This window comes from Stegodyphus dumicola, chromosome 4, assembly GCF_044657685.1.
Source record: "Stegodyphus dumicola isolate Sdum_Otavi_A_Nest chromosome 4, ASM4465768v1".
NCBI classification, from domain to species: domain Eukaryota; kingdom Metazoa; phylum Arthropoda; class Arachnida; order Araneae; family Eresidae; genus Stegodyphus; species Stegodyphus dumicola.
The window spans coordinates 238,488,902-238,604,586 of record NC_140771.1 but is presented as its reverse complement, the minus strand read 5'-3'; the positions used below and the strand labels follow the sequence as shown (position 1 = coordinate 238,604,586).

Here is a 115,685-nt window from a genome sequence, read left to right as displayed (position 1 = left end):
TAGAGTAAAACATATGAATCATGCCGGGTATAGGTAGCCCTAAAATTAGGCATTGAAATTTTTTAATAGATTCATGATCAACAGAAAATGATACAACGTCTTACTTGCAACTATTTAAAAGAATCCTTTGAACCCATACTTGAAAAAGAAATGAAAAAATATCCAGCTAGCTCGTCTAAAGTTTAGAAAGGTTAAGAGATTCTCAAAGAATTCTTCTTTAGAACATCTTGTATTCCCAATTAATGTAGAGAGGGAGACGTGTTGCCTTTTCAACAGCCCACACAGTGTTCTGAACAGAAACTCGAAATACTTTTATAGAAAAGAGAAAAGTTGAAAGTGAAAGTCGAAAAACGAAATGAGATCGGCTGGGAAAATATTTTCAGAGCTCAGAAAAAAATTCTGAGATGTAAAAAAAAAAAAAAAAAATCTTTTTGTTAATTTTTATCATGTCTTCTAGACATGATAAAAATGAACTCACCCCCCCCCTTTTGTATAGGAATGTTGTCTCCCACTTTCTAAAAATAGACCATGACTCATCCAAACTTTTCTTGGAATTCTATTCTTTAGAAAGAATGAGTCATTGTCTATTTTTAGAAAGAGTGAGATAACATTCCCATACAAAAAGAGAAGGGAGTTAATTTTTATCATGTCTAGAAGACATGATAAAAATTAACAAAAAGATTTTTTTTTTTTTTTTACATCTCAGAATTTTTTTTTCTGAGCTCTGAGAAATTTTTCCTAGCCGATCCTATTTCATTTTTCGACTTTCACTTTCAACTCTTCACTTTTCTATAAAAGCATTCCACGTTTCTGTTCAGATCAGTGCGGGCTGTTGATGAGGCAACATGTCTCTCTCTACCCAAATCTGGAACCCTAGTCACGAGAGAATACGAGACTAGAAAAATAGTTTAACTTATTGATTTAAAAAATGTCCCATGCTAGAACTCAGAATTATAATCAGAGCGGGGCTTTCCAGTATCCAGTGCCAAGATTTTAGATTTGCCATGGGTGACATGTTCCCAAATTCATAAATTCTTCAATTATAATCCCCTTCTTTGACAAATGGCTAAGAAATTCTTAAAGAATATCATGAGATTGGGTAAAGAGAGAGACTGGAGAAGATATCCAAAACACATCTCGTGGAGATGACTATCTCGTAAGAAAGAAAGCTAACCGTCCCACCACACCTACACAAACACACATGTTTTTTTTAAATGGATCATGCTTTTGGAAACTCATTTCAACTTTGAATAGGAAAATCATGTTTTTAAGAGAGGGTGTCATCTAAAATGTAGAGTAAAACATATGAATCATGTTGGGTATAGGTAGTCCTAAAAGTAGGCATTGAAATTTTTTTAATAGATTCATGATCAACAGAAAATAATACAACGTCTTACTTGCAACTATTTAAAAGAATCCTTTGAACCCATACTTGAAAAAGAAATGAAGAAATATCCAGCTAGCTCGTCTAAAGTTCAGAAAGGTTAAGAGATTCTCAAAGAATTCTTCTTTAGAACATCTTGGATTCCCCATTAATGTAGAGAGGGAGACGTGTTACCTTTTCAACAGCCCACAGTGTTCTGAACAGAAACTCGAAATACTTTTATAGAAAATACTTTTATAGAAAATTAACTCACTCCCCTTTTGTATGGGAATGTTGTCTCCCACTTTCTAAAAATAGACCATGACTCATCCAATCTTTTCTTGGAATTCTATTCTTTAGAAAGAATGAGTCATGGTCTATTTTTAGAATGTGGGAGACAACATTCCCAGACAAAAAGAGAAGGGAGTTAATTTTTATCATGTCTAGAAGACATGATAAAAATTAACAAAAAGATAGTTTTTTTTTTTTTTTACATCTCAGAGTTTTTTTTTCTGAGCTCTGAGAAATTTTTCCTAGCCGATCCCATTTCGTTTTTCGACTTTCACTTTCAACTCTTCATTTTTCTATAAAAGCATTTCACGTTTCTGTTCAGAACAGTGCACGCTGTTGATGAGGCAACATGTCACTCTCTACCCAAATCTGGAACCCTAGTCACGAGAGAATATGAGACTAGAAAAATAGTTTAGCTTATTGATTTAAAAAATGTCCCATGCTAGAACTCAGAATTATAATCAGAGCGGGGCTTTCTAGTATCCACTTCCAAGATTTTAGATTTGCCATGGGTGACATGTTCCCAAATTCATAAATTCTTCAATTATAGTCCCCTTCTTTAACAAATGGCTAAGAAATTCTTAAAGAATATCATGAGATTCGGTAAAGAGAGAGACGTGTTGCCTCTTCCACAGCCCACACGGATCTGAAGTGAAACGCGGAATGCTTTTATAGATAACTTCCCCAGTTATCTATTGATCATGTCCAGTTATCCCCAGTTATTGAAACAAAGTCAAAAGCCAATCGAAAGTAAAATCCCAACAGAATTCCACAAGAATGAGTCATAGTCTATTTTTAGAAAGAGTGAGACAACATTCCCAGACAAAAAGAGAAGGGAGTTAATTTTTATCATGTCTAGAAGACATGATAAAAATTAACAAAAAGATTTTTTTTTTATATATCACAGAATTTTTTTCTGCGCTCTGAGAATTTTTTCCCAGTCGGCTTGATTCACAAAACCAGATATATTCAAATTATTTCTATAGAGTGTTCTCATCTATTTAAACCACTCGCGTTTCAGCTTTAAATCAGTCTGTGCTGTGCACTGGAGCTGAATTGTTTTCAGCTGTCAGACATTTTTTTCCAACAGCCGACTCGATCGTTCAAATGACACCGTTAAATTTGGAGAGAGGTCAAGTCGATTTGGAGGACGGTAAAGCATTTGAGGGCTATTTGCCTTAAGAAATGCCTTCGTGGAGGACTTTGGAAGGGAAACTGGCTCGTATTCACGTTACACATGGGAAAAAACCACGAAAAAAACACCCATGCAGCCAGCTTGAAAGTCAGTCGTTCACGTTTAACAAAATATGAAATGGATTTTATAAAAACATATTGGGATCGTATTCAAAATTGGATCATTCTGTTGTTTTATCAGAATATGCCAGTATACGATTGAACAATTCTATTGAATCACATGATCTTGCCTTCTTGAAAGTCATTTGTTAACGTTTCACAAAATATATATCAGTATAAGATGGAACCATCGTGATCCGTTATCCTGACTGATGGAGTCAGCTGTGGATCACAAGACCTTGCCTTTTTTGAAAAGGATTTGTTAAAGTTCCACAAAATATATTAGTATACAATGGAACAATCGTGATCCGTTAATTCTGACGGGTCTAGTCAGCTGTGGATCACGAGATCTTGCCTTCTTGAAAGTCATTTGTTAAAGAATTTTCACAAAATATATCAGTATACAATGGAACAATCGTGATCCGTTAATTCTGACAAGTCTAGTCAGCTGTGGATCACGAGATCTTGCCTTCTTGAAAGTCATTTGTTAAAGAAGTTTCACAAAATATATCAGTATACAATGGAACAATCGTGATCCGTTAATTCTGACGGGTTTAGTCAGTTCTGGATCACGAGATCTTGCCTTCTTGAAAGTCATTTGTTAAAATTTCACAAAATATATCAGTATACGGGGGAACAGTCGTGATCCGATTATACTGACTGCTCTAGCCAGCTGTGGATCACGAGATCTTGCCTTATTGAAAAGGATTTGTTAAAGAAGTTTCACAAAATATATCAGTATACAATTGATAAAATCGTGATCCGTTAATCCTGACTAGTCTAGCCAGCTGTGGATCACGAGATCTTGCCTTGTTAAAGTTTCACAAAATATATCAGTATACGATGGGACAATCGTGATCCATTGATCCTGACTGCTCTAGCCAGCTATGGATCACGAGATCTTGCCCTGTTGAAAGGGATTTGTTAAAGTTTCACAAAATATATCAGTATACGATTGATAAAATCGTGATCCGTTTTTCCTGGCTAATGGAGTCAGCTGTGGATCACGAGATCTTGGCTTCTTGAAAGGGATTTGTTAAAGTTTCACAAAATATATCAGTATACGATTGATAAAATCGTGATCCGTTTTTCCTGACTAATGGAGTCAGCTGTGGATCACGAGATCTTGGCTTCTTGAAAGGAATTTGTTAAAGTTTCACAAAATATATCAGTATACGAGGGAACAGTCGTGATCCGATTATACTGACTGCTCTAGCCAGCTGTGGATCACGAGATCTTGGCTTCTTGAAAGAAATTTGTTAAAGTTTCACAAAATATATCAGTATATGATGGAACAGTCGTGATCCAATTACACTGACGAGTCTAGCCAGCTGTGGATCACGAGATCTTGGCTTCTTGAAAGGAATTTGTTAAAGTTTCACAAAATATATCAGTATATGATGGAAAAATCGTGATCCGATTACACTGACGAGTCTAGCCAGCTGTGGATTACGAGATCTTGGCTTCTTGAAAGGAATTTGTAAAGTTTCACAAAATATATCAGTATATGATGGAAAAATCGTGATCCGATTACACTGACGGGTCTAGCCAGCTGTGGATCACATGATCTTGGCTTCTTGAAAGGAATTTGTTAAAGTTTCACAAAATATATCAGTATATGAAATAATAGCATGTTTTCTATAAAAACAGCTATTGAGTAAAACATTTCTAGCCTTGAAAAGCAAAAACAGTAGCAGGGGGAAAAATATTACCCTACCTCAAAGTATTGAAAGGAAATAAGAATACATTTCAATAAAATGGGTGACTCAATAAATATTTGTAGTCTATGAAATACAAAAGAGTAAGAAAAAAATGTTCACATACCTTCACAGAAGCTCTTCCCAGGAGAGTGAGAAGCGTGTATCCACGTTGAGTGCACAGCACAGACTGATCTGAAACTGAAACGCGAGTGGTTTAAATACATTAACGAGTTGCTTCTAGAAACCGACTGGGAAAAATTCTCAGAGCTCTGAAAAAATTTTAACACATTAAAATAATAATAATAATAATAATAATAATAATATTTTTTTTAAATCTTTTTTTCAGCTTTGAAAATTTTCTTCCCAGTCGTTAACATTTCGTTTTTGGACTTTTACTTTCAATTCTTGGACCCATGATGTTCTTTTCTTGATGTTCTTGTAGTATATTTCTATACAAATTCACTCCTTTTCCCCAAAAAAGATATCTTTTTTTTTATTTTTTTTTACCTTCCAATTTGTATAGCTATATACTGAAAACAGGCATTAAAGTCAGTTTGTAGTATATTCCTATACAAATTCACTTAATTTCCCGAAAAAAAAATGATGTCTTTTTTTTTATTTTTTTTTACCTTCCAATTTGTATAGTTATATACTGAAAACAGGCATTAAAGTCCGTTTGTAGTATATTCCTATACAAATTCACTTAATTTCCCGAAAAAAAAAAAGATGTCTTTTTTTTTATTTTTTTTTACCTTCCAATTTGTATAGCTATATGCTGAAAACAGGCTTTAAAGTCCGTTTCTAGTATATTCCTATACAAATTCACTGCCTTACCCCCCGAAAAAAAAAATGCCTTTTTTTTAATTTTTTTTTACCTTCCAATTTGTATAGCTATATGCTGAAAACAGGATTTAAAGTCCGTTTGTAGTATATTCCTATACAAATTCACTGCCTTCCCCCCCGAAAAAAAGATGTCTTTTTTTAATTTTTTTTTACTTTCCAATTTGTATAGCTATAAACTGAAAACAGGCCTTAAATTCCGTTTGTAGTATATTCCTATACAAATTTACTCCCTTTTCCCCAAAAAGATGTCTTTTTTTTAATTTTACCTTCAAATTTGTATAGCTACATACTGAGAACAGGCGTTCAAGTCCGTTTGTAGTATATTGGTATACATGGTCTATTTTTAGAAACAGTGAGACAACATTGCCACACAAAAGGGGGTAGGGTTAATTTTTATCATGTCTAAAAGACATGATAAAAATTAACAAAGAGTTTTTTTTTTTTTTTTTTTTTTTTTACATCTCAAATTTTTTTTTCTGAGCTTTGAAAAATTTTTCCCAGTCGGCAACCAAGTGAAAATTCTACAGCCAAGACGATTGGCCTTTTACTTTCACTTTCAACACTTTTCTATAAAAGTATTCTACGTTTTCTGTTCAGAACTGTGCGGGCTGTCCAAGGTGCAGCATGCTTTTTCTCTCTCTACTGCATCTGGCCCCAGGACCAGTCTTCTAGAAAGAGCTTCTGTGAACACAAGCTTTTTTCCAATTTTTGACGTCTCACAGAATAGAAATCATTTCTCCTTTTAGGGGAAAATGTTTCCCATTTGAAAAGCTAGGACACCTCGTTTGGATTTCATCAGCAACCGTTTATCAGGGTCTAGCGAAATTGGATGATCCATCCATAAATCAGAATTTCCCATCCGTGGTTTTTATGCATCAAGATTTCAACATAGTTTAAGAAAAATCCTTCAATCCTATTTGAAAGGAGATGACATGATATTGAAAGACATTTTCCCATGACGGACATTGAAAGACATTTTCCCATGACGAAATCTCTCTATCCCACACCTTCTTCTAAAGTGAAGTTAAAGAGATTTTTTATACCAGGTTTTCAATTTTCACCTCAAATCATACCGTTGACGACGTGTGACACACAAACCGTGACATAAATTTCAGTTTCCATGACAGCTAACACGCTTGAGCTTTAAACATGTATGAAAGAATTTATTTTTAATCCATTTCAGCGATTGAGTGGGCTGGGATAAAAAAGGCTCTTTCCATGACAGCTAACACGCTTGAGCTTTAAAGATGTATGAAAGAATTTATTTTTAATCCATTTCAACGATTGAGTGGGCTGGGGAAAAAAAAGGCCCTTTCTATGACAGCTAACACGCTTGAGCTTTAAAAATGTATCAAAGAATTTGTTTTTAATCCATTTCAGCGATTGAGTGGGCTGTGGAAAGAAAAAGCTCTTTCCATGATACCTAACACTCTTGAGCTTTAAAAATGTATGAAAGAATTTATTTTTAATCCATTTCAGCGATTGAGGGGGCTGGGAAACATTTTCTTAGAGCTCAGGGGAAAAAAAGGCTCTTTCCATGACACCTAACACTCTTGAGCTTTAAAAATGTATGAAACAATTTATTTTAAATCCATTTCAGCGATTGAGTGGGCTCGGAAAATTTTCTTAGAGCTCAGGGAATGTGTGTCCAGGTTGAATGCACAGCACACACGGATGGGTAGTCGAAACTTGAGTAGCTTAAATAAATATACGAAATTTGGGTCATCGAGTGGACTAGGAAAAATTCTCAGAGCTCTGGAAATAGTTCTGAGTTCAAGCATGGGACATGAGAACAGAAATGTATTACAATCATCATGTCATCATTGTTTTCGAAAGCCAAAAGAATTCCTCATGAAAGAACATCTTTTTTTCCTGGTTGTGGGATGGAGTAGAGTTGCTGCATCTTGAACAACCCACACTGATCTGAACAGAAATATGAAATGTTTTTATAGATATAAGAAATGAACTGAAAGTGAAAGTAAAAATGAAATTGTATTGGCTGAAAATATTTCTTGGCTGTTGAATGGAAAAAATATTTCCAAAGCTGAAGAAAAAAAAAAAAAAAAAAACCTCTTTCTTTTTTTCTATTAAATTGATGTTTTCACTTTGTTTACTTTGGAATGGAGAAACCCAAAGACTATGACTCATCCTTTCTAAAACATATAATTCCTAGAATGAGTCATGGTCTATTTTTAGAAACAGGGAGACAACATTCCCACACAAAAGGGGGGTAGGGTTAATTTTTATCATGTGTAGAAGACATGATAAAAATTAAGAAAAAGTTGTTTTTTTTTTTTTTTTTTTTTTAACATCGTAAATTTTTTTTTCTGAGCTTTGAAAAATTTTTCCCAGTCGGCAACCAAGTGAAAATTCTACAGCCAAGACAATTTGGCTTTTACTTTCACTTTCATCGCTTTTCTATAAAAGTATTCCACGTTTTCTATTCAGAACCGTGCGGGCTATCCAAGGTGCAGCATGCTTTTTCTCTTTCTCTATCTCATCTGGACCTAGGACCACTCTTATAGAAAGAGCTTCTGTGAACACAAGTTTCTTTCCACTTTTTAATGTCTCACAGAATAGAAATCATTAATACGTTTAGGGGAAAATGTTTCCTGTTTGAAAAGCTAGGGTTTTCGTTTGGATTTCATCAACAACCGTTTATCAGGTTCTAGCGAAATTGGATGATCCATCCATGGATCAGAATTTCCCATCTGTAATTTGGATGGATCAAGATTTCAACATAGTTTAAGAAAAATCCTTCAATCCTATTTGAAAAGAGATGTCATGATATTGAAAGACATTTTTCCATGACGGACATTGAAAGACATTTTCCCATGTCTGACATTGAAAGACATTGAAAGACATTTTTCCATGACGAAATCTCTCTATCCCACAGCTTCTTCTAAAGTGAACTTAAAGAGATTTTTCATACCGGGTTTTCAATTTTCACCTCAAACCATACCGTTGACGACGTGTGAGACACAAACCATGACATAAATTTCAGTTTCTATGACAGCTAACAAGCTTGAGCTTTAAAAATGTATAAAAGAAGTTATTTTTAATCCATTTCAGCGATTGAGTGGGCTGGGGGAAAAAAAGGCCCTTTCCATGACAGCTAACACGCTTGAGCTTTAAAAATGTATGAAAGAATTTGTTTTTAATCCATTTCAGCGATTGAGTCTGCTGGGAAACATTTTCTTAGAGCTCAGGGGAAAAAAAGGCTCTTTCCATGAGAACTAACACTCTTGAGGTTTAAAAATGTATGAAAGAATTTCTTTTTAATTCATTTCAGCTATTGAGTGGGCTGGGAAAAAAAAGACCCTTTTCATGAGAGCTAACATGCTTGACCTTTAAAAATATAGGAACGAATTTATTTTTAATCCATTTCAGCGATTGAGTGGGCTGGGAAACATTTTCTTAGAGCTCAGGGAAAAAAAAGGTTCTTTCCATGACAGCTAACACGCTTGAGCTTTAAAAATGTATGAAACAATTTGTTTTTAATCCATTTCAGCGATTGAGTGGGCTGGGAAACATTTTCTTAGAGCTCAGGGAATGTGTGTCTAGGTTGAATGCACAGCACACACGGATGGGAAGTCGAAACTCGAGTGGCTTAAAAAATAAATATACGAAATTTGGTTCATCGAGCTGACTAGGAAAAATTCTCAGAGTTCTGGAAATAATTCTGAGTTCAATCATGGGACATGAGAACAGAAATGTGTTACAATCATCATGTCATCATTGTTTTCGAAAGCCAAAAAAATTCCTCATGAAAGAACATCTTTTTTTCGTGGTTGTGGGATGGAGTAGAGATGTTGCATCTTGAACAACCCACACTGATTTGAACAGAAACATGAAATGTTTTTATAGATATAAGAAATGAATTGAAAGTGAAAGTAAAAATGAAATTGTATTGGCTGTTGAATGGGAAAAATATTTCCAAAGCTGAAAAAAAAATTCTTTTTTTCTATTAATTTGATGTCTTCACTTTGTTTACTTTGGAATGTCCTAGAATGAGTCATGGTCTATTTTTAGAAACAGGGAGAAAACATTCTCACACACAAGGGGGTTAGGGTTAATTTTTATCATGTCTACAAGACATGATAAAAATTAACAAAAAGTTTTTTTTTTTTTTTTTTTTTTTACATCTCAGATTTCTTTTTTCTGAGCTCTGAAAATTTTTTCCCAGTCGGCAACCAAGTGAAAAATTTCCAATCGGCTTTTACTTTCACTTTCAACTCTTTTCTATAAAAGTATTCCACGTTTTCTGTTCAGAACCGTGTGGGCTCTCCATGGTGCATTATGCTTGTTCTCTCTCTACCTCATCTGCAGCTCTATGACAGCTAACAAGCTTGAGCTTTAAAAATGTATGAAAGAAGTTATTTTTAATCCATTTCAGCGATTGAGTGGGCTGGAAAAAAAAGGCCCTTTCCATGACAGTTAACACGCTTGAGCTTTAAAAATGTATGAAAGAATTTATTTTTAATCCATTTCAGCGATTGAGTGGACTGGGAAACATTTTCTTAAAGCTCAGGGGAAAAAAAGGCCCTTTCTATGACAGTTAACACGCTTAAGCTTTAAAAATATATGAAAGAATTTATTTTTAATCCATTTCAGCGATTGAGTGGACTGGGAAACATTTTCTTAGAGCTCAGGGGAAAAAAAGGCTCTTTCCATGAGAACTAACACGCTTAAGCTTTAAAAATATATGAAAGAATTTATTTTTAATCCATTTCAGCGATTGAGTGGACTAGGAAACATTTTCTTAGAGCTCAGGGGAAAAAAAGGCTCTTTCCATGAGAACTAACACGCTTAAGCTTTAAAAATGTATGAATGAATTTTTTTTTAATCCATTTCAGCGATTGAGTCTGCTGGGAAACATTTTCTCAGAGCTCAGGGGAAAAAAGGCTCTTTCCATGACAGCTAACACGCTTAAGCTTTAAAAATGTATGAAAGAATTTATTTTTAATCCATTACAGCGATTGAGTCTGCTGGGAAACATTTTCTCAGAGCTCAGGGGAAAAAAAGGCTCTTTCCATGACACCTAACACTCTTGAGCTTTAAAAATGTATGAAAGAATTTTTTTTAATCCATTTCAGGGATTGAGTGGGCTGGGAAACATTTTCGTAGAGCTCAGGGAATGTGTCTCCAGGTTGAATGCACAGCACACACGGATGGGAAGTCGAAACTCGAGTGGCTTAAAAAATAAATATACGAAAGCTGGGTTATCGAGCTGACTAGGAAAAATTTTCAGAGTTCTGGAAATAATTCTGAGTTCAAGCATGGGACATGAGAACCGAAATGTATTACAATCATCATGTCATCATTGTTTTCGAAAGCCAAAAGAACATCTCATGAAAGAACATCTTTTTTTCCTGGTTGTGGGATGGATTAATGTTGATGCATCTTGAACAACCCACACTGATCTGAACAGAAACATGAAATATTCTTATAGATATAAGAAATGTATTGAAAGTGAAAGTAAAAATGAAATTGTATTGGTTGGAAATATTTCTTGGCTGTTGAATTGGAAAAATATTTCCAGAGCTATTAAAAAAAAAAAACTCTTCCTTTTTTTTCTAATAATTTGATGTCTTCACTTTGTTTACTTTGGAATGGAGAAACCCAAAGACTTTTTAAAACATATCCTTTTTAAAAACTTATCTTATCTTATAAACTTTAAACTCATCCTTTTTAAAACATATAATTCTCAGAGTTCTGGAAATAATTCTGAGTTCAATCATGGGACATGAGAACAGAAATGTATTACAATCATCATGTCATCATTGTTTTCGAAAGCCAAAAAAATTCCTCATGAAAGAACATCTTTTTTTCGTGGTTGTGGGATGGAGTAGAGATGTTGCATCTTGAACAACCCACACTGATTTGAACAGAAACATGAAATGTTTTTATAGATATAAGAAATGAATTGAAAGTGAAAGTAAAAATGAAGTTGTATTGGCTGTTGAATGGGAAAAATATTTCCAAAGCTGAAAAAAAAAACTTTCTTTTTTTCTTGGAATGTCCTAGAATGAGTCATGGTCTATTTTTAGAAACAGGGAGAAAACATTCTCACACACAAGGGGGGTAGGGTTAATTTTTATCATGTCTAGAAAACATGATAAAAATTAACAAAAAGTTTTTTTTTTTTTTTTTTTTTTTTTACATCTCAGATTTTTTTTTTCTGAGCTCTGAAAATTTTTTCCCAGTCGGCAACTAAGTGAAAAATTTCCAATCGGCTTTTACTTTCAATTTCAACTCCTTTCTATAAAAGTATTCCACGTTTTCTGTTCAGAACCGTGTGGGCTCTCCATGGTGCAACATGCTTGTTCTCTCTCTACCTCATATGCAGCTCTATGACAGCTAACACGCTTGAGCTTTAAAAATGTATGAAAGAAGTTATTTTTAATCCATTTCAGCGATTGAGTGGGCTGGAAAAAAAAGGCCCTTTCCATGACAGCTAACAAGCTTGAGCTTTAAAAATGTATGAAAGAATTTATTTTTAATCCATTTCAGCGATTGAGTGGATTGGGAAACATTTTTTTCGAGCTCAGGGGAAAAAAAGGCCCTTTCTATGACAGTTAACACGCTTAAGCTTTAAAAATATATGAAAGAATTTATTTTTAATCCATTTCAGCGATTGAGTGGACTGGGAAACATTTTCTTAGAGCTCAGGGGAAAAAAAGGCTCTTTCCATGAGAACTAACACGCTTAAGCTTTAAAAATATATGAAAGAATTTATTTTTAATCCATTTCAGCGATTGAGTGGACTAGGAAACATTTTCTTAGAGCTCAGGGGAAAAAAAGGCTCTTTCCATGAGAACTAACACGCTTAAGCTTTAAAAATGTATGAAAGAATTTATTTTTAATCCATTTCAGCGATTGAGTCTGCTGGGAAACATTTTCTCAGAGCTCAGGGGAAAAAAAGGCTCTTTCCATGACAGCTAACACGCTTAAGCTTTAAAAATGTATGAATGAATTTATTTTTAATCCATTTCAGCGATTGAGTCTGCTGGGAAACATTTTCTCAGAGCTCAGGGGAAAAAAAGGCTCTTTCCATGACAGCTAACACGCTTGAGGTTTAAAAATGTATGAAAGAATTTATTTTTAATCCATTTCAGCGATTGAGTCTGCTGGGAAACATTTTCTCAGAGCTCAGGGGAAAAAAAGGCTCTTTCCATGACAGCTAACACGCTTAAGCTTTAAAAATGTATGAATGAATTTATTTTTAATCCATTTCAGCGATTGAGTGGGCTGGAAAAAAAGGCCCTTTCCATGACAGTTAACACGCTTGAGGTTTAAAAATGTATGAAAGAATTTATTTTTAATCCATTTCAGCGATTGAGTCTGCTGGGAAACATTTTCTTAGAGCTCAGGGGAAAAAAGGCCCTTTCTATGACAGTTAACACGCTTAAGCTTTAAAAATATATGAAAGAATTTATTTTTAATCCATTTCAGCGATTGAGTGGACTGGGAAACATTTTCTTAGAGCTCAGGGGAAAAAAAGGCTCTTTTCATGAGAACTAACACGCTTAAGCTTTAAAAATATATGAAAGAATTTATTTTTAATCCATTTCAGCGATTGAGTGGACTAGGAAACATTTTCTTAGAGCTCAGGGGAAAAAAAGGCTCTTTCCATGAGAACTAACACGCTTAAGCTTTAAAAATATATGAAAGAATTTATTTTTAATCCATTTCAGCGATTGAGTGGACTAGGAAACATTTTCTTAGAGCTCAGGGGAAAAAAAGGCTCTTTCCATGAGAACTAACACGCTTAAGCTTTAAAAATGTATGAATGAATTTATTTTTAATCCATTTCAGCGATTGAGTCTGCTGGGAAACATTTTCTCAGAGCTCAGGGGAAAAAAAGGCTCTTTCCATGACAGCTGACACGCTTAAGCTTTAAAAATGTATGAAAGAATTTATTTTTAATCCATTTCAGGGATTGAGTCTGCTGGGAAACATTTTCTCAGAGCTCAGGGGAAAAAAGGCTCTTTCCATGACAGCTAACACGCTTGAGGTTTAAAAATGTATGAAAGAATTTATTTTTAATCCATTTCAGCGATTGAGTCTGCTGGGAAACATTTTCTCAGAGCTCAGGGGAAAAAAAGGCTCTTTCCATGACAGCTAACACGCTTGAGGTTTCAAAATGTATGAAAGAATTTATTTTTAATCCATTTCAACGATTGAGTCTGCTGGGAAACATTTTCTTAGAGCTCAGGGAAAAAAAAGGTTCTTTCCTTGACACCTAACACTCTTGAGCTTTAAAAATGTATGAAAGAATTTTTTTAAATCCATTTCAGGGATTGAGTGGGCTGGGAAACATTTTCTTAGAGCTCAGGGAATGTGTCTCCAGGTTGAATGCACAGCACACACGGATGGGAAGTCGAAACTCGAGTGGCTTAAAAAATAAATATACGAAAGCTGGGTTATCGAGCTGACTAGGAAAAATTTTCAGAGTTCTGGAAATAATTCTGAGTTCAAGCATGGGACATGAGAACCGAAATGTATTACAATCATCATGTCATCATTGTTTTCGAAAGCCAAAAGAACATCTCATGAAAGAACATCTTTTTTTCCTGGTTGTGGGATGGATTAGAGTTGATGCATCTTGAACAACCCACACTGATCTGAACAGAAACATGAAATATTCTTATAGATATAAGAAATGAATTGAAAGTGAAAGTAAAAATGAAATTGTATTGGTTGGAAATATTTCTTGGCTGTTGAATTGGAAAAATATTTCCAGAGCTATTAAAAAAAAACTCTTCCTTTTTTTTCTATTAATTTGATGTCTTCACTTTGTTTACTTTGGAATGGAGAAACCCAAAGACTTTTTAAAACATATCCTTTTTAAAAACTTATCTTATCTTATAAACTTTAAACTCATCCTTTTTAAAACATATAATTCTCAGAGTTCTGGAAATAATTCTGAGTTCAATCATGGGACATGAGAACAGAAATGTATTACAATCATCATGTCATTATTGTTTTCGAAAGCCAAAAAAATTCCTCATGAAAGAACATCTTTTTTCGTGGTTGTGGGATGGAGTAGAGATGTTGCATCTTGAACAACCCACACTGATTTGAACAGAAACATGAAATGTTTTTATAGATATAAGAAATGAATTGAAAGTGAAAGTAAAAATGAAATTGTATTGGCTGTTGAATGGGAAAAATATTTCCAAAGCTGAAAAAAAAAACTTTCTTTTTTTCTTGGAATGTCCTAGAATGAGTCATGGTCTATTTTTAGAAACAGGGAGAAAACATTCTCACACACAAGGGGGGTAGGGTTAATTTTTATCATGTCTAGAAGACATGATAAAAATTAACAAAAAGTTTTTTTTTTTTTTTTTTTTACATCTCAGATTTTTTTTTTCTGAGCTCTGAAAATTTTTTCCCAGTCGGCAACTAAGTGAAAAATTTCCAATCGGCTTTTACTTTCACTTTCAACTCCTTTCTATAAAAGTATTCCACGTTTTCTGTTCAGAACCGTGTGGGCTCTCCATGGTGCAACATGCTTGTTCTCTCTCTACCTCATCTGCAGCTCTATGACAGCTAACACGCTTGAGCTTTAAAAATGTATGAAAGAAGTTATTTTTAATCCATTTCAGCGATTGAGTGGGCTGGAAAAAAAAGGCCCTTTCCATGACAGTTAACAAGCTTGAGCTTTAAAAATGTATGAAAGAATTTATTTTTAATCCATTTCAGCGATTGAGTGGACTGGGAAACATTTTTTTAGAGCTCAGGGGAAAAAAAGGCCCTTTCTATGACAGTTAACACGCTTAAGCTTTAAAAATATATGAAAGAATTTATTTTTAATCCATTTCAGCGATTGAGTGGACTAGGAAACATTTTCTTAGAGCTCAGGGGAAAAAAAGGCTCTTTCCATGAGAACTAACACGCTTAAGCTTTAAAAATGTATGAATGAATTTATTTTTAATCCATTTCAGCGATTGAGTCTGCTGGGAAACATTTTCTCAGAGCTCAGGGGAAAAAAAGGCTCTTTCCATGACAGCTAACACGCTTAAGCTTTAAAAATGTATGAATGAATTTATTTTTAATCCATTTCAGCGATTGAGTCTGCTGGGAAACATTTTCTCAGAGCTCAGGGGAAAAAAAGGCTCTTTCCATGACAGCTGACACGCTTGAGCTTTAAAAATGTATGAAAGAATTTATTTTTAATCCATTTCAGGGATTGAGTCTGCTGGGAAACATTTTCTCAGAGCTCAGGGGAAAAAAAGGCTCTTCCCATGATAGCTAACACACTTGAGGTTTAAAAATGTATGAAAGAATTTATTTTTAATCCATTTCAGCGATTGAGTCTGCTGGGAAACATTTTCTCAGAGCTCAGGGGAAAAAAAGGCTCTTTCCATGACAGCTAACACGCTTGATGTTTAAAAATGTATGAAAGAATTTATTTTTAATCCATTTCAGCGATTGAGTCTGCTGGGAAACATTTTCTTAGAGCTCAGGGGGAAAAAGGCCCTTTCTATGACAGTTAACACGCTTAAGCTTTAAAAATATAGGAAAGAATTTATTTTTAATCCATTTCAGCGGTTGAGTGGACTGGGAAACATTTTCTTAGAGCTCAGGGGAAAAAAAGGCTCTTTCCATGAGAACTAACACGCTTAAGCTTTAAAAATATATGAAAGAATTTATTTTTAATCCATTTCAGCGATTGAGTGGACTAGGAAACATTTTCTTAGAGCTCAGGGGAAAAAAAGGCTCTTTCCATGAGAACTAACACGCTTAAGCTTTAAAAATGTATGAATGAATTTATTTTTAATCCATTTCAGCGATTGAGTCTGCTGGGAAACATTTTCTCAGAGCTCAGGGGAAAAAAAGGCTCTTTCCATGACAGCTAACACGCTTAAGCTTTAAAAATGTATGAATGAATTTATTTTTAATCCATTTCAGCGATTGAGTCTGCTGGGAAACATTTTCTCAGAGCTCAGGGGAAAAAAAGGCTCTTTCCATGACAGCTGACACGCTTAAGCTTTAAAAATGTATGAAAGAATTTATTTTTAATCCATTTCAGGGATTGAGTCTGCTGGGAAACATTTTCTCAGAGCTAAGGGGGAAAAAGGCTCTTTCCATGACAGCTAACACACTTGAGGTTTAAAAATGTATGAAAGAATTTATTTTTAATCCATTTCAGCGATTGAGTCTGCTGGGAAACATTTTCTCAGAGCTCAGGGGAAAAAAAGGCTCTTTCCATGACAGCTAACACGCTTGAGGTTTAAAAATGTATGAAAGAATTTATTTTTAATCCATTTCAGCGATTGAGTCAGCTGGGAAACATTTTCTTAGAGCTCAGGGGAAAAAAAGGCCCTTTCTATGACAGTTAACACGCTTAAGCTTTAAAAATATATGAAAGAATTTATTTTTAATCCATTTCAGCGTTTGAGTGGACTGGGAAACATTTTCTTAGAGCTCAGGGGAAAAAAAGGCTCTTTCCATGAGAACTAACACGCTTAAGCTTTAAAAATATATGAAAGAATTTATTTTTAATGCATTTCAGCGATTGAGTCGACTAGGAAACATTTTCTTAGAGCTCAGGGGAAAAAAAGGCTCTTTCCATGAGAACTAACACGCTTAAGCTTTAAAAATGTATGAATGAATTTATTTTTAATCCATTTCTGCGATTGAGTCTGCTGGGAAACATTTTCTCAGAGCTCAGGGGAAAAAAAGGCTCTTTCCATGACAGCTAACACGCTTAAGCTTTAAAAATGTATGAATGAATTTATTTTTAATCCATTTCAGCGATTGAGTCTGCTGGGAAACATTTTCTCAGAGCTCAGGGAAAAAAAGGCTCTTTCCATGACAGCTGACACGCTTAAGCTTTAAAAATGTATGAAAGAATTTATTTTTAATCCATTTCAGGGATTGAGTCTGCTGGGAAACATTTTCTCAGAGCTCAGGGGGAAAAAAGGCTCTTTCCATGACAGCTAACACGCTTGAGGTTTAAAAATGTATGAAAGAATTTATTTTTAATCCATTTCAGCGATTGAGTCTGCTGGGAAACATTTTCTCAGAGCTCAGGGGAAAAAAAGGCTCTTTCCATGACAGCTAACACGCTTGAGGTTTAAAAATGTATGAAAGAATTTATTTTTAATCCATTTCAGCGATTGAGTCTGCTGGGAAACATTTTCTTAGAGCTCAGGCAAAAAAAAGGTTCTTTCCTTGACACCTAACACTCTTGAGCTTTAAAAATGTATGAAAGAATTTTTTTTAGTCCATTTCAGGGATTGAGTGGTCTGGGAAACATTTTCTTAGAGCTCAGGGAATGTGTCTCCAGGTTGAATGCACAGCACACACGGATGGGAAGTCGAAACTCGAGTAGCTTAAAAAATAAATATACGAAAGCTGGGTTATCGAGCTGACTAGGAAAAATTTTCAGATTTCGGGAAATAATTCTGAGTTCAAGCATGGGACATGAGAACCGAAATGTATTACAATCATCATGTCATCGTTGTTTTCGAAAGCCAAAAGAACATCTCATGAAAGAACATCTTTTTTTCCTGGTTGTGGGATGGATTAGAGTTGCTGCATCTTGAACAACCCACACTGATCTGAACAGAAACATGAAATGTTCTTATAGATATAAGAAATGAATTGAAAGTGAAAGTAAAAATGAAATTGTATTGGTTGGAAATATTTCTTGGCTGTTGAATTGGAAAAATAATTCCAGAGCTATTAAAAAAAAAACTCTTCCTTTTTTTCTATTAATTTGATGTATTCACTTTGTTTACTTTGGAATGGAGAAACCCAAAGACTTTTTAAAACATATCCTTTTTAAAAACTTATCTTATCTTATAAACTTTAAACTCATCCTTTTTAAAACATATAATTCTCAGAGTTCTGGAAATAATTCTGAGTTCAATCATGGGACATGAGAACAGAAATGTGTTACAATCATCATGTCATCATTGTTTTCGAAAGCCAAAAAAATTCCTCATGAAAGAACATCTTTTTTTCGTGGTTGTGGGATGGAGTAGAGATGTTGCATCTTGAACAACATACACTGATCTGAACAGAAACATGAAATGTTTTTATAGATATAAGAAATGAATTGAAAGTGAAAGTAAAAATGAAATTGTATTGGCTGTTGAATGGGAAAAATATATATATTGAAAAAAAAAACTTTCTTTTTTTCTTGGAATGTCCTAGAATGAGTCATGGTCTATTTTTAGAAACAGGGAGAAAACATTCTCACACACAAGGGGGGTAGGGTTAATTTTTATCATGTCTAGAAGACATGATAAAAATTAACAAAAAAAATTTTTTTTTTTTTTTTTTTACATCTCAGATTTTTTTTTCTGAGCTGTGAAAATTTTTTCCCAGTCGGCAACCAAGTGAAAAATTTCCAATCGGCTTTTACTTTCACTTTCAACTCTTTTCTATAAAAGTATTCCACGTTTTCTGTTCAGAACCGTGTGGGCTCTCCATGGTGCATTATGCTTGTTCTCTCTCTACCTCATCTGCAGCTCTATGACAGCTAACACGCTTGAGCTTTAAAAATGTATGAAAGAAGTTATTTTTAATCCATTTCAGCGATTGAGTGGGCTGGAAAAAAAAGGCCCTTTCCATGACAGTTAACACGCTTGAGCTTTAAAAATGTATGAATGAATTTATTTTTAATCCATTTCAGCGATTGAGTCTGCTGGGAAACATTTTCTCAGAGCTCAGGGGAAAAAAAGGCTCTTTCCATGACAGCTAACACGCTTAAGCTTTAAAAATGTATGAAAGAATTTATTTTTAATCCATTTCAGCGATTGAGTCTGCTGGGAAACATTTTCTCAGAGCTCAGGGGAAAAAAAGGCTCTTTCCATGACAGCTAACACGCTTGAGGTTTAAAAATGTATGAAAGAATTTATTTTTAATCCATTTCAGCGATTGAGTCTGCTGGGAAACATTTTCTTAGAGCTCAGGGGAAAAAAAGGCCCTTTCTATGACAGTTAACACGCTTAAGCTTTAAAAATATATGAAAGAATTTATTTTTAATCCATTTCAGCGATTGAGTGGACTGGGAAACATTTTCTTAGAGCTCAGGGGAAAAAAAGGCTCTTTCCATGAGAACTAACACGCTTAAGCTTTAAAAATGTATGAATGAATTTATTTTTAATCCATTTCTGCGATTGAGTCTGCTGGGAAACATTTTCTCAAAGCTCAGGGGAAAAAAAGGCTCTTTCCATGACAGCTAACACGCTTAAGCTTTAAAAATGTATGAATGAATTTATTTTTAATCCATTTCAGCGATTGAGTGGGCTGGAAAAAAAAGGCCCTTTCCATGACAGTTAACACGCTTCAGGTTTAAAAATGTATGAAAGAATTTATTTTTAATCCATTTCAGCGATTGAGTCTGCTGGGAAACATTTTCTTAGAGCTCAGGGGAAAAAAAGGCCCTTTCTATGACAGTTAACACGCTTAAGCTTTAAAAATATATGAAAGAATTTATTTTTTATCCATTTCAGCGATTGAGTGGACTGGGAAACATTTTCTTAGAGCTCAGGGGAAAAAAAGGCTCTTTCCATGAGAACTAACACGCTTAAGCTTTAAAAATATATGAAAGAATTTATTTTTAATCCATTTCAGCGATTGAGTGGACTAGGAAACATTTTCTTAGAGCTCAGGGGAAAAAAAGGCTCTTTCCATGAGAACTAACACGCTTAAGCTTTAAAAATGTATGAATGAATTTATTTTTAATCCATTTCAGCGATTGAGTCTGCTGGGAAACATTTTCTCAGAGCTCAGGGGAAAAAAAGGCTCTTTCCATGACAGCTAACACGCTTAAGCTTTAAAAATGTATGAATGAATTTATTTTTAATCCATTTTAGCGATTGAGTCTGCTGGGAAACATTTTCTCAGAGCTCAGGGGAAAAAAAGGCTCTTTCCATGACAGCTGACACGCTTAAGCTTTAAAAATGTATGAAAGAATTTATTTTTAATCCATTTCAGGGATTGAGTCTGCTGGGAAACATTTTCTCAGAGCTCAGGGGAAAAAAAGGCTCTTTCCATGACAGCTAACACACTTGAGGTTTAAAAATGTATGAAAGAATTTATTTTTAATCCATTTCAGCGATTGAGTCTGCTGGGAAACATTTTCTCAGAGCTCAGGGGAAAAAAAGGCTCTTTCCATGACAGCTAACACGCTTGAGGTTTAAAAATGTATGAAAGAATTTATTTTTAATCCATTTCAGCGATTGAGTCTGCTGGGAAACATTTTCTTAGAGCTCAGGGGAAAAAAAGGCCCTTTCTATGACAGTTAACACGCTTAAGCTTTAAAAATATATGAAAGAATTTATTTTTAATCCATTTCAGCGATTGAGTGGACTGGGAAACATTTTCTTAGAGCTCAGGGGGAAAAAAAGGCTCTTTCCATGAGAACTAACACGCTTAAGCTTTAAAAATGTATGAATGAATTTATTTTTAATCCATTTCTGCGACTGAGTCTGCTGGGAAACATTTTCTCAGAGCTCAGGGGAAAAAAGGCTCTTTCCATGACAGCTAACACGCTTAAGCTTTAAAAATGTATGAATGAATTTATTTTTAATCCATTTCAGCGATTGATTCTGCTGGGAAACATTTTCTCAGAGCTCAGGGGAAAAAAAGGCTCTTTCCATGACAGCTGACACGCTTAAGCTTTAAAAATGTATGAAAGAATTTATTTTTAATCCATTTCAGGGATTGAGTCTGCTGGGAAACATTTTCTCAGAGCTCAGGGGAAAAAAAGGCTCTTTCCATGACAGCTAACACGCTTGAGGTTTAAAAATGTATGAAAGAATTTATTTTTAATCCATTTCAGCGATTGAGTCTGCTGGGAAACATTTTCTCAGAGCTCAGAGGAAAAAAAGGCTCTTTCCATGACAGCTAACACGCTTGAGGTTTAAAAATGTATGAAAGAATTTATTTTTAATCACTTTCAGCGATTGAGTGGACTGGGAAACATTTTCTTAGAGCTCAGGGGAAAAAAAGGCCCTTTCTATGACAGTTAACACGCTTAAGCTTTAAAAATATATGAAAGAATTTATTTTTAATCCATTTCAGCGATTGAGTGGACTGGGAAACATTTTCTTAGAGCTCAGGGGAAAAAAAGGCTCTTTCCATGAGAACTAACACGCTTAAGCTTTAAAAATATATGAAAGAATTTATTTTTAATCCATTTCAGCAATTGAGTGGACTAGGAAACATTTTCTTAGAGCTCAGGAGAAAAAAGGCTCTTTTCATGAGAACTAACACGCTTAAGCTTTAAAAATGTATGAATGAATTTATTTTTAATCCATTTCAGCGATTGAGTCTGCTGGGAAACATTTTCTCAGAGCTCAGGGGAAAAAAAGGCTCTTTCCATGACAGCTAACACGCTTAAGCTTTAAAAATGTATGAATGAATTTATTTTTAATCCATTTCAGCGATTGAGTCTGCTGGGAAACATTTTCTCAGAGCTCAGGGGAAAAAAAGGCTCTTTCCATGACAGCTGACACGCTTAAGCTTTAAAAATGTATGAAAGAATTTATTTTTAATCCATTTCAGCGATTGAGTCTGCTGGGAAACATTTTCTCAGAGCTCAGGGGAAAAAAAGGCTCTTTCCATGACAGCTAACACGCTTGAGGTTTAAAAATGTATGAAAGAATTTATTTTTAATCCATTTCAGCGATTGAGTCTGCTGGGAAACATTTTCTTAGAGCTCAGGGGAAAAAAAGGCCCTTTCTATGACAGTTAACACGCTTAAGCTTTAAAAATATATGAAAGAATTTATTTTTAATCCATTTCAGCGATTGAGTGGACTGGGAAACATTTTCTTAGAGGTCAGGGGAAAAAAAGGCTCTTTCCATGAGAACTAACACGCTTAAGCTTTAAAAATGTATGAATGAATTTATTTTTAATCCATTTCTGCGATTGAGTCTGCTGGGAAACATTTTCTCAGAGCTCAGGGGAAAAAAAGGCTCTTTCCATGACAGCTAACACGCTTAAGCTTTAAAAATGTATGAATGAATTTATTTTTAATCCATTTCAGCGATTGAGTGGGCTGGAAAAAAAAGGCCCTTTCCATGACAGTTAACAAGCTTCAGGTTTAAAAATGTATGAAAGAATTTATTTTTAATCCTTTTCAGCGATTGAGTCTGCTGGGAAACATTTTCTTAGAGCTCAGGGGAAAAAAAGGCCCTTTTTATGACAGTTAACACGCTTAAGCTTTAAAAATATATGAAAGAATTTATTTTTTATCCATTTCAGCGATTGAGTGGACTGGGAAACATTTTCTTAGAGCTCAGGGGAAAAAAAGGCTCTTTCCATGAGAACTAACACGCTTAAGCTTTAAAAATATATGAAAGAATTTATTTTTAATCCATTTCAGCGATTGAGTGGACTAGGAAACATTTTCTTAGAGCTCAGGGGAAAAAAAGGCTCTTTCCATGAGAACTAACACGCTTAAGCTTTAAAAATGTATGAATGAATTTATTTTTAATCCATTTCAGCGATTGAGTCTGCTGGGAAACATTTTCTCAGAGCTCAGGGGAAAAAAAGGCTCTTTCCATGACAGCTAACACGCTTAAGCTTTAAAAATGTATGAATGAATTTATTTTTAATCCATTTTAGCGATTGAGTCTGCTGGGAAACATTTTCTCAGAGCTCAGGGGAAAAAAAGGCTCTTTCCATGACAGCTGACACGCTTAAGCTTTAAAAATGTATGAAAGAATTTATTTTTAATCCATTTCAGGGATTGAGTCTGCTGGGAAACATTTTCTCAGAGCTCAGGGGAAAAAAAGTCTCTTTCCATGACAGCTAACACACTTGAGTTTTAAAAATGTATGAAAGAATTTATTTTTAATCCATTTCAGCGATTGAGTCTGCTGGGAAACATTTTCTCAGAGCTCAGGGGAAAAAAAGGCTCTTTCCATGACAGCTAACACGCTTGAGGTTTAAAAATGTATGAAAGAATTTATTTTTAATCCATTTCAGCGATTGAGTCTGCTGGGAAACATTTTCTTAGAGCTCAGGGGAAAAAAAAGGCCCTTTCTATGACAGTTAACACGCTTAAGCTTTAAAAATATATGAAAGAATTTATTTTTAATCCATTTCAGCGATTGAGTGGACTGGGAAGCATTTTCTTAGAGCTCAGGGGAAAAAAAGGCTCTTTCCATGAGAACTAACACGCTTAAGCTTTAAAAATGTATGAATGAATTTATTTTTAATCCATTTCTGCGATTGAGTCTGCTGGGAAACATTTTCTCAGAGCTCAGGGGAAAAAAAGGCTCTTTCCATGACAGCTAACACGCTTAAGCTTTAAAAATGTATGAATGAATTTATTTTTAATCCATTTCAGCGATTGATTCTGCTGGGAAACATTTTCTCAGAGCTCAGGGGAAAAAAAGGCTCTTTCCATGACAGCTGACACGCTTAAGCTTTAAAAATGTATGAAAGAATTTATTTTTAATCCATTTCAGGGATTGAGTCTGCTGGGAAACATTTTCTCAGAGCTCAGGGGAAAAAAAGGCTCTTTCCATGACAGCTAACACGCTTGAGGTTTAAAAATGTATGAAAGAATTTATTTTTAATCCATTTCAGCGATTGAGTCTGCTGGGAAACATTTTCTCAGAGCTCAGAGGAAAAAAAGCTCTTTCCATGACAGTTAACACGCTTAAGCTTTAAAAATATATGAAAGAATTTATTTTTAATCCATTTCAGCGATTGAGTGGACTGGGAAACATTTTCTTAGAGCTCAGGGGAAAAAAAGGCTCTTTCCATGAGAACTAACACGCTTAAGCTTTAAAAATATATGAAAGAATTTATTTTTAATCCATTTCAGCGATTGAGTGGACTAGGAAACATTTTCTTGGAGCTCAGGGGAAAAAAAGGCTCTTTAGATGAGAACTAACACGCTTAAGCTTTAAAAATGTATGAATGAATTTATTTTTAATCCATTTCAGCGATTGAGTCTGCTGGGAAACATTTTCTCAGAGCTCAGGGGAAAAAAAGGCTCTTTCCATGACAGCTAACACGCTTAAGCTTTAAAATTTTATGAATGAATTTATTTTTAATCCATTTCAGCGATTGAGTCTGCTGGGAAACATTTTCTCAGAGCTCAGGGGAAAAAAAGGCTCTTTCCATGAGAACTAACACTCTTGAGGTTTAAAAATGTATGAAAGAATTTCTTTTTAATTCATTTCAGCTATTGAGTGGGCTGGGAAAAAAAAGACCCTTTTCATGAGAGCTAACATGCTTGACCTTTAAAAATATAGGAACGAATTTATTTTTAATCCATTTCAGCGATTGAGTGGGCTGGGAAACATTTTCTTAGAGCTCAGGGAAAAAAAAGGTTCTTTCCATGACAGCTAACACGCTTGAGCTTTAAAAATGTATGAAACAATTTGTTTTTAATCCATTTCAGCGATTGAGTGGGCTGGGAAACATTTTCTTAGAGCTCAGGGAATGTGTGTCTAGGTTGAATGCACAGCACACACGGATGGGAAGTCGAAACTCGAGTGGCTTAAAAAATAAATATACGAAAGCTGGGTTATCGAGCTGACTAGGAAAAATTTTCAGAGTTCTGGAAATAATTCTGAGTTCAAGCATGGGACATGAGAACCGAAATGTATTACAATCATCATGTCATCATTGTTTTCGAAAGCCAAAAGAACATCTCATGAAAGAACATCTTTTTTTCCTGGTTGTGGGATGGATTAGAGTTGCTGCATCTTGAACAACCCACACTGATCTGAACAGAAACATGAAATGTTCTTATAGATATAAGAAATGAATTGAAAGTGAAAGTAAAAATGAAATTGTATTGGTTGGAAATATTTCTTGGCTGTTGAATTGGAAAAATATTTCCAGAGCTATTAAAAAAAAAAAAAAACTCTTCCTTTTTTTTCTATTAATTTGATGTCTTCACTTTTTTTACTTTGGAATGGAGAAACCCAAAGACTTTTTAAAACATATCCTTTTTAAAAACTTATCTTATCTTATAAACTTTAAACTCATCCTTTTTAAAACATATAATTCTCAGAGTTCTGGAAATAATTCTGAGTTCAATCATGGGACATGAGAACAGAAATGTATTACAATCATCATGTCATCATTGTTTTCGAAAGCCAAAAAAATTCCTCATGAAAGAACATCTTTTTTTCGTGGTTGTGGGATGGAGTAGAGATGTTGCATCTTGAACAACCCACACTGATTTGAACAGAAACATGAAATGTGTTTATAGATATAAGAAATGAATTGAAAGTGAAAGTAAAAATGAAATTGTATTGGCTGTTGAATGGGAAAAATATTTCCAAAGCTGAAAAAAAAAACTTTCTTTTTTTCTTGGAATGTCCTAGAATGAGTCATGGTCTATTTTTAGAAACAGGGAGACAACATTCCCACACAAAAGGGGGTAGGGTTAATTTTTATCATGTCTAGAAGACATGATAAAAATTAACAAAAAGATTGTTTTTTTGTTTTTTTTTTTACATCTCAAATTTTTTTTTTCTGAGCTTTGAAAAATTTTTCCCAGTCGGCAACCAAGTGAAAATTCTACAGCCAAGACAATTTGGCTTTTACTTTCACTTTCATCGCTTTTCTATAAAAGTATTCCACGTTTTCTATTCAGAACCGTGTGGGCTCTCCATGGTGCATTATGCTTGTTCTCTCTCTACCTCATCTGCAGCTCTATGACAGCTAACACGCTTGAGCTTTAAAAATGTATGAAAGAAGTTATTTTTAATCCATTTCAGCGATTGAATGGGCTGGAAAAAAATGCCCTTTTCATGACAGTTAACACGCTTGAGCTTTAAAAATGTATGAAAGAATTTATTTTTAATCCATTTCAGCGATTGAGTGGACTGGGAAACATTTTCTTAGAGCTCAGGGGAAAAAAGGCCCTTTCTATGACAGTTAACACGCTTAAGCTTTAAAAATATATGAAAGAATTTATTTTTAATCCATTTCAGCGATTGAGTGGACTGGGAAACATTTTCTTAGAGCTCAGGGGAAAAAAAGGCTCTTTCCATGAGAACTAACACGCTTAAGCTTTAAAAATATATGAAAGAATTTATTTTTAATCCATTTCAGCGATTGAGTGGACTAGGAAACATTTTCTTAGAGCTCAGGGGAAAAAAAGGCTCTTTCCATGAGAACTAACACGCTTAAGCTTTAAAAATGTATGAATGAATTTATTTTTAATCCATTTCAGCGATTGAGTCTGCTGGGAAACATTTTCTCAGAGCTCAGGGGAAAAAAAGGCTCTTTCCATGACAGCTAACACGCTTAAGCTTTAAAAATGTATGAATGAATTTATTTTTAATCCATTTCAGCGATTGAGTCTGCTGGGAAACATTTTCTCAGAGCTCAGGGAAAAAAAAGGCTCTTTCCATGACAGCTAACACGCTTAAGCTTTAAAAATGTATGAAAGAATTTATTTTTAATCCATTTCAGGGATTGAGTCTGCTGGGAAACATTTTCTCAGAGCTCAGGGGAAAAAAAGGCTCTTTCCATGACAGCTAACACGCTTGAGGTTTAAAAATGTATGAAAGAATTTATTTTTAATCCATTTCAGCGATTGAGTCTGCTGGGAAACATTTTCTCAGAGCTCAGGGGAAAAAAAGGCTCTTTCCATGACAGCTAACACGCTTGAGGTTTAAAAATGTATGAAAGAATTTATTTTTAATCCATTTCAGCGATTGAGTCTGCTGGGAAACATTTTCTTAGAGCTCAGGGGAAAAAAAGGTTCTTTCCTTGACACCTAACACTCTTGAGCTTTAAAAATGTATGAAAGAATTTTTTTTAGTCCATTTCAGGGATTGAGTGGGATGGGAAACATTTTCTTAGAGCTCAGGGAATGTGTCTCCAGGTTGAATGCACAGCACACACGGATGGGAAGTCGAAACTCGAGTAACTTAAAAAATAAATATACGAAAGCTGGGTTATCGAGCTGACTAGGAATAATTTTCAGAGTTCTGGAAATAATTCTGAGTTCAAGCATGGGACATGAGAACCGAAATGTATTACAATCATCATGTCATCATTGTTTTCGAAAGCCAAAAGAACATCTCATGAAAGAACATCTTTTTTTCCTGGTTGTGGGATGGATTAGAGTTGCTGCATCTTGAACAACCCACACTGATCTGAACAGAAACATGAAATGTTCTTATAGATATAAGAAATGAATTGAAAGTGAAAGTAAAAATGAAATTGTATTGGTTGGAAATATTTCTTGGCTGTTGAATTGGAAAAATATTTCCAGAGCTATTAAAAAAAAAAAAAAAAAAAAAAAAAAAAACTCTTCCTTTTTTTTCTATTAATTTGATGTCTTCACTTTTTTTACTTTGGAATGGAGAAACCCAAAGACTTTTTAAAACATATCCTTTTTAAAAACTTATCTTATCTTATAAACTTTAAACTCATCCTTTTTAAAACATATAATTCTCAGAGTTCTGGAAATAATTCTGAGTTCAATCATGGGACATGAGAACAGAAATGTATTACAATCATCATGTCATCATTGTTTTCGAAAGCCAAAAAAATTCCTCATGAAAGAACATCTTTTTTTCGTGGTTGTGGGATGGAGTAGAGATGTTGCATCTTGAACAACCCACACTGATTTGAACAGAAACATGAAATGTGTTTATAGATATAAGAAATGAATTGAAAGTGAAAGTAAAAATGAAATTGTATTGGCTGTTGAATGGGAAAAATATTTCCAAAGCTGAAAAAAAAAACTTTCTTTTTTTCTTGGAATGTCCTAGAATGAGTCATGGTCTATTTTTAGAAACAGGGAGACAACATTCCCACACAAAAGGGGGTAGGGTTAATTTTTATCATGTCTAGAAGACATGATAAAAATTAACAAAAAGATTGTTTTTTTGTTTTTTTTTTTACATCTCAAATTTTTTTTTTCTGAGCTTTGAAAAATTTTTCCCAGTCGGCAACCAAGTGAAAATTCTACAGCCAAGACAATTTGGCTTTTACTTTCACTTTCATCGCTTTTCTATAAAAGTATTCCACGTTTTCTATTCAGAACCGTGTGGGCTCTCCATGGTGCATTATGCTTGTTCTCTCTCTACCTCATCTGCAGCTCTATGACAGCTAACACGCTTGAGCTTTAAAAATGTATGAAAGAAGTTATTTTTAATCCATTTCAGCGATTGAATGGGCTGGAAAAAAATGCCCTTTTCATGACAGTTAACACGCTTGAGCTTTAAAAATGTATGAAAGAATTTATTTTTAATCCATTTCAGCGATTGAGTGGACTGGGAAACATTTTCTTAGAGCTCAGGGGAAAAAAGGCCCTTTCTATGACAGTTAACACGCTTAAGCTTTAAAAATATATGAAAGAATTTATTTTTAATCCATTTCAGCGATTGAGTGGACTGGGAAACATTTTCTTAGAGCTCAGGGGAAAAAAAGGCTCTTTCCATGAGAACTAACACGCTTAAGCTTTAAAAATATATGAAAGAATTTATTTTTAATCCATTTCAGCGATTGAGTGGACTAGGAAACATTTTCTTAGAGCTCAGGGGAAAAAAAGGCTCTTTCCATGAGAACTAACACGCTTAAGCTTTAAAAATGTATGAATGAATTTATTTTTAATCCATTTCAGCGATTGAGTCTGCTGGGAAACATTTTCTCAGAGCTCAGGGGAAAAAAAGGCTCTTTCCATGACAGCTAACACGCTTAAGCTTTAAAAATGTATGAATGAATTTATTTTTAATCCATTTCAGCGATTGAGTCTGCTGGGAAACATTTTCTCAGAGCTCAGGGAAAAAAAAGGCTCTTTCCATGACAGCTAACACGCTTAAGCTTTAAAAATGTATGAAAGAATTTATTTTTAATCCATTTCAGGGATTGAGTCTGCTGGGAAACATTTTCTCAGAGCTCAGGGGAAAAAAAGGCTCTTTCCATGACAGCTAACACGCTTGAGGTTTAAAAATGTATGAAAGAATTTATTTTTAATCCATTTCAGCGATTGAGTCTGCTGGGAAACATTTTCTCAGAGCTCAGGGGAAAAAAAGGCTCTTTCCATGACAGCTAACACGCTTGAGGTTTAAAAATGTATGAAAGAATTTATTTTTAATCCATTTCAGCGATTGAGTCTGCTGGGAAACATTTTCTTAGAGCTCAGGGGAAAAAAAGGTTCTTTCCTTGACACCTAACACTCTTGAGCTTTAAAAATGTATGAAAGAATTTTTTTTAGTCCATTTCAGGGATTGAGTGGGATGGGAAACATTTTCTTAGAGCTCAGGGAATGTGTCTCCAGGTTGAATGCACAGCACACACGGATGGGAAGTCGAAACTCGAGTAACTTAAAAAATAAATATACGAAAGCTGGGTTATCGAGCTGACTAGGAATAATTTTCAGAGTTCTGGAAATAATTCTGAGTTCAAGCATGGGACATGAGAACCGAAATGTATTACAATCATCATGTCATCATTGTTTTCGAAAGCCAAAAGAACATCTCATGAAAGAACATCTTTTTTTCCTGGTTGTGGGATGGATTAGAGTTGCTGCATCTTGAACAACCCACACTGATCTGAACAGAAACATGAAATGTTCTTATAGATATAAGAAATGAATTGAAAGTGAAAGTAAAAATGAAATTGTATTGGTTGGAAATATTTCTTGGCTGTTGAATTGGAAAAATATTTCCAGAGCTATTAAAAAAAAAAAAAAAAAAAAAAAAAAAAAACTCTTCCTTTTTTTTCTATTAATTTGATGTCTTCACTTTGTTTACTTTGGAATGGAGAAACCCAAAGACTTTTTAAAACATATCCTTTTTAAAAACTTATCTTATCTTATAAACTTTAAACTCATCCTTTTTAAAACATATAATTCTCAGAGTTCTGGAAATAATTCTGAGTTCAATCATGGGACATGAGAACAGAAATGTATTACAATCATCATGTCATCATTGTTTTCGAAAGCCAAAAAAATTCCTCATGAAAGAACATCTTTTTTTCGTGGTTGTGGGATGGAGTAGAGATGTTGCATCTTGAACAACCCACACTGATCTGAACAGAAACATGAAATGTTCTTATAGATATAAGAAATGAATTGAAAGTGAAAGTAAAAATGAAATTGTATTGGTTGGAAATATTTCTTGGCTGTTGAATTGGAAAAATATTTCCAGAGCTATTAAAAAAAAAAAAAAAAAAAAACTCTTCCTTTTTTTTCTATTAATTTGATGTCTTCACTTTGTTTACTTTGGAATGGAGAAACCCAAAGACTTTTTAAAACATATCCTTTTTAAAAACTTATCTTATAAACTTTAAACTCATCCTTTTTAAAACATATAATTCCTAGAATGAGTCATGGTCTATTTTTAGAAACAGTGAGACAACATTCCCACACAAAAGGGGGGTAGGATTAATTTTTATCAGGTCTAGAAGACACGATAAAAATTAACAAAAAGTGTTTTTTTTTTTTTTTACATCTCAGATTTTTTTTTCTGAGCTCTGAAAATTTTTTTCCAGTCGGTAAGAAATTGAAAAATTTCCAATCGGCTTTTACTTTCACTTTCAACTCTTTTTTATAAAAGCATTCCACGTTTTCTGTTCAGAACCGTGCGGGCTCTCCATGGTGCAACATGCTTTTTCTCTCTCTACCTCATCTGCATCTAGGATGTTTTTCCTTCTTCAAGAAGTGGAATTTTTTGGGAATACCTTACAATTTCACGAGCTAGCTGTTTCTTATATTTCGAGGAGATTTCAATGAAATTGTTTATAGATGTCATCTATTGCAGATGGGGAAAAAGTCTATACTGGATCGCTGGAGACATCTCATCCAGATAGGTCACGTTATATTTTTTCCCACACCTAAATAAACTGGACATGAGCCATCCTTTTGTTTTCTCATCCAACAAAGATAGACACTGCAGACCGTTTTGGGTTTTCACTCTTCGCGAACCGAGACGAGCCGCAGCCACACTTTGCGTTTTCTATGAGCGCAATAATGGATTACGTGAGCAGCCATTTTGTTTCCCATCTCACCTAGATAGGTCATGTTGTATTTTGTTTCATGCACCTAGCCAATTTTGGACATGAGCCATCCTTTTGTTTTTGTTTTTTTTTTTTTTTGTCTATCGAACCAAGATAGACTCTGGAGACAATTTTGTTTCTCAACGGAAAAGTAAATTTTCTGAATGGGTACCGGTGTTCGAATACTTTTGTGGCCGACTGTACGTGCTTTTTTGGACTAGTAGGGTATTATCGCCAGTACATACCGAGATTTTCAGAAATTGCTTCACCCCTCACGGACGCTTTGAAGAGGGTAACAAAAGAAGGAAATATACAATGGTCTGAAATATGTGACAAAGCTTTTAAAAATTTAAAAGATTACTATGCAAGAAACCAATTCTGTATGCTCCCGACTTTGATAAAAGGTTTATTATACAAACCGATGGCTCAGACAATGCCATGGGTATAGTACTATGCCAATTAGATGATGAACAACATGAACATTCTACCTTGTATATAAGCAAAATATTTACTAAATTTGAAAATAATTATTGTACTACTGAAAACGAGTGCGCTGCCATCATCTATGCTATCAGGAAACTGCATTTTTATCTGGATGGTCAGCAAGAATTCTTGATTCAAACTGAGCATAACCCTTTGGTCTGGCTACAATCCAACGCCAAATGTAACTCTAGATTGATGCACTGGGCACTCTCATCACAACCTCATAATTTTAAGGTCATTCGTCGCAAAAGATCTTTGCACAAGAACGTAGATGTTTTGAGTATAATTAAGTAATACAATAACTCTTAGTATATGTAACCAAGTTTAAAATTTATTTTATTACTTAATGTATGCTCAACTGACGTATTTGAACGTTCTCCATTTTCTTTCTATTTAAATGTGGTGTAAAAGTAGTTGTTGAAAACGTAAAATTTTGGTCTAAAGTTTGGAACTTATGGGAGAAATTACCTCCTCTTAAAATAACTGAGAAAGCTAAGCTCATTTCAAATTTTACAGAACTTTTCCCTTCGGAAAAAGTTTCTCCGTTGGGGAAGAGGTTGTAACAGCTTTACTATCGTTATTAATCTCTCGTGCATTTAATAGTGTAAAATAAAAGTTATTGCTGTGTTCCATCATTGGAAATTATTTCAAATTGTTAAAGCAGTATCACAAAACCTTCTGATCTTTATTCTAGTTTATTGTTAACTACAGATTTTGAAAATAAACATGGCGCTTTGGAATATTAGACGCAGAATTATTTGAAATTTATTAGGAGAAAGGAGGATGGTTAGTTCTTGCAAATCTCGAACAATATATACATAAAATTCTTAACTGAAATGTATTCCTGGGCAGAATAAAATTGCTTCGGAGGCCCCTGGCAATTACTATGAAATAATTGATGATTATTTTGATTGTACCGTAGTTAAATTAATTTTCTGACACATGGAAAATATTGTGGTACCGTCAATCGCCCCTTAATCTGATGATGTATTTGTCTTCATTCGCCTTTTCTAGTTTCAGTTTTAAAGCTGCCTTCATACAGCGCACATATGCCTTGGTATGGACGAGAGTCAACCCTTCAACAATTGCGGAGACACATCCTAAATCGCACAGCTTCTGAAACTAAGCACAATACTGAAGAACTTGAGAGACCTTTCCAGTTGGTGGAGCGAAAGAAAAAGAAGACACGTACATCTATCTACTCCTCCTTCTGAACACGTTCTAATTCCCTCTAAGGAAGCTAATATTTCTCCTAATTTAATTCAGAAACAATTAGCGTCTAAACTAAATTTAGAGATTTAATATTCCAATTCAAAACATTCGACCAAGAGGAGATTCAGGAGAACTGTTGATAGGCTGTTCTACTGAGGAACAACTAACAAAGTTACAGGACTCAATAACTTCCACAAATCTTGGAGATAATCTGAAAATAAGAAAACCAAAGCCGCAAAGGGTTTCTATAATTGTTTTTGGTGTTCCCACAGAATTTACAGCAAACGATCTAATAGAAGCCTTTGAAGCTCACGTACCTTCAGATAATAAAGACGCCATCATTCCAACGTACCCCATTGCATCGCAAGGATTCTAACATTAATAATTGGATTATCTCCCTAGAACAGAACTATTTTAATAAGTTGGGAGAAAAAGGACGTCTATTCTTGGGACTGAACTCCTGTCCATATCGTAAATACGTATGGCTCACTCGGTGTTACAATTGTCAAGGACTCGGTCAACCCAGTGCGCGAAAGCTCATGAAGAACTGTAATAATTCTCCTGTGTGTATAAATTGCACGAAGTCCAACTCAAAGCAGAATACTTCATACGATTTTAATCATCCGGCTAACTCGAGACAATGTCCGTACTACAGAAAAGAACTTCAAACATTGCTTCGGAATTAAGTCCTTCTGTAACAGGAAGCTCTCAATTAGAACACCTTAAATTCATGCAATGTATTCTGCAGGGCTCTTCTGCTGCTACAGCAACAATTTGACGGGCTGGCTGCATGGGCGTTTTCGTGGTTTTCCCCATGTGTAACGTGTATACGAGCCAGTTTCCCTTAGAAAGTCCTCCACGAAGGCATCCCTCCTCTTAGGCAGATAGCCCTCGAGGCTTTGCCATAATCACACACACACACACACACACGCAACAATTTGAATTCCAAATAGATGTTGGCTTTTTCCAGAAATCTTATGTCAACAGGGACTGTACCTTAGGAGGTTCAACCACAAATAATAAAATTTTTCTTTCTTCAAATAATTCATCTGCAATAGTTTATAATGGTAATTTAAATCCAACTCTATGGAGATGTACTCATCACTCTGTTTCAATCCTTTTCAATACCATATCCTTCAATCTTTTAGTTAACTCAGTCTATTGACCCCCTAGCAGGGAATTGGATGCTGTTTTATCAGAATTAGATTATCTTCATTCCAATACCTTTGATGGCTGTATAATTGGAGGGGATTTTAATGCCTCTAGCCCCCTTTGGGGCTCACAAAGAGAAAATGCTAGATCTGCTATACAACTCGAGTTTATCTTTTCATTAAATTATATCTTTTTAAATACAACAGATTCTTCGCCTACCTTTGACACAATCCGTGCAAAGGGTTGACCAGACCTTACTTTGATTACTCCTCATATAGCCCCAAGGATAAGAGACTTGACAGTTAGTGATCTAGTCAAGCTTAGCGATCACAGATGTATTGTTTTTACATTGGACTCGCAGTTCCCTACCTTTTTTAAACGAAGATTTAAAACACATTATGGAGGGTTACGAAAATTAGAAAGGAACTTTGCTCCATTCGTTGATAGCTTGTTACAGGAATTCAATAATTGCTCATCTGGCTCAGAACTGGACAATACTTACAATAAATTGATCCACTACAATATCCAAGCTTGCCAAAATACCTTTCGTCTTAGATCATAAACCGTACAAGTGCTACCTGGTGGACAACTGAATTTGCACGAGAAAAAAGCTCTCTCAGAACTGTAAGAAGACGGGCTCACACAACTACTGATCATACCATTCGGCTGAGATTATTTCTGCAATATAAAAAGGCTCAAGCTAAATTCAAGAAAAACATTCAATTAGCAAAACGAACATCTTAGAGAAATTATTGCACTAATACTGCTGATAAATTCGGAACGTCTTTTAAAATTGCCACTGATCAAGTCTTCCATCCTACAGTCCTACCTGCCACCCCCCGGGGGTTGACTCAGGCGAACGCCTGGGAAGCACTGGCTAGGATCTGTACCTAGGCAGTCTCAACCACGGGGGTATACAAATTATCTTCACAGGACTAGAACCCGAGTATTGTACTCAGGTTGGTTCAGGCTTGGCAGGGACCGTACTGGTACTGTCGTGTCTGTTCCTTCGGCTGTGGTGGAGCTAGCTACATGGTTTATATTGTCGACTGAGTTCCCGGGGGTTTGACCCCATTCAGTTTTCGTGGCGGGGACTGACAAAGCGGACAGAGCACCTAAATACAATGTGGTTCTGCCGATGGAGTGGTGCCCGGAGGCAAGGTGACAGCGTTTTAAAATTTACAACGAAGCGTTCTGGCAATGCTTAGTAAAAGCCGGATGGGGACTGCGGGGGTTGCGCCCGCGAGAACGAAGGTCCCACGGGTGTTGGATAATTCAAACTCTTTAAGGGTTCCGTATAATGAGAACCTCGGTGGGAGGTTCTTCACCCGGTGTGTCAGTCCTACCTGCCAGTCTGCTACCCAATGCCAATAATACAATGGAGATTTTCTTGAATAGAGACTGGAGGACAAAGTGGACAGACTCTCCAGGAGAAGATACCTCTGATCAAAAGGCCATTCGCGACTCTCATCTAAACTATCAATATTTTCATTACTCATCTGAATCTCTACCAACTTTGCCTAAACTCGATAGAATTATAAGACAATTAAACCCAAAAAAGGCCCCTGTCCCGGATGGGTTTGACAACGCCTTCATTCAGTTATTACATCAAATCTATCCAGAATGGACTCACGCTTTCATCCTGGCCTGCTGGAAAATTAGACATTTTCCTCTCTCAACAAAATTAGCTTGAGTCGCTCTCTTCCACAAGAAGGACAACGATCCTGCTTGTCCGGCTTCCTATCGACTAATTTGTCTGCTGCCATCCTTTGGTAAACTTCTGGAGAGAGTTATCCTTGGACGATTTCAGTACTTTTTATACATTAATGGTCTATTAGAAGAAAATCAATTTGGATTTTTACGTGGAAAGCCCACTGAACACGCTCTGTCACGATTACTTACTGTCATAAAAGAAAATAGAAGCAACAATATGCGTACACTGATCATCAGTTTGGATATTCAAAGGGCTTTCGACTCCCCGTGGTGGCCGGACATAATTCATGCTCTGGTAGCCATGGGTTGTCCAAGAGCCCTGATTGATTTTATTCGTAGCTATTTACAAGATCGCTTCGTTCAAATAACTCTAGAGTCGACAATACTTCGACATATAAGCAGAGGATGTCCGCAGGGATCCTGCTTAGGACCTCTTTTTTATGGAACAGTGTAGCAAATACCTATCTAAAACAGCTCAATAAAGACCCTAACTGCACAGTTATTGCATATGCTGACGATTTTTTTGCTTATTTTTAAAGGGAAGTCGAAATTACAAGCCTTGGCACAAGATTATCTGAGCGACTTTAGCGATTGGGCAAGATGCCATAAAATCTTAGTTTCACCTTCCAAATCACAAGGCCTTCTAATTGGTGCCAAAAAACAACTAAAGAAAATGCCTCCTCTCAAAATCCTTGGAACTTAATTAAATTTGTACAAGATTTAAAATACTTAGGAATAACTTTTAATAACCGCTTATCATGGCTACCCCATCTCAGATATATAAAACATAAAGTAGACAATATTAATAACAGCATAAAGAGAACTTCGGCAAAATACTGGGGTACTTCGTCACTCTTCTTGAAGAATAGGTATTCTATCGTAACGGAAAAAATTGTCCTCTTTGGAGCAAGTATTTGGGTTATGCATCTTGCAAATCAAGAACGCACTTTACTTCTGAGAATACAGAGACCGCACTTGCTACAAATCTGTAAAGGCTATCGAACGACCTTGACTGCAGATTCTTTCTGGTATTCCACCTTTGGACTTGATTGCATCTGCACTGAGTGAAATATTTTGCCTTCATCAGGGCAGGTCCCTCTGGAATTATGATCACACAGCCTCAAATTACGAAATGAAAGTCTCAGCTTTTCTCTGTCATCTTTTGTGATCTATCTTGTTCTGTTGTCTTTACTGTATTGTACTTGTTGCAATTTCATTCCAGTACTGTTTAAAAAGTATTGGTTATACTTATTTTTGTTAATGTACATATATTGCATACTAAATATGAATAATCTATAAACTGTAAATAGCACAGTACCTTTCGTCATGTAGAAATAAAGCAAACTATTTTCCTGTACTTAAACAATTATATCATCTTGTTATTATTTAAAAGAGATCCCACCTGCCTTTCATTCCTATTACGCCTTCGCATTATATACTATTATACATCGATTTTTATATACTACTAAAATTCAAGTCAATTTATATATGCTACTGAAAAATACAAAAATGCTCTCTTTTCATTTTGCAGTATTAATTAAAACACCCACCTACTCTGAGGTACCACCAAAATGAATTCAGAATAATTTGCATTTTTAGTTTGCCAGTACATGCATTTCCAAATTATTAATTTGGTATTTTTTTTCATAATGCAAGTCAACATTTTTATCTATTTGTATTATAATAAACAAAACTTTGATTTTTTTTTGACTTGAGAGATAAAAATCATTGGGAAATCCAGCTGGCCATAAAGAAATTCCCCTATTTGTGCCTGATGCGAGTTTTTTCAACTGGCCAAACCCATTGGATATTAAATAGCTTGCAAAATTAGTCAAATCAGATCCTAAGCCATGTTGTTACTTAGTCCAGCGAGCGAAGCTGGCCTTTGAATTTGATATTCCCTAACAACCAAATACAGAAAGATTATGATAAAACTTATTACAAAAGATGCATTAATACACAACTTGCAATTAAATTAAAATTACACCCCTTTTTAATTACTATCTGCCATTAAAGGTACATATGAAAGAATGTTGCAAGTTAAAGCTAGGACAAAAATTCACTACTAAGCTACGTTAGATTGAACAAAAGCATATTTAACTGTATTACAAGAAGGTGTAAGATTTGGAAGGGCCCACCAGCGGCCGAGCGGTAAAGTCGCTGAACACTGGTAGTTCGGTCCGAGGTTCGAATCCCGCGAACGGGCTGGCTGCATGGGCGTTTTCGTGGTTTTCCCCATGTGTAACGTGTATACGAGCCAGTTTCCCTTAGAAAGTCCTCCACGAAGGCATCCCTCCTCTTAGGCAGATAGCCCTCGAGGCTTTGCCATACTCACACACACACTTTGTAAGATTTGGAAGTTACATTTTGCCATGTATACACTCATTAACACGGAAGTCGCACCAAGAAAAGTTACTAGAGTGGCACGTGAGATATCACATACCCCAAAATTTAAAATACGATAAAAATAGTTTTATTTAGTTTTAAAGATGTTTTTCTTGTTCTCGTGTATTATAAATACGTGAATAATAATTGGGTTTCAAAAACTTAATTTCCAAAATAAAAAAATAAACATCATGCATCTAAGTTTCACTGCATCTCTAATACACAATGCTTATTTTATTTCTTCACACTTTGAACAAAATACATTCATGTGTTCTTGGCACAGAATGTTTTCACATTTTAAACAATGCATTCACGTTCTTCTGTCCTTGGCGCGAGGGCAATTTATCACATCTTTCATACTTGGTTATTTCGTATTTCATGTATTCGTTTTAATTCTTCGTCGAAAGTTCTGCTTTTGTTTTGCACGCAGTACGTCAGTTTCTTGGTAAAGTATTAATTTCCGATTCTTTGTTCAATACTTTTTTTCATTAATTGTAATGCTAAGTCCTTCAAAAACAGACTTCTGTTTCTGGTTGGTGGATTAGTGGTTGAAGGTAATATAATTCAAGCGTTTATTACAGCAACCTTCAGTGCAGGAAAGAAAATTACCATTGGCCATCTCCTGGTTATTCTGGCAATAGAATAATTGGCTTACATTTCATCCCCCATATCCACTGCTCCTTTAGTCATATTATAAAAACATAATACCGATAAATCTTTTTCTGAAACACGCAGGCAAAAAAAAAGCGGTTCTAAATGTCAACCACAGCTAGAAACTCGGCAACTAAATACAGCACAGAATTTTAGTTACACAAGTTAGGAATATTCCACTTTTATGTATGGTTGGGGTATGATACACCCCACGTGCTTTCCCGCGAGTTAATATAAATACTAAAATATATATGGCAAATATTACAGAAGAGAAAGAAAGAAGAAATTTTAAGAAAATTTTATATGCAAAATCACAAGAGTATGTGAATGACATGAAAAACATCATTTAAAAAATATAATTTTTTGATGATTTCAGTTCTTTCGCAAACTGGTATACTTCCATTTCCTTCCCAAAATCAACGCAACTTATCCATTTAATTTCAGATTCGTTTATTAATAAATCTTTAGGTGTTTCAATTCCTATTACATCATAAATATTACCACACATAAAGGAAACTAGTCCTCCTTCAGAGGTAAAAGCTTCAAATAAGATTGACTAAATCGCTGGTGTCTATAACCAGTCGCTCGCATGTACCTGTCACAATCACAGTATCACCACGAGACAAATAATTTATAATCTTAATGTAAAAAAACCTCAAAAACATGCAATTATAAGTCATGTATAGGGGTGTTGCATTTGTGTGCACCTACTTATACGTAATTACCTTCACTCTATCCAGTTTCTGTGGCAGATTAGGATTAGAGTGCCTACTGTAATGCAAAGCCCTGTTCACTGCAAGCATGCCTGCACAAATGAAGAAATCCTTCATCCAGTCCTCAGTTAAGCTGAAATAAGCTAATAAAAGTTTGCAGTAACAGCTACTAAACTAGACGGTTTGTGGCAAGTATTAAAATTTCGTATATAGTATGCTTGTGAACATAAGCTATATGCCAGGGCCATCGAAGAGAAAGAATACCTACTACTTCAACAATGAATTGCCATTATTTACAAACACTGGTGAAAAAGCAATTTTCTTACTATATAATGATTCAGTAGCAGTACTAAAGAGATAGAATGTAGATCACCATAACACCATTCATAAGGATATCAACAGCAAATATCCATCAGGTTTGTTTTACCTAGGCAAAGTTCAATTACTAACGTTTTCTCTAAAATCTCAACAAAGCAATCTTTTCAGCCTAAAAAATGAATCACAAAATCACATAGAGGCAAGTTAGTTATATTTGTGCATCACATAAAAGGTATATTAAGACAGGATCATTGTGAAGGAAGCTATGCTGAAAATGTCAAATATTATGAATTTAAAAACAAAAATGAAATAACCTCAGCTATAAAAGATATGCCTCTGTGCTGAAACATAATAGCACAAGTGGATGGTATGAAGTGAATGACATCTATGTAAAAATGATTTGGAAAAAATGCACGTATTTTCCCCTGCAGTTGTGTTTCGCAACTTCTCCGTGAAAGAAGCATTGGTGACCATGTTGATTTCAGCAAAACACACTTGAGTGCAAGGCATACATGATGCAGTTCAAGAGTAAGAAGAACTGTCAAATGTCAGAATTCGATAGAAGCAGGATCGTTACTTATCGGGAGAATGGATTACTGTTCCATGATATCGCCCGTCGCATTGCCCGACATCCAACTACTGTCATGCAAACCTAGGATCAGTGGGTTGCTGAGGGTCATACTGAATGATTGAGACAACAGACCTATTGTGAGGTCAACCCTGCAAAACTTTACAACCACGTCATTGACCATTAGTCCGGAAATGGACATGTTTGCAGCAGAGTGACCATACTTCAGCTTCCCTTGACAATGCAGCATAGAGAGACAAAGACACTGGTGCGCCAAACGACAAAGATGAGTACAGGAGTGGCACAATGTCGCCTTTTCAAACAAGTCCCAGTTCTACATGCAGTATTCTGATGGCCATATGATGTCTGGAGGCTCTGAGGAGACGACACGTCGCCTACTTGCATTCGATATTGGCATGCCCTGGCACTTGTGATGGTTTGGATAAACACCGAGTACACGACACACATATCTCTAGTTCGGATGAACGGTAATTTGAACTCAAATCGGTACATTCCTAATATCTCAGGTCCAGTGATTGTGCACTATCTTCGAGGTCTGCCAAACAGCATCTTCCAAGAAGATAATACAAGACCAAATGTTGCACATCTAGTTCTGACCTTCCTCGATACACAGAATATTCAACTGCTGCCCTGGTCTGCATGGTTTGCAGATGTCACCCACTGGAACATTGATAGCAGACAGACTAGCCCACAACCCTTCTTCAGCTAATACAGTAGATGAAGTGTGGTATACACTTAAAGCAGCATGGAACGAGTTGCCCATTTCTATCATCCAAGCCCAATTCCACTCCATGTATAACAGGGTAAGGGCCGTTTTAGCTGCTTCTACTAATTTCGGATCCCCAAACTCTTTACAAATTTAATCATTTCGCCTTCATGCCATACTGTTTACGTACACTAAATATCTTTTTTGTAGTTGCTTTCCTTCATAGTGTTGCAATTTTAATGGCCAGCAGTCTATATTTGAATTCATGCTGCATAGTCAATATGGTAAGCTTCTACTACATCAAGCAGATCCAAGTGTTAAAGTAGCACAGCATGCATCTCCCACTCCCACATCCAGCACATATGAAAATTACTATACTCAATTTTGAGTCATTTTATCCAACTATAAAACTGAAATTATCACTCAGTGTTACAATATTTCAGCTGTTCCACCTAGGAACTTAAGTTTCTATTTTTGTAACAGATAACGGTTGTTTTTGCATCCCAATGAATATGTTAATTTTTTATGGCAATCAGAGTAATTACTGATCTGAAATTACTTAAATGTTTTGATATTAATATTTGCTATGGAAAACTTCCATTGAAGCTGATTCTTAATGGTGAATGAAGTGAAAAAAACACAGACTCAATAATCAGCATTAATTCTTTAATTCACAGCAAGTTTTACAATAGAAAAATGGTCTCAAACCTCCCATACAATTTTTCTTCAGAGGAATTAACCATATTATACAACAAATACAAGAACTATTTGCTTTTTTTTTTTGCCATCCCACGTGATTCCAATACAAAGCCTATGTACAAGCAAAATCTTCACTTGAAATCAATCTTAAATACTAGAAGAAAAATCTCCCAGCCAAAATATAAATTTGCATGTCTGCTTTCAAATCAGTTAACTTTCCCAATGGTTGAAAGCTCTAGAATATGAGCTATCTTTAAAAGCATACACTAAGACTTTCTTTTACAAACATTATTAAAAGTAAGTGACTAATATTTAAAAGTACCAGTTTCTTTGAATTAGTTTCATTTTGAAGATAATGACTATGATAATACTTGCAGATGCCTCAAGGGCACTTAGTACTTTAAATAAATTAATTATTTACAATTTGTGAGAGTATAGAACACATTTTGGTGAGAGCTTCCCAAAGCTAGTAGTCAGACATTCACTAATAGCAGTCAGATCTCAGAATCAAATACACAAAAAGATATTGGTCTCACATTACAGTTGTGCTCTTTAATTAATCTGTGAATGGCATATTATGTATGCTATCACAGACAATACAATTTAAGTACAAAATGATTTTTTTACTATCACCCCATCGCACATGAAAAAATGCTTTAGATACAGAACAGCAATGTCCCATGTTATGCATTCAAATGCAAGGTAAGGCACTAACATACACAAAATCTAAAATAAAAAATGAGCATTTGTATTTAACGGAATGCATTCATAAAATGTTAATATTTTCAAACAATGAAGGAAAAGGCATCATCTGTAAGAAATGTAACATGATTTCTATTAGTATACTTTTATGCAAAGTGTGAAATGTTATAATGGCTAAACAACATAATATTAATTTGAACACAAACCATGAAAAATGAAAGATGAAAAAAATATGAAAGAATAGGATTTTTTACAACAGTTAAGTTTATACAGACTAGAAAATTTAATGCGAGATGGGGTGTTCAATTCAGGTGAGCTGATGAAAAGTTTGGCCTATACACTGTTCTTAAATAATATATACAATAACCACATAAGTTGCTTCTTTGAATTTCAGCAGTTATTCAATAGGTTAGTACTATCAGCTAAATCTTTCAGATATTGATTCAAATCACTACGCACACAATGAAAGAAATACATACAAGTGGAAGCACCATTAATACTAAAAAATCTCTCTAATGAAATAAATACTTTTTAAGATAATTCAAATAAATAAATGGTTAATAAAAATAAGATCTCGTAACTATACTTGAAATGTAAAATTTAACCTCAAAATAAATTAGAATAATTTTTTCCCTCTAATATCAAGCATGATTTAATTATTTTTTAACACGAGAGTCTAAATACAGATTTTATAAGCAATGTTATGCTTCAAGGATGTAAAATTGCACTACTACAGAAATTTGACAGACATTTTATACATCTTTATGAATTAAGGAACACTGTAATTTTCAAGGCAAAGATTATTTAGCCTCATAGCAAAACTTTCTTTTACACTAGATGCAAAAAATGAAAAAAGTGTAAAAGTTTTAGTATACTTAGAGGCACTTGCACATGTGCATACAGATATGCTAAATCGAAAACAATCTGATCAATAAGAGCTGAGGAATCTGAAATTTAAAATTTGACAAACACAGATTCGAGTTACAAACAACGAAAATAATTTGGCCCCTACTAACAATGAACACACATTTTCTATAGAACATAAGGCCAGTGAGCAATTACTGGAAATTGATAGAAGTATTCTTATATAATTATATGTTAACTGCAGGGGAGTATCCCATATAATTACATGTTATCTGCAGGGCAGTATATCAATAGTAAATTAACTATCAAAGAAATAAAATGAATATGTAAAAATGGAACAAAGAATGTAATATTTAGGAATATCACCAACATTTTTCTAAAATTTATCGAATTGTAAGAAAACAAATACAATAAGAAACAAACACCTGCAACTATAGAAGTATCACAGTTCAGAGATTTAGGTAAAATGAAGCAATACCACAATTTGTTTGCAGTAGAACACTTGTATATTAAAATGGTCATAATACCATAGCCTTAGCATGCTTCAGTTCTTAAAAGTGCTGAAATATAAAACTATTAATATTAAATATCACTCAACAGCTTACAGACCGCAAAGTATTACCAGCTTTCATGGATGTTTTCGTAAATACATCTAATGAGAATGTTTAAAATTAAAAAGGGTTATACAATTTGGACAAAATATCTTTCCGCATGAATTACCCGATTTATTTTCAACCATACCTCAGACATCATTCCATCAAAAGTGCATATGTATATATGGTTATATACATTATACACACAAACACACATACATACACACACACACGCACAAAGGAGAAACGCTGTGGCACATCAAAGCACCACAAACAAAATATAAAAATATTGTTACTAGATCTTTCATTTTTTATAGTTTATCCAATAACAGTGAAACTTGATTAAAAAAGGTAATTTAACAATTTTTACAATTTCTAAATGCAGTTTAATAGATCCAAATACAAAGGGATCAACTTAACCATTTATATACAAAGTGAAACACTTATATTCAAAAACAAGATATTTAAACTGAATATTCACCGGAATACTGCTTTATATTGAAAAAGGCTTGAAATTTTTATTTCCAAAGACATTTTAATTTTAGCACAATATTTCAGTTTTTGTACCACTTAAATCAAATATGACAGTTAACATCTTCAAGCCACAAGAGTTTTCTTGAGAAAGCATTTTAAATTCTCATATAATTAACAATGAAATGTTGGCTACAGTTCTTTGTATGATGCAATGCAATTAAAAAGCTAGTTTACTATAGCAAGATAATTTTACAGGCAATATTTTAAGTAAGTTAATGATGCAAATCAGTATCAACCTACTGCATTTTACCCCTAGAATGAGCAAAATGTTAAAAATTGAACTTCTACATTGCAAGTGTGGTAAAAAAATGAATAGCATCATATAAAACTAGTAACCTTGATGGCCATTATTTTCATACCATAGGCTTTGTTAATCAACCTCCTATTATTGGCAAGGCTGAAATATCAAGACAATACTACTAACCCCATTTAAGGCAAATTGGATGCACATTTCTGATATATATATATATATGTGTGTGTGGTAAAATTTTATTTTTTCCTCATATATTTAGATTTAAGCAAAACAGCAATTTAAGGAGAAAAATTTGGAACCTTAAATGGGATACTAGGAGAAGTCTAACATTGAAAAGTAAAATAAATTTTAAAAAAAAAGAGGGGGGGGCAAAGTGACAATGCAGCATGAATACCGAGAAATTTAAATAATTTAATTAGAAAATTAAACTTTTGAAATATTTATGGAAATATTAAGCATGATTTTTATAAGCATTTTTTCGTGTCAAGACACTTATTCAAACTGACAGGAGACAGCTTATAAAAATGAGAAGACTTGTCACTTTGCCTCGAAAATGCCAACATGGGAAAATGAGCTTTAGCTCAAACCGCGCTTTGGGACGGCAAAAAACACTGAAATGTCACAAATACCGCAAGAGCTACATGCATACAAGACTCTCTAAACATTAATACTTATATAAAGTTATAAATAGAAATATAGGTCCCCTTGCTGCTTTTTCTTTTACATAGTCCACACATATTTTCACTGAAAATATCAGGGAACAGCAACTTTTCAAAATGCATATCATTACAAGTACTTCCAAACATTACACAAGGACTAATAAAACAAAAATCCTCCTACTCAGACGGATATTGCTGGACTTTTATCATGGGGAAATATCCATAAACACATGTGTTCTTCAAAATGTTATGTACACACAGATCACTAAGAATTGCTATGAATTCTACCATTTCAGAATTTACATTATAATGTAACTGATACACTAATACAGTATCTTTCACACATTCATTTTTTTTTCACACAACTCCCACAGCAATACTTTATTCAACATTCAGCTACATAAACAAATGCACTTCAACAAAATACAAAACACACAAGAAAGAATATCACTTAGAAAAGAAAGCATTTTGAGAACTTGGGAAAACCATCACACAACACACTGGGTAGTTTAAAAGCTCTCCCATCACATTTGACAGATCTGCAAATCTACAAGTTATAGTACACAACAAATAAATTAACATAAAAAGGCTTTACTGCCAAAAAAATCAACAACAAAATAAGTAGTATGATGGTATTCACAATAATATATGATATTAAAAAGACAATGTAGACAACACACTATGCTGAATATATTCGGTATGAATTTGTGTGAAGCAGCGATCAGGTGTAAAAATTCACACCTTATTAATATCTTAATGTGTATCAAACACAGATGTCAACTGAGCTTACCTCTGCGATAATTTATTCTTAAAAGGTAAAAATGTATTTTAAATACACCACTCTAAGAATGGCAAGATAAAGATGTGCAATTCTGAGCAAAAAACTGTACATAACTTAATATTACTCTGCAATAAAATACTGCTGTAGCAATGATACCATACTTTCTTAGGATCAATACTACAATAATGATCTTGTGTTAATAAAACATAAATAGCAGCAATGGGGACAGAAAAAGACTATCACTACAATATACTTAGTGCAATTAAAAAAAAAAAGAAAACCACTGGCAAATGCAACTACTGCCACACACACAGCAAAACGACATTCAAAAAGCACAATCACCATAAAGCAAAAACAAGTATTTATTAAATAAAACTGTTTTTCATTCATCATTTTCAATGCGCTTGGTGCTGCTGATAAATGCGCATTTAACAGTTTTCAAATACCAGTATTAAATTTTTAAACTAAAATAATACCTTCAAAATTTCACCTACTGTGCATGATAAATGAATCCAACAAGCATACATTTATGCATTATGACCACGGAGCACAAGTATAAACACTTCTAGTCATCAAGAAATAGAACAAATCATTGATTATATATGCTGCCAGTGGTAAGATAACTCTTTCAATTGCCCCACCAATCATTTGTAGGTGCAGCATAATTTCCACCATAGTTGCTGCGATACGTATTCATGAAATGATTGCCACTGTAAGCTGCATTGAAATTTGGAGAAGTAAAGCTGGGTGGTGGAACACTTCGGTTAGCATTGCTTCCTCCACGTTCGCGTCCAATCTGACGGTAATCTCGGGATCCAAATCCACCGGCACCATACCTGTATTGAACATTAACAGTAACATTAAATTGTTAATACAATTTATGACATTGCATAAAAATTCAAAAATTTCAAACATGGGAAAAAAATCGAGAAAAATTCATATTTAATATTACTACAGTCAAAAGTCGTTAATTCAGACACCCATAATCCGGACCTCAAAGCTAAAAACTTTCTGCGCAGGCGTAGTTTTGACGCATGCGCGTAAGACCTTTAGAGCTGCAAATATGCGTGTGTGCAAAATACATTTATGAATGCGCGTTTAATGTATAACGGACGGTACAAGCTAAGCTAAAATTATCTAATTCAGTTAATGTTGCAGATTGCGTTGTTCCTTAATCTTTGAATTGGATTCGGCTTGTTATTTTTTGCAGACTGTTAGAGCAATTTTATAAAAGTAAGCTTGAACTTTCGATTATTTCAAATAGAATTTCTGATATGTATTTACTAATATGTAAAGGATCTACAAAGCGAAAGTATGTTTCGAAGTCCATTAAACAAAAAGTGGAATTGCTTCAAAAAATGGATAAATATCCTTTGTTTATCTAAACTTTGGTTATCTTTAACGCTGCGGAGTGCAATGAATTGGAAGTTGATCTGTCAGCACTATCCTTATCTTAAGGGCAGATGTTTTTATTTTATTTGGCTTATAATTCCTTACTAAATGTAGTATTTCATCTCGATGTACTCCAATTCACTTCCGATAGCAAAGAAAGTGACAGAGGTTATTGAAAACTAAAAAATTTCGTTTGACAAATTAGTCGGTATTCTCGACACAGCAATTGACTTGAACAGCAGAACTTTGTAACTGAACAAGAAATTATGTCTGTTTATAGAATTAAATAGAATGTATTATCACATAAAAAACGAAGCAACTTAAACAACTTACATTGAAAGAAATGTTTAATAAAGTAAACAAATATTAAGCTTTTTTTTTTGTAAATTTTGATACCTTTTAGATCATAATTGTTCTTTATTTCATAAATTACGGTTTCATATTTTTAATTTTACAATTTCTGCATGCCATCTTACCAGATTTAAACTGATAATCTATAATCGCCGAAGTCCCGACGAGTCCGGATTAACAACTTTTGACTGTATGCACTAAACATTTTTATAACAATAAAAAATTCAGAATATTTACATTTTTATTACATTACATTTTATGAGAACCTTTGTTATTGGATATTGCAATGCATACTTCACTAGCTAATAAGTAGTTATTACAGTTCTGATGAAAGTATAACACTAGTCAGCAGTGAATTTGTTAATTACAATTTTTGCTAACTATTATGTACTTCTGTGTGCTGATGACAAAAATATTTTTCTTGTTTCTTCATTACTGTTGCTATCCTAACACTATGCATATCTTTGTAGCTGCACTATACACACCTCATCCTCTTTGTCTCAAAGTAAATTTAAAGCAGCAACTTTTTCTTGGGGGAGGCAGGTAGAAAACTGCACTAAACACAAAACTGCAAAGAATACAGATCCAACAAATTCTATCATGAGTTCGTGAAATTTTAGTTTTTGAGGGGAGGTACCAAAAGGTATTTTGCCAGAGTGCCAAACAGAGTAACATAGCTCAGACCAAACCAATTTTAGTGTTTTGTACCATCAGAGTTCATACACATTTCTACACATGGAAATTGAGTACATTTAAGGACCATTAATGAAAAAAATTAAGGACCTATGAGCAAATGGGAACTGAATAAATTCAATTAAAATATTATCTATACCTGAATTTCACTTTTGTAATCCGTATACTTATGCATTATTAGTAAACATGAATTAACATCATTATCGATAAGTTTGAGAATAAAATACACTTTATTAAATTTATCAAGTAGCATTAAATATTTTAAACTTATAATAGTCGGTCATATTTAAAAGAAGATAAGTGACATTTACGTTTTACTAACAGTTAGCTTTATGTTGATTTTTTTTTTTTTTTTTTTTTTTTTTTTGTCTCATTTTGTCACATATTTGGTCAGTCTTGAGGTTTAGTAAATAGCAGGTAGATTTTATGTCAAACGGCATAGGTTGAAATGAGAAGTAAGATCATAATCAGCATGATTCATAACAAAAGACTGAATGCTGTCATCACTGTTTGTATAGAGAGAGACCTGCTGATTAGAACAAACCTGAAAGTCCTGATGTAGGCACGGTTGGCAAGTGTTGAAAGTTAGTCAGACTCTGTTTGATGCAGTTAGTGTCGTAGCTTTGTGTAGAGTTCCAGGGGTTGTAACACAGTTAATATTCTTTAGGGTTCCAATAAGCCATTAAAGCACCAGAGGTAATAAGTTGTTTTGTATCATTTTAAGTTTCGTAAATGCAAAGAATAAGTTTTACTTGAATTTTTCCTTTTTTGAATTTTATCCTGTGACCACAGTGATTATTAATGAAAGGCAATAACTCGCTTTAATATGTACAGATAAGTTTTAAGAGTAAGCAGTTAGTTATAAATATTTAAATTAGGTAGTTTTACACTGACTACCAAAAAGTATTTGGACACCTATGCAAATGACGATATCTGCGGTCCTAAGGTACGTCACAGATTCCGCCGGTATATTGTGTAGGAAACAGCATCGGCTTTAGTCGCATGCAAGATGCCTCGCAGTCCGAAGCTCTCTGATTTCGAAAAAGGTATAATTATCGGGTATCACAAATGTGGCAGATCCTTAAGAGACATATCTAGCGATCTAAAGTACCCAATGTCGACAGTGGCCTATGTGATTAAGAAGTGGAAGGTGAGGGGTGATTGTCGGAATGTGCCCCGGGTCGGCAGACCAACGAAACTGGGGATAGAGACCGACGAGTGCTGTTCAGAGAAATTTGGAAGAACCGCACCCAACCGATAGCCCTCATCTGCGAGGAGTTTCAACAGGCATCTGGGATTATTGTTTCAATGAATACCATCCGTAAGGAAGCACATCTGCTTGGTTTTCATGGTCGTGCTGCTGCCCTATAAGCCTTTGATCACAAAGTCCAACCGCACTGCTCGGTTAATGTGGTGCAAAGCACATTGAAATTGGACCGTACATCAGTGGAAACGGGTTCTTTGGAGTGACGAATCAAGGTTCACCCTTTACCGTTCAGATGGCAGGGTCTGGCGTCTACCTGGAGAACGTCTCTTGCCAGAATGCATTGTGGCAACAGTCAAGTTCGGCAAAGGTGGAATTATGGTCTGGGGGTGTTTCTCCTGGTATGGGCTGGGACCTTTGGTCCCCATTCATAGTAAGCTCAACACCGATGCCTACTGCACTATTTTGGATGACAATGTACTTCCTACGTTGTGGCAGTTTTACGGGTTGGACCCCTGTTACTTTCAGGACAACAATGCCAGTTGTCATGTTTGGACGTTAACCAAGGCTTGGTATGGTGCCAATGGAGTTCATCAAATGGACTGACCTGCCCAGAGTCCAGACCTGAACCCTATCGAGAACCTCTGGGACGAGTTGCATCGCCGAATTCAGGGGTGTACTACCCGTGCAAAATCGGTGAAGAAACTTCTATGTCTTCTCCAAGCCGAGTAGAAGAAAATACCACTAACTGTCATACAAAGACTTTTGGAAAGTATGCCCCGAAGGGTCCACGCTGTAATTACCTCTCGTGGAGGCTCTACCGACTATTGATTTTGAATAAAGTTAGTTTTTCTTTTTTATCACAGGTGTCCAAATACTTATTGGTAGTCAGCGTATAACCTTAGTCATTATAGATTTACATGACCACTATTAAATTTTATTTTTTAACAATATTTGTTAAAAAAGCCCTATTAAAATCAAAATCGAATAAACTAATCTAATTGATTCTTAAACGATATTAGGATAATTACACATTAAAAGCTACAAAACAAATGTTTTGTAACAACAACATTCAACAAAATAGTTATCTGTTATTTTAATTTGAAGCCTTCCCAGACATTTTGGCTAGTTTATATCGATTTCCTTCTCTTTAAGCATCTTTTTCTAACAATTAAAGATTTGTCTCAATATACATATCAATATTCTTGCTAGTCTTTGCATGCTTTATCTCCTAACTTGTCAACCTCTCCACAATGTAGCTATGAGGGTTTACTTGATATGGTAAAAGTTAAATACTACAAAACCCCCAACAGACACGAAGCATATTACCACCATGTCTGATGAAAGTAACTACAATATCAGACAAAGGTTTAAATAAGCCTCTTTTTTATTTAAAAAGAACTTAAAACATAAAGGCATGTTGATGCTAACAAAATCATTTACAGCTCATGGTGACGTAATTAAACAAGAACAGTCAAATTCAAACTAATAATGTGGACTAGTGGTCAAAGATTGTACAATTTAATTTTAATTTTATCTGGCTCAGTTACTATCATATGAGGAAATAGAAATGGGAAATTATAATAAAGGCTGAACTCAAACAATTGGGTAATTTAAATAATAATAACTGCACATATCTTTGGAGAATAATTTTCTTTATATATTCAGTTTCTTTCTTCAACATGTTTCCTTTCATTTTAGAATTTTCGGATTTAATTAAGGATTTCTGTTATTCTAAAAAACACTAAATGCATTTAGAATGTACAGAAAAAGCGGCTAATTTGATTTCTTTAGTAATATGAACAATTAGAAGAAATTTGAAATATGTATGGTAAAGGCCGGTTACAGAGCTGATGTGGCAGAATTTTTAGAATTTTTTGTGACACACCGACAACCAAAATCTAAAAATGGCAAAACTTTTAGAATTTAGAGCAAGCATTGGAAGCAGAATTTAGGATCCACAGAGATTGCATCAGGTGGGAAAATGCCTAGTGCCAGCTATGTGTATGATACATCAAGACATATTAGATGAAGCTTTTAAATTCAAGTTTTCAATTTCTTTATTAATAAAAAAATCCCTATCTATAATGCCTGTCCATGTGATAAGATCAGAAGCATTTTTTATATTTTCCATGCTTGTGTCTAGTGAAAAGTAGAGAAAATAAAGAGAAGATAAACATGTTAAGATTCTAGTATCAGAAGTAAAACATTTAAACATTATGTTTTCATTGTTCTTTCAGACGTTCTCCAAAATGTAAGAAATTCAGCGCAAACTTTCTGTAAAATACATCCATTACGTGTTGACACCATGGAGAAATTTTTCATATTATCACATATTTCTCGAATCTTCTAGAATCGTGATATAAATCTTGTCTTCATATCCTTCTAAGCTTTCCAAGCTGCAATGTCCAAAATCCTAAAGAAAAACTATCCCTACCATTTCTGTAACAGCAAAAAGCCAAAAATATTTTGGAAAAAATGGGGGGGGGGAGTATAAAATTAATTTTATACAGAAAACTGATGCACATTCTGACAATTTTGAATATTCCGAGACAATTACATGGGAAAAACTCTTACTAAGAAAAATTTTAAATTACATAGCTAATTTTGCTTTTGCTAAGAACTGTTTCGTGCATAGCATTATACCTTCTTTATTTTTCAGCTTCAAAATATTATACAATAAATGGCCAAAATAGAACTTTATTTCATATGACAGCAAAAAATAAAAATTGTTTATTTTAATGTTATTTTTTAAATATAATTTCAATATATTACCATTATTTTAATGAAGTTTATCAATGTTATGATTTAAAAAAAAAAAAAAATCGTCGAAAAATTCTCAGATCTCAAAATCGCCAAATTTAGAACCATTCAATACAAGATTTCCCATCTCCAAAAGAGAAAAGTTTTTAAGAGATCTTTATTATTATGTTTCACTTCTTGCATATACATCAGTGAATCGCCAAAAATATTCCTCCAAAATGCTAATTTCCACTCTAAATGGCAGTCGTAAAAAGAGACAAAAATTTCAGATGATTAAAATTAAGGATCTTCTGCCAATTTTGGTCAAAATTAAGGACTTTTAAGGATCAAAAATAGATTCCAAAAAATCTAAGGACTTATAAGGACCGTACGAACCTTGTACCATGCATCCAAATACCACCCAAACATAAACTGCATCTTACACCACATATGCCTAAATATCTGATAAGAGATCCGGCTGGTTTTTCTATATGGCACAACATTCTTAAGTCCCATCAAATAGCTAATAAATTATGCTTCAATCAGCTACACATAATTTCAATATCACTAAATAGCAAAGAGTTAAAAAAATATTTCTTTCACAGACATGATGATTATTTTATAAAAAATTTCACATACCACTATGAACAATCTAATAAACTATACTGATCAGCCTGCTTCCAATTTAAAAATATGCTACGATTTTTTAAAATTTTATTCGTAATAGAATCATTATCTCCCTTAATGATTTCTCCCACTACTCCAATTCTAACTAGTAAAATGGGTTTCGCTCTACTGGCAATTTCATAATTTTGTGCCCAATGTAACAAAACTGCTTTTTCTGAAGATATTGCTTCTTAAATAATTTTGAATATTTTACCAGAATCAATATAGAACACAATTCACCTGAACCCATACTTGGCATGACATATTTATTTATCGGCAGCAAACGTTATCTCACAGTGGAGTGTGTCATATATGAATTTTTAGATTGAACATTTAATTAGCATTTATGAAAATGGTATTTAACAGGAGAGCATAAACGAATGATAAACGAGTCTTTCTGATACTGATGAAATTTTGCAGAATTGGAAAATCATAGTTATAGTGATTTTGGCATATTTATGACAGTTATTTTTAACCATTTTTATTAACGTGTTACCATTAAATAAAATCTCGGTTTAGATATATTTCCCTGAGGTCAAGTAAAAAATTACATTACTCTAAAATTGATTATTTTATAAAATTTATAATGAAAATATAATAAAATTTTAAAATTAATTATTAGCATTCCTCTCACAATATACCAAAAATTGGAACAATTGGGCCACAAATTTAATTTAAGCAATTTTTTCCCTCTAAAGTTAGGCTTAGCAGCACAAACTGTCCATACCCACAAGACCTGCCTTTTTTTTTTTTTTTTTTTTTTTTTTTTTTGTTAGCATGCTATTCTGAGAGAATGGCTTGATGACTGAGATGGTCATCATGAATAGATTAAAAATTTTATCAAAAGAACAACTGTTAAATAATTTTAAATATATTAAATTACTTGAAAGGAAAAAATCTATGCATTAATAAAACTACAAACCTTCTACCCCCATATTTTCGTTGGCTATTGGAGCGATGTTCGACTTGCACTTCTTTTGCTAGTGCAGCTAACCAATCGGGCAATTCTTGACGAGTTTCGGTTATGAGCTCCACTAAATCTACTGCCATATTCCTGTTCTTTTCATTGAAAAATGATGTAGCCAAACCTAATAAAGCATATACATAACATTTCATAGTTTTAATATCACACACTGATAAAGAAATTACATTTTAAAAAGTACTTTTTAATGTATTCACATTTATGTACACACTCATACACATAAAAGTAAAGCCATTGTACAGTATAAGATATTCTCGATGAAAAATTTCAATAACGCATCTTTAATAAATCATTTAAAACTCTTCAATGAATTTATAAACCCTCTTAAAAAATAAATACTATAAATGAGCATCTTAAAAGCAGAAAATTAAATAGCAGATCTTAACAAATAAGATTAGTGAATTTTATCAGAAACACTTACATGTGTAGAGCTATCACTTATTTTTTCTTTTTCAGAGAAGAGTTTAAAGAAAGATCATTACTTTGCAGCAGCATTATCAGTAATGAACAGCAATTTTTATATTTATTATGTGCACGTAATGATGAGAAGTGTTGACTCCTCAGCTACACAATGTTTTACAGAAGATGTCCAAGTTTTGCTTCTTTACACCATGTAACTTCTTTTAATTGTAAATTTTATTTATTTATGTTGTCATGGTGATTTTTTTAAAAATAATGTTAAGAATTATGTTATTTTCTACTTTCTATGTTGCAATGCATTATGACAGCTCTTAATTTTTCTTAGTTATGATGTACCTGCAAATCCTGATAAGTAATGAAGACGTGAGGTCCCTTTGACGGATGTCCCACTTTTTTTTTTTTTAATCTCCCAGATGCAAGCTGCAAAATTCCATTTAAAATACATACAGTTACACCTTTTAGTCCTCTAAATGTATAATAGATAGCAGCACTAGTATTCATTCATGGAAGTAATGGAAAAATTTTTTGCAGGTCTAATTTTGAAGCAGTTTTTTTTTTTTTTTAAATTTCTAATGCAATTTAAATAACAACTTTTGGTGTTAGAATGAATATTTTTATGTGAAAGTTTTTTAAAAAATACATTATTTGAATTCATATATATTAATTAAGAATGGTTGAAATTAAAAGGTGGGACCAAATACGTCCCACCGCACATGTAGGAATTGCTGCTACTAGATGGCAGAACCGTTCAAATATTTTTAAATTCAAGTATCATGTTAATTTTATATGTTGATAATGCAAATTTATATTTTTTTAATAAATTGCAATAATGTTAAAACTTCAAAAATATTTAGTACTTTTTCCGAAAGAAATGAAAATATAACTTTGTAACGTGAAATGTCATTGAATACTGAATGGATATGTAAGTGTGATTCACCATAGAAAAATATCCTACGCAGAGGAAAGAGAGATGAAATGTAAATCATGACAGCCATCTAAATATCTTCCTTTTCAAACCTGTAGCAAATAAAGTAATGGAGCGAAAATCTTCTGTTTCAAATCTATTATGACATCATTAAAATTATCTAAAAAGTTGTACAGACAGCAATTTTTTTGAAAAATTATTTTTTTATTTTGCGAATATAATCAATATTTTCTAGATAATTATTCAAAAGCTTTTTTATATCTTGCATTTTCATTTGGTTGCTAAAACTAGCACTTTAGATAAGCATGATAGGAAAATTTATGCTGTAGCAAAGATGTTATTTTACTGCTGTAGGTGCACGATGGGACAAGCGCTATCCCACCATATGAATAACCTTGAAGGTTTACCTCTTCCCCTCCCCCATGAAATAACATTGTATTAGGAGCTAGTTATTTATGTGTTATTTTTTCCACAAAAATATTTTTTTAGGCAGCAAATCTCAAAGAGTTAAAAAGACAATTCAGTTTCATAGTTTTGCAGTTATGTATGATCACTTTGACTCTCAAGTGATCAAAGGTTTAGGCTTTAAACTCCTAAATTTACCAAAAAGCCCATAAGTAAGAGTTATTTTTTTAATTATTATAATTAGAAAATGACCCAATTTGTACGTTGCCTCTTTCTTCTAACATACATGCTGTTTTAATTGTCTGGACACATTTCAAGATATATCTGTGTTGTTAAATATCAAAGACAATACTTTTGAATGTACATTGTTGGCCATTAAAATTGCAACACCATGAAGGAAAGCAAATACAAAAAAGATATTTACTGCACGTAAACTGTATGGCATGAAGACAAAATTATTAAATTTGGAGGTTTACAGGGTTGTAAAATTAGCAGAAACAGCTGGCAGCTATAACAGCCCTTATCGCATTAGGCATGGAGTCAAACTGGGCAACTCATTCCATGCTGCTTCAAGTCTATGCCACACTTTATCAACTGTATTAGCTGGAGAGGGTTGGCGGGCCAGTCTCTCAGCAACCCATGACCAGATGTTCTCAAAGGGTGACAGATCTGGAGACCATGCAGGCCAGGGCAGCAATCGAATATCCTGTATATTGAGGAAAGTCAGAAACGATGTGCATCACACAGTCTTGCATTATCTTGTTGGAATGTAGCATTTGGCAGACCTTGAAGATAAGGCACAACTACTGGACATAAGATGTCAGAAATGTACCAATTCGAGTTCAAATTATCATCGATCCGAACTAGAGATGTGCGTGTTATGTACCCAGTGATTATCCCAAACCATCACATCAGGTGCAGGGCCCCTATGCCGATAATGAATACAAGGAGGCCCCAGTCCTTGGACACTCCCGACATGTATATGGCCGTCAGAATACTGCATGTAGAACTAGGACTGCTTTGAAAAGGCGACATTGTTCCACTTCTGTATCAAGCTTTGTCGTTTGGTGCACCAGAGTCATCATCTCTATGCTTCATTATCAAGGGAAGCTGAATTAATGGTCACCCTGCTGATAGTCCATAGTGCTGCAAACGTTGATGCACCTTACAAACCCATACTGGGCATACTGCAAACATGGCCCATTTCCTGACTAATGATCCCTGATGTGGTCTAAGGTTTTGCAGGGCTGACTCGCAATATTCTGTCGTCTCTGGTATTGAGATCATGCATGCTGATCAGTATAACCCCCAGCAATCCACTGATTCCATATTCCCACGACAGTGGTTGGATATCCACTACTGCGACCGGCAATATCACGGAACGATAATCTACACTTTCAATAGGCAAAAATCCTGCCTCTATCAAATTTTGAAACTTGCTGATAAACATTTCCTCTTCTTAGTCGAGGCATAACACGATATTATGAGCAAACTCCAACCTTAAAAATCACTTTCTGAATGAGAAATCCACTACACCTTTCTTTTATGCAGAGCTTCAAATGCAGTTTCTCCCTCCTACGCTGTCTAAATGCGCTGAATACTAATCATTTGCATGCAAATTTAACATTCATCAGATCATTTCTTCCTGGTGTTGTAATTTTAATGGCCAGCAGTGTATATATACAGTTTGGATCCTCTGAGAGTTAATGCAACAATTATGACAGCTTTTGGAGGAAAAATAATAACTGAAATCTATACATTTTTTATAAATACCAAAATTTACTTGCATACCCCAATTTTTCATCGTTTCATATCAAGTCTCATGAGAATCAGAAAAAATTAATGATGTTTATACAAAAACATAAAATAATTTTGCATTTCAGTTATGTATTCACCTCACTTGTTTTTTCAGGTTTTCAATGAAACACAAACAAAATTAAATACACACAAAACTATACAAATTAATATAAATAATATTAAAAGCACAAAAGTACAAACTAATTGACAAAAATAAGCTATATAAAGAGCAACAGTAAAAAGAAATCACCTAAATTTCCAACTCTGCCAGTACGACCAATTCGATGAACATATTCTTCTACATCACTTGGTAAATCAAAATTAATAACATGTTTAACGTTGGGAATATCTAAACCTCTGGCAGCAACCTATAAATGTATATCAATTAGAAAACATTTAAATGAAAATAAATCTATACAATGCTAACTTTTTTTAAGAATTAATATTACATAGTAATAACTATCCTTATAATTTATATAGAAATATTTTAATTTGAAAGAAGACAGATGAGTATAGGTTAGGTAATTTGAACTTGTCAAAGCCATGAGGGTTGTCTACACAAAAAAGGGATGCTTTTCTAAAGGAAACTGGCTCATATTCATGTTACACTGGTTTCGAACCCAAAGCAGATCAAACTACCAGAATTTAGCAGTTTTAACACTCGGCCACTGGTAGGACACCAGGCCTGTATAGAGAATGATTAAAAGTATAAAAACATGGGCCAGTAAGCACACTAACATAAAACAGATGAAAATATTTGGTACTATTCTGTTTTGAGAAACGTTAAAAAATTGCAGCGAAAATGTATGTGCAAAAATGCCAAATCTAGCGACAGCGCTCACTTAACAGCGTGCCAAATCTAACGTACGCGCCGATTTCAAATTGCGTATGTTTAGATAGTTCTAATTTCTTAAGACGCCATTGAAATACTAGTGTAAGTTGTAAATCCTTTTTTCATAACGCTATGGATTTAACAATTTGGGAATTGACCAGTGACGGAAAGTCTGCAACAGAATTTTTTCAAAGAAAAGGCATCATTCATTATAGGAAATTAGTTTGAACAACCAACGAGATTAAATTATGCTTTAGCAATAATTCAGTAGCGAAAGAGCGATGCAGGAATCTATTCAGTTATGTTCAGTCATTTTTTATATAAATTATAACAATGATCTGAAATAGTTATTTACTCTTATGCTTCCTTTTAGTTATGTTTAGCCTCTTTTATATAAATTATAATAATAAAGTATTATATGAAATTAACCTTTAATCTAAATTAAAAGAATAATCTTAAATAGTTATTTACTATCATACTTCCTTTATTGCGTTAGGGTTGCTGCAATTATTTTTGGCAGCACTGGCATCAACAATAGTTTGGCGATTTTTTACGGTCCTCAAAACTGAAAAGTACCAAATATATTTTATATCTAGAGAATTTAACAAATAAAGGTTTAAAATTGTAAGTATACATTCTGCCAACTTTTGCAGCAGTCAGACACAATTTCACTAGCTGATTACTTCTTTAGCCCGTTCAGTATGGGCGTGTCATATGTGCATCAGTAGCGAACATTACCTTACGGCCAGGTGTGTCATATTTGAATCGCCATTTAATTCACTCTACCGGACGTACCACATATGACTTTTTAGGTAGAATGTTTAATATTTTTTGTTGCCGCTAGATGTAGCTGTATTAAATTACTTAGGAATCTGTATCTAAATTACTTAGGAATATATTACATACACTTCTCAAAGGCTCTACGTAATCAGTAATCAATTGAACTAGGCACAACAGCTTTATACATGAACCCCTCCCAAACAATCTAATGGTTACTCAGAAATTTACAATATTAGATCCAAATTATTTAGGAATAAATTATGTATACTTCTCAAAGGCTTTACATAATTAGTAATAAACTACATTATGAACAAAATTATGAAATGCAAAGGAATGCTTCTTTCTGCGCTGAAAAATAAACTCACACCAAGAGAAAGGGAAGTGATGTATTCTTATGAGAAAGCTATGAATTTTACATTAATTCTATAGAAATACAAAAGTTATTTACCGCAGTTGCCACTAAGATTGGGGTGCGCCCAGTACGGAATGACCATAGAGCTTCCTCTCTCTCTTTCTGAGATCGATCACCATGAATACTAGTCACAGGATAACCTTCTTTGGATAGAAATTGCTCCAATGCATCAGCTCCTTTTTTTGTTTCCACAAATGTTAAAGTTAAAGAATCACGAGCTAAAAAATTATTTTGGTCTATTATTATAGGTTATATTTTAAACACTAACTCCCTTAATGAAAATTAAGAATAATCATATGCACCAGTATTTGACCTTTCTTGACTTACAATAGAAGTATAAAAATTTCTAAATCATTAAGCATAATTAACATTTCCATGATAAAAAATAATACATGTAATTCCATTGCAGGGTCACACAGGCAAACATTACTTTTAAAAATGGTTATAGTTTAACCAATGATGGTGAATTTATCCCATACTTTAAAAAGGAGCATAGAAACACTTATGTCATTTCATTTATTACGTCTGTTCGGTTTATATGCATTTAATGAGGATGATGTGATGAAAACTCAAAGACTTGGCAACTATGCTGGTTACTGGAATTTTATTACTTTGGAAGTGGAAAGATATTGGGATTCTCAACAGTAATGCAAAGGTAAGATTTTTTTTCTATTAAAAAAAAAACATTATTATAAAGATTTCTATTAGTATTTTAAAGCAAATTAGTATTTTTAAGCAAATACTATAAGTATTTTCACACAAGAATGCTTAACTGGAGGATGTTATTGGGTAAGTAGGATAGTTCTCACAAATTTTAAACATTTTCAGGTACATGAAATAGATAAATTCCTTATGAAAATATATAACATATGTTTCCAATAAAATGAAATGATTATTATACGAGAGCTTTCTTGGAAATTACTGCACTAGACAGAGTCAGCACCACAAACCATATAAAGCGAGTGAGCCATTATCTTAAGTCCATTCTGTAAATAAGTCAATCGGTAGCCTGAGGACCGGAACTGGAATTTTCGCTTGGCTGACGTCAATCCACAGAACTGAGAGTATTTAACTTATAGTCTGAATGAAATGTGATTAAATTTAGTTTTAATGAAATGTATCGAAACATTCTAAACAAAAATATGGCTTAGCTTGCTGCCGATTGAACGGAAAGGATTGCAAATTCGGCTCCGCGCTCAACTTGTTAAATAAAAATAGGATATAATGATAATACAGTAAAATTATTTTTAACTAGTAATTTTACTATCAGGCTGTAACTTAAAAGGAAGACAATTTTTATTAAAATATCAACTCCCTCAAAACTAAACTGTGCTTCCAAATCTGTTGTTAAGTTCATTTTTCATATTACGCCTAACTGGAGACATTTTTGTTCGAGTTAAAAAAGCTGTCACTATTACTTTCATTTTCATCAAGTAGCACTTTATGCATATTAACATGTTCTTCTTTACCATTAATTATTTGCCACTTTGGCTTAATATGATTCACTACTAAATATACATTTACTGGCACTTTCCATTCTGAAACCTAAATACAAATTATTTCATAACTATATTAAGTTTACTATGCCAGTGATGAAAATGAAGAAGAATTTATGACTGCATGTAGCAGCGATGAGCTTGACATTTTCCACAGCAATTTTTATCATATCCACAATTTGTGCCACAGAGGGAAGAAATCAGTAAGATTTTAAACAAAATCAGATACTGAGTACAGTAAGCACACCTGAGTGTTAACAATGAACTTAAGACATCGGTCCAGAACAAGCAGCTGGATAAATATTTCCCACTATTGTAACCTGCCTCTGCTTACTCAATTTTTCAATTTGTGACCTTTTTCATTACATAAGAGGTACTGATGAATAAATGAAATCAAAGCTGTTATTCAACAGAAAATTATAACAATATTTTAATTACGAATTTATATATATAACAAGAATGATGCAAAAGACTGAACTCTTAGGCTACTGCCTATAAGAAAGTATATAAGAATACAAGAAATATTTGGATGACATTTTCAGGACTAACACAATTATTTATATTATACATACTTCGATTCACACAAGATAATTTATTAATACACAAAATTCCTCAACATAATAAATGTAAAAACTAATCCTGTACTAGCCAGATCTTGAACAATCAACTATGAAAGCCCCTTAGTTAATTAACCATGAAAAATATATACTTACAGTTCACAGAATTTTTAAGTCCAGCAGCATTTAGAAGATCCAACAGAAAAGACCTTTTATCATGCTCATCAACCCACACAACTTTCTGAGTTATGTTCTCTGATGTGCTGCCAACACGACCAACAGCAAGGAATATATAATTATTCAAAAAATTACGAGCAAGTTCCTAAAAAATACACATTTGTTAAAAAAAAAAAAAAAGAAAGAAAGAAAGAAAGAAACAGCATGGAAAACAATAAAAAATAAAGTAAGTCTGAAAGATACAAACCTGCACTTTTTTGGGGAATGTTGCAGAAAACATCAATGTTTGCCTTTTACCCAGAGGAGGCATATTATCTTCAAGCACAATTCGTCGAATTTGTGGCTCAAATCCCATATCCAACATTCTATCAGCTTCATCCAAAACAAGGTATCTTTAAAAAAAGGGAAAAAAAATTTAAAAAGCAATACAAATATGCATTTAATACATATTACAGAAGAATCTGGATAACTTGTGATGACAAAATTCATGAATGCCTGTCATCTGCACTCAGTAAAAAGGGAAAATTTACATTTATGGGAAAACTCACACTATGTATGCAGCACACTGATCAGCAATTTTGTTTATATGTATATGAAAATAAATTTTTCACAGTCAAAAGTCGTTAATCCGGACTCTTCCGGACTTCGGCGATTCCGGATTATCGATTTTTCCGGATTATAGATCATCAGTTTAAATCGCGTAAGATGGCATGCAGAAATTCTAAAATTAAAAATATGAAACCGTAATTTATGAAATAAAGAACAATTATGATCTAAAGGATATCAAAATTTACAAAAAAAAAGCTTAATATTTATTTGTTTACTTTATTAAACATTTCTTTCAATGTAAGTTGTTTAAGTTGCTTCGTTTTATGTGATAATACTTTCTCTTTAATTCTATAAACAGACATAATTTTTTGTTCACTTACAAAGTTCCGCTGTTCAAGTCCCGTTAATTGCTGTGCCGAGAATACCGACTAACTTGTCAATCGAAATTTTTTCGTTTTCACTAACCTCTCTGTCACATTCTTCATGTCTTTATCCATTTTTTGCAGCAATTCCACTTTTTGTTTAATGGACATCAAAACATACTTTCGTTTTGTACGATCCTTTGGGAGCTCCAGAATCAAAAATTCTATTTGACATAATCGAAAGTTCAAGTTTACTTTTATAGTATTGCTCTTACAGTCTGCAAAAAATAATAAGCCGGATCCAATTCGAAAATTAAGGAACAACGCAATCATCAACATTAACTGAAATAGATAATTTTAGTTTACACCGTCCGTTATACATAAAACGCGCATGCGAAAATGTATTCTGCGCTTGCACACACGCAAATGCGCAATCGTAAGAGGTCTTACGCGCACGCGTAAACGCCTATGCGCATATGTCAACGCGGCGCATGCGCAAAAAGTTTTTAGCTTTGAGGTCTGGATTATAGATCATTCCGAATTATGGGTGTCCGAATTAACGACTTTTGACAGTACAATATTTTAAACATTTTGGTTAAAGAAGCAAAACTTATAATTGAAAATTTTTCATATGTGCATCAGTATTTGAACAATGAATACATAATTTCTTAATGAGTAGAATGTATTTTTAAATATTACCTTTAATATCAAAAACAAGATGCATATCACTCTGAATTTAAAATGAAACTGATAAATACAAAATATGCATAAAGAGTAACAATAATAATAGTTAAGTTAGAAACAAATGAAATAACAGCTTACTTGACCATTTCTAGACTGAGTTTTCCCCGCTCAATCATATCTACAAGTCGACCTGGAGTAGCAACCAATAAATGACATCCACGATCTAGATCCTTCATCTGCTGGACTGGATCAGCACCTCCATACACAACACAAGGTCGTACACGCGATCTGTATGAGAACTTGCATGCCTCATCATAAATCTGGCATGCCAATTCTCTGGTCGGAGACAGAACAAGTGCCATGGGATACTGTTTCATGCGCCCAGGATAACGAGTTTGAGGTTGGGCCTGTTGTAGAAACATCTAGCATATAACAATAACAACAGTAAATAGTGAAGACAAGGTATGTGAACCAATAAAATCAGCACAAGGGTAAATAAAGAAAACAATAAAAAATAAATGGGATATTTATACTATTTAAAGACCCCTTAAAATTTAATACGTTTCATAATCTAAAAAGAAATATATATATATACATATTCATACTGTTTACTGAATGAACCATACATTCTGAAGTTACAGTATCAAAAGCTATAGAATTTTCAAGTACAGTACAAAGCCGGAAATCAGATGTCCAATATCCCGTATGATCTAAAATACAGAACTCCGGACAATCAGCAAAAGGAAATTAAAAAAATTATTTTTTTAAATAATAAAACGTGGAGTCCTGACTCTTAACTTCATTTTGCAACTAAATAAAATACCTCCATATTGAAGAAACAATCATTTATTAGCATAAATCTGTTATGATCAATAACTTGGTTCCATAGCCACATTTTTACTCAGCATGCATCTCAAACCTAAACATTGTTGATTTTACACCTACTGAATAATTTCTCTCTCTAATGGCAATCAGGCAAATCATCATTATTTTTTGCTTCAACACAAGGCAGCTTGAGAAAGGATTCATGCAAACATGTTTAAACTTTTTTAAAAAGATTAGTAATTGAATACTACAGAGCATGGTAACCTTTCATGTGACATTATAATTGGTGATAAGACTTACTGTCTGTCTATAAGGAGAACAGCTCCTGTCGTAGTTTGGTGATTGCTATAGCACCAGAGCTTGCTTATTTCAAGTAGGGGTGAACCAAAGGAATGCTTTATTGTTATTTAGTTTTGGGTAACTGTTGGCTGATGGGGAAAAAGATTTTACCATTCGTCTTCTTGATTTCGCCCCCCAGTTGCATGAGTCTTTCCCCTTCAGCCTTATATTACCTTTAACTATTTTTATTCTTCTTGTTTCTTTTGTACTGGTATTTGTTAAAATTTGTTTCTACTTATCTTGCTTTTTGTAGTGCTTTGATAATTGCTAATTTTTTTAAAAATTCTTTTCCAGTTTAAGAAAGGTCAACTTTTAAAATCTCAGGCACGTCAAATCGTGTACAATTTTGTACTTCTGCAAATTCTTTAGCAGTTCCTCTCCCTAAAGCTCAGAAAAGAACATAAGCTTATGGAGTATCACAGTATATAATTAAAAATTAAGAGTGAAGTATCAACAATGGGCAAAAATAAACTTCTAAATACATGTGAAAAAAACTGATTAAAACTGCAAAATTGATAATTATGATAAATGTCTTATATAGCAAATAATATGACACTTCTACATCAAACAGAAAAAAATGCCATCCATATGCAAATTACTGCCTGTGCTAAGGAAAAACCAAAGCATCAGCTAAAAGTGCAGATTATGATGGGCAAATAAATGAGCTATGAAAATTTCAAAAAACGGATGCTGGAAAAGCATCTTCCAAATTTATGACCCCAAAGTGTGGTATGGATGGGCAATGCTCCATGTCGCAGATCCGAAACCCACGAATTTTGCTACAAAGCAAACAACAGGAAACTAGCTGATGAGTATCTTGATATGCTGTAATTCCAAAATGCAAGAAGTGGAAGTATTTTAACTCGACAGAATGCAATCGTCTTAAAAAATTAATCTATAAAATTGACAAGCTTATAAAATAAAATGGGCATCATGTTGTGCGTCTCCCTAATTACCACTGCGATCTAAACACAATAGAATATGTTTGGTCATCAGTTAAAAAACTGATCAGGGAAAGGAATGTAACTGGTGACTTGAGCTTAGAAAATTTTAAACACAGAAAGCTTTGGATGAAGTCACTTCCAAACAGAAAAACTTGACAATTTTTATTACGACAAGGCCGAACTTCTAAAGAGCTAGTGGATGAATTAATGATTCAAACTGGCAGTAGCAATTCAGTCAGATTGAAAACAAACAGAATCTTGTGACAATGATTCAGACGACTTTTCAGATACACATCTCTACAAACACTGGCCAGAGTGGATAGATATTGGTAAAGTTCAACTTGGCTCCAGTTCCGGCAAATGGTTTGGCTGCATAGGAATTTTTATGGTTTATATTGTAAGTAACGTAGACAGTGAGTCATGTTCCCAAAGAAAGTAATCCACAAAGGCGTCTCTAATTTTCAACCGATACCCCTCTTATGTTCTGCCATATAATTAGATATATCAAACCAAATTTCTCATATCAAAACAGGAGAGAAGAAATATTTTAATTGTGGCTGCTGAGAACTTTGTGGATGATATTTTTAGATTCAGTATTTTCTTTGCCAGAATATAAATGAAAGACTACCAAAGTGGGCAACATTGAGTCTTTAGGAAAGCCAAGACCTCCTTGCGGATAATAAGGAACACTGCATGGTTGATTTATTTTCCATTGTGTTTTTGGGGCCCACAATCCATGCCATACTTTGCGTAAAAATGAATTTTTTATCTTAAATGAAAATTATGATTTTATTATAAAAATATTGATACAAAATTATGTTAATACAACAAAGCTAACTGTAGTTATAAAATCGAAATTTTATATAATTTTAAATATAAAATAGGTAGCCAAATAATTGAAAAGACCTTAACCTCAAAACACATGAAGAATAATGTGATTTCAAATTGTATTCTTAATTAAACTGAAGGGGCAAAAAAAAAAATTTTTTTTTCTAAATTAAGTTATTCAAATAAATCCCCGTCAGATTTTAACGGCTGCATACATTTATTTTTTATTCCGTTAAAACTTTTGAATGAAAATTACGAATATCAATTATGATCACAGTGACATTAATAAGGAAAAATTTCTTGTTTAGAGAGAAGTATTTAAACTTTTTTTTTTTTCCATCATTGCTAGAGAAAACAAAATAAGAAGGTGGAAAGGCAGTCCTTGTAAATTTTTGCGTGTTTATTCTAAAATACGATCTCCAGAACAAAATTCCAAATATTGTAATACTATTCCGAGCTTTCCTCATAATTGTTGCTGTTGGCTGCAAAATGAGTTTTCCAAACGAAAAACTTTTAGAAAGTACTTTAGTACAAATGTAAAAGTTTATTTTGCATTTAGTATAAGTATTTAAAAAAATATAAAAATTTATTTTGCATTTACGAAATAAACGTGTCTATACTACGTTACAGAAAATTAGGCAATAAAGTAACACCTCTAAGATGCCATCAGTGGTTTTGCAACCCTCCCAAAACAAACATGAAGCAAAATAATAGCATAATTTTTCTTCAAAAATAAGCATACAGTTTAACTTTATCAAGTTATTAGTCCAAAGGGACATTGTTCCTGAGGGACTACTGTTTTTGTTTTGCGTCGAATCACTCAGAATGTCTAACTTTTCAAAATATTGCCACCAAATATTATTGCCTTATATTATATTTGAAGAAATTAAATAATAAAGGATCTGCACAAATGTGTGTAATACACATTTATGCAAAACAACGGTTCAGAGAGCCATCAAATTTTTAATGATGTAATCCTACTGCGAATATAGGCATCCGGAAACCCAAATTTGAAATTTGTTTTATTATCGATCTCCTACTTTGAAAATCATTAACGAATTTCTGATAAACAAACTCAAGGATTTCAAAACGAGAAATGGCAACGCTGTACAGAAAAAACGTTTTTATCTCCAGCGAGCGAGATTGTGTCGAAAAATATGTTAATTTAAAATTATTTTGCGATATTGCTCTCGAAATTAATTTAATGGTTTAAGTACAAAGAACATGATATTTAATAAAGGTCACACAAAATGTATAAAAAAAAAAAAAAAAGCCCCTTTGGACGTAATTTAAGTTATGAAACCTTTCAGATTTTCTTTTTACTGATTTGTACATTAAGAGGAAAGGCAAATTCAGACACAGCCTAACGTGACAAAATCAGATACTGTTTCTGGTTAAAAAAGTTCTATCTACGACATTGAATATTAATTTTCAGAAATTGGATGTTGGAGGTCGACAACAAAGGGCAATGAGCATTTTACTTGGAACTAAAATAAAAAATGAAAATCGCCAGCTCGTCATTAAACGTGGCAAACTGAAAAGTAATTCTTCAAGAAATATGGGTTAAGGCTTGTTTCCATGGGAACCGACTGCTTTCCCTGATACAGTAGCTGCACTGTAAAGTGTTGACAAGAAAAAATTTAACAAATTTCTATCCATATGCAAAAAACAGATTTTGTAAATGATACTCGTAGGCTAAAAAATTATATTTAGTACTGTTTGATTAGTTTGTTTAGTCTGATTTGCTTTTCAGATAAGCCAATGCAATTCAGGCTTAACTTCATCAGTGTGTGACAGCCAAGAAGAAATTTAACAGAACATGTCTTTAGACACCAATTACGTGATACAACATTCAATGGCAAACCTAACTAAGCTTCATAATGATAGTCATGAAATTGAAGTTTTTCAAATTTTGTAAACAAAAAATTTTTCAGTTAATGCAAATCAACTACTGGACAGCAAGGGCAAGATCTGCAGTATTTTTCTTAAATCCAAAAAGTGTTGCTACCGTTTGTAAAGAAAATGGCAAAGAAATTTACAACAAAAACATTTTGATTGAAAATTTAGTGAAAAATCTCCACATGGCAATTACAGAACCTGAAGAATGGAACTTTGTAAATTACGTCTCTCCCCCTCCTTTTTTTTTTTTTGCATTGAAAGAAATCTTTAAAGCAAACAAATATTCAGCTTTTTTTTTTTTAAATAAATTTAGATTCCTTAAAAGTCATAAATGTTTTATTATTACATAAAACACTATTTCATACTTTTATTTTCATAATTCCTATGTTATCTTACTAGATTTAAACTAGATCTAATATCCGGAATCTCCAAAGTCCTTACCAGTCTGAATTTTTGACTTTGTACTGTACTTTAGAATGTAACTAAAAAAAGTGTCCATATTCTTGATGTCATTTCATAAATGCAAAGCATGCCATATTTGCATGAATATGTATTTTTATTAAGTATATTACTTAACCCTCCAACCAACCAAGCCTTGTACATGATTTTAAAAATACTTACAATAACGTTAAGGAAGCTAATATACTAAGTAGTAAGATTCATCTAGCTCATACCGATTTGACAGAACTAGTTATAAAAACTGAACTTAAATACTTATTTAGGTCAATAATCAATATTTATTACCTAATTATATAATTCAGGCAAAAATCAGTTCTTAAAAATTCTTAACCTCACTACTCCTGACGAAATACATTCAAATTAAAGCAGTAATCAGAAAAAACAATCCTGAAACTATAACCAAGTAAAAAAAACTTTCCATGGCTTTTATAGTAAAAGTGAAGGCTAAAATCTTGGCTGCTTGGAAGGGTTAAGACCTAATTATATTCAACTGGGGAGTTAATTACCACAGGTAAATTTTTTGGAGGCCCTTCTTCAAAAATCTGATTAAGTATAGGCATCAGAAAAGCAGCTGTTTTACCAGAACCTAAATAAAATTTTAAAAATTACACATTACTATTAAATAAGAACAAGAATACAGAAAATTTTAAAATATGAAATAGAAATATATTTACCTGTCTGAGCACAAGCCATAAGATCTCTCTTGCTTAATATAATAGGCATAGCATGCTTCTGTACAGGAGTGGGGCTTTTATAGCTAGCCATTTCAATGTTAAATCGAACAAGTTCAGTCAAAGGCATTTCTAGAAACTAGAAAGATAGTGTTCAGTTAGTTTTTACTGATAATCATTAAATTCCATCAGTAAATGGAAATCACATCTAAAATATTTAAATACATATTATTCAAGTTATAAAGCATTGTTTAACTTATTCAGAGAATACACAGAAAGAAATATAAACACTATGAAATTCCCCTAAGACTATAAACCCATTGCTACAAGCAATTTTGGTCTTGCGAAGATATTTTTCAATGGTCCTTTCAATAAAAAATGTTTTTAAAATATAAGAAATACTGATACTTCTAAAAGTGTTATCTACAAAAGATAGTTGTCACAAGAGGTACTGTACAGGAATGCCTCATTTAAAAACTCATTAAAAGATATAAAATGCAGAGTTAAATGAAATAGTATTAAACATTAATCTTTAGCTAGTTAAATTCTTGTAATTAAGAATATACCGTAATTTCCGGAAGAAACGCCGCAGCATTTAAGTGTTTAAAACTTAAATTTTCAGCGGGTGTGACGTTTAGGTGTACTAAAAATAAAATATTTCCTATGATGGTCATTGTACATAGTTTGGATGGCCTTGTCATTGTACATAGACTAGTGCTGTTCCCACACAAAAGACCACTCAGTTGCTTTTTCCGAACAATATTTTGTTTACATTCTTTCCCTTGAACAGATCTACATGCCTTATTCACCCTAAACTGGGTCTCAGAACAATAACATTCTTCCCCCTTTCAAATGAACATTCTCATCAGTTTAAATAGTCTCTCTCTCCTCTGCCATTCGATGAATCCGGACACGACTCCACCTGCCTTACAATAACGAACTCTGACTGGCATCATTTGAGTACAAGTACTTGTTGGATAGTTTTTAAGTAAGAAGGGGGAAAGTTTTTGAAAATGGCACCTAAACGGCACAGAAGCTATACCGCTGGTTTTAAACTTAATGTAATTTCACGTGCTGAACAAATTGGAAATAGAGCAGCGGCTCGAGAGTTTGAAGTGGACAAGAGATGTATTCGACGTTGAAAAACTGAAAAAGAACTTAAAAATATGGCACAATAGAAACGAGCCACAAGAAGTGGTATTGTAATGTGGCCGAATCTAGAGGATGACCTTGCAAACTGGATAAATGAGCAACGAGGAAAGGGAATGGCAATTTCGACTGTAAAAATTTGCTTACAAACAAAATTTATAGCAAAACAAATGAACATAAATGATTTCAAAGGAGGGCCTTGCTGGTGTAGCAGATTTATGAAAAGAAAAAATATTTCTGTGTGTACTAGAACAATAGTCGGGCAACAATTTCCAATGGACTGGCAGGATAAAAAGGCATCTTTTCGAAAATATGTGACAGATATTATTGACAATAAAAACTTCTTCGATCTCAGATAATAAATATGGATGAAACGGCGTTAGCTTTTGACTCTCCTGCAAACAGAACTGTTGATGAAACTGGTGCAAAAACTGTATCTGTGCTTACGACGGGGCATGAAAGAACGTCATTTACATGTGTGTTAGCTTGTGCCGTAAACAGTGATAAGTTAAAGCCGATGATAATTTTTAAACGAAAGACTATTTCAAAGGGAGATTTTCCTAATGATGTAATTATTTGTGCAAACGAGAACGGCTGGATGTGTGAAACAATCGTGCATGAGTGGCTACAAAAAGTTTGGCAGTGTCGTAAGGGATCTTTTTTTCAATCAAAAGGGTTATTGATAATGGATTCCATGCGTGCTCATTTACTTGAATCAGTAAAAACCAGATGTGAAAAATTGTCTACGACCGTAGCAATAATTCCTGGTGGTATGACAAAAATCTTACAACCATTAGATTTGTCAGGTAATAAATCCTTCAAAGCTGAAAGCGGTGGGAGTGTTGGATGAGTGAAGGATTGCATACGCATACCAAAAGCGGTAAAATGCGTAGAGCATCTTATGAAGTTGCAAAGTGGGTAGGAAATGCGTGGAAATCGGTAAAAACATTGGAAATAATAGCAGGTTTCAAAGAAGCTGAAATTAAATCCTTAGATAAAGAGACTGTAAACCAAGAGTATGAATGTGACGATCTGGAAGACTTGGAGTTGAATCAGGATTTACTAAAACTTTTTAATTCAGATAGTGAAGAATCAGATTTTGATGGCTTCATATGATGTATAGTTTGCTGCAATTCCTTTTGTAAGCTTTTGTAAGTAAAATTTAAAACTTCCTTTTGTCATCCAAATTTAATATGTCGTTGTTGCAACATTTTTTATAATATAGTCCGAGTATTACAAATATGGACTTCTTTAATGGGTAAATCTAAGTATATATATGAACGTAAATATATTTTCAACATTTCTTACCATTACTTTATTTTTAAGTTATGGTTTTATTTCATGCATTTTTCTTAACTGATATGTCATATATCAGGACTTAGGTTGAGATTTTGCATCTATATGGCCCACGACGATGTCACGCGCAATTTAATCTATTGCGGCCTTTCTGTGCAATTTTTATTTTTTCCCCGCCATTTTTCTCGAGTGCGGCGTTTACGCTGATGTGGCCTTTCTTCCGGATATTACGGTAAGCTAACTGCTATTTCACTGTTTTTCTCTTGTGTTAAAATAAAGATAAAACTTTTGAATCTGCCTCATTATCGAAAAACAAGCAGTGGTGTATTTATACGACTCATTATACTGTTATGCACACTCAAAACATTGAAAGAGATTTAGGTTAAGGAAAATGGCACTGAAACGCAGAGCATCACATTACACCACTCTTACTCACATTTAAGAGAATTTATATTACGACAAGTTTGTAAAAAAGATTATTTTGTTGCTATTTTAAATGCCACTAGGGAATACTGGCCTCTGGAATAATTGGCATGTATATTTTAATGAATTCACCAGATAATCTCAAAGTTTGAGTTTATATTTATTCAAGGTTTTTCTTATGCCATATTCATAACTTGTATCTGATTACCTAATTAAATAAAGAGCAATCTGTGACTATCCAGCTCCTTTAAACTGCTGCCAGAATGGCAGACAGGATCTTTGTCCATTTTTATGGTTGAAGGAAAATACATAAGTACCAAAGTACATACACTGTTAAAAAAAAAAAAAAAAAAAAAAAAAAAAAACCACATTCACCCCATTTACTAATTCTGTCATTTGTAAAGCAAGAGGGTGAAATTATGTGAGGATTTTAATTTCTGAAGAACACTTACAGTAAGAACAGAAATTAAAAGTTTTGATGGATAAACTATAAATAATTAACACAATATTATTTGCCCCACCAGCGGCCGAGCGGTAAAGTCACTGAACACAGGTAGTTCGGTTCAAGGTTCGAATCCCACGAACGAGCTGGCTGCATGGGCATTTTCGTGGTTTTCCCCATGTGTAACGTGTATACGAGCCACTTTCCCTTCGAAAGTCCTCCACGAAGGCATCCCTCATCTTAGGCAGATAGCCCTAGTGGGCTTTGCCATAAATAAACCAAACCCAATATTATTTCTTTAACAGAAATATATACTAATAAAAATATATAGTAAAATTAACAATAAACTATCTAAAAGACGTCTTCAATTCTATTTCCCTGTAACTTAAATTATGTTCATTCTTATTATCTCTGCTACACCTTTATTGCAGGTGAACTTGCCGACTCGGTGAAATCTTAGATTAAATAACACTTCATGTTTGCTTTGCTGTGGTGGGTCAGTTCTTGTATTTGGCAGGTTGTATTGTTCTTGTATTTGGCAGGTATTTTCCTTTTAAGTTCAACACTTAAAAGGAAAAGGTTCAGCATGACCTTCACATATAGTTTGTCAGTAAAACTAAAATAATCACTACATGGATGAATCCATTTTTTAAAATCATGATAGCTGGTTCTCAACACATTGAGGAAAGGGAAGCCAAAACTAAAAAGCTAGACAGGAAATATGTGAGGAAACATGGCATATTTTATTAGAGAAGTAAAATCCAATTTTTTTTTTAGATCCTCACTAAATATAAAAGGCTATATATATATATTCTTCTTGCTTCTCATCACAGAAGTTCAATATAATATCAATAACACAATGACCTTGAATAGTTACTTTCCAATTTGGAAATCCAGAGTTCGTATTTTAGACTCGTTCAGCAAATAACTTTACTGCAAAAGTTCCACTTTTGGAAGGGTTTTCCATCATCAAATTCATATACTTGCTATTAATAGCTATCATACAGTACTTCACAAATGAATTCAACAATCCCTGCCATGTCTATTTCATTGAAAATTCAATGGCTACAATCTGATCAACAGCTATGACCAGATATTGATGAGATTGCAGGCACTGGACATCGTACAGCTACACCATTACAATCCGATGCAAAATGAAACAAAAGTTCTCTCTTTATAGCTCTCGTATTAATCATTATTTACTCACTTCTAGAACTCCTAAAACCAGGTATTTTGTATTACTTGCTTACAAATGAATTTTTGATACAATTTTTAAAATTTATGAAAACTTCTCATGTTAAGAGACAAACGTAAAATTCTAACATCTTCATGAATGCCATTTATGCTCGTGAAGACTGAAAGCACAGGTTTGGGTTCCCATTTCTCGTTTTTTATGAAAGTACTTTCACATATCTTTGTGCTAATAAATCTATTTTATTCCACATGTAACTTATTTGATGGGTATGCATGCACTATCTCAAAATAAGTTGCTTAATTATAATCTCTGAGGGAGACTTGCCATATTAAGTATACAATAACCATCTTAATTCGAAAACATGCTAACCATAAGAGTATATGCCATTACTTGAGATCATGATCGCATGGCTTAATATGACAAAAAAATTCAATGAAAAATTTAATCTTGTGAAAACGGAAATTAAAAATATTTCTTATGTACTGAGCTGTAACTTGTAGAATCAAGCTACAATTTTTATTTATACACATTTGTGTTGAAAAGTGTGAGCAGCATTTATGCCATATACTACAGTCTGAAAAGTTCAACATGTAACTTCTCCAGATATACGTATCCATGCATTCTTCAACAACTTGCAAGTAACATTTTAAAATTCTATAAATTACAAGCAATTGTAGTTTAAATTTATTGAAAGTTGATATAAAAAAACTTTGAGTTCAACAGCAAATAATGAATAAAGTTAAATATCACAGTTCACATTGAATGGGTTATTTTAATTCTGATTTTCATGTACCAACTTACATAAATTTTATATAAAGGGAAAAATATTTACAGCAGCTGCAGCGAAATGATAGCAAAGTTTAGGAAATTCAAAAGATAATTATAAATATGTGAATATGATTTATATATGCAAGATAAAAAATATGAAAGCAAACTTCTAAATTTAATTCACTTAAACCTCTTATTTTCTATTTCGTTTGGGAACTTCATTACCTGTCCTAAAAATAGCACTCAAGTCTACACTGCGTCATTCAAATTAATCATGCGATCTTACGTAACCCTTAATGAGATGCCTCTTGACCAATCGCCGAATTGCAAACCAAAACTTTTCTCTTCGCGTGCTTCCACCTTACATAACTACACACTTTAGCTCTGCTCTCTCTTAATTCTCTGCTAAGATGTAATTTCGCTGGCTTGCTTTCTATCTCAACAATATCAAAAATGTAAATCTTCTGTGGAAAGGCATGACTAGAATGCCAAGTGATTGTGGTCACAAATATTAATTGCAAATAAAAATGGAATTAAAATTGCCTCCACTGCCAAGTTATTCAGATACTACGCAATCAAAATTCTTCTTCAATATGGATATATGGATCTAAGCACATATTGACACTGCTCCGGCTTTTCCTTGTGCTTTTATTATTCCATATATATATATTTTCAAGAAAGAGTACTTTTCATTACACTTCACTTCTGGAACAAATATCTATTTATAACCTAACAATGTTTCAGATTTTTCCATGTTATACGAGGTAAAAAATGAATAAATGTAATTAATAAAAATTCCATACATTGCTAATCTGTTCAGGACAATCTTCTCCAGTGGCTTCCACAGGAATATCTTCATATTTTTCAAAGTTTATACCAGTGTGTCCTTGACCAAAAAGCTGCCTGAAAAAAACATGAAGGGGGAAGGCTCACTTTAAAGCAAAAATACATTTTCATAACTACAAGACAGTTTAAAACAAGAACAATTTTTATCTAACAAACATTGCAATTTAAATAAATTTTGAACATCCAACACAAAAGGCTTTTTGCTTTGATCCTCAGAAAAGCATTATTTGCAAGTTCTGACACAGATATGCTGCTGGCAAATTTTTAAATTTACCCTTAAGAATCCGAATGACATTAAAGAAAAACTGAGAATTAACTGTTTATACTCAGTTAAGTACAACAAGAAAAGTTTTTAAAAGTTAAAAAGCTGCACTTCTGCCTGTACTTTTTATTAGTATGATTTTTAAACTGGAATTTACATCACATGTTAAACAAGTAAAAACATCTAAAAATCATAGAGCATACCAACCAGAGCTTCCATAAAGTTTCATATACTAATTTATTTAATACATAATTATTTAAGTAATGAAAAAAATCTAGTTAACCTTTTTTAATTTTTAGTTTAAAAGTCTTCAGCAAGCTCATTAAAATCTGGTATTTTCTAATTGGATTTATACTAAATAAAACAATTTTTTAAAATTTAATGGTTTCATATATTTACAAATGCTACATATCATACTTGAAAGATATATTGATCAGTAATTTTATGCACGTTTTTATGCACAGTAAATTTATGCACGTTTTTAAAGATTAACGAATGTACAATTTACCTTTCGACACGCTCATCTCTTGGAAGAGGACGAGACCAATCTTCCTCTTCATCATCATTCCTTTGCAAGCCATTTCGACGATCCCAACGATTGCAATCTCTACTGTCAACCTTTGCTTCTGAATCTCTCCATGTCCTTCCACTTTAAAGAAAAGATTTACAACATCATATTTAATATTAGAACGTATAAAGTAAAATAACATAAAGTTAAATAAATTAAAAAGTAGTAATATAAAGTATGCATTTATTAAAGGCAGTATTTAACATTTAGTGTAATCAACTTTCCATTTAAAAAAAAAAAAAAAAAAGATCTTCAGATTTGCAGTTTTTTCAAAAAACGGCACACAATTTTACATACTGCCTTACCTCCCTATTTGCCACCGGATTTATATTCTAATAAAATCCATATTGGTATATAATTAGATGATAGGAAAATACATTGCCATTATCAATCAATCTCACTAAGAGCAACTTTTACCCTTAAACACTATAAAAGATAACTAGGAAATTAAAATATAAATATTAATAAAATGAAGTTGAAAAGTAAGGCTCTTATTTTGAAGCATGTCAGAACAAAAGAGGCAAGTAATGATTTTCACGAGTACTGATCCACAACTGAATAAGTAATTTCTTGAAAATATTTTGTGTTGAAGGATTTCTTTAAAAATATTTTTCACAGGAAACGGAACAAATGGAGGAAAAGTTTTAATTATTATACATTTCACAATTATATTTATTACATTAAATACTTGCTTATTATTATTAATTCATACCAAAGAGCCAAAGTAACAAATAATGGCAAGTGCACAAGTTCGGGGAAACAACACATAAAACCTGCTATTAGTTTTAACATATTCTTCAGATGCAAATTTCAAAAAGTTTTTTTTTTTTAAGCTGTGATGGTATATAAGAATCATGTTTCTCATAAAGTAATATTTTAACACACTTAGTCCATCACTGCTTTCAGAAAACAGGCCATGGTGGTGGTGGTGGGGGAAAAATTACTGGAAAGTTTGTTTTGGTTGAGATTACCACACATTATCCATTTGGTATTAGCTAAAATAGAAGCAATATGACTCGCTGATAATTTTAATCCTGATGATAGATAAGAATAATATGTGAATAAATATTTCATAATTGAAAACACTTCGTTGAAAAACGAACTTGTATGTTAATTATATTTCATCACTGATATAGAAAATTTTTCACTCACCAATAATACATCTACCCTGACTTAAAATGCAGGTTGTCAACAAAATTCAAATAAGTGTGTTTTTTCATCTACAAGTTCGAAAGTTCTAATGTGTGATGAAATCAAATGTGGTATTACTTAAATTGAATTAAAAGCTAATCTGGTTAAGAAATTTTGTTGCTTATCTCACCAATATTTGTCGAGAAAAGGGGAGGTTTGCCTTAACTCTTTGAAGGGAACCGGTATATTTGTTTGCCAATTTTTTAACCTCCGAAAAAATGCTAATTTTTCTACACCAAAAGCTATAATTGTGTCTAGTGTTTTCTTTCAATTCTAAATGGCAACATCACCCTATGAATGCTCAATATTTTACAGTTATGACATTAATATACCTCGTTCCAAGGTATCAATGTTGGAAGATTGATAAATTCTATTGGAGGGAAAGAAAAAATTCAAAATCTGCAAATATATGACGTACACATGCTGAATCTTATATATTTACTTCATTTCAGTCAGAAGTGATAATTAACAGACGATTATTTATACGATTTTAAAACCAGTATATAATATATACCAGCGCCCACACTGAGGGTACCACGCCAATAGATGGCAGCACAAGTCTTCTCCTTTTCTACCCTGACATAACAGAATTTCTTTATTATTGTAACAGTTTGTGATGTAATAATTTTTCATGATTAATTTATAAGTCATTTAGGATTAAATATTATGTTCGTGGAGGAATGGGGAGTTTATTGACGCTGCGCTAGGACTGAATACAAGTATATTAGTTTCATTTATTCTTTTTGTGTACTCAGCTCAAGTTTCATTCCTCTGTGTTTAGCTAAAATTTTTATTTCAGCACTTAATCCCTTTCCCAAGAGAAAGACTCCTCAATTTCAAAATTGCCGTCTGGGGTCAAAACTTTACACAATTGTCAGGGTTAAACATAGCATGCTAGCCACCTGTTGCTTCCTGTTTTCCAAAATCCTAGAATGCAAGAAAATGAAAAGAGGTGATTGACAACCAATTTGTCATTCCGGAGTCACGCCTTCTTCCTTTTGTGAGGTGTGATAAGATCACACAAAGGGAAAGCTCACTTAAAATGGAAATGTACTTAAGGTCCATCTCATAGTGTAATCACAAAAACTGCTAGTTTGAAAGCATGCTTTTATTCTTTAGAGAAATTCTTTTTAATTCTTTGTTAATTTCAGATGAAAAACTAAAGAACACAAGAGAAATTTGTGCTCTGGTTGATACAAATAGATTGTTTCGGAAATAAATTTTCACGGTTCGTGAAAGGAGGAAAAATATTTCTAAGGCCCGTTTTAGATGCAAACTAAAATTTATCCAAAAGTTGAAAAAGAGCCCCTATGAAGCCAAAGGGGTTGAAAATCAGAATAAGAGCTTTGAGGTGTATCAGATAATAAAATTGTTTAATGGCGTTTCTTCCTGAACAAAAGGATATATTACAACCTATATTTACAAAAAATAAAAAAAGGGACTCTTACGGTCCTCGATGATCTAAAGTGTGTGTGCGTGGAGGGGGGGGGGGATTCTTTGTATCATAGTATGAAGCATGGTGTTTTTCACATATTTCACATATATGAGTGCTTGAATATAATTATGTAAGTCTAAAGAAAATTTTTTTTTAAATTTCGGCAGATATTTAAAATTTTAAATACAAATTTATGTTTTTATGCACTTTGATGATTCAACCCAGCTGAACATACTTATGTAAAATATGGGTAAAAAGCTTTTCAACTTGATTTAAATTCAATATTATTTTATAAAAAAATTTAGCAAATATAACACTGCATAAAATACAACTTCAAATATGCAACATACTTTCTCAACTGAGTCGGTCGTAGTGCTTCATTTTCCAATTTTTTAAATTTTCGGCTGAGTTACATCTGCTTGTAATATTATACTAGTTCAGTTACAGCATGATACGATTTACACATGCAGTGTTATATTTGCTAAATTTTTTTATAAAATAATATTGAATTTAAATCAAGTTGAAAAGCTTTTTACCCATATTTTACATAAGTATGTTCAGCTGGGTTGAATCATCAAAGTGCATAAAAACATAAATTTTATATTTAAAATTTTAAATTTCTGCCGAAATTTTTAAAAAAATTGTCTTTAGACTTACATAATTATATTCAAGCACTCATCACTACAGACGCACATCACAAAAGTACCCAAAATTAATTTTCAAAACAAAGATTACCAGTTGGCAGCTACCTGGAAAAAAATTGTCCTAGAGGGGCACCGGTATAAAATATATACCGGCTCTCAAAATTCAGGATTTCGCTCTAGATTTTTTTTAAGTCACAATTTTGTGTCCTTAGGGTCCATAAGTTATAGTTCATGCAAAATTTTACCACAGTTTAAATTATTTTATATACTGCCCCTCAAAGGGTTAAATCATCAAAATGATTTAATGCTTAAGAGATTGAACATATAATGGGTCCAAGGTCATCCATCAATCTGTGTTTAATGCGCTTCTAGTATGTGTGCCTATTTGCACATCCACTTTTCTTAATGGCATTTTTGTCCATCGAAAACTCAAAATTATCTTTATGTGAATTTACTCGGATTAATTTTCCAATGAAACAATTATTAAATATTCTGCAGACTATAAATTTTGTTTAAAATTTCAGATTGATTGAGCTGTTTTGAAAGAACATAACATTATATTTCAAAGAAAGCACTACAATTTAATATTTTTAAAAATGCTTTTGATGCATGAATTGAGAGAGTATTTTTAATGATGTTATTATAGTTTACACTATACATTTTTCTTGGTATGAAATAGATAATATGATCATTCATTAATATAACTAAAAGTCTTTAATCGAATAGAAAACTGTTAAAAATTATTTTGATATTTGAACACATAATGCTGTTTCTTTTTATATATGATTAAAAGTACAGCATTGTTTTATGAAAAATGAAAAGTTAAAAATTATATGGTATTAGAAATTCAATTTTTGCTAATTTGGTTTACCAAATTATAGAATTTTAAGATTTTTATGTAGGGAAGGTTATTAACACGATTAATGCATTTTTGTATTGTGGTTTAAATATCCCTGAATTAATTTAACAATGAACAGAAGCAGGCAAGCAAGAGACGTCCTTCGACTAGCTAACATCGGTAGCAAAAGAAAATACGTATTTTGTGGCCACAGTATTTATAATCTTCAAAGTGCTTTGTTTTAACACTATACAGTGATTGGGCAAAAGTTGTCGCATTGCAGTTACTGCAGAGAAAGTGATATAAAATTAAGGGGGTGTACTTAAATTAGTAATTTAAAGGTCTATTGTCAATTTATTCCAATTTAAGTTTAATTTTGTAAATAAATTTTCTGCACACTTTTATTCCTTACACACACATATATATAATGAACCTGTGTTGTTATTGAAATAAGATGACCTGATGAGAGTTGCAAAGGATTAGCGTTGGATAGGACTGCATAGTTAGGCAAGATGACTCTATGAACACACACAGCGAATTCCACATATAATTTTATTTCTTGGGTAATGGACATTATCATGGTGGGTGTGTTATGTAACCCCACAATTTTGTATAGATTATACCTTCTTAAAGGACGAAAATTAGAAAAGTAAACTCTGCATGGCAACACAAGCATCTGAAAGCAGAAGGGAAGAAAGAAGAGTTGTGATGCAATTAAGCTTTTATACCGCATTCCATTTCAGATCACATGGCAGTGTAATGAGGGAGGCCCTCACGAAATAGGCAACTCAAATAAGCACATCATTTAGACAAGAAAAACATAAAACAGAAAATAACCAATAAAAATGGAGGAATAAAATATTTCCACAATATTTTGTAGAGAATATTTAATGTGCCGAAAAATTATATCTAAATCTAGCTGAACAGTACCTACTAGCTATAACCATTTTATGGAAACAGTAATTTCTTTTTGCCACCATAAAACTATACAATTTTTTTTTTCAGTAAATGATGCATGTTACTCTGCTTAGATAACTAAAGAATAATTTATAATACATAAAAACTTTTGATACATTCCTATCTATGTAACTGCCAAGATAATCTAAATGAGCATCTACAAGATATACTGGAACAACAAATACATACAGCAACAGCTCAGTCAATAATCACTTACCTTGCTCACTACAGATGCCAACAAAGCTGATTTCTTTTGTTTAATAATAAATTCTTTTAATACATTGGTACTGATGATCAGTGATTCAGTTTCATATTGGTGTAGCAAACAAATATATTTCGCAATATTTTACAACGGTGGTAATTTTTGCCACTATGGACATACCATCATTCTCCTCACAAAGCTTAAGTAAGTTGCACATTTTCAAATAATTCATCGCAGAGAACAAGGCATACCTCTTTTTCTCAATTCCTAATCCTGAACTTTTAACCGATTAAAGGTTTACCATTCAATGGACATGTAATCTTTGAAGTGATATCATAGGACAAATTTAGAGAACATATCATACAAATTCAATTGTAAAAAAAAAAAAAAAAAAAAAAAAAGGAAAAGTTCTGATAATGAGATTTTCTGACCAAAATGCTAATTAACCCAGTGGATGGTTTGTAGAAAAATATTTGATAGTAGTTATATTTTGGCTCTTCAGTACTGAAATTTCTTATAACATTCCTACGATTTCATAAGCTTAAAGGAAAAAAAAAAAAAAAAAAAAAAAAAAAAAAATCTACTGAGGTAAGAATTTATTTACCAGTAATTCATTTTAAACCAACATTAAATACTTCAAGTAAACATTAAGTACTTCGTACACCAGTTTAGTTTCTAAGCACTGTGTTCACACCGTTCAAAGGTGAATGACACAAAATAAAACAGGTTAGATGACTCGGAAGAGAAAGTAAACTGTCATAATTACTACAATAAATTTGCATACATACAAAATTAGAACAGCTCTCAGTTTCTCAGCAAACACCAAATATTCACTTCCACAAAAAATGTAGCTAGCTTAGTTTTTACATTTTACATTTATAAAGCTTATCAGAATTAAAGGCTACTACTGACAGAAATAAAACTTATCTGTTACATAATGAAAAATTATTAAACACAATTCGTACAAAGATATTATCCACTCTGCCAACTGAGTAGTCTGAAAATACCGAAATTACAAGACAAATTCATAAAAATTTAAAAAAAGAAGTAAACCGAATTTACATTTGGGACACGCAACTCAAATGCATATTTCTTAATGGCAATATTACAATGGAAAGTGCACAGAAATTTGTACTACTCTTTGTAACCTGCAATAAAAAGTCCTGAACTGCAGCATTTAATTTGAAATTAATAAAAACTACAAACATTTTAACATGGACATATTAAATTTGCAATGCTTTTTATTTTCCAAACCAGAATGCTACTGAAAAATAACTTAATTGCCTACAAGTATGTTGGAAAAAAAAATTATTTTTGCAAGCTAGCTTCGAATTCAATACTCACATTTGCCTTGTGCTTGCAGGCATTATGAGAAAAAGAATGCGATAAAAGTTCTCTGTACAAGAATTACTAATACTTTGACCACCTAGCTCCATACCTAGGAGGTCAAGCGTTCTTTTGTATGATACTATGTAATTTTAAATATAAACTTTAACAATTTATTTTGGCCTTTGAAGAAAAAAAAGCCCTTTTTTAAAACTTTCTTTTGGGGGGGGACCAACGGATGATATATTTGTCCATACACAGGTAATTTGAACCTTATAGGATATTGATCAAATTTAGCACCCTTATATTTTGCTGCCTGCATGCGAGACATTCACTGCATGAATGAGCTTGCATGCATGCACAAAAAAGGGGGAGTAAATTTTAGAATATTTAAAAAGATTGCAAACTATGTTAAATTACACGCTTGGTAATAAATATCTGCTTAATATTTCATAATGTAGTCATGATAAATTTGATTACTTTAAACTATTTACACATTTGATCTACAAAGATATCACTGAAGCATTATGTAAGATCTTTTTTAAAGAATTTATATTCCCTACATAATGATTAACTTATGCCTACTTGCCCTCTGAAGTATCTGAACACTTTCTTTAAAGCACAGTAAAGAAGCATTAATATTTTCTACAAATTATTAAGTAAAAGATATTTTTGTGTTAATTTTACATGCTATGAATAAACTGATAAACATGTTATTTTACAAATAACCAGTACTTTAATATAGTGTTCCTTCTAGAAAAAGATTCAAATAGATATCCCACCAAGTTGTAATGGAGATTTAAAAGAGATACTTGGTATTATTGCAACCACTTTAGTAGAAGCCTGCAAATTCTGGCAACCATGTGCATGTAGTTCTTTAGGTAACCATATGCATTGTAAGTCAGAATCCTAAAATTCATTGAATAATTTCTTTCTTCTGTAAAAAATTGCTTGCAACAAGGTGGTAGCATTAATAGTAAGGGAAAAAAAATTAATTTATAAAATTCAACAGTGAAGTACTAATATGATCCAGATCCTCATATAAGCGGAAGACTATTCTTCACTTACCAGCCTAATTCCATTGAAGAAATCCAAGATTTTATTAAATTAATGCTGCACTTTATATATATATATATACCAACAGTAAAGGTGTATATACATATATATATATATATACCAACAGTAAAGGTGTAATTCTGAGCTTTATATAAAACACAGATCAGTTCATTGATGTGACAAAAAATCAAGACAAAACTTCATTGATGTGACACCAATTAAACTATTACCCATCATTTTTTCGTGTCTGATATGCATTCGGGCGAAACTGCTCAGATCCAATCTTCTTGTTTCGGTTAAAATTGAAATTCCTTGAATTTTTATCTGTGCCTGCAAATAATTTAAACAAAATCATAATATGCAAAGGGATGTTTAAAAACTACACAGACAATTTTTTTAGATTTATATTTATAAAGATAAAAGTTTCAAAAGAAAAATACATAAAATCTGTCATTTACTAAAATACATAACCCTCCTTTAAAAATTTTGCACTTGGATGTTTTTAAAAGATCACAATAAATTTGATTTTGCTTACAAATATTTTGAAAGATATTTACTAGCATGTTGTATAAACCTGAATAGATTAACACATTTAAGTATCATGTTGGCTACTAGTTACCGACATTATACTTTCTGTCTAGATTTTTGTAAGTCAAGGTGACATTTTTTGTTTAGGTCACTTAACTGATTTACACTTAAAAAAATTATATTCTATCAATTCTACACAGATCTTCAGCCACCGGATATTGGTGAAATCAGAGGTTATAGAACAAGCTTAAAACAAGGCAAAACCAGCAATTAGCATTCAAGATATCAAATGCACAAAACGATATCACAAAAAAATTCAGAGTGTCTAAACAAAATTAAGCAAGCCTTTAATTTGTTTAAGACAAATACACCTTTTTCCCTCAAGCTAACACTTTAAAACAATAAGCCACACAATCTCCCTTCTCAAAGCCAGATTACATAACTTATATTAAGAAATAAAGTTAAACTTCAGTTAATAAGCTCATTTATAATCTCCCACGAAAACTGCAAATCAATTCCTTCATCCTCATTTCTTAATGGATGCTAGTCTTAAGACAATTCTGAAAAATTTCTCACACCCGACAATTGCCATTTTCAATGCTTAGGAAATTTACAAGACTTAAAGGATTAATATCCAATACTAATTTATATAAACTTTTCCAGCTTTCATTTTTGAGAGGGTATTTTTTATGCATCATTAGAATAAAACCATACTACATTATTTCCAATTCTACATTCTTATTTTTAAAAAAATACACCCTTTTTACCCTTCCTCATTTCATGCTGACATTCCCACTCTTTTACGGGAATACATCAATAGTGTTCATTCACTGACCTGAATCAGTTCTTTTTAAGATTCATGACACATTAACAAATACCTTGATGAATAAAACTGAGAACAAGAAGTGAATCAAAAATGATCTACACTCATGTCCATAAATTAAGGATAATGCAAAATCAGGCAAAGGAAGAGTTAGAAGCAAAACAAATTTGACTTATTTGTAAAGCTTATTTATTAAACAAAAGGTAAAGAGCAAAAAAAGATGCTATATGTTTGATATTATTAAAAAAATTAGCGATTTTTTCTCCCTGGAGCAAATTAGAAAAAACACCTATTTACAAAAAACCGATATTACATGGTTGGTATGACTGTTAATACATTGTATGTCTCCCAGACCATGCAATACAGTCCGTACAACGCCTAGGCATGCTGAATATCAAATTATCCATCTGATCTTGGGGGATATTACACCACTCAAAAAGCAATGCTCTCCGAAGTTCCGGTAGAAATGTAAGAGGAGGTTAACGGGCTGCAACTCGTCGGCCAAGCATGTCCCACACGTGCTCTACTGGATTCAAGTCCGGTGAGAATGCTGGCCAATCCATACGGTTGATAGCCTCTGATTGAAGGCATTCGCTTATGATGTTTGCATGGTGAGGACGGGTGTTGTCATCCATAAACACAAATATTGCGCCCATGGCGCCCCGAAACAGACGTACGTTGTTCCAGAATGACGTCCTATAGATTTGGCTTGTCATGGTTCCAATTTGAACATGCAGGTCAGTTCCGGAACCCAGAATAATTCCACCCCAAACGAGCACTCCTGCAACATTGTAACGGTGTCGTTCAGTGATGTTTTCTTGGTGGTAACGGGTACCTGGAGCTCTCCATATGAACGTCCGGCAAGAATCAGACTGCAAGCTAAACCTGGACTCGTCGGATAACACCACACAAGTCCACTGTTGCGGTGTCCACAATGCATGCTCTCTATTCCAGGCTAACCGCAGGCGACAGTGAGTTGCAGTAAGTGGAACGCATCTGACAGGCCTACGAGCATATAGACCAATCTGCCCTAAACGTCTGTACATGGTCAGCCTTGAAATTGTCGTACCAGTGGCTGAAGAGACAGGTCTGAGGCTGTACTCCGCCTGTTTCTTTTGGCAGTAATTGCCAAATACCGGTCCTCATTCAGCATTGTAACTCTGGGACGACCTGTGCTGTAATGTCTACTCGCATTACCATCATCTTGGAATCGTTGCCAAAGCCTGGAGATGACACTCTGCGCAATTCCGAGTTCGTATGATACTTCCAGTTGAGTACGCCCACATTCCGGACTGCCGATAATTCTACTACGTAAAAAATTATCCAAATGCGTCCTTTGTGTCATAACTATTCGGTTATTGCACTGAAATGCTTATAAAAGGGCCTGCGAACAATTTTACTTCTTTGCCAGTATTTCTTATATTTTACTCACACTCTCGTCATTGTGACGTACCATCGGTGTCATCTGGTTACTTCCTGAAATTTGCATGATTCTTGAAGATGTGTGTAGTGATTTTACATTTGATGTATTTATTTTAGAGTTCGATTTCCGAGTGACTCCAAATTATCCTTAATTTATGGACATGAGTGTATAAGGATGGAGCAAACAGTAGAAAAAATTTTAATAAGTGGTGGGATCATGAATATTGACTCAATTGAATCTACCCCGATATATATTTTTAAATTGTAGTTTTGAGATCCCCTGAAATCTACTTTCTACATAGAACTAACAATAAATTTCTAAACTAAAAAAATGCGCAAAAGTTAGGAAATGATGAAAATTAAACTTGCTTTTAAAACAGCAAAGTTTTTTTCCTCCCATAAAATGAGAATTAAACGACACAATTTTAACAAGAGCTCTCAGTGGGTGAACTCTTAGGGAATTAATGTTCTATTTTGATAAAACAATATTTGCTTGCTCAGTAAAATGAATTCTTTCAGCAATTTCATGAGCGAATGACACATAACCTAGTCATTATCACCCAACAGCATTTTTCTTCATCTCATTTAAGACTACAGATCAAGCCAACTTTCCATTATGTGTGATTTTCAGGAAACAAAACTGAAATGAAGTGGGGATGGGGACATTTAGAGAACTTGACCATCTGCCACAACTGTCATCAAGATCATGAAGTAGGCCTGATAAAAGGAAATGATCTGGAAACATACTAAAGCTAACAATACTAACTAGAACACAGAAACACTTTATTGCACAGTTTAAAATTAAGCAAAAATGTAATTTTGATTTAATTAAAATAGACACCAAATGCAAGGTTGTTGTGCCCAAGTTTACTTTTTACTGATGTTTTGTCTTTTTTCTTCATTAAATAAGTACTTTGTAAAATGTAAGTAGGACAATGAGATCTTCTGTAAAATGGGAGTATACATGTACCTTAAAAATAAATTAATGAATATGTAAAAAAATACTTGTTTAATTTTGTACTCTGGAGTACTGTAAAAGTGAACATTGGACAGGTACAGATTTTAATTAAAACTATCAACTTTAACAGCTGCTGTTTTAAAGGGAAAAATTATTTTTTTAAACATGAAAAATTAACAACATTAAAATAAATAAAAGAAAAATTTTAAGCTGCATTTCATGCTTGAAAAAGCCATTTTTCATGAAAATGTTCTGACAAAACTGCATTTTCAATACTTCCTCTAACAAATACTAATATAACATAACACCATCTTTCATTTATATAAAGTTAACAGGTCATCCTTACAAAGCTTTTAAATGTTCCTTTCAAAATATTCATTTCGAAACAGCAAAGAAAGCACAAAAGAATGGACATCAAAGAAAGTAAAATCAAAAGTCTTTAAAGACCTCCATAATCCGAAATGACCTATAAATCCAGACCTCAAAGATACAAGCTTTCTGCGCATGCGTAATGCATTGATGCATGCACATATGCGCATAATGCATGTGTCTACGCATGCGCGTTTAATGTATAATGGATGGCATTGCTAAGCTAAAATTACCTAATTATCTATTTCAGTTAATGTTGCAGATTGCATTGTTACTTAATCTTCGAATTGGATCCGGCTTATTATTTTTTGCAGACTGTTAGAGCAATTTTATAAAAGTAAGCGTGAACTTTGGATTATGTCAAAAAGAATTTCTGATTCTGGAGCTACCAAAGGATTTACAAGGCGAAAGCAAGTTTCGATGTCCATCAAACAAAAGATGGAATTGCTGCAAAAAATGGATAAAGGCATATCCTTTATTTCTCTAACCATTCTAAAATCTGTTTATCAATTTCACGCTGCTCTGCCGGTGGGGGGGGGGGGCGTCGTGGCACGCAATGAACTGGAAGTTGATCTGTCAGCACCATCCTTATCTTCAGGGTAGATGTTTTTATTTTATTTGGCTTACAATTCCTTACTAAATGTAGTATTTCATCTCGATGCACTCCGTCTTATAGTTTTCTGGTTGCAATTTTCTAATTTCGACTATACGTAATGTATGCTTTATGCATGCGAGCGTTGAAAGAAATGTTTAATAAAGTAAACAAATAAATATTAAGCTTTTTGTTTTGTAAATTTTGATACCCTTTAGATCATAATTGCTCTTTATTTCATAAATTACCGTCATATATTTTAAATTTTATAATTTCAGCATGCCGTCTTACCAGATTTAAACTGATGATCTATAATCCGGAATCGCCGAAGTCCCGACGAGTCCGAATTAAAAACTTTTGACTGTATAATGTTTTTATACTTTCTATTTAGAATTTTTTTTACAAATAAAAAAACAGTTATGGATCTTTATTTTAAAATAATACTGGATTTTTATAAAGCAACAAATTGTTTAACAGTTAGTACTCAACTATGTCAAGCGTTAAAAAAGTAAGCTGCTTTAAACCTTTAGGGTAGCTCTTTTTATGAGATTTACCATCGAATACATGTTAATAAAATAAATTAAAAATATCCTAATTTCTTGACTGCAAGTGATAGTCTGTGACAATTTTGCAACATACTCTCAGAATGTTTGCAAAATATGCAGAATTGTTTTTGTAATATCTAAACATTTTCCAGATTTTTAGCTTTCCACTCTTAATTATTAATAGAAAAATATTTTTAAACTTTTCTAAACCTTTTCCTAGTAGTGTAACATGCACTGTATTGGTAAAAGATGCAAGAAGGGTTTTAATCGTAGTTTTAGAATCTATGCAAGAAAAATGTCTGAAACAATTGGAAACTGAGCCAAACTCCGTTTCAAAATTATAATTTCGGAGCTTTTATGAATTGACAATGTCAAAGACTGCAATGAAGAAATTGGGAAACATGAATATATCGGGAAGAGAAATTAGATGAACCAAGCGATTAGCATTTAATAAATTTCAAGTGCCACCCAATCAGTAACAACTATCATTGGCTAGAAAGTAATGATCAACTTAAATGCCCATGCCAGTTTTGTATGTGCACACACAAGACTAAGACTACAAATTTTAATAATGACTTTAACTAAACAGGTGAAAAACAGGTTTGAAGAAGTCATTACCTATCTTTATGCTACAAAGAAAGTAAAAAAACTAACATACGAGAGGGCTGATTGAATTCCTGCTTTGCTCTCCAGTATCATAGTCCTTTAAAAATTAGTTTTGTAAAATAACAATGATTTTTTATACAATTTAAATTTTAAAATGCAACTCGAGATGACTTGATCACAATATCTGTGTTCAAAACCATTACAGAAATCAAAAGGAATTTGTTTCCATAAAATCATATATTTCAACACAATTACTAATTAAAAATGGAACTACATAAAAGCTCTCATTAATTTAAAAAGATAAAATTACTAAAGGATAAGACAAAATCTCAATAACTCTTAATAGTTTCCGTAACAGTCGTATGAATATTCTGAAAGCAATATTTTTTACACATAAAATAGTATTTCATAATTTTCAAAATTATTTATAAAGTCAAATATCACAGTTAATTGGAATTAAATGGCCAAACAAATTACCAGGGATCATGCATCAGAAATTTATTCATTTTCAAACTCATTTCAAATTCTAAGGGTTTATTAAAAAATATCCAGAAATGCTGGGAAAAAAATTGTCACCTTCCCGTTAAGTATGTCAACTTTAGCTCCATTTTAATTATTTTTTTTTTTTTTTTTGGGGGGGAGCTCTGTTTATGTTATTTCCTTACTAAAATTTTCTTTTAAGACTTCTCTTCCTCTTCCCACAGCGATTAAATAAACCACAATACTTTTGTAGCACTGGACAAGACCATTCGGCCTACTTCAGAGCAAACAGTGCAACAGTTATAATGACTATAGATAAACTGATAAAATAATGTAAGCATTACCACTCTTTTCTCCTGTAAATATACTTTTGTAGAACAGGATATGAAACTAGTAAGCCCCAATCCTAAAATTTTTAGAAATGGATTAAATTGGGTTTTCGTAAAAATTTTGGAATACACTCACTCGCAATTTGAAACAGAAAATGCAGATACACATAAATCAATCAAACCTCAAAATGTACCCTTCATTTTCTTCAAATTACGATAACCCTAACAAACTGCTGTAAGAAAACAGTTATTTCAAAATAAAAATTCAACCAATAAAAAATACTAATTCAATATTCACACTTTCTACTATTACACCCTTACTAAAACACCCTTTTTATTATAATGTATATTGTACCCCGACAGCCTCTAGTATTTTAATCTTTTTTTAGTGTTTTACTAGTAATCAGTTTCTGCTGAGATCAAACAGGTATAAATGTAAAATTATCAATAATTAAATTTGCATGAACTTATATCTAGAAGTTTTGATTTAATACAAGTCTTGGATTTAAATACTTAGTATTCTAATATTTTTTAGCAAAATACAACTTTAAAAAATAAATTTCTCTTACCTGAGGATTGATCATCCTGTATATTTAATTTCTGTAAATCACTTTGTTCCGAAGGCGCTGAGCCATGCATGTAGGATTCTTGATGCAAATTCTGAGATCCCATTTGATTGTATGATTGCGGATTTATAGCATCTTTATTGAAAGTTCCTAAAAATAATGTAGTTTCAATATTGCATTAAAAACAAGGAAACAAAACTTTCATTAACATCAGTTGATCTTACCTCTAGGCTTATACTGATTTTTTCTATCCCAATCTTGGATTTGATTCCCATGCCACTCGGGTGATCTCTTTTGTTCCGTTGGTTGACCATATTGATTCACATTCCAATGAGTTTGGTTTACAGCTGTAGGATCAGCTTGGGAATGTTGACGGGATCGCATATGAGGTGGAACATAACGTGCTAAAAATTTATTATTCAAAATCATTAGGGAAATAAGCCATTAAAAGGAATTTGTTTCCATAAAATCACAACTTCCAACAAGATCAATGATTAAAAATTGAACTGCATGAAAGCCCTCATTAATTTTAAAACAGAAAATCTGAATTATTAAAAGATAGCACACAAAATCTCGTTAACTCTTAGCAGTTCCTACAATTACTGTCATATCAATATTCTGAAAGCAATACTTTTTTTCATATGTAAAAGAGTACTTTATAATTTTCAAAATTATTTACCCTTTTTTTATATAACTGATATGATTAAAACAAATTTTATATTCTTATGTATTTACAAAAACTGCAAACAGTGTAAAACTTTACAAATCTTTCACTGTTTATAGGATATAGATAATTGTCACTGACAACAGGCTTCAGAACATTTCATTCCTTCATTAGTAGTTAAAACTCTCGCAACACTATACTTTTCAATCTCTATATTAAAATCTATGATAAGAAATTCAAACCTTTGATTTACTAATTTATTTATCACAAAAGATACAATTAAGTCAATGAATATATATAACATCAGTTTGAAGTCAATGAATATATATAACATCAGTTTGAAACTCAAACTGAACTCATAATAAATACTGAAAATGCAAGCCCACTGAAAGAAAAATTTGGAATCAACCACAAGCAAACATAACTATTAACCTACAACATTCTACTTCTACATATCTTATCTGCCGCAAAATGTAAAATCTTTAAAATAAAACTTTTTTCATGTTCTTGTATACCTTTCATCCCATTTTTATAGAAAGTATTTAAACTGCATAAATACTATTGCATAGATCACTCTGAAATTTTTGAGATATATGCAGATGATAAGTGGCAGAAAAAAGCAGTTAGATTTGAAGACATTAACTAGTTTAGCGTAGGAGATAATTTTTTATTGCCCAACTGCAAGTAGTTTAGAGTAGAATAAATTTTAAGGAGAAGGAAAAATGGAGTTGATGCGAGAACATTATCACGCTACGATTTTGTGGTATTAAATCAAGAATGCCTTCGACGTCTACAGTTAGCATTTGGAAATGAAGGTCCATCTTGTGTTACTGTAGTCAGATGGTTTACAGAATTTCACAGAGATCACACTTTTCAGGATGAAGAAAACAAAGGAAGGCCACTGTCAGCCGTAATCCCAGATAATGTGCCTGCTATGCAGAAAATACTATTCTGTTATCAGGACTGGATTCAGGAATATCCGTATATATGTGTGGATCTTTTTGTATAAATATACACACACCCATACATTTGTGTGTATTTATACATATGCATGCATTTCTGAATGCTGCACTGATAACAGAAGACACCAAAAAAACATTAATCTATGATAACTGCCACACCTACCAAACCAATACAGAAGGAACTTATTGGATCCCCCACCATATATAAAATTATTCATGAAGAAATGTATATGAAAAAATTAGTTTGCCATTGTGTTCCCTATAATTTAAATAATCACCAAAAAGAGGAACACACCAGATTCAGTAAAGAAACCCTTAAATTACTTAAAGATAGTGACTACCGCATTATTTCTAAAAAGTCATAACTGGCAATGAAACATATATATCATTTTTTTAATGTTCCAACATGTCAAGAAAGTAAAGTACAGGTCTTTGAAGATGATCTACACTCGCAACAATAAAAAGACAACATCCCATGGAAAGAAGTAAATGCTGTTTTCTTCAGAAGTACAGGACTTGTCATAGCCATGAAGCTAGAAGAATTGAACACAATCACAGCTAATTTGTATACCACTAAGTGTCTTCCAAAAATTCGTCAAGAAGTGAATGTTAGATGACTATGCTCCACCATGTCAACTGAGTTTTCTTAACAAAAATACATCAAAATGATAGAACAGTGATAGGTGTTAAAGATTCCTAAGCGAGACTAACAATTTTAGTGTGCGCAAATGCTACAGGAATGCACGAGTGCAAACTTTTCATAATCGGAAATCATGCACGACCTCGAGCATTTAAAGGAGTAACAATATTCCTTGTTATATATCAAGCAAATAAAAGAGCATGGATGATACAAACGTTGATGAATCATTGGTTTGAAAATCATTTTATACCCGAGGCTTGGCGATATTTGAATTTGGTTGGTTTACCTGATGACTCAAAAACAGTCCTGATTGTTGACAACTGTTCGTCGCACACTTCACTTAAAGTTTTAGTGAAAGACAATGTATCCGTATTATTCTTCCCTCCAAATTGTACGTCTATCATCCAGCCTATGGATATGAGAATAGTGCATGCGCTGAAATGCAAATATAAAGTAGCATTTTTAAAATCTATGTTAAATTTTTTAAACAATGGCAAGACCATTCAAGACTTTTTGAAATTGTTTAGCATAAAATCTGCTGTGTAGAGCATCGCAAGACCATGGGAGGATGTGTATCCATGTACGTTAAAAAATGCTACCATATTTCATGGTAAGGACGATGAAGATGATAGCCGTGAATTTAAAGGTTTGCGGACATTGCAAACTAAAGGTTTAATTGTCCAGTTATTGGATTTTATAAAGAAATGTGGAAAAATGGTAATAAATGAAGATGATATAACAGAAGTTTTTCATTGCGACGACAATGCCCCAATCATCAATCAATTAACGGACGGCAAAATCTGTACTATGGTTCCAGATCCAGAAAATACCACTTCCAATAGTGAAGAAAGTGACAGAGAGGTAATTGAAAACGAAAAAATTTCAACTGACAAGTTAGTCAGTATTCTCAACACAGCAATTACAGGACTTGAACAGTGGAACTTTGTAACTGAACAAGAAATTATGTCTGTTTATAGAATTAAAGAGAAAGTATTAGCAGAAAAAACGAAGCAACTTAAACAACTTACATTGAAAGAAATGTTTACTAAAGTAAAAAAATAAATATTATTTTTTTTTTTTTTTGTAAATTTTGATACCCTTTAGATTATAATTGCTCTTTATTTCATAAATTACGGTTTCATATTTTTTAATTGTATAATTTCTCCATGCCATATTACCAGATTTAAATTGATGATTTATAATCCAGAATCGCTGAATTCAGGATTACGGACTTTGCACTGCATTTTATAAACTTACAAAATATCACCCTTTACACCACACTTTATGAACTTACTGCTATAATTCAACTCACCATTTGGCTGCTTGCCATTCTGTCCAGTAGCATTTATATCTAAGCCTGCAAACTGAAATGAGGGGAAAACATCCATTAGTAACAGAAAAGTTATCTACTAAAAACAATGACTATTCAATTAACAGACTATTAACTTGTACACGTTACATTTTATAATCTGTACGAAAATTAGATTAGATTGATAAAAAATTAATACAGAAAATAAAAGAAATGCCAAAAATTATCAAGTTTAAAGCAATAAGCTAAGATCCACCATATACAATTAGGCGAGAAAAAGTTAAATGAGACATTAAAATGGATAAGAATTTTTGAATTCTCTGACTTTAATATACTTTGCACAAATATGAAAATGTTTCTGATTTTAGAACTATCCTTAAAAAGATATTTTTATTTACCCTGTGAGTGTCGTGGCATTTTGAATCCGTTCATGAAGACACGTATTTAAACAGCTTCAGTTAGCTAAATTTTTAAAATTACATATTTTTAGTCTTTTCATAAACTTCCTTTCATCAAGATATGTATATTATTAAAGAAAGTACAAAAGAAAAATAGTGATGCCCACCAAGTGATAAAAAAATCTAAGGACCAGATAGTTATTCCTATCTAATCATTCCACTTGGGGGATCAACCACATCAGAACATGTAAAAATATCCGATTTTTCAAAATACAAGCTTAAAAAAAAAAGCCATTGTATGTTACTTATTAAAACAAATTTTCGTATACTTCTCAATAGCATATGCTCTAAAAATTGTCCACTGGGTTACCTAACCTTTGTACAGAAAATAAATCTCAAATGGCGTCTGCAGGCAGAAGATCTAGAAAATAAAAGATCAGACTTTAAACATTTACAGGAGCAAAACTTCACACTATTGCCCGAAACTTGCAGTCGCAGTGGGTTATTATACTACTTTTCATTTGGCTACTACGCTTTCATGAAGGACGTGTCAAACAAACATGATGATTAAAGATGAAATATATCAATAGATTAAAAGTGTAATGCTGATAGCATCAGATCTGGGGCAGCTGCACAGCGGCAGTAATAAGGGATGAAAATTTTAGATATGCGAGGCAGAAAAATACCTCTAACCTCGTACGAGGTAAGATAGAAAGAATCTCATCAAACCAGAAATTGAAAAATATGAGAAAATATCACAAGCTAAAGAGATTTCACCAATATATATATGCTGGTTTTGACAGAAACTTTGGAGAAGAGAGATGTTTGTGTTCTGTTGATCCCCCATTGCTTGATGCAACGTTATTGATATGATGATTTGATGACTCAGGTGAAAGATCTCTTATCTGGAATAACAATATTTGATAAAATGGAAATTAAATATTTTGACTAAAGCCAGTTGTCAAACAAGTGATTCTTCCTATGACTCCATATATTTCAGCATGCACAACCATTAGTGAAATAAATTATGAACTCTGCCTAGGATTACTGAGAAATTATTACGAAAGATAGAGTTTCACGTGGGAAAAGCGTTCATTAAGCATACTATTGTGAATGCTTGTAAAATCAGTGAAGTGACTTGCTTAGGGACAGAAAATTAATTTTGAAGGAGTTCAACAGAAAACTGAGACATGTCTCCTAACCAAGTAAGAGGCTGAAGATGCACTCTATCAAAAATAAAATTCTTCTACAGATTAAAAGAGCTCTATATTGATTGCAAGCTGAAACATGTTTCTTCAGCACTTAATTACATCACTTTGTAAAGTCGTTAGGAATTTTTTATACTGGAGAAGTGAAAAATAAGAAATGCCGTCTCTTGGACTTTAACCTGGACCTCTCAAATACACTCCGAGTGTGCTAACCGTTACACCACAGAAGCATACATGAAGAAATGAGAAAATACCTTATATACTCCCCCTTTTATGGGTAACTGGGGATTAGGAGACCCAATCGCCAAATCCTGGTGGCGCACAATCATCATCCACCATCTCTTAGTTCGTGCGCCACTGTAGATGTATTAAGTTATTTTGAAAAAGACATGAAAAAATGAGCAATGCCTTCAACGGGTTCTCTAACCTGGACCTCTTGAATACATGCCAAGTATCCTAACTGTTACACCACTAAAGAATGCCCTATAATTCAAGGACTGAATAAAAAGTAGTGGGTAGAATACTTAAATTTAAAGGTACCCCTTGTTTATGGCGAAGTTGTTGTTTGATTTATCCGCAAGTTGTTGTTTCATTTATGGTAAGCCTGAGTAGTTGAATGTTATGGAAACCCTATTGTGACGTAATCGGGTGCATGATACTGGGAAATTTTGAATCATGGGATGTTTTGTAAGCGTTTTTGTGGTGTGTGTTGGTTTGATTCTTTAGACGGTAGAATGGCCGAATGTAGTAAGATTAATTTAAAGTTTCTGTACAATTTGGAGCGAAAGGGGAAAAGAGCTTTAATTGACTGGTGTGTAAATGAACGTTTACTTAGTAGCATAAGTGTCCTGTATTTAGGAAGGATATGCCTCTAGTTGAACGTAAAAACCGTTTAGATGAATTTGAATGGGTTTGTAGGAAGAAAGGTTCAGATGGTCACTATGTGAAGCGTTCGATCAGAAAGAGTACCTGGTTTGAAAAAGTCATTTGAATATGATTGATATTTTGATTTTTACATGGCTCTGGGTGTACGAAGCGAACTCGAAAATCATGGTAAGTGAATATTTGCTTTTGGTAGTGTTTAAATGTATAACATGTTTTTCCTTTTTTATGTTATTTTATTGCTTGGTTTAAAATGCATGTTATTGAGCATTGTATTTTTTTGTTTGCCTATATTGTAGAATTTGGTGCTCCTTTGACATTTTAAGTGAAAATATATCGATGTGTACATGGACAAAGTAAAGGGAGTGCGCAATGCAATTCTGGTTTTCTGCAAAGTTTGTGCAATTCTGGGATTTTTTTTTTTAAAGTAAAAATAGGTCGACGTACGTGGATAAAGTCAAAGGAGTGCGCAATGCCATTTTTTTGCAATTCAGGGATTTTTTTTTTTTTTTTTTTTTTTTTTTTAAAGTGAAAATAAGTTGATGTGTACATGGATACCGAGTTTGTGCAATTGTTCCGTCTTGTTATTTTGACTTTGTGTAGCGGCGATTTTTGCATACCCTATACTATACTTTTACCAAAGTAGTAGTATTAAAAAAGTGAATAAAAGTATGAATAGTAAATCTTCCAAGTGGAGCACAACTATTGTGAACAATGGGATAACGTTATCGCATTAGCACTGCCTTCTAGATTAACATCATATTCGTGTATTCCGACCATTAGCTGTTCCAAAAGTAACATAAGCAGAATAGTAATTACCAGACATGGAATTATTAATAATTTTATGTATTTGTAGCTCTGACGATAGGCCAGCTACGGACAGTTTGAAATCAAATTTTTACATAAATAATATCAGAAATTAACAATTAAAAAAAACTTGACACTGGATGATTTCCATTTCAAATTCCATTTTTATTAAAAAAACAACTATATTAAATGAAAACTCATATTTCAGACGGCAAAGGACAGCAAGTAGCTCACAAGCCACAGATACGATGTCGTAAAGCCGCAGTGTGGCCATGTCTGCTATAAAGTATAGCTACATGCATTGAACAGAACTATTATATTATAGCTTTGCATCTCAAATGACTGCACAAATTCTGTTTTAAAAAATAATAAATGTAATGTTAATATAATTTCATTTCTAAAAATTAACTATAAGAAAAGGTATTAATATTCCAGTACATTAACTCAGTGTTGCAAAATTCGAGTTAAAATAATGCATTTTGAAGTTCAGAAACCACAAAAAAAAAAAAAAAAAAAACATTCAATTTAGAAAATAAAATTTATGTACAACTCTGATAAACGCTTTAATTTCACCAAATGTGGCAATGCATGTTTTGCGCTGGTTTTTGGCGTGATTGCGTGTTGTATGGCAACCATGTCGGCGTTGAAAAATCTTTTGGTGGAGTAATTTAATTGCTAGTTGGTTCGTGTCGCGTGTGTTTTTGAAATGGCCTATGTTGCGATGAAAGACGTGGTGGGAAGGTTTCAGCTGCATATTTTAGATTGTGTGCAGAGTAAATTTAGTATGAAAAGGTATGATGTTGGAGTTGTTAACAAGTCTTTTGTTCACGGATGTATTTATGAGGATCATAGTGTATTTTTGGAATTTCTGTGGGAGTCGGGACTTTTAAAACGGAGTTTGACGTGTCCGAAATGCAGAGCTGATACGAGAACTTGGACGAAAAATGGTGTTTCTGATAGACTTGTGTGGGTTTGCAGTAAAATTGTTGCTAATAAAGTATGTGGGTTTCAGCGGAGTTTAAGGTTTGGATCTTCTTTTTCGTGTAGCAAGTTAACGTTGGAGGAAGTTTTTATTGTTACTTTCGAAATTTTAAATCGTAGGAAGGCATGTGATACAGCAAAATCGTAGAAGTTTTCTTCACAGACGTTGTATGATTGGCGAAATTTTATTAACGAATGTATTTTGTACTTTGTATGCTCTGTATCTGAGAGGATAGGGGGAGGGGAAGATAAAGTGCTGGAAGTGGACAAATTGAAATTCGGCAAAAGGAAATATCATCGTGGCCATCCTGTTGAGGGGCAGCGGGTATTTGGAGGTGTGGAAAGAGGGTCTGGGAGAATATTTTTAGTAGCTGTGCATGATAGAAGTAAGGAAACGCTGATGCAGTGTATTAAAGAGTGGATTGAGCCTAGTATAACTATTTTTTCCGATGGCTGGAAATCCTACAAGGATTTGAGAAAAGGTTTTGAACATTTATCTGTGAACCAGTTTAAATTTTGTGGATAGCGAGTCTGGCTGTCATATAAATAGTATTGAGAGTACATGGCGGCATGTGAAAGCTTCGTTACCTGCTTATAATAAATAGGAAATGTGATTTTGAATTTTATTTGGCTGTGTATATGTTTTTCCATTACTGTCATGAAATTAAAGAAGATGCTTTTAATAAATTTCTAGAAATTGTAAGATGTATTGAATGGGAAAAATTAAAAATTTCTTTGTAGTTTATTTGCAAAAAGTGTGTGTTTTTTTGTTTTTGTGAAGTTTGAAATTGATATTTCTGCTTTTAAAAGAAGCTTTCATTATGGTAAGTGCATTTTATTTTATATTTTTTGTTTTGTAGAATGTAATATTCATTGTTTTTTGTATGAATTTCCGTTTCTGTTGTTGTTTTTTGAATTGTCTGAAATTTATTTTAGTTTATTTTCTTGATTTGTTTTTAGTGTAGATTGTGCAATTCGTAGATGTTTTTTAAAGTTGAAACAGAATGCTGTGTACATGGTATTCTTTGAAATTTATTGTTATGTTAATTTATTAAAGCGAGGTGTGCGTAGTTCGTAAATTCGTTTATTGCCTACAGTGTGCAATTCGTAGATTTTTTTCTTTAAGTTTAAACAGGTTACTGTGTTCATGGTATTCTTTGAAATTTATTCTTATGTTAATTTATTAAAGGGAGGTGAGCATAGTTTGTAGATTCGTTTGTTGCCTACGTTGTGCCATTCGTAGATGTTTTTTTAAGTTAAAACATGTCGCTGTGTACATGTATTCTTGTCAAATATTTTTGGTTAGAAACTTTACCTTTTTGCTATCTAAATTTTTTGTTTTTCTTTCGGATTTTTAGCTTAAATCGTGTGTTTAAAACATAGTTTTTGCATGTGCGAAAACCGCGTTTTTTGAGACATTTTAGGCTTAAAGTTCGAAATGTAGACAAAAAATTTAGATAGTAATATGGCCGCGTGAAGTTTCATCGCCAAAAATATTTGGCGACTTCAGGGCGCATATCAGAGTAGTTCAAAATTTAATACAATTTTAATATTAAGAAGAAATGTAAACGTTAGAAAAAACCCAGAATGAAAAACATAACAGCAACATTTTCAAACAGAACAATATAATATCCTCTCTCCTACGAATATTTAGCATTAAATGAAACACAGAAAATATATTATGCAGATGAAGCTTAGAATTTTAAAGAAGTAAATAACCTTAGGACTTAACATCTACTAGACCACTAAAAGAAGTCAAATGCTTATCCAGATGTTATACACTGTATACTTTACTAGTGAGTTATAAAAACTGAATGACTATTATAATGAATATAATACAGTCAAAAGTCGTTAATTCGGACACCCATAATTCGGAATGATCTATTATCCGGACATCAAAACTAAAAACTTTCTGCGCATGCGCCAAGTTGACACATGCGCAGAGGCGTTCACGCATGCGCGTAATACCTTTTACGACTGCGCATATGAGTGTGCGCAAGTGCAGAATACGTTTTCACGTGTGCATTTTATGTATAATGGACGTATAAGCTAAAATTATCTAATTATCTATTTCAGTTAATGTTGATGATTGCGTTGTTCCTTAATTTTCGAATTGCATCCGGCTTATTATTTTGTGCAGACTGTAAGAGCAATTTTATAAAAGTAAGCTTAAACTTTCGATTATATCAAATAGAATTTCCGATATATATTTGTTAATATGTAAAGAAGCTAAAGCGAAAGTATGTTTTGAAATCCGAAATCTGTGGCGGGCGCCTAATGAATTGGAAGTTGATTTGTCAGCACTATCCTTATCTTCAGCGCAGATGTTTTTATTTTATTTGGCTTATAATTCCTTACCAAATGTAGTATTTCATCTCGATATGCTCCGTCTTTGATATGATTTAAAACAAGTTCCTCGTCATTATAATTCGTTTCCGATAGCAAAGAAAAGTGACAAATTGAAACAAAAAAATTTCGATTGACAAATTAGTCGGTGTTCTTGACACAGCAATTATAGGACTTGAACGGCGGAACTTTGTAACTGAACAAGAAATTATGTCTGTTTAATAGAATTAAAGAGAAAGTATTATCACATGAAACGAAGCAAAACTTAAACAACTTACATTGAAAGAAATGTTTAATAAAGTAAACAAATAAATATTAAGCTTTTTCTTTTTGCAAATTTTGATACCCTTTAGATCATAATTGTTCTTTATTTCATAAATTACGGTTTCATATTTTAAATTTTAGAATTTCTGCATGCCATCTTACGAGATTTAAACTGATGATCTATAATCCGGAAAAATCGATAATCCGGAATCGCCGAAGTCCCGACGAGTCCGAATTAACGACTTTTGACTGTACACGGTATGGAATTATCTATTAACAACTAGCTATATGGCAGTAATTGCCATATAGCTTTATAAAAAAATTAAGGGTTGATCTTTACATTATGGTAACTTGGCGTTTTTTTCGGCGAAAATTTGGCGACCAACTCTCCTACAGCAACCCTCTATTTTTTCCCCGCCCCCATTTTGTCTTCACGAAGTAAAGACATGTTTCTTTTCATCTACTGAACACTTCTTCCAACAATCTACTAGCCGAATTATACTTATGCTAGAAATTTTATCTAACAAAACTGCTTAATCATGACAAATATTCACTGCAAAATTGGGAAAAAGTGCACAATACCATACTCCTTACGCGTTTTTCAAAATAACACATACACATAAACCATGTACACGCCGACTTATTTTTACTTAAAAAAAATCCCAGAATTGCACAAAAATGGCATTGTGCACATTCTTCACTATATCCATGTACACTGCTTTTTTCTCACAAATTAGAAAAATTTCACGAAAATACATGACAATTTTCTCAATCTTTAAACCCGGTAAAAAGAACATATATGAAATTACCTGATCGCGAAAAAGTATTTACCCTTTCCAAATATGAACATTTCCACATATAAAATAAATAAAATATCCAAAAACTTTTACCTCTAAATCATCTATTACATTATACAAGTCACCAACGAATTCATACCGCAACCATTACAAATACTTATTGTCAGATATTTAAATTATTTCCATGCACGTTTACTTCAACTAAAACATATACCAAATTCCTACAAACATAAAATTCACAAAATAACTATCATTTAATTAAAATATCACTAAACCATGTACACGCCGACTTATTTTTACTTAAAAAAACATCCCAGAATTGCACAAAAATGGCATTGTGCACACTCTTCACTATATCCATATACACTGCTTTTTTCTCATAAATTAGAAAAATTTCACAAAAATACATGCCAATTTTCTCAATCTTTAAACCCGGTAAAAAGAACATATATGAAATTACCTGATCGCGAAAAAGTAATGAACATTTCCACATATAAAATAAATAAAATATCCAAAAACTTTTACCTCTAAATCATCTATTACATCATACACGTCACCAACGAATTCATACCGCAACCATTACAAATACTTATTGTCAGATATTTAAATTATTTCCATGCACGTTTACTTCAACTAAAACATATACCAAATTCCTACAAACATAAAATTCACAAAATAACTATCATTTAATTAAAATATAATTAAATTCAAAAACACTACTTAAAATATAAATGAGCACATACATTAAATTAATACATACATAAATACCCATTTCGAATTCACTTTAGTTACGGCCATGGGATCAAAAAATTCACGAACACTGTTTCACACAACACAGAATAAAGCCAAATACAAAATTTCCAGATTTTTTCCCGATTTCCCCCCTTTTCCGATTAAAGAACCGTAATTCGTCCATTAATATCACATGACATATCCCATGATCTCTCATTTCCCTCACACAAAATAATGCGTAATCGGAACTGAGTACTGCTCACATTATTACCAAAGTGCCAGGTAGTAACCTTTATCGCCTCCAAAATGTCGCCAAACTACCAGTTACCATATTGTAAAGATCAACCAAATTAAGAGGCAATAGTTTCTGGCTTATAGTACTACTGTAAAGATTTAATGTATGTACACAAAACGCATCATTTTACAATAAAGGACAGATAAATACACAGATGTCAAAAGCATTCTATATCAATGAAATTTCATGACAATATCAGTAAAATGGCTGAACCCAGAAGCTATGTAACTTTAACGAGTTTAAAAATTAACAACATTTCAAACAGTTTATTAACAGTGAAAAACGCTTATTGACAAACTACTGCATTGCATTAAAAATTTATTATACATTTAAAGAATTAAAATTTATTATATACTTAAAAATCCATTTAATATTAGCATTTCAATAAAATATATTTATACATTAATCCACAAATTTCTGACAGTGTTAACAGAAAAATATAATATTTATAATACAAGCTCATATTTCACAATGAAATTTATGTAGTTCGCTTAGGTTGGAATAACAAAATATAGCTCACATAATTAAAATATTATTTAGTAGTACCCTTGAGGTGAAGGACAAGGAAAAAATGAGGCAAATTTAGCGTTATGACCTACATAGTTTATACAGCGTGACGAAAAGTAACAAAAGTGCTGTCAATCATTTATAAAAGATAATACTATCCCAATTTTCCAAGTATTACTTCCAATATTCAACAAAAATTTAATTTCGGAATATTTCTTACTTCTTTAGTCTAATAACCAATTTTCTTAAAAGTGCCGTGACTAGATAAAGCAAATCAAAAACTGCACAGTTTCTTATATATGAAAAGAGACAAATTTTAACCAAACATTTAATATGAAATAAATTAATACTACTCAAAATACAAGTTTAATGCAGATGCAAAATATTATAAAATTCACATAATGAAAATTAGGTAGCATATTGTTTAACACAGTGTTATGAAAATAATTATTTCAAGAAATTTAAAATTCACATAATGAAAATTAGGTAGCATATTGTTTAACACAGTGTTATGAAAATAATTATTTCAAGAAATTTACAGTCTAATTACGATTAAAAATGTAATAGACTGTACTTATAATTAAATAAATTAATGAAACCGGATGCTTGGTCCAATTTATATTAATTCATAAATCATACATTACTTATGAAAATTCTTTATAAATCAATACAGTATAAATAGATCTAAATCATAAATTTTGACATAACTTGACAATATCTCAAAATTAAATTATTAATAAACACATTAATAATTCCATTTAAACTGCATGTCAAGCTTACGTTGTTGTACAGAACCCAGCAGGCCATATCAACTGGAACAGGTCTACTCCACATCAGAGGCATACCGGTATTTTTATCCCAAGTCGGAGTTGGACTCATATGCGCCATTTTGCTTTCGATTTAACTACCTTTACGATGCTCAAATTTTATATTTAACACAGTTATACTTCAACTACGGTTAGATTACAATTGAATATGTCTTCGCAGTAGTTTTAGTTTAGCGATAGTTCAATAATACTGATAAATTATGCTTTGTTGGAATCATTTAGCAAATGACACAGTAACATGAAACGAACTCAACAACAGCAGCACCTTCTAGCAAACCGAAAAGAAAACAGCCACGGACGCTACCTAGATGTCGTTCCTGAAAAATGCTCATGTTATGACGTCAACATTTTGATGTTCAGAGATTTTTAAAACTGTGGCTGTAATCACTATAAAATTTTATTTTTATTACTATTATTATTATTATTATAAAAGAAACATATAAATGTTTTAATGAATAGCTCTAAATTTAAGAAAAGAAATTAAATAACAATCCCAAAACAAAAACTATTTTACTAATATTTATACATACATTATAGAAGATGAGAAAAACTTAAATATTACAAAAAAATTTATGATTGAATTTTTTATTATTGCATTTATTATGTTTAAAGCCATAATGAAAGTATATAAATGAAACTTTTTTGTTGTAAGAGGCTATTATTATGAAACGAGAATGTCAGATATTACCGTCACAGAATGTCACTTTTTTCCTTTGAAAATAGGTCTGAAAAACGGAGTGTATCTTATACGCCGACACTATAGTGTACTAACCGATACTACGTCCTATACGTCGATAATTATTGCGTCGATACGTCGTTTGTGAATGGGTCAAAGATTCATGGGACGCTCTGAAAACAGAGACAGTGGGTAAATCATTTGAGAAGTGTGGCATTAGTAATGCACTGGATGGTACAGAGGACAATTTGTTGTATGAGGACTCAGATACTGATTTTGAGGAGGTTTCAAATGACTCTTCATTTAGCTCTGGAGAAGAGTCTGGATTTTGACGAAGGAGATTAAAGGGTGTTCTTTCCCAGATAGATTGGGTATTTGCAGAAAGTATTACTTTGTATTTGTATTACTTTATATTTAAAATACTGTAAATTCTTTATAATGATCAGTAATAAAGTTATATCCTTCAAAAATGTGTAGAAAAAAGGGGTTAAGTCTTTTAGGCTGGTGCGTCTTATACGCCGACAAATACGGTAATAAAATACTGTAAATTCTTTATAATGATCAGTAATAAAGTTTTATCCTTCAAAAATGTGTAGAAAAAAGGGGGGTTGTCTTATAGGCTGGTGACGTCTTATACCCCGACAAATACGGTAATATAGTGACACTTTGACTATTTTTAAGTCTTCTATATTTATGCTGTCCTGAATCATTCCTTTCAATCATACGAAATTATCGGGTTTTAACGAATGATTTCTGCCACTGCAAATATCGTCTGCAAAAAACGTTCGCGTTGGCGTGTTTAATCACATTTTGTAAAACGATTTTTGGCATTTGAAACAAACACTGTTTTGTGAAATTTGTAAAAAAATATCGTTTTCATTAAGTACAAGGTGTCTGAAATGGAACTATCACGTTACCAGATTAGAACTATCATTTACAGTGCAGGATTTAAGTATGTTACACAAGCTATAGCTTAACCCCCCCCCCAAATTTAAATATAGTATTAAAATGTCTAAATCCGGCTCTGATCAATTACTTCCAACTTCTGTTGCAAAATGTTAGCTACGGAATATTACCAAATCATGTGTACAGCTTTAGGTACTAATGATGTATCATATGACACCGTGAAGGTTTAGTACCGAAAGTTCAAACACAAGGAATATCACATTCAAGAAGCGCTCTAGTCAGCACAGCGCTCTAGTCGGCCTACTCGCACCGACGGTGCGAATAGCTAAAAGGCTATTCACACCACCTACATTCGCGCATGCGCACAATCAGTACCAGCATTTTATGCCGATTTCCATAAGGCAGGCGGTAGTGAGAGTGAAGGTTGTTAACCCTAACTCAGTAATAGAAAGGGTTGTTAATAGTTCACCAGCAAGAGAATAATTTGCAAGTAATAATTATCAGTTACAAAGACGAGGCCAATCTATATGCATGATAATGTTCAGGAAAGGATTAGATAAAATAGAACAGATTAGAACTATCATTTACAGTGCAGGATTTAAGTATGTTACACAAGCTATAGCTTAGCCACACACCCCCCCCCAAATTTAAATATAGTATTAAAATGTCTAAATCCGGCTCTGATCATTTACTTCCAACTTCTGTTGCAAAATGTTAGCTACGGAATATTACCAAATCATGTGTATAGCTTTAGGTACTAACGATGTATCATATGACACCGTGAAGGTTTAGTACCGAAAGTTCAAACACAAGGAATATCACATTCAAGAAGCGCTCTAGTCGGCCTACTCGCACCGACGGTGCGAATAGCTAAAAGGCTATTCACACCACCTACATTCGCGCATGCGCACAATCAGCCCAAGTACCAGCATTTTATGCCGATTTCCATAAGGCAGGCGGTAGTGAGAGTGAAGGTTGTTAACCCTAACTCAGTAATAGAAAGGGTTGTTAATAGTTCACCAGCAAGAGAATAATTTGCAAGTAATAATTATCAGTTACAAAGACGAGGCCAATCTATATGCATGATAATGTTCAGGAAAGGATTAGATAAAATAGGCATTTAATGATGGTTCTAACTGCAAGCGAGGACGTGTAATTAGTTACAAAATCTTTAATGTATTGACAAAAAGGCTACAGAACTTACTAAAATTCTTTTATTTAACAGAGTAATTTTTATGCAAACTTAGACACTAGTCTTATAGCATATCACTGTCAGAATTTATTATTCAATAAGAAAACTTACTAAAAATTATAATATTCTTATATATTCATCACTTTTTCAGTATCCACACATGTTTACAGGTTCAAATGCTATATTTCTAAATCAAAGTTACTTATGAAATAAAACCTTATCAAATCTGATAAATCATTTGTGTGCAAATTTTTAAATCTAAATCTCTTACATCTCTTCTGTCTTTTAAATTACATTAATTAGAAATATTAGTACAAACACATTAATATTTCAAAGTTCTTTGAAATACTCCGTGTCCTGAAAATGCCAAGTATTTCTATTAAAAAAATAAACAGGCATACAAAATTCTTAATAACCAATATTATATGATTAATTTTTCATTTAATCGCTTTTAATTTATTTTAGGCCTAAATTTTCTACACAGAAATCCTCTGTCTAATTTGTTTTATCTTTTCTCAGACAAAAATTTTCATAATTAAAGTCTTGATTGTGCAAAACACATCTTTGAAACTAAATGTATTCTAAGAAGTACAAAAAGTGTAAACAAGATTTTGCCCCCCCCCAAATCAGTCATTTAAACTATTCCAACCGTTCAGGAAAACGATAAACATTGCGAACTTAAAAATCTGCCCTTTATATATATATATACTTTAATAAAAGGAAATGTATTCCTTTTTTTTATATATCTAAGAAAAGGAACCCGTTTTCCTTTCTAATCTTTTGAAAGTCGCCAACGTTTAAAAGATGATAAACTACACCAAGGTAGTAACCCGCCTTTTTTAAAAAGGGGACCGATTGGGTTCAAATGACGGATCAAACAACTCAATGCGCATGCGTGGTTAATGTTGGTGCGAATAGCATCGGCTTGGCCTACTGATGTTGATGAGGTCCGCCTGCAAGAACTTGTGGAAGGAGATCAGTATGCAACTACTCGAAAGCTTGATCGAGTTGAACGTTAGTGCCATGTCGATTAACCGCCCTATGTATCGCATAAACTTGACGTACAAATTCAAAAGATGTTTGCCGCATGAGCTTACTCAAGCACATACCGGCACACGTGTTCAAGCCTGCACTACTCTGCTCGAATATTAAGGACCAAATTCTGGGCCGAATCGTGACTTGTGATGAAAAGTGGATTTACTTCAACAACACAGATCGAAAAGCAGGTTGGTCTGCGCCCGGTGAGCCCGTCAACAGCGTCGAAAGGCGCAATTTAACTAACAAAAAGATCATGCTTTATATCTAGTGGAACTGCCGCGGTATTATCCACAAAGAATATCTAGAAAAAGATAAAACCCTCGACAGTAAGGTGTACAGCGAGATCATATTCTGTGCTGACGCTGCTATGACGGAAAAATGTCGTACTGAGTTGCGTCGCAAAAAAATAATGTTCCATCAAAGATAATGCAAGACCACATGTGTCTGCATTCTGCGGCTGAACTGTGTACGGACTCGAATAGGATCTTCTGCCACGCCCACCATATATCCCGGCTTCACTCCTTCGGAATTTCTTCACACTTGCAGCTACATCTTGCTGGTGTTATCTTTCATTCTGCACAGGACGTCCGAAATGAAGTTGATCTGTCTTTGGATTCGCGGCCACTAAGTTTCTGGGTTGAAGGCTTTGAAAAACTACCCAAACGTTGGCGAAAAATCATAGATTTGGGTGCTGATTACTAAGCGCACTTAAAGGATTGCTTTCACGTTTTTTCTCTAACTTTATTAAGACCGTTTTTGGCGGAAAACGTTTGTTACAACCAGATAGATCAATTTTCCTTTGACACTGAGATAACGGAGATTTTTAACCCAGCTTATATGGACTTCGAATACTTTCTCTAAGTTATCACGATCACTGACTTGCATTACTATAGAGTTTAAGAAAAATATTGCGAAAATTTCATAAGAAACATGTCGAAGAAAATATTAAATACATTGTCTTCATAAGAAACATAGACTTTTAGAATGGTTTGATTTAAATTACTAAATGTCTCTCTTTGACTCAATAATTACTTCTTTATCACATTCCAGAGCAACAATTAAAAATGCACAACTATTGTATAGCATTGATGAACAAGGGTTATATTTTAACCCTTGTTCATCAATGCAACCCTTTATAACCAGAGAAAATTTGATGAAAGTCATGTCTTCCTTTATCTGCTCATTTTTCACGTCGAATTTTACTAAAACACTGTTGTCTTTATTGCATTTTTTGTAAATCTTAAGGCCTGAATTGAGTGTTTCTCCACCAAATTCGAAACATTTGACTGCATTCTTCTAAAAAGAAAATATTCAGAACTTATTACGAAGAAAAATTTGTACATGTTGATTAAATTTCATAACATTTGCTTACCTATGAAATTTGATTCCTAATCCATTCCTAATATATTACTAATTTTCACTTTCCAAATGCATTTCGTATGAGATAAATAGGCAGTTTGGAAAATTTTACTTACTTAGCGCTTTGTATTGCATTTTGAACCAAGTTTATATTTTAATTTTCATTATATGTCATAAGAATATTTAAAGAAATGCCATCTTTTGTTTCCTTCTGCTTGCACAATTTTAAGCAGTTTATATTATACAGACCTTTTTACTGTGTTTTCAGAAAGATCTTTAAGGTTAAACTGAACGTTTCTTACTAATTTTGAAGATTCTGGATATATTACACTCAAAAGAAAATGTTCATAACGTAGTAGCAAAATAATATATGCACGTACGTTTTTGATTAATATTCAAATTAATGCTTTCTATAACATTTGATTTTAGTCAAATACTGAAATAATTATTAACTTCCAGCTTTTGCAAATAAGTTCGTAGTCATAAATGTTCAGTACAGAAAATTCTCTTGAATTACCAAAATAGAAAATGCACAAATTTTCCTAAAAATTAATGTATTTGTTTCTTTGCAAACCTCTACATTTAATTCCGCAATGTGTATTTTTCTTTATCACAAAATTTCGAATCAAATTTTTAAATAATTTCATATTCCACGAAATTTATGTATTTGCGATGTCGTTGTGTTTTCGAAAACGTTTTGAGAGTGCATTCTCGATAGACCTTAGACACTTCAAAACTCTTTTCTCTTTACTGTTGGTATACGTCAATGAATTACCGATACTACTTCCATTAATTTTCAGTTTATGAGCTATTTAAATACTTAAAAATATATTTGTTGGTCGTTTATGTTGCTATATGTAATACATTTCTCATATATGTTTATCGGGTATGTTGATGAATGTGACAGCACATTTACAGTATTATAGTACATTTATCTGTTTGAGAAAATAAATATTTACTTTACACGCGAATAAAAACTGATATTTCCTTACAATCTTATTATTCGAAGTATTATTCAATTATGACCAAAATGCCGGATTTGTTCGCATTACTTAGCATATCAATGAACTTCTACTTTAGTATTCCAAATCTTTCATGTAATTGTAAATTTTACTGTCAGTAATTAAAAGCGAATGGAATAATGCTCCTACATTAAACCATTTGTATGCATACATAAAGTAAAAATTTCGTATGCAAATTTTGTACATATGTATGCAGACATAATGTATAAATTTCGAAGTAAAATAAGTTATTTAGGCAGGAAAGCAAAGACATTCAGTAGAATGTGTAAATATTCTCCAGATCGGAAGCTTATTTTGGAAAGACACAGCATATAAGACATAAATTTACAGGTAGAGAAACAAGACAATTAATCTGCAAAATCTGGATGGTAATGATACCACACTAGTTACACTGCAATTCTCTATAGAGGGTGTTTCTACAAAGGAAAAATGCCAGCAGTCCTTTAAAACTCCAAAAGGGCATTTGATCTTCGCTCTTATGTAGAATTTACAATTCTACTACAGCTTTTGTAAGAGCTAAGATCTGGTGTTCACTTAATTTCAAAGAGTCTTATAGATTTATAAACTCAATGACTATAATTTATAAACTTTATAAAATTGTTACGTTATTTTCTTCCTTCACGTTCGTACGGGGTTCGTAGATTTGAAGTGAATAACGACGACACTTGATAAAACATCGAAACTCACTTTATTGGCCAGTATTTTCTCAGTACAGCTCCAGAGTCACGTTTTACAGTCGTCGAAGATCTACTATAAACTCGCTGGAATATTTGTTTCAGGAAAAAAAAAAAAAAAAACGGGGGGGGGCAAATTCCCCTCACCTCTTTTGAAGAAGAGGGATCTGTGTTGTCTGACCACCCTCAAAATTGATAGAATTATTTAAAATCTACGCCAAACTAAGGAGGTTTTTTTTTTTTTTTTTTTTTTTTTTTTTTGGGGGGGGGTGCTTAGTTTTAAACACTTGATTAAAATCGAAATTAAGCTATTTGGTGACTTAATCCATTGCTTAGTAATATTTCTCTATTACGTCCCAATTTTTTATAATACATTTGAATTTATTTGGCAATATTTACTGCACATTTTTTGCGGGAATTCGGAAAATTTGAAAACAATATCCGAATGAAAACATTGACCGGAATCACATTAAACGGCGTCTACTGTACATAGATGATGAATATAGAGCTTTGACTAATGCATGAATCTTCTTGGATCATTTTTTAAAAAAATTATTATCAAGTTTCTTTTACTTATTCTTCCTTCATATCAATAAAATAAATATAAAATTAAATTGAAAAAGAAGATGTTTGAAACCTCCAATATCATGAGTTAAGATTATTGTGCACAGCGGACCGCGAGTGATAACTGGCATATTTAGATGCCGCCCTTTAATAAAGTTTGAGAACCATTGATTTAAGCGACGATTGCAATTTACATGATGACTACAACGACCATTTTGTGGGATATTCGCCTGAAATATTATGAATCAGAGGAAAAAACAGAGTTGTATTCTTATCGTAAACCTCCGTCGATATCGATACGCTCAATTATTTTCGTTTCTTCATTATTGTTAGATTTATGTTTACATTTTGAATGTGAATAGTAAACTGATAGTCTGGCTTAACTGAAACTCAGAATTAAAATATTGCCAAATAGATATGATAAAAACCTACTGGGGAATAAATATAAAGCAATTACATTTTAAACAAATTATATATTGTGGAGATTTACTCGTAACTAACAATACTAACAGTTAATTTTTGGTACTTTTCCGTTTTGCCGGCGCAAGCGATACAGTCACCAATAATGGTACAACCGATGCCAAACGGAATATTCTCGCTGGTAACCTTTTACGCCTCATTTTCAAAACAAGTCGCAGCTTCTTCTTATCAGATTGATTGTTTCTTTCAATACTGGCATATAATTACATAGAATTTTTATCAGATAGTTCAGTTTTATGTCTAAGGCCATTTTCGGTAATTAGGTCAATTAGAATGCTATCACAGCTCTTACCCGAAGCCGAAAATATAGAAAAGGAAAGTCAAGGGTTAAATTCATCAATTCTAATGAGAATGCATTAGTGAAGTAAAGCACTGCAGTTTTACATAATTTCTGAGTAAGCTATTCGTACGCATTGAAATATTTCTTGCATTTAAACTTGTGTTTCAAATTAAGATTTAACTTGAAATTAATGTAGATAATTACTGAGAGCATTAGATTTTTGTAGAGTAGTTTACGTGAGATGAGATCGCTTGGAGTCACGTGATATGAACCGGCGAATTAGGATGTTGAACCATGAAAACATAGTAAATTCTTAAATTAATGTCTTTTTACAAATTTATTGTCTTTATTTATTGGCTTTTAATAAAGTTTTAAGCGATATTAAAATGTTTATGCCTTAAAAAAAAAAAAAAAAAAAAAAAAAAAAAAAGAAGAAGAAGAAGAAGAGAGAAAGAAAGAAATTCTTAGAACTAAAATTTTTTATGTGTATACTGTATGTTGTCGCCAATAAAGTCTGCTTGGCGAGATTTGCGCCGGCGAAACGGAAAAGTACCTAATTTTTTGTTAAAGCAACTTCCCTTTCAGTTTCGTTTTCACTCACGCGCTCTTGCCAGAATGGTAATAAACTAGGGAGCGTATATTCAAATGAAGTAGAAAGAAGTGCTGTTTAAGAAAAGGGTTTGGAAGGTGTGTTTGGAGCGTGTTTATGCCAGCTTGAATGACACGTTATTATTTTGAATTATTAGCGATGAGACTGCTGTGGCGATGAGACTACGAGTCAGAGCCTTCCTGGGAGTTAAAATTATCCTACGAACCGTTAGGCTAGTTAAATTTCACTTTTTTCAAGTTCAATATTACCTGTTTAAGTCAAGCCAGAAGTGCTGGCTTTGTGTAAGCCCAAGTGGGGCCATCTGCTAAATCATACTGAGTGAATAAAGGGTTCATTACAGCCTTTTTCTAACTTCTTGTCGTCAATAAGACCTGAGAATTATACCTCATACAGTCTTCCAGAGCTCGCTAGTTTATGCTCCCAAAGAGAATGTGACTCTATGTTATAAATGAATATAATGCTTTTCTTTCTTTTGAATTCCTCGGTAATGAATTGAATCTCACTGAATGAAATAAACAAGTGGAATTTTATTAAAAAGTCACTAATTTTTAAAATAATTTTAAAGACTAAAAAAAAGTGTAGAGACATTAGGATTTTTTTTTGGGGGGGGAGCAGGAGACGTGAAAAATGAGCAACGCCTTTGCTGCGAATCGAACCACAGACCTCTGGAATACGCAGCCAGCGCGCTAACCACTGCACGACGAAGGCGGGAGAAATATCTTATATACTCCTCCTTTTAAAGGGCGACTAGGGTTTACTGGACCCAATCGCCCCATCCTGGGTGTGGAGAATCATCATCCACCACCCTTTTAGTTCGGGCGCCACTGTAGAGACATTAGGTATTTTGGAAGCAAGAAAGGTGAAAAATTAGTAACGCCTTCGCCGGGAATCGAACCACGGACCTACGAAATACGCGACCAGCGTGCTGACCACTGCACTAGGCAGACCTGCTAGGAAGGCGGGAGAAATACCTTATAAAGGTGATAAAAAATCTGGAAGTGATCAGATTTTAATGGTCCCCCTAAAAGGCTCTCAAAGTTTAATATGATTTACCAATAGAGATTTTCATTAGAGATGGCCCAGGTGGAATAGCAAAGAATTTTATAGGATACTAGATGAATATACATTTAGACTTACATGGGAACGTTATATATCTTCTCTATATTTATGAAAAGTGAAAAAATGTACAATTTAATTCTATCAAAATAGTGAATGTTTTGAATTAGATACGTCATTAATTAAATTACTTTTTATTTAAATATATCTCATTACAAAGTAGAAAAATCTGATGTGACCAACACATAACCTTCCACCAAATCCATGTTAAGACATGGAATCGTGAGCTTTAAGTAAACTATCAATTTTATTTGATCGTTTATAAATAAAATCTAATTTCTTTCTAATATATTTGGCTCAATTATAAACGCTACTCATTTTTTTTTAATTGTATTTTCCAATATAAATGTCAATGATAACTATACGTGTCCATTTACCCATTCGTTTTCCTGCTTTGATCTGAAAAAAAAAAAAAAAAAAAAAAAAAAAAAGTCAATCGTAATATATCTTCGTCCACAGCGTTTGGGATTTACAAATTGCTGTAAAAGC

At 33.0% G+C, this 115,685-nt stretch overlaps 1 protein-coding gene across 3 annotated transcripts; it reads right to left on the bottom strand.

Moving 5' to 3' along the window:
* Positions 1-42,020: 42,020 nt before the first annotated feature.
* On the bottom strand, positions 42,021-105,577 carry LOC118199938 (ATP-dependent RNA helicase DDX3Y-like). 3 transcript variants are annotated; one of them, XM_035371824.2, is made up of 16 exons: positions 105,233-105,577; positions 95,239-95,290; positions 91,885-92,064; positions 91,664-91,810; positions 84,673-84,772; positions 76,734-76,874; positions 75,921-76,020; positions 69,848-69,983; positions 69,680-69,759; positions 64,018-64,301; positions 62,532-62,676; positions 62,264-62,429; positions 60,091-60,272; positions 58,281-58,398; positions 54,424-54,589; positions 42,021-47,289 (listed from the first exon to the last, which is right to left on the bottom strand). In XM_035371824.2, exons 1-16 carry the CDS (start codon positions 105,338-105,340, stop codon positions 47,082-47,084), a joined length of 2,313 nt encoding a protein of 770 aa, XP_035227715.1. In that variant the 5' UTR covers positions 105,341-105,577; the 3' UTR covers positions 42,021-47,081. The 3 variants fall into 3 exon arrangements, with proteins under 3 accessions (XP_035227715.1, XP_035227717.1, XP_035227716.1); XM_035371826.2 differs by having other exon boundaries at positions 64,018-64,286; XM_035371825.2 differs by having other exon boundaries at positions 91,664-91,795.
* Between the last annotated feature and the right edge of the window lie 10,108 nt (positions 105,578-115,685).

Excerpts from the sequence above, each read along its gene's own strand:
- LOC118199938 (XM_035371824.2), bottom strand. The coding sequence starts at position 105,340 with ATGGCGCATATGAGTCCAACTCCGACTTGGGATAAAAATACCGGTATG. Across the intron at positions 76,021-76,733 it reads AGAGATGAGCGTGTCGAAAG|GCAGCTTTTTGGTCAAGGAC; the intron begins GTAAATTGTACA and ends TGTTTTTTTCAG. Across the intron at positions 60,273-62,263 it reads ACTTAAAAATTCTGTGAACT|CTCGTGATTCTTTAACTTTA; the intron begins GTAAGTATATAT and ends ATAATTTTTTAG.